This window comes from Narcine bancroftii, chromosome 6 (assembly GCF_036971445.1).
Source record: "Narcine bancroftii isolate sNarBan1 chromosome 6, sNarBan1.hap1, whole genome shotgun sequence".
In the NCBI taxonomy this organism is placed as follows: Eukaryota; Metazoa; Chordata; class Chondrichthyes; order Torpediniformes; family Narcinidae; genus Narcine; species Narcine bancroftii.
The window spans coordinates 37,494,015-37,638,193 of record NC_091474.1 but is presented as its reverse complement, the minus strand read 5'-3'; the positions used below and the strand labels follow the sequence as shown (position 1 = coordinate 37,638,193).

Sequence of the window (144,179 nt, the reverse complement as noted above, 5' to 3'; positions counted from 1 at the left end):
GAGGTGTGGGACTGAGTGGGAGGATGGATCAGCTCATGATTAAAATGGCGGAGCCAACTTGATGGGGGCCATGGCCCTACTGGTTGCTTTTCTATCTTGGATGTGAACGTGAAACTTTCAGTATAAAGAAGGCACATTGGTGAAAAATTAACGGGAAATTCTTTATTTGAAGTGTTTCAGAAATATTACCTTCCTTGAACTGTTACAGAACAGCTTTGGGCAGTGTTCTCCAACGGTACATTTTCCACCTCTTCTTTAGCATGAACTCAACTCCCTCTCCCACCTTGAAAGGTATGGTGAAACGCAATGATCATCAGGCATTCAGATTCATGGGGCTGGTCACAACAGGTGATGCTAAATTCAGAGCCCTGAAGCACATCTTAATTCTCACTCAGGCTCCAACCAGCACCTGCTTTATTTACAGCCCATTAGTGGGTTACCTCCCGACACCAGCCACACATTTAAGGGAGGCCATGGATTGTAGTCATAAAATATATCTTTTATGTTTTTATGAAGTTGATAGGAGATAGTATGGAAGAAACCAACTAAACAACTGCTTCACAGGGAAGGGGGGGCCCCATAAACTTTAAGTAGAGTCCTAAGGGAAATGTTGAGAATGTCTGCTCTACATGACCACTTTCATCCAATTTGTTACTGTAGATAGTTCCTACAAATAAGATCATAAACCCCCGCATTTTTTTTTCCCTTTCTGTTGGGCACAAACCTGCAAATCAGTAGATGATGAATTAGTTACATTGGGTTGTATCTTTTTTTCTCCTCATTATAACTGTCCAACCGCCCTCATAAATCTGCAAAATACAGCATTGTTCACAAACTTGAATGTTACCTTGGCCACAAATGAACGTATCGTATCTGCACACAGTCTGAACAACATACTCCCGTGCACAAGTGATTTAGTGTCCTTTGGCATTTCCTAACACCAGTGGCATGTGAACAGTTGTTTTCTTTAACTGGAAATTATAAAGCATTATATATGTAGAAATACATTCGTACATTTTTTTCAAGCGTCACTTGAGCATTTTCCTTATCACTTAATTATTTTCACGAGGAGGAAATATTCTATTCATGTAATGGTGTAGTTATGGTGAAACTTTTGTTTCATTGTGCTGACAACACTCGGTGTCAATTCAATGCTGGAATCTGCTCTGACTCCAGAAGAAAATACCTTTAAATGCAATAAAGAACTGGTCTCAGACTGGAAGGTCCATGCAACCGCAACGATCGCCCAGTGACCAACTACTATAATTCCACACGGACGTGCCTGTCCATGGACAATTAATTCCACCAAGTGGCTTTGCTCAAGAAAGACGTTTAGCAGGTCAGGCAGCATCTGCAGTGAGAAAATCAGGGTGAACAGTTCAAGTCAAAACCCTTTTGTTAGCTCTGGGAAAGTGAGAAAACAAATTAGTTTCAAGTTGCAGAGATGGGAGATGGGACAAAGGTCTGATATGGCCATGGCTTCTGTGGATACCCTCAATGCAGTACATGAAAGAAAATGGTTTGGAGATGAGTGCAGCAGCCCTGCAGTCTGAGTCGTCTGTGCCACATCCTCACCAGTACAAGGACATGTGAAAAAGAGAAACTCAGCTGTGAACTCCAACCCAGTCAACACAAATGATATCCTCAACCATGACCTCCAACCTCATCAACAAGGTGACATCCTCAGCTATAACCTCTGTTCCATTCGATGCAGTGACATCCTCAGCCATGACCACCGACTCAGCTGATGCAAAGACATCCTCATCCGTGACCTCCATCCCAGTCGACACAATGACCTCCTCAGTTGTGACCTCTGATCCAGTCAACACAGTAGCATCCTCAGCCATGACCTCTGTTCCAGGAGATGCAGTGACATACTCAGCGATGACCTCCGACCCAATTGGTGCAGTGACATCATATCCAAATCTTGATGCCCAATAAGAATTGACAAAATTTGTTGTTCCTTTCACATTTTTTGTTTATTTTTTCCACATAAAGTATATAATAGTGAATTTTATTCTGTTTCCCCAAATTGTGGGTAGTGATTTCTGAATTTTGTAAGGGCAAATTTCTATTGCAATAGCTTAATATGGAGGACTCCTATGCCTGCAAAGAAGGAATATTTTTCAAGTTGATTAAAATCCACCTTAGATTCGTCTTATATTTTTGGTTGTGAGGCATAAGGTGCTTGAACATGCTTGAACGTTCATTTGTTCTGGTTAGTAGCCACATTCTGACCAGGTACAATGTTGAACAGGAACATGGGCTGCTACACATTTTAGTGGTTAAACTAAATTATCTTATTTTGTAAGCACTAATTTGGGAAAGAATAAATTTAAAATGTTAGCAAGGTCGAAATTCTTAATTTAGTTCTGTTATGTCAGCTACATAGGAGCTGTTCATTTAAGAGGGAATCTGTTAAAAATACCATATTGGAATAATTCTGAAACTGTACCATAAAAACAGTTAGCAAGATTTTCTCAATTTGACCTTGTATTGTGGCAATTATAAATCTGGGCACATTTTGGAAGGATATCTTCCAGGATTGTAACAGAATTTTAACATTGCTTTGTGTGCATTAATATTTACCTTATAACCATTGTTACCCCATCTTCCCGGGTTCATTGTCTATCTGCTGGGTAACCTTTAGACTCAGAACACCTCCGAACTTCCCAAACCCCACCAAACTTTCAACACGAGGAGCAAATTGTTCAGTTCTCTATAATTGTGGATTAACCCCCCCCCCCCGCCAACCCCCAATAGAATGTACAAAGAGATAAATTATGTCCAGCTTAAAAATGGAAAAATAAAATGAAGACGCCCCTCACTCCACAGTTCTGTAGAGTTCAACTTTCCCTCATGTCTATATAAGCTAGGTTTGTTTTCTTGGGAGTGGAGGGGGTTGAGAGGCCACATGATTCAGGTGCAGTATATAAATTTAGGGGGACTCTTTCGGTCATAGTCAGTAGCATTCTTGAATCTTCCTTCATCAACATCCTGGCGGCTGCTATTGGCAAGGAAATTGGGTCTGCTGCAAGAATGATATTGCTATAAGGACTGGGGAGAACCATTAGATATTGCGGAGCATCATTCTAGAACATATAAATCTACAGCACAGTCCTGGTCCTTCGGCCTACAGTGTTGTGTCAACCTAATAACTTACTCGACCAGCTGCCTAGAATTTCCTTATAGAATAATCCTCCATTTTCACCAGTTCCATGTTCTAATCTCAGTCTCTTTAAAAAATCCTATTGTACCTACCTCCACCTCTGATGCCAGCAGCGCATGTTTGCCACTCTATGTGTGAAAAATGTACCTTTTACATCCCCCCTGTACTTACTCCTCAGCCTATGCCCCCTTTTGTTGGCCATTTCAACTTTGGGGAAAAAAATGTGACCATCCACACGATCAATGGTTCTCATCATCTTGTACACCTCTACTGGGTCACCCCCTCATCCTCTGTCACTCCTAGGAGAAAAGATCATTTTCACTTAACCTATCCTCATAAGGCATGTTCTTCAATCCAGGCAGCATCCTTGTAAATCTCCTCTGCACCTCTCTATAGCATCCATATCTTACCTACAATAACTGAACATAATATTCCAAGTGGAGTCTAACTAAGGTCTTATACAGCTACCACATTTACTGCAGAGTCCCCTTGATTTGCACCCAATTTGTGGTTGAAGTATTCATTCTCTCCAGCACAGTACTTGCAGGGGTGAGGGACCATCCACAAAACATACTGCAGTGACCCTGAAGAAAAGTCTCCTTTATTTTGGTTTCATAAAAGGTCGAGATGCAGAGGTACTCCATCATGTACAAACTCCCCTCCCATGTCGTACACTTCACTGGCATGTACAATTTCATGGTTGCTGCTCTTTAAATCATCTTGCCAATCATCTATAAACATTATCAACAAAATTATATACAATGGTTAACAGAAAAGGAATCTTCAACTGACAGGTTACGATACTTACACTAAATGACGTGCATACAAACTGCGCAAATCTAAATAAAGAGGAAACACAAGTGCATTTAAAATGAAGGACAATGCAAATCAGCCAGGGAAGGTGATGTTTCTGGAACATTCTACTAGCTCTCCAGATGACCAAAGAAGTTTGTTGTGTTCCTGATGGTCCTCCCCAGTGTGAGAAGGAAGGAAAAATAAACTTTCAGTTACTCTGATTTGTCTAGCATGTGTGTGCACCTTTGCCACCAATGCCACCTTCATCTGCGAGCAGGTGATGCAAGGCTATCCTTTGAGTGCCATAGCCCTTCCTTGAACGGTGCCTCCCGCACATTGGCCATCCATCCAGGTGCTCGCCCATCATTGTGGAGACACACAACCCAGATGACCACTGCTGTGCTGTCCTATGAGGAAACAGGGATTGGCCCAGCAGGCGTGCATCAGGGCGTGCCTCAGGGCGTGCCAGTACTTCCCTGGGAGCGCCCCAATTTTCTGGATTATTGTCTGGCACCAGGATGCTGTTCCTTCTCGCTTTTTCACTATGCATGAACCAGTATCTACCAAAATAGGTGCAACATACTGCCTGCTCCAGCTCTCTTAATGGACTCACAGGAAGAGTGAAGACTATGTATTGTCCAAATTAAGAGTATTTTAAAAAAGGTTCCTGAAGCACTCACCCTATGGGGAATTTTTAGAAGTTGTGTTATGGGGGGATTGGAGGAACGCCATCATAACTGATAGGTTACTTTGTACAATGCTATAAGCAACTCCTGTAAATGTTGTCAAGCGGGGTCAGCACAGGTGGAAAAATCTCAGCTGTGTATGCTGGAGCAGTGATGCAATGTCAGCGCCAATCAATGTAGGCGAGAAGAGGAGTAGCTTGAAGGGTAGTCTTCTGTTGGGTGGGGGGGGAGGGGTGAGTGAGGGGGTGTAGTTTGGGAGAACTCACAAGATAAATTAATTAGAGGCCATCTATGGTGGGGAAAGAACAGAGGGGAGGCTGGTCTGGGTCAGGGTGGACAGGGCACTGGAAGCTCCACCCCCATGGGACTTCCTCCTGCAATGCTCCCTCCAGTGAGTCACCGGCAGGGTGATGTCGCCAAATATCACCTGTGCAGATGTTCCACACACCATACACTCTAACCCCTCCAGAAGGGTGATGGCTTCCGGTCATACCAGTCGTCGGTTCCATCAAGAGCAAGGTCACCCCTTGAGGTAGAGGTGGATGGTGGTCACTAGGTGGCCTGCCAAGGTAATGGTTACCCTGGCGTTCTTGGGGAAATTGCACCTGTGGCAACCCCATAGATGCCATTAATGAGACCACACTCCCTGATTACCTTTGTGCCCTCACTGACCGTGTGGCACTGTGGCCAGCCATTCAGTGCCCATTCCAGAGTGTGAGGAACCTGGCCTGCATTGCAGCCACCCCCCACCACCAGTCCCACAGGGTGGTGCTCTCATCAATCCCTTTCGGCAGCACCCACAGGGAGTTGTTAACTGACTGTTATGCCGACAGGCTGCCCAGGGCTCCGCCCTCTAGATGGGAGAAGTGGATATGGGGAGCCCCCTCATCCCACGGCCAGAGCAGCCATGTGGCCAGATGCATGCCCAGCCACAGGCAACACTGATTTCCTACCCTGGTTAACTTCTTGATGAAGTAGTCTGGGATCTCTATGACCTTGTAATGGCCACTCACCTGTCCACTCACCCTCTCCCCATTCTCAGCATGGTGGGTCAGGGACTGAATGGTCACTGGCCAGGATTGCAAGATCTCAGGTATGCAGGGGGGAAGGACGCATGTACTGGAAGTCAGCCTCCTCACGGTCATCATTGTCCATCCACATGTCGCCTCCCCTCCATGCATAAAAATGGCCATGATTTAAATGGGATCAACTTGTCAGCCAATCAGTGGGCTGCCTGCAGCTGCCACACTTTGACCAAACGGGCGTATTGACCACGAGGCTGCTGATGCAAGCCCGGGCTGTGTTCAGTGATTCCTGCAGGGACTTGATATGCCCATCTTCCGAGCACCTTGCTTTGTTCAGTTCTGAGTGATATCCCATTGGCACCTCAGCAGTGATATCAACAACCATAGAGCTTCCCCATGACTTTGCCTGGCTTCAGGAAATCACCATTTTTCGAAGAGGGCCATGTGGTGCCCAATCTTTTCCTTGCAGGGGTCCAGCCTGTTGACCCAGTTGACCGGTATTGCGTGGCCCACCAGCCAAGTCACAAGCTTGCTGAATCCCTGGTTATTGTCTGTCCATCTGGGGATTCTAACTTCTACCCATGATGTTCCTCTGCAACTCATGGGTTGCCTCCTCCCACCCTCATTTGTGAGGAGGTACACTATTACACATCCCTTTCAGGACCCCTCCCCCCAACACACTAGTTAACACAATCTCCCTCATAGTTAGTTACTGTGTGTGTGTCTGGCTGAAACGCCTTGAACCCTGCTCGGAGCACCAATTGCTACGTGAGATTTGTCAGGTTTGGTAGGTTCACAGAGAAGCAAGTTCAGACACAAGCTGACAAATGGGGAAATCGTAACGGGGAAGAAACAAAAGAACACGATACTAAAACTACATTGGCATTCACATCGGATTCAGCAATCTCCGATACTAGTAGCTGTCTACTCTCTATTACGCATGTACAGTAATATGCGGTTACTAACATACTCTTAAAAGACAGGAACTTCAACACAAACCCCTGATTCCCTGTTCCAATGGGGTGTGGCTCAATGCTAAATATTCCCACATGATACTATAGTCTCGCTCCAAGTGCAGTGCACACCTTACCAATGACTCCTCCAGCAATGTTCACAGTTCACGATCTGGCATAAAGCAGCATTCATAGTAGAGACCAAGGAGCAAAGAGACTGATCAGCTGCACATGGTGGACTTTTAAAGTGCAATAAGCTGGGGAGTCCAGCCCAGGTAATCAGTACACTTACCGATTTAAAGGGAACAACAGTCAGGTGTGCACTAACGAGTGGGCAGAGTCCAACCTTGTTTAGCATGTGGTGAGACCCGACTAGATTCCAGATAGAGAGGTCATGTGACCCTGAACAATCTACATCTTCACCAAGTTCCAGACGGAGAGGCCAAATAACCCTCCACACTACACTTCCCCATTCAGCTCTCCAGATCCTCCACATTTCTTTGGGTCAATGGACTGGTGAGGGATGATATCTCTGTGTGAGGCCTACAACTACGTCCAGGGTCATTGACTCAATCTGGGATTGGAAGAGATGAGGGAGGGTGTTGGTGTTGGGGGAGTCATGTCATTGCACTGCTTGGAATCAGGCAGTCCTGAATCACCATGTCCATACTGACAAGTGGGCTCCCAGCTGTACTGATCACATCCTTATGGTGGATCTGATTCTGACCTTGCTCCCATTCCCATGTACCCATAATAACCTTTCACACACTTGCTTTTGAAGGTTTTCTCTTCTGTTTCTACTTCCCTATGGGGAGGAGTCTTCCAAAGACTGAGGGTCTTTTCTCTGGGAGAAAAAAATGATCAATTTTCCTCTTCAGTGACTGAATCCTTATGTTTAAACTATGAGCCCTAGTTCTAGATTTTTCCTCAGAAGAAGCATTCTCTCCCCATCTGCCCCATGAAGGCCCCTCAGGATCTTACATGCTTCAGTCAATTCTCTTCTAAGCTCCAGACTCTAGAGGTACGATACACTACACAGAGCTAAATGCCATTAGCACAGGTGCATCTCTCTCTGGCTCGATCTCAAATTGGAGATTTTATGCTAATGCAATCTTGATGATATTAAATGGAACATTCTTACATTACCACTGAGAATGCATTTACCTGTCAGGGAGTGGATACATGGTGGGTAGGTTAATTGGGTGTAATTGGGCAGCACAAGTTTCATGATTTGTAATCCTGGCATTTTAGATAAGATTGTTCAGAATGGGGTCATTAGCAGAATTAGTTCCCTGATGGTCCTTACAACAATCTTGAATACCTCTACTTGATCCCATTTCTGGTGGCTGGGAGATCGGCCCAAGGCAAAATATTATATCTTTGTTACTCTGCAAGAAAAGGAAGGCAGAATTGTTCCAAGGTGTCATTTCCCAAACATGATTAGCACAAAAGTTCCCTCATGATGAAATATAGTGATAACATGGCTTTGATACTATAGTCAAGTGTTATATTCCTGTGTTTGATGTATTATATAGCATTCGTCCCAAATACCCTGTTGTTCTAAATGGGTTTCCTCTGAATCTTGTCCCATCAACATGGCAGCTTCTCCACATCACCTTCCAGCATTTTCAAGTGTTCTATTCAGTCTCTATCTTTGTTCTAACCCAGAGATACTATTCTATTAGAAAAGTTATATTTGAAAAGAGCTGTAGAAAAATAAAGCATTGTAGTAAAATAAATATCCTGACTTGCAAATAATTAAGAAGGTGTAGCGGGCAGGGACAACTCCACACATGACAGGCCGAATCGCCATAGTGAACAGCCAGTACGGCAGGGCACAGGGGCTTTACCCCACCGCACAGAAGTTCCAGGCTGCTGGAGCATGTTGCCTGGGGAACAACCATGCCTCACAGCAGCATTATGACATCACTCCTGTGAGCCTGTCGCCTCCCCTTAAAAGGAACGTGCGTGGTTTAAATAAACAGCAATTATTTGTTTGCTTGCTTGGTGTGTACAGTTTTTATTCCAGCATCTTTGCCTTTAGCAGCACTACAAAGCTTTATTTTACAATACATTCTCTTTTGGCGCAGTCCGATGTAGTTTTGTGAGAATCCAACTGACTTTGTTAGTTCAGCAGTATTTTCATAGTGAGGGAGACTTGTAGCCAATAATCTCTCACCATCTGGCCTGAAATTTAAACCAGATGAGTCACAAAATTACTTCGCTATAAAAACAGACCAAAAGTTAGGTGACAATGCAACCACTACATTTTTCCAAAGCCGACCCGTTTCCTTTCAGACGATGGAATTTTCAACTCTTGGATAAATGCAGCACTTAAACCACTGTCTCGCTTGAATTGAGATGTTTCCTCAGCCTTGTAGCATCAGTTACAGTTACAGTAAATATCCAAGGGAAGTGCTAGGCGTATTAGCAGTCTTAAATTATCTAGCATCTCCTAGGAGGGCAGTGATGGTGGAGGAAGTGACTGGAATGGGTGGTGAATGACACTCCTATTAAGTGAGCTGGTTTCTTCTAAATTATGTCCAGTTGCCTGTACATTCTTGGTTCTACATTTATCCAAGTGTTGAAAATTCTATTGTCTGAAAGGAAATGAGAAACCTAACTTCTGATCTATTTTTATATCAAAGTAAATCCGTGACTCGTCCAGTTTACATTTTAGGCCAGATGTTGAGAGATTCAGCGCAGGTAATGGTGAACAGTTAGACTATTCAGTGTTGGAAATGGTCATTGCCTGGCAGTTTGCTCCACAGATACTTAATTGCAACGTGCACTGGACAACGAAGATTTTGCTTCCTGAAAACTTTTGGGTATATATATGAATTTTGGGCTACTGATCATGAAAATCACCTTAAAACTTTCCTATCATGTATCATTTTTATTAGATATAACCGATTTTTGTGATTACCTGTCATATTTTAAGTCCTCTTCAAGCATACAAAACCATGAAGTACAACAGTTCATTGAAAATTTATTTTTTGTATTCGCACAGACTTCTTCCCTGCTGAATTTGGTGCAGTCACTGATGAAGATGGTGAAAGGGTTCACCAGAACATTGTGACCATAAAAAGGTGTATCAGGGCGAATGGAATCCATCAATGCTGGCCGTCTATAGTTGGATATTGACACGAGAGGCATCAGATGTTAGGAACAAATGAAAATCAGCGGCAAAACACTTTTTGGTCAGTTTTCAGGTCTTCAACATCTCATTCTGGCTGGGCGAGGTACCCACCTGTTTCAAACAACCATTGATCATGCCCAGGAAGAACGTAGTAACCTGCCTTAATGACTATCAATCAGTAGCACTCACATCAACAGTGTTGGAGTGTTTTGAAAGTCTGGTGTTGAAGCATATCAGCTCCTGTCTGAGCAGAGACATGGATCTGTCCCAGTTCGCCTATAGTAGCAAGAGCTCTACAGCAGATGCCATCTCACTGGCTCAACATAAAATACTTGAACACCAGGTTAGCACAAAGATGCTCTTTATCAACTAGAGGTTGGCATTTAACACCATCATCACTTTAAAATTGATCAGCAAACTCCAAGACCTATGATTCAACACCTCACTGTGTAATTGGATTCTGGATTTCCTCACCTCCAGACCTTAATCAGTGAGGATTGGTAAGAGCATCTCGTCCACAATCTCCATCAGTACCGGATTACCACAGGGCTATGTTCTTAGCTCCCTGCTCTCCTCACTTTACACCTTCGATTGTGTGGCTCATTACGACAATAACACCATCTACAAATTTGCCACAATAGGAAGGAGATTGAAAACCTGTCTCAGGGATGCACCAACAACAACCTCATAATCAAGGTCAACAAAACAAAGGAGCTGATTGTTAACTTCAGGAAGGGAAAATCGAAGATAAATGATCCAGTGATCATTGGGGGATTAGAGGTGGAGAGGGTGAGAAAATTCTTGGGAGTCTTTATCTCTGAGGATCTTTCCTGGACCCAACACATGAATGGCATTATGAAGAAAGTGGGTCAGCATCTTTCAAGAATTTGAGGAGGTTTAGTATAACATTAAAAACCCTGGCAAATTTCTACCGATGTGTGGTGGAAAGTGTGCTGACCGCCTATATCACAGTCTGCTTTTGGGACACCAATACCCCTGAGCATAAAGCTCTGCAAAAGATAAGAAACACAGCCCAGATCATCACAGGCAAATTCCTCCCCATAATCAAGAAATCTACAGGGAATGCTGCTGTCGGAGAGCAGCGGCAATCATCAAGGATCCTCACCACCCGGCACATGCTCTGTTCTTACTGCTGCCATCAGGAAAGAGGTATCGGTACCACAAGACTTGCACTACTAGGTTCAGGGACAGCTGCTACCCCTCCACCATTAGACTCCTCAATGACAAATTCTATCAGGGACTCATTTAATGGTCTCTTACTGATGCATTTTATTTAATTTTTTATTCTCTCTGTATTGCCTAGTTTGTTTACATTTGTTATCTGTTTACAGTTCTTTATTTGTTTACATGTATACACTGTGTAGTTTTTTTTGCATTACCAATAAGTAGTCATTCTGCCTCGCCCACAGGGAAAAGAATCTCAGGGTTGTATGTGCTATGTTCTCTGACAATAAATCTGAAATCTGATTTGAGCTAATGCAATGTGTCATTAATATGAGATTAAACATTCAATAAAAGTTAATGTAATGTTTCTCCAACTTCCTATGTGATAAAGCAAATCGGAAATTATCTTTGTGTTCAGCTTGAAGTTGTCTATTATAATCCCCAATTTTTTTTTCCAGGAAGCAAACCTTTTGAAAAAAATTGTTGTTGAGTGTTATCAATTCACATCTGAATATGGTCCCAATCTCCTACCTTGTGTGCAGTGACAGGGTCACTCAATGCATGTGCTTAGGCTTCCCTTCACTGGAGGTGCAATCAGTTGCCCTGGAAACCCACTCCTTATATTCTGTCAAACTGAAATATGAAAGGAAAGGCCAACAAATCTCTCAGATCTGGTTGCATCTCATCTAAGTCTCAAGCGGAACCTAACTTCAGTCTTAACATTCTCTCATACCTTCTCAAAATATATTCTCCAACAATCGAACCACAGCAAGTCTGCTTCCACACTTTCCTTCCAATATCTCTTGAAATAGACCAGATATGGCCTTGAGGGGAAGATCTGCCAGAGGCTGAATGAACTTTATTCAACCCATGGATTCAACTAGATTAGTACAATCCGCTTAATTACAAAATTCTCAACTCAGCGTTACTAGAGGACTGACGTCACAGACTGCCCTACTCTGCACACATCTGGGATACACATGCACTGCACACTTGACCATCATTCCTAGCTTGACAAAAGGCATGAGTTATATTAGGCATTTGCACAAAGAATTCAAATCCAGATTGGCAGCTTTAATGTCCAGACATTGCCCAATATTGCTGACTTTGTGCCTGGTGGATACTTTGCTTTCAAGCAACCCTAAATTCAAAATTACACATTGAATGTACAAGCTCCCTGCTAAGTTCTGATGGTGTCAGAATGTGAGAGTTTGGTGAGCATCTGATGCAAGAATGATCACAGCTGTGAGAGAACGTACTGCACTGGGGCTCTCGACACACATGGTCTTATTTCAGTCCAGTACATTTGGTCACAAAGTATAAGTAGGTTCCATTTAACCTATATCTTTAAGATAAACTGAAATCCACAGGCACAAACTAACCTTCTGCCTTTGCCACAAAATGCTGGAGCCCCAAAACTCATACCACGCTTTAATTTTTATTGCTAATTTTTATTGGCTCAAATTTCAGTTTATGAATTAACTGCCTTCTGCCCAGAAACTACTGCACCCAAATGCCAATGGTGTCCATGTGGAGAGACAGTGAAACCCCACCAGTTCAAAATTCAGAGGCTGTGACTGAAAGAAACTTGCCTCCCTGATCCTCCTCTTTGAGACCATGCTCAAGGTGAGCACAGGGATAAAGGACCTTAAACTAGATACTAACTGGCACTCTTATGCATGTCTGTGTGGGCCAGGGCAGCGGTTCATGGAGAGAAAACAATAGGTCTTCATGGCCATTTAATCAGTGGGAAAAAGGAAGGGGTTGAGAAAGGAAATGATCATGTCTCCACTGCAATGTGTGCTCAGAGGAGTGTCAGTGATGCAGGGAATAGCTGGGGACAATTTCAGGTTCAGTTGTGACTCACTTTGGTGGAAATTGGGAGATCACCTTGAGACATGGGTAGCATGGGAGTACACTTAATGGGATGGTGGCAGTATTGAGTTGTTCACATTCCACAAGTTTTAAGATCTAGTGTTCTCATTATCAAAGGTGGGCATTTATACCACAACATGGTCCAAGTACACAAGGAAAGATATCATCATGTCCAAGCCTGATGTGATATGACCCATTATTAGTCACCGTCATGTTGCACTCATAGAAAAGTTAATATTCAATACTATAATGCTGAGAAAATAGTGTTATGCAATTGAATTTCTTGTAATACACTTTTTGCAGACTTTTTAACAATCATATAATAAAATGCAGTTCATTGACAATGAAACAAACTCAGGGCTTTTGTGACTAAATGTTGCAATACTGTGACCAAAAATATGTACCAGAAAATATGGTAAAAGGGAATAGATACTTAAAGTTCAACAAATGCTGCAAATCTCATCATTTTGTCAGTCTGTTATTTTCTTATGACATATAAAGGTGATTCGGCTGATCAAGATAATGACAGTTCTCAGAGCAATTCCATTCTCCTTCTTATTCCCTTGCAATCTATTATTTTTCACATTGCTATCAACTCCATCCTGATTCAAGCACTCGCCTTTTGCAAAGGCAACTTACAGTGACCAGTTAATCTAGCAATCTGCACATCATTATGATATGGGAGGAAATTGATACATCTGGAGTAAAACTGTCACTAGGAGAGCGTGCAGACTCTACACAGACAGCAACAAAGGTTAGGATCAAACCCAGGTCTCTGAAGCTGTGGTGCAGCAACACAATGCTACCTCAGATGGTCAAAACCACTCAATACCAGAACATGGATCCAAACAAGCCAACAAGCCTCTAACCAATGGTGTGGACTTCATTGGAAAATATTTTGCAAATTAACTTCTGCTATGAACTTTCCAAAAAAAATTTTTTTCAATCCTTTAATGTGGAAATACATAGATTTTATAATGCAGAGTGTAAATTCAGTTAATAACTTACAAAAAGAATATTGATATGTACTAAATTTATGGGGCTATGCAGTAGAGCTGGAACATGAATTTTTATTTATCTAATGTACAGCTGAGGAAGCATGAACCAAATAGCTGTCTCGTGAGCTACATGACTTCAAACGTAATATTTTTATGCTTGTCTTCAATAAGGTGCCACATAAAAGACATACATAAGATAAGGATGCCTAGAGTTAGGAGGTGATGTATTTGTATGGATAGAGGATTGATTAACCAATAGAAAGCAGAGAGTTGGGCTGAAGGGATATTTTTCTGGTTGGCATCAGTGTTGAGCGGGGTGCCACATGGGTCAGTGCTGGGTCCACAACTGTTCACAGTATGCATAAACAATCTGGGAGAGGGTACAGAGGGTAGTATATCTACGTTTGCTGATGCTACTAAATTGAGTGGAAAAGCAAATTGTGCAGAGGATATAGAGAGTCTGCAGAGTGAGTAAGTGAGTGGGCAAGGGTCTGACAGATGGATTACAATGTTGGTAAATGTGAGATTATTCATTTTGGAAGGAAAAATGCACTGGGAAGTTTTCAGTGCCCTCCAATAACCTATCTCACCCAGGCAAGAGAGCAAAGGTCGAGCTGGTTACGAAGTGATTTACTTGGCCAATCATTAAGTGTGATGTAGCATTATGGGCACAGACCTACTTGCTGAGTCAGTGTTTTAAAGTCTCCAGATACATAAGATCCAGACTTGGAGTTTTTCTGGTCTCAGATTCTTGTTCCAAGCATGTCCACCTGGACTTAGTTGGTCCACTCCCACCATCGAGAGGGTAACGTGTGAGTATCAGTCTACCAGATAGCAGAAGGCCATTCTTGTCTCCAACATCTCTGTGGGGGTCAGCCACTCAGGCATCCATTGAACATTGTATTCAGGCCTTCTTTGTCCCAGGTACCATTACCACAGACCAAGGGTCACAGTTCAAGTCGGTGCTGTTCCAAGCTCTTGTTGACATGGATTTGGACAAAGGCTTACCATCCGCAGGCCAATGGCCTCATTCAACCAGTTAAAATCAGCATTGACATCTGGGGGCGATGCATGTCTATGGAGTGAACAGTTGCCTATGGTCCTACTCGGAATTTGTATATCCATAAAAGCGGACCTAGGTTGTTCACCAGCAGAAATGGTACATGGCACTCTAACATTACCTGGAAAATTTGTTGGACCATCTGCTGTGACAAGACATGTGACCCAGCCAATTATGTCAACAGACTATGGCAGGCCATGCAATTACTTAAAACAATGCCAATGCGACAGGTAACTACTGTGGTATATGTGCCCGGCGATCTATTACATTGAACATACAATACATCTTTTCGACATGACGCCATTCACTGGCTACTCCAGCAAGTTTATGATGGTGCTTATGAAGTCATCCAATGCCAGACCAAAGATTTTGTGATCCAGCAGGACAGAAAGACTGATACTGTCTCGATTGACTGTTTAAAGGCAGCATATATTAAGGATCAGCCATTTACGTCTTGACCTGTACCAAAGAAATCTCTGAACCCCAGCCAATCTTATCAACCATTATCCGCATTTCAGTACTGGACCAGATCAACCCGCCAAACTGTTATGTGGTGGGACAGATCCAGACAGTCACCACCTCGTAGGACTCAGAGGCTGAGGGGGGGATCTTTTGGCCCATGTGGGCCTTGCATGCAGCTGGTCACTGCTGGTGCTGCATCAGTGGCAATGCTCAGGAAATGTCAGTGTGCACGCATGGGCCAGAACAGGGAGCAGGAAGAGCCTAGTGGTTAATGTCCATGCGCGAGGCCAGAAGGGGGAGCAGAAAGAGCATCGCGGTCACCTGCGGGGCAGGAGGGAATCAGAAAGCACAGGGCATGTCGAGTGAAGGTGGAAGAAAGGGCTGTTTGGAAGAAATGAAACATTAACTCAGGTTCCTTACCAAAGGCCATTATGTGGGTCTACTTTATTGCTCATGCAGTGTGTATTTAGTAGTTGCTACAATAGAAATAGTCAGTCAATATTTTGGGTCTGGACCCTTTAACAACTCGATAAGTTGCAACTTGAAATATTGACTGACCATTGCAACCCATACTTGCTGCCTTTCTCTACCAATGCTGACTTCTACCACCAATTCTTTATCTGTCAAGATAAAGAGATGCTGAAATCCAATTTTCAATCAATAAAATACAAATATGTGACATGACATCTTACCTGATGGTTGCATGATTATAGCTGGTGGCTTCAACCATTCCAACACGAAAACTATTCTACTACAGTTTCAACTTCATCAACAGATGAGAGAACACCTTACATTGAGTGTACACCAATGTCCCTAATGCATACAAGACTGCCCCCTTACCCCCACCTTGGATGCTTAGACCACATATCCAGTAATCAGACTGCTGGTAAAATGACTGAATGAAGCCAGTTTGCAAGGAGATCAGGATGTGGCCATGAAGGGCCCACAATCGTGCTGCAGGACTGGTTTGAGACCATGGATTGGAGCTTCTCCAGGGTGACAATCACCTAAAGTGGCAATGTAAAAACATAGATGTGTACACAAGCTCAGTAACTAACCATATCAGCCAGTGCATCGAGGGTATCACAGAGATCAAATGCCACACAACCAAGGCTAACCAGAAACAATGGTTGGATGCAGAGGTCTGTGCACTTCTCGGGATGCAGCCTTCAGGGCAGGAGACAAGATGGCACTAAGATCCAAGGCAGAAATCTCCCATGCAATCCTGAAGGCAGAGCATGAGTACACATGAGAGGATGAATACACATGAGAGGATCCAAAGTCAGCTGTGCCATCCTAGCAATATGAAGTGCATGGTGGTAGGGAACAAAACCAAAACAGATCACAAGGCACCCTTGTGAGTCAATTCCTCCCTTCCCAACATACTGAACATCTTCTATGCATGGTTCGACAAGAAGAAAAGGCTGACACCAAAGAAAGCTTTGCCTGCCCCTAGAAACAGGTCCCTTGCATAAGTGACCACACGCAAGGCAGTGGGACCAGACAATATACCCGTTTGGGTACTGAAGGACTGTGCAGACCAACTTACAGAGGTCCTTACAGACATTTTCAACAAATCATTGCCGTTGTCCATCATCACAGATTTCAAGCCAAACACCATTATCCTGGTACCAAAGAGGATGACAGTAACAGGCCTCAATAACTATCACCAGTGTCACTGACTTCCACCATTATGTAATGCTTCCTAGAGACAGTGGGCCCATTTTAATTTGCCTAAAGGCAGAACCTTTCTACTGATAATACTGTAGCCTTATTCCTGCACTCCATCCTGTCATACGCCTGCTCAGCATTGAATATGATCATTTCCCCAGGGCTCAACTTAATAGCTAAACAAAAAAAAATCACCAAGAATGAGTACTAGTGGACTTCACGTCTAATGGAGTTATTACATTGGATTGTGTGTGCAAGTCCCTCATATTCCAGGGGGGAAGGAGTAAATAGTATGGTAGCAGTCGTTTGCTTTGAGACTTGTCACATCTTGTCATCTGATTATTATGAGACAAACTTGAATCAGTTTACTCTTTCACAAAAGGGAAAACTTCAGAAAGCATATAAATCTAATGTAAAACAAGAGTGTATATGTTTGATTTTTTTTCATTTAGACCTACAGCACAGCAGCATGAATCCAAGAAAATAGATGTTGTCTACATGGACTTTAGTAAGGCCTTGACAAGGTCCCACATGGGAGGTTAGTTCAGAAGGTTCAGACACTAGGTATCCATGGAGAGATTGAAAACTGGATAAAAAAATGGCTGAATGGGAGAAGACAGAGAGTGGAGACAGGAGATCTGTGATTAGTTGTGTGCCTCAGGGATCAGTGGATTGTTGTTTGTTGTCCATATCAATGATAATGGATGATAATGAAGGAAATTGGATCAGCAAATTTGCTGATGACACTAAGATTGGAGACGTTGTGGACAGTGAGGATGGCTTTCAAATGGGAAAAATGGGTCAGAAAATAGCAGATGGAATTTAATGCAGACAGGTATGAGCTGTTGCCCTTTGGAAGGACAAACCAAGGTAGGACATACACAGTAAATGGTAGGGCACTGAGCAGTGTGAAGGAACAAAGGGATCTGGGAATACAGATATGTAATTCCCTAAAAGTGGTGTCACAGGTAGACATTGTTGTAAAGAAAGCTTTTGGGATCATGGCCTTCATAAATAAAAGTATTGAGTTTAGGACTTGGGATCTTATAGTGAGGTTGTATAATACATTGGTGAGACCAATTTAGAGTATTGTGTGCAGTTCTGGTCACCAAGTTACAGGAAGGATAGCTGCAAGATTGAAAGATCTTCAGGAGTTGAGTTATGGGGAAAGGTTAAACAGGTTAGGACTTTATTCCTTGGAATGTAGAAGAATGAAGGAGATTTAATTAAGGTTTACAAAATTATGAGGGGTATAGACAGAGTTAATGTGAGTAGACTCTTTCAACAGATTAGGAGAGATAAATACAAGAGGACATGGCTTTCGGGTGAAAGGGGAAAGGTTTGGGGGAACATGAAGGGGAACTTCTTCACAGAGCATGGAGGAGTGTGGAACGAGCTGTTATCTGACGTGGTAAATGTGGGCTCGATCTTGAGTTTTAAGAATAGATTGGATAGAAGCATGATGGGAGAGGTCTGGAGGGGTGGGAACTGGGTGCAGGTCAGTGGGACTAGCGGAATAATATTTTGACACAGATTAGAAGGTCTGAATGGCCTGTTTTCTGTACTGTAATGTTCTATGGGTCTACAGTAACAAGCCATTTCAGCCCACAAGCCCTTGTTGCACAATTACAACCAATTAACCGACTACCCCTGTACATTTCGAATAGTGGAAGGAAACCAGAGCACCCAGAAAAACCTTCACAGACACGGGAGAATGTACAATTCCTTATAGACAGTGACAGAGTTGAACCCCAGTTGCTGGCAGTAGAACAGCATGGCACTAACCACCACACTAAACGTACCATGATGCTCAGGACGATCAAGTTAAATATGACAGACAGGTCTCGGAAGATGACAACAGTTACTTGGCAGTCCAAACACAATTCTACTCAACGCATCTCAGGTCATATCCATTCCTGACGAAGGGCTAGGCCCAATATATTAGTTACCCTTAACTTTTTAGGGATGCTGCATGACCAGCTGAGTTTCTCCAGCATTTTAGGTATTGCCTCATATCCACTGACCTGATGTTATGGTGAAGGATAGGATATGGTTTGCCATCAACATATGTGTCAGGATAGAGCTACACGTTAGGCAATAACAAATCCAATCTAATTGCTAACTATTATCCAGCAAGGCTGCGTCATTGCTCTGTACCTTTTTAACTGAAGGTCGCATTGATCAATCCTTTTAGCTGCATTGCTTCAGAAACACAGATCTAACATCACACATACTCATTTGAAGGTATATATTTTCTCTGAGGATGCTCATAGGATCCAGTTCCAAAGACATTCAGGGTTAGAAGGTTAATTGGTCACATGGGTATATTTGGATGGCACAGGTTTGTGGGCTAGAAGAATCTGATACTGTTACTTAAATTGAAAAAGTTGAAGAGCTTTCATCTGGATGTCATCAAAAGTTCATTTTGAATTTTATGGTAATGATGCCCTCATCAATCTGCCTATTCCTTCTGAAACTCTAGACTTAACCTCAGTTGTCATGAATGCATCCTGATGTAAATGCTAATGCTTCATGGCCATTCTCCTCTTGCATGAACCACAAGGAGTTTGGACAGGCTGTTTTCCAAAGGGGGGATTTCCATAAGCTTGCCAGCTTGTCCTGTTCCAGTCCCAGGTGCTGTCTGCTGGCTGTAATACTGTACAAGTGATCTCTCTCTCTCTCTCTCTCTCTCTCTCTCTCTCTCTGAGAGAAAAACCTCGATGACTCTCTCTGCTTTCCAAAACCTCATGACCCTCTTAGAACAGCAAACTCTCTTCCAGACAGCAGCAGCTCCAACATGCTCTTGTAAACAACAATCCATTGGTGAAGTTTTTTGAGCACTCTTTAAAGCTCTTACAAAAACTGTGAGATCCCGATATGTCTAGCATTTGCAGAGCTCGAGTATTTCAAATAAGATTTGTTTTAAAGCATTTGTATGTGACCTTCTCTAACAAACCTTTCCCAATTTATCTCCCAAAAACATATCTATATACTCTGTCACACTAGTCTCCCTCAAGGGCTGAGGGAATATCATATCTGGCCCAGAGGATTTATCTACCTTTATTCACTGTTAGGCAGCAAGAACTTCTTCCTCCTTAATCTTCATATGTTCCTTGACCCTTCTGTTTGTTTTCATTCTTTCCTTATGCACTATGTCAGTTTCCTGAGTAAATAATGATGCAAAAAAACTGTTTATAAGATCTCCCCCTTTACTAGAGACTCCACACATAGTTGACAACTCTGATCCTCGAGGACCCTTTTACTCTTAATGTACTTGTAGAAACCATTCGGGTTTACCTTCACATTATCTGCCAGAGCAACCTCGTGTCTTCTTTTTGCCTTCCTGATTTCTTTTTTGAGTACTTTCTTGCATTTTCTGTACTCTTCAAGTACTGTACTTCATTAGCTCCTTGTTGCCTGTATACCTCCTTCTTAACCAGATTGCCAATATCCCTTGAAAACTAGGGTTCCCTATGCCTGTTAACTTTGCCTTTAATCCTAACAGGAACATGCAAATTCTGCACTCTCACCTTTGAAGGCCATCCACTTACTTAACACATCTTTGCCAGAGAGAAAAACATCCAATCCATTCTTCCTAAATTCAACATTGCAGGCGGTACAGAGACGAGTTCATAAATGGTACTAAAAGTTAGGGGTTTACATTATCCTGAGATTATAGAGGCTATTGTTCCTTTAATAGAGGTGATGTATGGAAATACTCAAACTTATAGAGGTGCTCAAATTTATGGGGGAAGGAGACATAATGCTGGAATTCTTTATCTTATTTGCCAAACAATAAGGAAAACTATTGCACAAACCTTAATGTGTCATACACAGAAAACCACACAACTTAATTGCCTCAATTTTAACTGAGGAAATCATTATTGGTTTCTTGCTTATAGGTAGCAATTTTAACTGAAACTAGAACTAGTACCTTCATACAGTCACTATCTGCATTTAGATGTGTAAGGTTAAAAGGAACTGTTCCATATAAGTGTCCCAATCTGACCCTCCATGTAAAAAATTGTGCACCATTAGCTTAGATCATAGTGAATTGTCTCTGTCAATTGTGCTGTCAAGTGCTGCCCTCACTTGGAATTAGAGTGTAATTTCATAATTCAGCATGAGAGACCAGGTAAGTGGCCACAAAAAAAGTATAGCAAAAGAGGTTGAAATCACCATATATGGAAACATGGCAAATCGGGAACATGAATTCAACCTCACCATTTCAAATAATGACCACAGGAGTTATCTTCACATTGAACTGGCTTCTCTTAACGGAGGGAGAATTTTTTTAAAAACTATGTATTGGTTTGTAAGTTAGAGGTTAAGATCTTACTCCATTGTTTTAACATAGTTGGCACACTGTATGGAGTTTGTATGTTCTCCCCATGTCTGCGTAGGTTTTCTCAGGGGGCTCTAGTTTCCTACCACCATTCAAAATGTACTGGGGGGTCAAGGTTAATTGGGTGTAAGGTGGGCAAAACAGACTCGTGGGCCAAAATGACCTGTTACCATGATGTATGTCTAAATATTTAAAAAATTGAAATTCAACTCTAAGCTATTGTGAAAGTGCTGTATTCTGAGCAAGTTTTCACAGGTTACTTGACACATTAAGAACCATCCTTTCTTTTAAAAATCAAACATTTTCTGACGGACAGTGATTTGAATTGTTTAAGTGCTTTTATGGATAGGGTGTTTTCTCCATAAGGAAACTGAGAAGTCGGTATGTAATAGGAATGGGCACTTGTGTCGACCATCAGGATCACAAAATAAACCCTGAGCTTAGAGGGCAGCAGCTTAGTTATTTTACACATTTATGTGAGCAATTAAATGAGTGGTTACCTAAATTCTTTGTATGGTGCTAACTGAAGAGAGCATATTGCCAAGACAGTTTAAAAATGGTCCACTCTTTTTGAACTAATAAATTTTTTAATCTATGTAATGAAGCACATGTGATTGTTTCTTCATAACTATAACTACTGTAGGGCTCCCTGAATAATAGAACCTTCTTCGGTGCAGGTCAACCTCAAAATTGCACCTGTCAGATGATTTGAAAATCCTGAGCTATGTGATCCAAGGTGACACAGTCGAGAATGCCTTTCCCATGTTGTAAATCACCTCCAATTTTTTCTGATAATCTGCTTCCTGTATCCAATTTTTGCAAACAATACCAACATAACACCACAGTGAGTGTAAGACCACAAATCAGTTTCACTTACTTCACCCTTGAATAACTTCTGAGAGTGTCCAATTGTTTCTCTTACATTAGAGCTTTGGAATTCGATCCGTTTATTTGTGCATTCTGTATCAAGTAAGGTCTGCGCAGACTGGGTTTTTCTCACTCATCCAAATTTCTGCATTTCAATTAATTATATTTTTATTTCTTATTCGGAAAGCATGGTATACAATTGGGGGGATTTACATGAATAGCTTGTCACCAATAGCAACATGTACCGGTATATGATGCTTACAATCTGTGCTGATTTTGTCTGATGTGCCTTTGTTGCTTAAGCAGTTTTCTGCTTAATTGGTTTGGAGTGCTGAGATCAGAACCTGCTGGAAACATTCAGGTGGAAAACAATTCAGGACCTAAAACATTAACTGTTTCACTTTCTACAGATGCAGCCTGCTGTCCTCTAGCCTTTTATCTGCAATTATCTGTTATTATTTTTGGCTTGTTAAAAATGCATTCATGAATTTTTGTTAGATTGTTTATGTTTCTTATATTAATTCATGGTTTATAGTCAAAAATGGACTTTTCTCACCCGAGATGGAAATTGTAACACAAACTGCTAAATGTTGCCTGCAAGTCCAATGAATCATCTATTCTGTACATGGAATTACCACAAGTGGGAGTACTTACATGTGGGAGTGGTAAAAACTGTATCAAGCATTCACAAAACCAAACTATTTGATTCCTGGCTTATTGGGTCCCTCTGTTTGATGATTTAAAGCAATGGTTTTCAAATTGCCCCCATAAACTCAGATTCCACCTTAAACAATCTCTATGCCATAAATGCTCTGTGACTAGTAAGGGATTACTTAAGGTGGTATGAGTGGAAACAAAATCTTTGAAAACTACCATTATAATTGTACCTAATTAACTCATTATGTGCACAGTTTCATCACTCCAAAGGAAATGGGCCAATGACAATTTTTTTCAAGCAAAATATTTCAGTAACAATTGAGTCTAGAGCAGTGATTCTCAACCTTCCCTTCCCACTCACATACCACCTTAAGCAATCCCTTACTAATCACAGAGAGCATGACACAGGGATTGCTTAAGGTGGAAGAGTTTAGGGGGGCAGTTTGAAAAACCACTGGAAAGGTGGGAAGTTGAGGGCTACCGAACTAGAAAACATCCATCTGCCTTTGCATCCTGGTGCAAAAATATTGTGGACACAAACTAATTATGAAGTTTAAAAGGTGACAGTAGTTGGGGCTTGTATAAGTTATTCATAGATGCAATATCTAATTCTAATTCTCCTCAGTCTCTTGAAACTCTTTATCAGATTTATTATCTGATTAAATTTCTCTCATGTCCCAACTCTTAAATATGAGTGTCCTCCAATTGTGCTTGTTTAGAGAACATATTCAGATGCATTTTCAGATGAAGGAAAAATTAGATCATCGTTTTGATGCTCGGTTCCAATTTAATCAGCATTTATAAATCCTCCAACTTGCTTTGTGTTTTCTGTTTCTTTGAATAGGTCTTTTGTGTCTAGGCACACATCATATTGCAAATTCTTCAAAATGCTGCACAGAATGCATCTGAATTTGGGTCAAATTGGTAGCTTACATTTTAACACCCATGGGTAACATTGAATTATGCCCATTTTAACTTCAGACAAATTCTGAAAAATCTGGGAGCACGTTTGACTGTAGTTTGATATCACGCAACGCACACAGTTGCAGTGGGGTCTATATACTAGAAGGAAAAACTATAATGCCTTCTGGGCCAATATTCTTGAGAAAGTTGCTGCAAATTCACTGCAATGTTTTCTAGAATACAATATCACTCAGTAACAAATTGTTCAGATCTGCTGCCATATCTATTCACATCATTTCTTTCTCTACCAATGCAGCAATCTAATTAAAGTCACTAAATCCACAAAATAAATGTTGAACATTTCTTTAGTTCTACTAGTCATTGAAGAATTGAATTTATGAAAAAATGGCATGCTTTTTTTGATTTGAAGACTCTTGTTAGGCAAACCATGATAATTTTCTCCATAATGCAGACATTGCTCAGGTTAATTCTGCTTTTCAGAATCAGAACTGTTGCACATGAAGATTAATTATGGATTAAATTTATGTTCAACAAAGAGTTGCATGAGTACATTAGGGTAATGTACGATAATTATTATTGGACAACAATTTTTTTTTAAATTGGAAATTATGATAGACAACTTCAAGCTGAATACAAAGATAATTTCAGATTTGCTGTATCATGTAGGAATTTTGAGAAACATTAAATTTTATTGAATTTAGAATGTTTAATTGCATATTGGTGTTGACACATTGTATAAGTTCAACTGACCTAAAAATGATTTGCCACTGAATTGAATTTGTATCCATCATTGGATGTCAGTGTCCAACAATAGTCGGCAAGCATTGATGAATTCCAATTGTCCTGATACCGCTTTACATGGTCACAAAAACTTTTCACCATGTCTACAACAAGGTCAGCAGGAAAGAAGTTCAAATTCAAATGTAGAAAATGAATTTTCAATGACATGCTGCACTTTATGGCTTTGTATGCTTGAAGTAGACTTAAAATATGATAAGAAATCACAAAAATCAGTTATATCTAAAAAAAGTACTTTTAATATGATTTTTGTGATCAGAAAAATCCTTATGGTCCAGTGTAATGAGCAACTATAGAGACCTAATTAATCTAGTACCTGATTATTACTGCTATGCATTCCAGCAATCAACTGCTCTGTGTCTTCGTTGTACGATCAGTTAACTGGAGATCAGTTAAACAACCAATGAAAATGTTAAAAATGGAGATGTTGGACATTGTAAATAAAACAGAGAATGATATAAACACTCCATTCATCAGGCTGAGAAAGGGAAAAGAGATGTCAAAGACCCCCACCCCCTCTGCCACAATTGGGGAAAAAAGGGGACAGAAGCCTCAAGACAAGTTCCCAGTAACACAGGGAGAACTTCTTGTTCCCCCCCCCCCCCGCCATCAGATTCCTGAATGACCAGTGAGCCAAAGACACTGCCTTACTTTTTGTGCACAATTATTTTAACTTTTTATAATAACTTCGTAAGGTGGTTCCAATATGAATGTTTTGCACTGTGATTCTGCAGCAAAACATCAAATTTCGGGACTTGTTCATGACAATAAATTCTAATTCAGTTTTAGGTCCTGAACCTGAATATTTCCAGCAGTTTCTGATCTAAATAAAGTAAGCCAATTTTTAAAAAGTTCAACCTCATCATAGGGTCATTCAATTTCAACAGTGAGGATTATTGTCTTTGTTAGAGACTAAAAGACTTGCAGAAAACATGCAGCAGTATATCAAGTGTACTTCACCCATATTGCTCTTGGGCTATTGTACTTTTGTCTGGAATACATGAAATGCTTGATTAATTAATTTTAAAATTGTGATTATTGCACATATAACATGATCAGTTTTTATAGGGCACAAATGACAGTTAGCTTTAATTGTAGATATTTTGAAGAGTGAGGTTTGAAATAAATATGTGGCAAGAACGATCATGATAAACGTTTCATTCTCTTGGCCCAGAGCCCAGTTTCCTCATCAAATAAGGCAATGACTCATAATGTTTTGGCTTACTGAGTCACTGGCCTCTGATGTCAGTAGCTCTAGGTCTATATATACAATCTATTCTCCAGCTTGGAGGAACAGAAGCATCTGAAGAAACTCCATCTGATCTCCTCTTGCTCACAAAATGATGCTGATAGGAGTGGTGTTGTTCCTCACTCTATTTGTAAACAGTTTGTTAACTGCACCGACAACACCCTTGTCCATAGCGTTCCCTGGGGAAAATAACGTGACTGATATTGAGATGGCAATGGTAAGAAAAAGATGAGGCAACTTTGAACTTTCTGTGATTTGACGTATCTATGGATGTGACTGCATGCTGTTTGTTAAAATAAGTAAATGGTTTAGAAGGAAACATAGGTTCATATACCAAGTAATAACTTCATCGGTCATCTTGTCAGATTGCCTGAGGCGATGGAGGAAGGAACCACAGGCGAAGATCAATTGTGCAGTTAATTGCTTTAATTGCCTCTCATGTATTGTTGAAATGTTAGGTACAATGTCTTCTATGTAAAGGGCAATTCTACCTGACATGTCAAATGACATTGGATTGGCTCCAAAATGGAATGAGAATAGAAAGAACTGAAATGGGAAACCAAGTCGGAAAATTAAGTGCACAATGAGCAGCTAAGTTTGCAGGGGACAATGTTCCAACAAGAATGCTGAAGAGCGCTTCGCAAGGGATCAATCTGAAATGGTTCTACTTAGTTGGAAAAATTATATCCTTCAGCTTTCTTATGTTTTTGGATAATTTTAATTTTATAGAGTTACATAAAATTTATAGCACACAAAAAATTGACTCTCGATTCAGGCACTCCTTTCCAGTATTTATGCTCCATTCAGACCTCAATCCATCCAATCTCATCTGAATTTCTCTGTTCAGAATTTTAGAATGACAGTAAAGAGGACAATTCTGAAGACAGCTTAGCAGAGATAAGTCAGGTTAATACAATCGATGTGTAGTAGCCTGAAGCCAATCAGACCAAAAACCTCAGGATTGAGTCATATCCCTAAACACAACAGCAGACCTCATTTGGGTAGGAATTTTGGGAACAGCAATTAATCTTGGTATGTTATGTAGGACTAGATGTCAATATCACTTATTGCTCTCTTGAGACTTGCCACTTAGACCCTGCGGGGTAGCCAAGTGAGTGGTGGCATCTTCTATGTTATCAGGTGGGCGCCTTCCTTCCTCAGTGTTTCGCTAATAGACCCACAACATCTCCAGAGGGTTCAGCAGTGAATCCCAGCGTCACAGGCTAACCCCCTAGATGCCATTTGGTGCCCAGGAGGAATCCTTTCTCCTCGTCCAGAGCCACTGACTACCCTTTTCAGCAGCTCTGGAGAGATCTTTAACTGCTTGTAAGTGCATCTTTCCTCGCACTTCCATCTCCCGGAGTAGCCCTGCTGTCTATGTGGCTACAAATCCTCTGCAACCGACTTCAACTGGTCAGACCTTTGCCTTCCAGCCACGGTGCTGCACATCAACTGCAAGCTCAGCCTACCTCAGCTTCTTGCATTCATAGAGAATCACTTAGCTGGGCAAAGGTTTCAGCTTCTGCTTGTCTTCTAGCTACAAATAATCCAAATGTATAGTGTCAGAATCCTGAAGGTTACTGAGAGATTTATTTTTAATGAACATGTCAGTATGTATGAGAAAGATCAGGAGAAGGGGAAACTGGAAGAAATATACATCAATTTTGTGAATCATGAGGAGTAGGGTTTACTGGGCTGCAGTTAGTGGGTTTGTTTGTTAAATCAAAATAATTCAACAGTTCAAACAGAGTTTGACCAAGTCCCAGTAACAACAATGTGCATCCACTTGCAGAATAAATTTTTAATCAGTAAACATTGGTAAGTATTAATTTTAACTCCAAGGATACATTTCTATTCTGGAAAAAGAGTTGATTCATGTGTACAAAAGCAGTAAATTCTCTGGCATGAATTTACAACCCTAGGAGAGAATGGTGAATCGTTCATTCTGCGCATCATTCAGATCTACAGTGGTCGAAGTTATTAAATGTAAGAAAGTTCATCCAATGCAATGACATTTGATGTGCCGGACAATTCAAGAGCAAAAATTAAAATGTAAAAAAATGGGAATACTCAGCAGATCTGGCAGCATCTTTGGAGAAATAAAAATCTCAGGCTAATAATCTTTGTAATAATAATTTTCTGTATTTACAACTGTAGACTTTTGCTTTTCAATAAAATCCAATAATATTAGTAAATTTGTTTTAAATCTTCACAAATACTGATTTTGTGAAATCTTATAAATTCAAACAAGTAAAAATCAAAATAAATGCCTAATAATTAATATTGATAATTAAGATTTGAAATTTTTCAACCTAATTATGCAGCAGACCTTGTCATAGTTCCTCATTCAGGCTTTTCCATCAATTATAATTCATCGTTCTGTTAAGAAAGCTTTTATTCCCCCAGTTATTAAATGGTTTAATCATGAATTCGGCACATCATTTTATATTTGCCTCAGGCTTCAGATGTAATAAACCACATGATATTTAAAGCAGCAAAAAACTTTGAACAGGAAACTGCAGCTGAAAAATCATGTAAGAATGTATATTGCATAAGAATAAGAGTTCTCCTATTCTGGATCCTGGACCATTAGCTTGAACAGTTAACCCACTTGCATTTGCAATATATTGTGTTATCTGGTATAAAAAAAGACTATGAGCACTTCCAAAAGGCTGTGAAGGCACATTAAGAAGATTATACTTTGCGCTGGCAGTAGGAAGTACTACTATTGACGACAGTGCCTAAAATAGGCAAGAAATAAAACCAATTTTCCAGTTTTGACCCTATTTAGAAACATTTGCTTCAAAGTGTGTGTGTGTGTGTGTGTGTGTGTGTGTGTGTGTGTGTGTGTGTGTGTGTGTGTGTGTGTGTGTGTGAGAGAGAGAGAGAGTGTGCATGTTTGTGGGGGAGCGTGTGGCAATGTTCATTGCCAATTAGCTTCCAAACACTTAGCATTTGGCATTTAAGGGACTCTTTGACAGGATGGAAGAAAAATAGAAGTTTACAGGGTAAGGAGGGTTTCGTACTTCAAGGAATATATGGATTGGCACAATATTGAGGGCTGAAGCACCTGTACTACACTGTAGTGTTCTATTTTCTATTTAAGAGAAGCATAAATAATACCCTCTGCATCTTGCTGTCTATAGAACTATTTGCAGAGATTTGGCTACATGGATTTCAAAAGGACAGAGCATGCATTGTTTAGCCTGAACTCTGCCATCAGAGAGGTGCAAAAAAACCTGGGTCTGCCTGAAACAGGAGAACTTGATTCGACCACGCTCAGTGCCATGAAACAGCCACGCTGTGGAGTCCCTGATGTTCTTTCATACAAGACATTTGATGATAAAAAATGGGATCACACTAATTTAACTTACAGGTAAGGACATGATGGAAACTGTTCAGATTTGGGAAAAATAATTATGAAATATACAGGTTTTCCATTGTTAGTGGAAAACAAGCCAAACAAGGGGTGACAAACTAGTTCCTACAAAATAATCCACCAGCATTAAATTGATCATTGTTGAGATGGGGAGATAAATTAAGCAGTAAAAAGATTGTGTAACATTATTTTTTTAGACATACAGCACGGTTACAGGCCATTTCAACCCACAAGTCCATGCCACTCAAATTACACTCAATTGACTTACCCGCCGGTACATTTCGAATGGTGGGAGGAAACTGGTGCCCACACAGACACGGGGAGAATGTACCAACTCCTGACAGACATTACAGGATTCAAACCCCAGTCCTAATTGCTGGCACTGTAAAGGAATTATGCTAACTGCCACCCCAGATATTAGATGTTCAGCAAGGCAGCAGTAGGAGAGGTGGAGAACCTTCCAGGCCACCTGACAACTACAGTGAGTCAACTGGTGTTGCCACTCCAGCTGTTCAAGGTCAGAAATGTCCCAGTACAATGCTCCTGTTAAATTGACTCATTTATGGAATGTCATTTACTGACATGAATCCCATTTTATAGCAGAACTGACAGTGCTTCAGTGACTTAGTAAGCATGCTGTTAAACAAGATCATCGTGCAATAAACAAATCTGCTGGAGAAACACAGCACGTCTTGCAGCCTCCATACTTCCTCTAGATGCTGCATGACCTGCTGAGTTTCTCCAGCACATTTGTGTATTCCAGTAAAACAAGTGTAGCTTACCTGAATTAATCTTCTATGGCCATGTACTCAAGTTTTGTTTTGCTTTTCCCCAAACAGAATAACAACATACACCCCTGACTTGGATCCTACAGTTGTTGATGATGCGATTGTTCGTGCATTTAAAGTGTGGAGTGATGTCAGCCCATTAACGTTCAGCAGAATTTATAATGGAGAAGCAGATATCATGATCAAGTTTGGCCGTAATTGTGAGTAGTCAGGCACTATGTTTCTCCATGATTTCATTTGCTTTCTCCCTTCATTTTAATTGATTTCTGCAACATCATTGTTGATGAATGACTTGCAAGTTTTCTACTTTGAGAGGAGTAGGGAGTACTTTGCTGGAGACAAGCTAAGTACAGAAGCTAAAGACAGAAACGATCAATGATTAATCTAAATCATAAGCCCTTCAGTATCTCATAGTTGAGGCTGATCTCGCCTCAAACCGTGCATCTTGGCGCCTCACAGTTCGGCGGGCAGCGACCTCCTTTGAAGACCGCAGAGCCCACCTCACTGACAAAAGGCAAAGGAGGAAAAACCCAACACCCAACCCCAACCCACCAATTTTCCCCTGCAACCGTGTCTGCCTGTCCCGCATCGGACTTGTCAGCCACAAACGAGCCTGCAGCTGACGTGGACTTTTACCCCCTCCATAAATCTTCGTCCGCGAAGCCAAGCCAAAGAAAGAAAAGATCTCATAGTTACAGAAACCAAAGTGTTCATGTCTTAATCTCCATGCAGGAAAATGTTGAATAATCCAGGATGGGGAGACTTGGCTTCAGCACAGTGCTCTTATCCCAACTAAACGTTCGGTCAACATTTAATAGCTGTCCTCTCAACTGTCTTTGAGATATTAGATGTTAGGCAAGGCAGCAGAAAGTAAGAAGGTGAGCCTCTTCCAGGCTACCTGATAACTGCAGTGACTTGACTGGACTGCATGTCTCATATAGCGGTTCTTACATACCGATAGATTTCTAGATCTTTGCCTCCATATTTAAATATCATCTATGTTTCAATTCTATTTCTTAAAGGGCATGGAGACCAATATCCATTTGATGGAAAAGATGGTCTGCTGGCACATGCTTACCAGCCTGACAAGGACCTGCATGGCAATTTCTATGGTGATGTACATTTTGATGATGATGAGCTCTGGACCTTGGGAAAAGGACCAGGTAACTAACCCTGGTAGCAATGAACCTATCATTGTTCTTTTAGATTTCAGATTTATTATCAGAGTACATACATGATTCTTTTTTTCTGCAGGCGAGACGGAATTGCAAAAAAATATACATAATGTGTACATGTAAACAAATAAAGAACTGCCAACAGATAACCAATGTAAACAAACTGACTGTGCAACACAGAGAATTTTTAAAAAATCTTTAAAGTGCACAAGTAAGAGTCCTTGAGTCCCTGATTCAATTTGTTGTTGAGGTTTCTAATGGTGGAGGGGTGGTAGCTGTTCCTGAACCTGGTGGTGAGTCTTGTGGCACCTATACCTTGAGTCTTGTGGCACCTATACCTTTCCTGATGGCAGCAATGAGAACAGAGCTGGTTGTGCGTAGTGTGGATCCTTGATGATTGTTGCTGCTCTCTGATGGCAGCATTCCCTGTACATATTCTTGATAGTGGGGAGGGTTTTGCCTGTGATGTCCTCAGCTGTGTCCACTACCTATTTCAGGGCTTTACACTCAGGGGCATTGGTGTCCTCAAATCAGGCCATGATGCAGCTGGTCAGCACACTTTCCACCACATATCCGTAGAAATTTGCCAGAGTTTCTGGTGTCATATCAAACCTTCACAAACTCCTGAGGAAGTAGAGACGCTGACATGTTTTCTTCACAATGCCATTAGTGTGTTGGGTCAAGGAAAGATCCTCTGAGATTGTGACTACCAAGAAATTAAATTTGCTCACTCTCTCCACCACTGATCAACCAGTGATCACTGGATAGTATACATCTGGCTTTCCCTTCCTGAATTCTTCTCAGCGATTCATGAAAATTACCAAACAGTAAAGCACACTGGAAAATAGGGGCAGCAGATGGCCATTCAGCCCCTTCAATCTTCCTTACCATTCAGAGATCATGGTTGAGCTGCCCCAGGCACCATCTTCTTTTCTGTGTCAGTTCCCAATGCTTTCAGTTGCCTTGACTTTCAAAATCATACCTACTTCTTTAAATCTGCCAGGAGAGATTTTCAGATGTTCACTATTCTCTGCAAGAGGTTCCACTGCAACTCAGCTGTAAAGGACTGCCCCTTAATCTGGTGGAAACATCTCAACATTCACCCTGTTATGACCCCAAAGGAGCCTGCTTTGCATCATTCATCTTCGCGCCGACCAGCAACAATCACTAGTTGAACATACTTCTGAGAGGGGCAGTGTCTCCTCCACTTCCAAACACTAACACTTTCCTTTACTTGGCAGCGGTTAAAACACACTATGGAAATGCCAATGGAGAATTCTGCTACTTCCCATTTACATTCAACGGGAAGACATACAAGGCCTGTACTGCGGACGGAAGGAAGGACAATTATGTCTGGTGTGCCACGACCCCAGACTATGAAAAAGACCAGAAATATGGATTCTGCCCACAAGGATGTAAGTTTCTGTCCATGTTGATGTTTTATATGACTTTCCTCAGCTTTCAATTCAGTGTTCCATTCCAGCTTCTGACAATCTTATATGGTATGAAGCAGTCTGAATTGGTATCAGCATCCATTTACATCATTGTTGAACAGCTATAAATATTACATAAGTTTCTAGCTTGTGGATTTTAAATGTGCTCCCAGCAGAAATAAAACCATAGACCCTAATAACCTGCAATTAAATCTCTAATAACTATTCCTTTTCATGTTTGGCCTTTAAGAGATTGGGAGGCTCAGTTTACACATGTTGCTCGATGTCCGTATTTGTATATGTTAACTGTTGTAAATGCAATCCCAATCTCTTTGTATCATTCTTATTCATCTGAAACTTAATAAAATGATTGAAAAAAGAAATCTCTAATAACTCAACATAATAATTCATATCAGAGATAAGGAAAGTTTATAACTTTTAGTCACTGACATCCCAATGTCCCATTTCACAACCCAGCAATGCTGAAAACATAATTCAGCAAATATAACAGTAACAGAGCTGTATTTACCCTGAACGGTTTGGGAATTACAAAGACGATACAATGAATCAAAGAATCATCAATGACCACTGCTCAAAGATATGAATAGAAGCACTGTTGAGTAGGGATGTTTTAATGAACCTACAGCCAACCAATAAATGTACTTGCATAACATCGTAAGATGCCAGTTAATTTCAAAAGAAATCAGGGTGGTCTCAAACCATCTAACTTTATTTAATAAGTAAAACTATCACCCCTGTATTACATGAAGCAGCTTCCAGAGCTATGCTTAAAACACAAAATTGCTGGAGAAACTCAGCACCTCCCAGTGATCATTGGAGGGAAGGATACATAACCAACATTTTGGATCTGAGCGCTTCGTCAAGCTAGGGCCGAAACATTGCTTATATATTTTTACCTCCAATGGACACTGATGGCCTGCTGGGTTTCTCCAGTATTTTTGTGAATTAACTACAAACCCAGTTTCTGCAGAATATAGTTCCAGAACGATACTCTTCTGTTTGAGATCTCCATAAAGGCACTATGTTGCTTTGTTTTAGTTTACTTTTACTGTTTTACTTTAACCATTTTGTTTTCCACATTTCTTGTTTGCTTAGTGCTTCACACTTTTGGTGGAAACAGTGACAGATCATCTTGTGTGTTCCCCTTCATTTTTGACGGCAAGAGTTATGATCAGTGTACGACTGACGGTCGGAAAGATGGCCTCAGATGGTGCTCAACCACCAGCAACTTTGATGAAGATCAAAAGTATGGTTTTTGTCCTAGCCTAGGTAACTGTCCATTTGAAGAATTGTATAATGTTTGTCAAACCAGATTGAATACATTTATACTCCCTGGCATCAAGACTTCACGAAGGAAGCACACAGAGTGGATTGTATTCTGCAACCATTTATTCTGAAACTGGAAGTGATGCTCATTGCAGCAAAATAGTTCACAAGGTTGTTTTGGAGTCATTGCCCATGGCACTGGTGTCTCAGTGAAGATCAATCCCTATCAAGAAATTGAGACAAAAATGCAGAGAAAACTATTGCATAGCATGGATTATCAATATCATATATTTCTTCTACATTTCATTTTTTCTTGCATGACATTGTTGAATATTAAAAATGTAAACAGGTCAGATATCGAAAATGCAACATGCCGTCAAGCCTTTTGCAGAAAGAAATTTTCTGTAGTCTGATTTAAAGTTATCAGGCCATTTTGGCCATGAGTCTGAGACCCGATTTACCTACACCCCTGGTATGTTTTGAATGGTGGGAAGAAACTGGAGCCACCGGGGAAAACACATGCAGACCGGAGAGAACGTACAAACCCCTCACAGACAGCATGGGATTCGATCGCTGGCACTGAAAAACATTGAGCTCTTGACACCTCTCTTTCCTCCAATCTTACCTCATTGCACCTAATATTTTATCTTGCAGCTGATGCTGTGGTTGGTGGCAATTCTGATGGCGACCTGTGTACTTTTCCCTTCAAATTCTATGGTCAAGAGTACCATGAGTGTATCACCACCGGACGAACAGATGGGAAACTCTGGTGTGCAACCACCAGTAACTTCAACCAAGACAAGAAGTGGGGCTTCTGCCCTGATGCTGGTAAATATCACTTCAATTTTCCATTATTGCTCATTTTCTCTGATACCTCTTGTCCACAATAGAAAAAAATAGCAATCTCCTCAAATCAAACTTTATGATATGTGGCAATTACTTGAACTGTCTTGAACTTAGGCAATATTTAGCTTTCCACCGAGAAGTGGAGTATTGAACTTTGAGGCAATGCACTATAGATGAACAAGGAAAAAAGAATCTATGTGCATACTACCTTATATGCCGAATCTAGGACAATTTTGAAACTTAAAAATGTCACAATCAAATCAGAGTTGTCTTATAGTCCAGGTGTAAAATCTGAACATTGACAGCAAAGTCTCAACAACGCTGCCATCTTCCCATCGGCTCAAATGCAATCTTGCACGTGCCCAGTCAGTTATCAACGAAGTCTCCTCGCTTCCCCGGGGGGGGGGTCTATCCGATCAGACCAACTGCCATCAGCTCTGTATAGGATTTAAACGGCCTGTTACAGGAGACAACAGTGGCTTCTTTTAAAATATGCTAATAAAATGTAAACCTTTATTGGGTAATTTGGTATTAAAATATTGTGACATCATTCCACTGGCCAGTGATCAGTGGTAAATGCCAGACTTGGGATCATCTTATACAAAGGGTATCGCTCAAAACCTAAGTTTTAAGTGAAAATTCTATGTCGTCCTATACAGCAGCATATACAGTAAATAACATTGGAGTCAGTCTTTGTGAAAGGAGTCCTGATGCAGGGTCTCAACATGAAATGTTGACCATTCCTTTTCCTCCATACATGCAGTCTCACCCCCACTGAGTTCCTCCAGCAGTTGGTTTTTGCCTCTGGTTTCAGCATCTTTTCAAAAATGTTCTCTTCAAGATTCAAGGTTCAATTTATTGTCAATGTAATAAAACAGTGTCATATTACATAAAATTGCTTTTGCCTGCTGTAAGCCAGACAGATTCACTATCAGCAGAAATTGCCTGAAGCGCCTCTTACAGTCAGAGAGAGGTGCAAATGAGAGCCACCCCCCACAGTCACCGAGTGTCCGTAGATTCGCCTCCAGCACCTCTGCAGCCACAGAGTCCAGTCCAAACCACTGGCGACCTGAGCTCCAGATCCAAACCTCCAACACGGTCAGGAACCCTTTAGCACCCCTCACATCCTGGTTTTGATACCTAGTGAAACTTCAGCCAGTTTCCAGCTAGTCTCCAGCAGTCTGTAGCCCGGCGGCGCAGGTCTCCCAACAGCAGTCTCCACTCTTCTGGGTAATGCAAGGTGACCCTAGGCAGCAAAAGAAATTGAAATGCGGAGCAAGAAATTAAATATCATTTTGAGAATAGATGGTGCACCATCTCTTTCTCTCTCTCTTGTTTCTCCCTGCCTTGTGTTTGCTTGTGAGAAAGGGAAATGTCTCTGGCTTTTTCAGACTACAATTTCTCATCATATAATCATTTTGAATTTAAAGTCATTCAAAGTGCTATATCATATTTAATATTCAAAAAACAATTCCCTTGCGGTTCATTAACTAATATGGGATTCAGACATAATGTTAAAAAAATTAGTAGCTTCAAATTCCAGTAATGGCCAAGTTAGTAGAATTGGGACAATAAGGAAGCTGCAAATGACCCTGGGTTTATGTTTCTAACAGTAAAATGCACCTGAATGTTGAATAAGTAGAAGCCCCATTTTATTATCAATGATGCTCTTGCCAAGGTCAAATGGTTTATCATCATACAGTGACTGAACTAAGAATTGCAAACTGGTTATTTGGTTGAAATATTCAAACAGTAGGACACCTTCATTCATTATTTACTCTGTGATGAACAAAATGAACCAAGGTGGTCTAATTTGGGCTCTTGTGTTTCATGGATACTTTCAAGATAGGGATGGTGTGGGATGGAGGATACTAAATAATAAATAAATAACTGAAACCTCTCTGTCTTTTTGTGCAGGATACAGCATATTTTTAGTGGCAGCCCACGAAATTGGACATTCTCTAGGATTAGATCATTCATCTCTCAAAGATGCCCTAATGTACCCAATGTACAGCTACACAGAAAACTTCGTATTATCCACTGATGACATTGAGGGAATACAGCATCTATACGGTAAAAACAGTTCTATTATTCTGAGCTTTTACCAGGATAGTAAAATAGTCATTTTATACACACTTGCATTATTGTATTGTGATCTCAGGACCAGAACCAAGTTCTACAACCAGTTCTACACCCAGTTCAACAACGGAACCTGTTTCAACCATCATGCCACCGATTTCAACAACTGAAGCACCAGTTCCAACAACTGTGTCCACCACGACTACTGCTGAGCCAGCTGAAGACATATGCAAAGTAGATATTTATGATGCAGTTGCAAGTATAAAGGGAACACTTCATTTCTTCAAGGATGGGTAAGCAATAATAACTTAAATCTATTGATTATACAAGGATGTGGAAACAAAAAGTAAAAGCACTGTCGGTTGGGTAAACATGGGAACATAAATGTGCCTTCGGGTTTTTTTTCCATTATACAGCAAATTTTGACTGATCTGTATCCTCATGAGATGCACTGATCTCTATTCTAATGAAGATACAAGTCCCTTTATATCTTCAGCTATTAACTTGATGTTTTATTGTGGGATAGTTCTATACCTCAACAATCCTTCTGTGAAGTAATGTTTCTTATCTTCTAAGCAGTAGAGTTTCAAATATCCTCATGTCCTTATTGTTCCTGGATCCACAAAATAATCAAATTGATCCTTTGGGCTTCCACATTCTTGAGAATACAGCTCCATTTTACATGATCTTACATCATAATTCAACAAATGGATCTATGGTGACATTCTGAGGTTGCGCTGCACTCCTCCAGAGACTATATCCGAGGAATGATGCTAAATCGGACAAGACTTATATCCCTTTTACACAGAAGTCCCATTAAATTAGCATGTCAACGACCTGTGTTTAAAGCCAGGTCAGAGCAAATCGGAGCATTCACACTAAACCAAGCCAGTTCAGAGCGACCTTTTGCATAGGGACCCAGCATCCCTATGCAAAAGGAGACATTACAGCACTGGTGTCACAGGAAGATGGGAGTCTTTTACACTGGAACTGATGTGTTTCGTATCGGCTCTGATACTACCTACCTTGGTGGGTAAGTACTGGATGAAAATAACTCCTCATACTGTATTCATTGCATTCACACAGGTAAGTGAAGGAGTAAAAAGGTGGTTAATTACTGTCTTCTAAAGGCAGTGTAAAAGTGACTTTAGATGCCTATGAGATTTCATTCCATTTGCCATTAGTTCTTTCATCTTCTTGGTACTGTATTTCTATTGTTGCTTATATATTTTCAGAAGAGTGAGACTGTTTTCCCTCAGGTAGATTTGAAGGCAAAGGGCTCAGGAGAGCAGATAAAATCCGACAGCTTTTGGAGAGGATATTTGAAATAGAAGCACATTGGGCACATGCACAATGCCAAACATGTCTTAATGTGTTCAGAGAGGTGATGGAAGTTATCAGAGTCCATTTCTTTATTAACTGCAGCATCTACTTTATGTTTAAAGAGTATTAAGATAAAGACTAGTTGAGGCAAAGAGCAAGGTTCCGCCAATGGGCTTAGATGTAAAAGGGTGAGAGGGGCTTCAGAAGGAAAAGGGAGAAGATAGGCAAGTGAACCAGTTCTGCTCAGTAAGTACAAGGATTTCAAAAAGAAATAAATAGATTCAGACTGTGTATTGTAGTATAATAGTTAAATCATTGATATAAGATCTCATGGTCTGAACTACTGATCTGGTGAAATGGGTTCAAATCTCATCACCACAGATAGAGAATTTTAATTCAAGTCATTAAATAGGGGGAAAAACTCAGCTCAATGATGAAGACTGAAATTACACAATTGGTTTTCAAAATCTGCTTTATGATGTCCTTCTCCGGGCTTCTGCTCATTCCTTATCCACAACAGCAGGTCACTCTTAACTGCCCCCTCTGGTTACAGGTGAACAAGTTCCGTATTGCCTGTGATATCGTTGGGACAACAAGTAAATAATGGTCATGATTTTATTTACACTCCTAGAAATGTCTGGAAATATGAAGCAACAAAGAAAGTTGTCAAAGGACCATTTCAGATTGCAAAGTTGTGGTCAAAAGCACCTTCCAAAATTGATGCAGCATTTGAAGATACAAATAGCCAAAACATTTACTTTTTCTCAGGTTTGTTTGAATTATTGATAAAGAATTATTTTCAAAATGTACTTGGGGATCACTGTCAACAAATCTTCCAATGGACATCTTATGTTAAAAGCATCGAAAAATTATTGGCTGAAAATAAAACATCCTGTTTTAAATACTTTAATATAAATGTACCTCGTTGTACTGGAATGGATCAGTTCTGTTTCACATAAATCAGTATAAATGAGTTTGACAGGGAAAAAGGAAGGGGTAAAACATGAAAGTCTGCAGATTTGCTGATTGAAGTAAAACACAATGCTGGAGAAACTCAGTAGTGTACTTTATATCACAAAGCTGAAGACACATCACCAACTGGCTCGAGCCCTAAACATAGGTGATGTATCTTTACCTTTGCGATATGAAGTTCAATGTTGGACCTGCTGAGTTTCTCCAGCATTGTTTTCATTTTATATCAGTCAAAAAAAACTATCAGATAAATGGCCTGAGGCATACAGCAATATTAATAAGCTACCTTTTAAAACACAATACTAGTACAGACAATAGTAGACTGTACATCAGTGGTTCTCAACCTTTTTTTCCACTCGCATACCACTTTAAGTATTCCCTATGCCATCAGTGCTCTGATTTTAAAGGATTACTTCCCAATTGTTACTGAAATATTTGGCTTGAGAAAAATGGTCATTGGTCCTTTGGAGTGATGAAACTGTGCACGTAATGAGTCAATTAGATACGATTAAAAGTGATTTTCAAACTTTTTCTTCCCACTTACATACCACCAAGTACCAAGAAAATATTTAATGCAACAGAAAACTTTGCACAGAACTACTTTAACATGGGCAATATCTGTTTACTTTAATGGTTGCTATCACAAAGACCAGACAGAGACACGTTCCTTCTCTGCAAGAGGTCAATACTGGGTTAAAGTTCTGTTAACATTCCCTATTATTATTGCAAACTCAAATTAAGCTGTTTTTGTCTTTGGTATAGGGAGATTCTACTGGGTATTTTTTGGAACCAAGCTGCTGCAGGGTTATCCCAAAGATATTGCGAAGATGGGCTTCGATGATGAAGTAGAACGGATAGTCGGTGCCTTCATGATAAACCAAAGGAACTTGCAACTGTTTGGTGGGAAGAAAATTTGGAGGTGAGTGGAATGCATCAAGGGGAAAGAGATCAGAATTGAGAAATTCCCTCAGAGTAATGTTATACATCTAATGTGGTTGGGCATATCACACACTTCCACAAATGAGTTAAAGGGCAAGGTTAATAAACAGGTGAGGACTTTATTCCCTGGACCATAGAACAATGAGGGGATATTTGATAGAGGTAGTTATTAAAATTAAAATTATGAGTGGGATAGACACAATAAATATAGGTAAGTTTTTTTTTCCATTGAGGGTTGGTGCAAAACAACCAGAGGACATGGGTTAAGAGTGAAAGAGGAAAGGTTTAGGAGGAACATTAGGGGAACTTCACACGGAGAGTGTGTAATGAGCTGCCAGCTAAAGTGATGAATTTGGCCTCGATGAAGATGAATTTAAGAAGAATTTGGACAGATACATAGATGGAGGGGCTATGGACTGGCAGCAGGTTACTTGGACCAAGGCAGAAAAATAGTTTGGCACAGAGTAGAAAGACCGAAGGGTCTGCTTTTTGTGTGGAAATGTTCTGTGATTCTGTGCAAGTCCACTGTGTGTCTGATGCACATACACACTGATTGTCAAATTTTATCAAATAGCATACATTAGCCGCTTTCACTGCTCTGGTACAAGACCTATTCCAACTATTCCTGCTGAACGAATAGAGCAACACCTCTGTCAGCACAACGGGGACACGAAGCATTTAGTGTTTTTGGGGTATATTTTTTATTACCATATATTTTGGTGTATAAGTCGAGCCATGAAACCCTAAAATTTTCTCATGGGGGGGATGGGGGTCGACTTATATGCCTATATACTTTTGAGACCTTAAATTCACCGAAAAATCCAGATTGACATTAATTCAGTGTAAAGTCAATGCTGGAAGCACCTCCCCACCGTCAGTGCTGTCACCCCCCAACACCTCCTACCTGGCACCTTGAGGTCGCCGTCGCTGCTCCTGCCTGGTAGGCTGAGGTTCCTGCTCCCATTGGGAGCATGTCAGTGCTCCATCTCCATGGGCCATTGCTCCTGCTGCCTGGTAGGCCAAAGTTTCTGCTCCCACCTGGAGCACAACGTTTGCCTTTCCAGCTCTGTTGCTGTCTGGTAGGCTGAGGGATTTTTTTTTTTAAACCTACCTACTTGACAGCTTTGTTACTTGTGATTGGGGTGCTTAAAAAATATTTTGGGTTGTTCCTGGGAGGCCAAGACAGTCCGAAAAATGGGTGTTGACTTATACACTGCATATACCATAAAATCCTTAAAATTAGGCTGAAAAATGGGGATCGACATACGCCAGTCGACATATGCCTAAATATACGGTAGGTGGTCAATCTCCCTTCACTAAATCCCTCAGCATATCCACCAATGTGTCTCACTGATCCTCCTCCCAACCCAACCTTCAACTGCTTGAAAGATGGCTGACCCTCTACTCAACACTCAGAAATATCCAGACGTGGGGGGGGGGGGGGCTTGAAAATCTTGGCAGGAGCTGAAGGACAGCATTGCATGAATATTTTATTCTTTCCGACACTAGAGCACAGTGGCAGCAGCATCATTCAGGTACTCACCCTGGCTACTCCCAATAGCAGCTCCCAACCCCAAGATCTCAACCAGAGGAAGGACAAGATCACCACCATCTTAACTTGGAAGTGTGTGGGCAGTAGTTTATCACTGCTGGGTCTAAATCCTCAAACATCCTACCCAACCTCACTATGAAAGAATCCTTGCTAGATGAACTGCAGAATTTCAAGAGAGCAGCTCACTATCATCTTCACGAGCACTGAGGCATGCACAATAAATGACAGCCTTGTTAGACATCCTAGATTCTGAAAATATATTTTAAAAATATATAGAAATATACAACTTCCCCTGACTATAATTTAATGAATTATTTTAAAGCAGCACAGTAACAGGCTTTCTGCCCCCACACCACCCAACGTGACTGATACTAACCAACTAACCCTGTACATATTTGGAATGTGGGAAGAAACCAGAGCACTGGGGGAACCTTCATAGACATGGGGAGAATGTACAAACTCCTTACAGACGGCGCTGGATTCGAACTGGGTCGCTGACACTGTAAAAGCATTATGCTAACGACTTCACTAACTGGGCTGCCAAATATTCAGTAAATATCCAGCTCCTTCCCCTAAATAAGTCCATGAATGTTTGGAATGAATTCTGAAATGAACATATCTGGCCATGGTAACTTTAGAAAAAAATACTTCTGTGGAGCAGGAAAGATTCATAGTTGCAGACTATAGTCATGTATGCTTTGAGCATGAGCCTATGGAGAATGATGCAGATTAAGCTGAGGTGTGTATTTCTGGAATTGTTTTGAGGTAAAATTTAAAATTCTACTTAATCAATCAATTCCACTCATAAATGGAAGAGTTACACTTGATGGAACTTAACAGTGTGCTTTATATCTAATATTCAGGTTCAACATGGAGACACAGAAAATTGACAGAGTCAGCCAGATTTATAATGATTTCCAACATGTGCCTGTTGATTCCAATATCGTATTCATGCACCAAAGTAAGTTCCCCAAAAAGATAACAGCTTCAAATTTCAAACTACTATGCAAGCCTAATCATATTGCCTCACCAAATTTTTTCAAACACCAGAAATCATATGCAATGTAGTATTTATATATGTATTAGGGGCTCCCATACCTTCCGTTTTAGTGGGATTGTCACTTTGAGTTAACAAATCCTGCACAGCTTTGGAGATGACTGTGGGATGGCAACAACTTGGACAGTCTGTACCCTCTTCACTACTTTTGAAAAGAAAGGAAGTGTTCCAGGGACACAGGTGGAGTCATGTGACCAACATTAGAAAGGAACAGCTCACTGTGATCAGGAGCCATTTCAAAGAAGCAGGAGCTCTTTGAAGGAACACTGAGCTGGAGTGGCTTTGTGTGTTAATGGACAATTTTTTTTCTTCCGGTCTGGAGGATTTTTGATCCCCACTGTAGCCAAGGGAAAGGACATTTTGAAGGGGAATTAGTGTACCACATGATGACCAAACGAAAGGTCACTTTGAACGGGAAATATTAAATCACACCATGTCCAAAGGAAAGGTCACTTTGATTGACCCATATTTAGTATTTGGAGCAGGAGAAATACTGCATTTGGATTATGACCATTGTGATGGTCATTTTGGACTGACTCATATCTGGGTTCTGGAAGTATTGTAAAAGTCACTCATTGTCAGTTCCCCCATCAGTTAAGAGTCTTTGTGTCAACATTGGATTTCTAAGACTGACTTTGGAATAACTTTCCAAAATAGTGCCTCAGCTGTAATGGTTTGGGTATCTCTCTCTCTCTCTCTCTCTCTCTCTCTCTCTCACCACACACATTTATATATATATCTATATATATCTATATATAGATATATATATAGATATATATAGATTAACACATAGTAGGGGGTTAAGGTTAGATAAGGTGTTATATTATTAGTAATTAATAATAAAATTATTTTAAAAATAACAATGTCTTGGCAAATTTCTATTGCTGCTGGTCTGTGATGTAACATGGAGTAAAACTGTGATTAAATTACTGGACAAGTAACCAGTCACTGAACATAATCATCCATTCTCTTTCAGTGAACTTCTACTTCCTCTATGAACAGTATTTCTGGAAGATGAACAGACGATATCGTATTACTTATGTCGGCAATATCAAGCATCACCTACTGAACTGCAAAAATGAATATTGAACTTCAGGACTAACATTCCCCGGAGGAAAAATTACTCTCTAATTTATTGTCTTTATGGTCTTCTGTTATCTTTTGGCATGAAAGGATAATCCTCGAATTATCTTTTGCTTTCAATTTTATCCAATTGTCATTACAGGCTGTGAAATTTATGCAAGGAATTAATCAAGGAGAAAGCGTGAAAGTATAAAAGTAAAATTGAAATATCATTTAAATTAAGGAACTAAGTCATCATGTAAAAGATAAATAAATTGACTCTGCTTATTCAGGTCAAGTCAATGTGTCTGCTGGACTGTCCAATGCTGGGATTAGGTTTGTCGTGTCCAGTCTCTGTGAACTAATGTTACATCTTGCAATTGTGAAGTAGCTTCAGATTCATAGACTCTGCAGGATATAAAGGACAATATGTGATTATAAGTAGAATATACTGCTCATGCTGCTCTCACCTGGTACATATTGTAGCATAGAAATTCAAATAAATCTTCATTTATGGATAGTGGGGATAACACTATCATTCCAATAATCATGGCCTTGTGAAAATCTAGCCGTTGATCGGCTTAATGCACAGGTGCATTGCAACTGTTGCCAAGCTCTTTTATGTATGTCAGTGGTGCTGCTCTGTACCTACCTGCTCATAATGTATTACCATTAAATGGGCCATAAATAGCAGGACATCTAATAAAGAGACTTGGTTTTCATTGCTATACTATTGACTGTTCATAACTTGTGAAGAGGTCTCAATCATTCCAACATCCTTATGCAACTTCCTCTAACACTTGGGTTGTAAAATATAGAATTTAGTTTGTCACTTTAGTATTATTGACTCTGAGCTCAGTAACAGCTCACAGGATAGTCATGGACGGAATGATCTAACCCTGAGATCTTGAGCATACTCTAAGTCCAAGAGCTACCATTGCAGCTCACCATTACTGAAATATTAAAATGCAGTCTGTAACTATAACAATATTTTTATCTGTTAGTTGTAGTTGTATTTCACTTCACTCAGCATTACTGAGTATGACTTCAGTATTTTAAAGAAAGCTCATTTTAATATTTGAGCAAAAAACTGAAGAACTCTTGGGCTGAAAAATTGCCGGTGTTTCAGGTCGGAACCTCTTTAATATTAGTTAAGTTAAAGTTTAAACTATGTGGTGAGGACAAACTATTTTAATTTTGAATGCTTTTTTTTTTGTAAATAATAAACAGCTTGTTGAACTTTAGAACTTGTTTTCATTGATGACCAAGTTTGAGAAACACTGAATCCACTCAGCATTCCCTGCAGTGCTCAGCAGTACTTGATGCCATGAGCATAATGACCGACTTGGCAACTAGCCTTGTGAACGTCACATGATTAAATGAGTTGAATGGCCAATCCTCTTGGGAGTCCATTATCTGAAGGAAATATTCACTTGGCACTGTCGTTTCCAGGAGGAAATCCTTTGGAACACAGCACACCCCATTTTAAAGAGGATGCATTCTGAGAACAATGTCTACAGTGCAGTTTTTCATAATCACATACACATAAATATATGTTACATGAAGTAAGAGCGAATTTTTATTCTATAACTCAGGTTTGTTTGTAGTGATCTGTGAATTCAGTAAAGATGAACCTCCATTACCTGAACAGCTGTAACATCGGGGTATGTTACTGTACCAGTCAAATTCAGGAATCCAGCAGAACAACTTCCACTTTGTTTGTCCAAAATTGCCCAGTCCTTTTCTCTTTTTTTATTTTTTCTTTGGCTTGGCTTCGCGGACGAAGATTTATGGAGGGGTAAATGTCCACGTCAGCTGCAGGCTCGTTTGTGGCTGACAAGTCCGGTGTGGGACAGGCAGACACGGTTGCAGGGGAAAATTGGTGGGTTGGGGTTGGGTGTTGGGTTTTTCCTCCTTTGCCTTTTGTCAGTGAGGTAGGCTCTGCAATCTTCTTCAAAGGAGGTTGCTGCCCGCCGAACTGTGAGGCGCCAAGATGCACGGTTGGAGGCGATATCAGCCCACTGGCGGTGGTCAATGTGGCAGGCACCAAGAGATTTCTTTAGGCAGTCCTTGTACCTCTTCTTTGGTGCACCTCTGTCACGGTGGCCAGTGGAGAGCTCGCCATATAACACGATCTTGGGAAGGCGATGGTCCTCCATTCTGGAGACGTGACCCATCCAGCGCAGCTGGATCTTCAGCAGCGTGGACTCGATGCTGTCGACCTCTGCCATCTCGAGTACCTCGACGTTAGGGGTGTGAGCGCTCCAATGGATGTTGAGGATGGAGCGGAGACAACGCTGGTGGAAGCGTTCTAGGAGCCGTAGGTGATGCCAGTAGAGGACCCATGATTCGTAGCCAAACGGGAGAGTGGGTATGACAACGGCTCAGTATATGCTAATCTTTGTGAGGTTTTTCAGTTGGTTGTTTTTAATAGTGTACAAAATATCGACCATGTCATTTTATTATCATGGTTATTCATTAATTTATGCTCTCTTTCTCACAACAGCTTTCCAATTCAGTAAAGGACTATGACATAAAACAAATGCTGTGACCATGATATAAAAGGAATAGAAAATTACCTGCTCATATTGCATTTCCCCAACTGCTTACATCCATTCCAAGCAAGGTTAAAATCATTCTCAGTATGTCTGAAATCAAAAGGACAGCATATCCAATCCTTGTTGAGAACAAATGATACCCAAAAAATTATTTTGGGAATGAATTCCTTTTTGCCATTGTGCCTATAAACAGCTTCATCAATTTCATGCAAAGAGAAAACATAATCTCCTCTCTGACTTCATAACATATTAAAACCTTACGAGGTTCAACAGAGAAGGGTATTCAGAATATAATTTGCAATGACTCTTTTCAAAAGTAATCCAAATGGAACAGAAGAAATAGAAGCACTTGGCTATTTGGTCCCAGATGCCTGCTTCACCACTGAAGATTATGACTGTTCTTTTACCTCCACACCATTCCTTCACAAACTCCATTCTCCTTTGTTAATTTAATATCAGGAAATATTTTGATAATCTCAGGGACTTATCCTCCACTTTGCCATTGGGCAGAGAATTCCAAAGATCATCACCTGGTTAAAGAATCTCAGACCTGACCAACTGAGACCATGAATGAGACCAACTGACTTACTTTGAGACCATGACCCCTAATTTTCACATCACTTGTAAGGGATACATCATTGCTTCTATCAAGCAGTGCAAGATTTATTTTATAATTCAAATTAGCCCACCTTTCGTTCTTCTGAATTCTATCTCTTCTTAAAGCTTTCCTCCCACTGTGTAGGAATCAATCTGGTGAACTTCATATCATTCCCTGTCATAAATGTATCATTTAGTTGCACTCTTTGTCTTGTAACCATGCCTATTTTTTTTAACTTCAAATAATGATCTGATTTTGTTATAAAGGCTGCAGCTAAATATGCATCCATCAGGCAATCATTTCCAATGCCATCCACATGCTGAACGTTTTGCATCACATCAGCTGAGATTCTTTAGGTGAAAGGCATGCAAACAAATTGAAGGTTGTGGTTCTCAGCTTCGAATTAAAAACTAAACTCACCTCTTTAATTACGGGTTGGTTACTTAAATAATTACAGTTTACTTAGTCAGACCTGGTGAATCATTTTCCCTCCCTATGTGAACAGGGGTGTCATTCAGAATTTTCAAATCAGCCAGCCCTACCCTGGAACCCAGTTTGGAAAAGCTTCAATTCAAAGCCTTGAGTGCATCTCATTAGATTCTGGAGACTTGCCTGCCTGCAGTCCTGTTCACTTTTCCAATAAGGATTGTTCCATGTTCCCTCTCATTTGAAACTCATCGCTATGTTATTTTTGAGATATTTGCAGGTACTCCAGTGTGAAGACTGGTGCATTGTTTCCTGTTGTTAATGCTTTATTTTCACTCTGCGGGGACCCCTAACTTAACCTAGCTACCCTGAACTTTTAATATCTCACTGACCATTCATTTATTGTACAATTATTTCAAACCACAGATTGTGGAAGCAAATTTCATTAAAGTATAAAACCAGACATTAAATCAAAGGGATGGTCTATCTTTAGTTTACAATGTTACTGTACTGTTGGTCAAAATTGTCAATCAAAATAATTGGAGAGCCCTTGCCATTAAGAAGCAAAAGCTGCAAGTTCATTGGTCCTTCATTTCCTGGAACAATAGCAGAAAATGTAAATGTATTTAAAAAACTTTCTATTCAAAATCAAATTTACTGTGGAATGTTAGTGATTTTGTGTTGCTATTAGTTTTCAAATTATGGCATCAATCCTTGATTTAAAGGCAAAGAGCTTGAAAGTGGGATTTCACACATATACCGTAAGTGTGAATTTTTTTATTTTTTTCTCTTACTTTCTATTTCTATTCTTTCTTTTTTCTGTTAGTCCACAATTTTCTTACTTTCTTTCAGTGCCTACACTGGTTTTAATTCACTTATTTTCTTTTTCGGTAATTTTTCTTCCTTTCCTGAAACCTGGTTAAAGACTTCCTCAGGAGTTTACAGAGGTTTGGTATGACATTGGAAACCCTGGCAAATTTCTACAGATGTGTGACGGAAAGTGTGCTGACCGGCTGCATCACAGTCTGGTATAGGGACAACAACACCCCTAAGCCTAAAGCCCTAAAAGAAGGGGTAGATACAGCCCAGGACATCACAGGCAAAACCTTCCCCTCAATCGAGAACATCTACAGGGAACACTGCTGTAGGAGAGCAGCAGAAATCATCAAGGCTCAGTTATGATGCTACCATCAGGAAAGGTATATGTGCCAGAAGACTCGCAGCACCAGGTTCAGGAACAGCTACTACCCTTCCACCATCAGACTCAACAACAAACTCAATCAGGGACCCATTAAAGGACTCTTACACTTTATTTTTTTTTCTTCTCTGCATTGCAAAGTAGGTTTACATTTCTTTATGTACATGTGTACCTTGTGTACAGGTTTTTTTTGAACTACCAATAAGTGGTAATTTTCCCTTGCCTACAAGAAAAAGAATCTCAGGGTTGTATGTGATGTCATGTATGTACTCTGACAATAAATCTGAAATCTGAATGTATGCATGTAATAGGTGAATTCTTTGGACCAATTTTTAGGATAAAATTTAGGGGGTCAGCTATTATATGCATATTACATTTTACTGCGGTGAGTATCTGCATCGTTCAGGGTGTTCAGCGCTAGGATGGGTGGGCGGGTGACCAGGTGTGGGAGGATAAGTCTGTGCTCATGGTGTCGGGAGCTCCGATGGTCAGGAAGCCGGAGTGTCAGGAGCTCTGGAGGGCGGACGGCTGGGGCCAAATAAGGAGGTCAACTTTTACATGGTAATGACTAATAATATATATATATGCACTTGTATGTGTACATATTTTATCCTTGCAGGATACCCGGTGTTGCCCGAAAAATAGCCGGAGCACTGAGGCAGGCCTGGTGTTGCTGTTCAATTACCTGCTCCTTGCCCCTTGCCTGTCTGGAAGTGAGACGAAACTGATGTTTCTCACTTTCTCCTTTGTGAAGAGCTTGTGAAGAGCTTCTACCAATGTTGCTTTGCTTTTTTGGGCCCATACTGAAATGAATTTGGCCACTTGTTCTTATTTTGAATGTATATTGATGCACAGCGTTGTATGACATTTGAGGTGTCCCTAATGCAAGTTCAACATTTTTTTTTAAACTTTATATGACCTTAAAGGTTTAATTCAAGATAAAAAATGAAAAATTGGAAAAGCTATGCTCTGGAACTATGAGAAATACAATAAACACGAGATTACGCATGATACAATATAATTGGTTACACAGGCTATACATCACACCCCAAAAGTTAAATAAATGAGACCCAACAGTATCAGATAGATGTTTTTGCTGTAAGAAGGAAGCGGGAACAACAGTGCATGCAATTTGGGCATGTACGAAAGTGGGAAAGTTTTGGGAAGACCTAAATCAGGTATTAAATAAAATCACAAAAAGCAACAAACCAAAAAATCCAGAGATCTTTCTTCTAAGTAATATAAGAAGTAAAGAATTAGGCCTCAAATTGGATGAAGCACAAAAAAGATTTATTATGATAGCCTTAGCTGTAGCAAAAAAATGTATAACGTCAACCTGGAAATCAGAAGAGAGCCTGAGAGTACAGCAATGGTACATGGAAATGAATAAATGTATTCCATTGGAAAAAATAACATATAATTTAAAAAATAAAGTCACAGTATTCAAACAAATTTGGGAACCGTACATGGAACACAACAGAGAGGGCCTACCACAGACCTCCACCGCCTAAAATGACAGAATGAGAAAACGAAATGAACTGACCTAGTGTGTAAAAGTAGATGGCACAATTTTCTTGTTTATTTTTATTGTGTGATGACATTGTTTAATGGGTTTATTGTATTGTATATGTTGAACGTTTAGTCGGTAGGGAGGGGGGGTGGGAAGGAGGGAGGGAAGGGAGAGGGGAAAAAGGGGAGAAAAGGACATTGAGTATATTCAAGAGGGAAATATTTGTGTGTATTTTGGTTAATATGGTTCAGAGTGTGAAAATTTTTTAAAAATTAAAAAAAGGTTTAATTCAATGTGGTCATGACATTCAGCATCAAATATTATCCCAACTGAATCTCCTTGGACATTTCTAGAGTGCTCCATATTGATCTACATGAAGAACAGATAAACATCCATAAATATATATTAGATATATATGCAGTTGTGTGTGTGTGTGTGTGTGTGTGTGTGTGTGTGTGTGTGTGTGTGTGTGTGTGTGTGTTATATTTATATATGTGTGTATGTTTGTATGTACGAGTGTCCATATATAATACACAATGCTGGAGAAGCTCAGCAGGTCAAGCAATGTCCTTTATGTAGCAAAGGTAAAGATACATAACTGATGTTTCAGGCTTGAGCCCTTCATCAAAGAATGAGAAAATGCGGGCAGGCATCTGAAAAAGAGTGGGGGGCAGGAGATGATAGTTGGAGAAAGGGGGGGCGGGAAATACAACAGTGGAGGGATGAAAGGGTGGGTAGGAGAACTGGAAAGATAGGAAAAGGGGGAAGTGGAAAGAAAGGTGAGCAGGTTTAGTGAAAGGCAGTAAAGTTGCTAAGCTCTTTTAAACTGCAGCACCTGGGTGGCCCTCCTGGGGTCCAGGTGCGATTACTGGGGCAAAGCACCTTTTAATCTGCAGAAGGATCGACCCATTAAATTGCCAACCCGGACATTTCAGGGGGATCTCAGCCACGCGGTAAAAGACACGTCACGAGATCATGGGAACTATCGGTAATTAGTCTCCCCTCCCCCCCCCCCCACCCTCCCCCCCCCCCACCCCCCCCCACCCTCCCCCCCCCCACCCTCCACTACCAACCCACTGGCCATCAGTCACCACCCACCGTCAATCACCATCCCCCCGACAAGCCCCACTGCTGCAAACGTTGAGCCGTCACTGCGAATCGCAGTGGCGTTCACAGCAGAAGCAGTTCGCCCCCCACCCCCCAACCCCACCGCGGCATCCACCTCTCCCCCCCCCCCCCCACTCCCCCCACCCAATCGTGGCACCCCCTCGCAGACAGCAGCAATTTCACTCCCCCGATTGTGGCCTGCCCCCCGCCCCCAGCCCCGATCGCTGCAGGAACTTCAGCCAGAGGTTTCCCTGTGACGCCATGCGCCAGGGACCCGGCGGGATGAGGACCACGCCGACCGGATCAGACCCTTTCAAGTTGCTATGTGAGTGGGGCACAAATTGCCCGGTCAGCCCCATTTGACACGACAGCTTGAAAGATCCTACTGTTTGTTAATGCCATCTGGCTGGAGAGAGCACAGACCCTCCAACCTGCGGGAGATGCACCGTCGATACGAGTCCAAAGGCAACATTCCTCAGGCTCCAGCTCGCTGCGTGTCAGACTCACCCTGAGTAAGCAGCCACTCATCACAACCTGCTGCTGCAGCCGGTTCACCAGCACACCCTCAACGTCAGACGCACGACGATGACGTCAGACGCAAGGTCGCGGTCGCACCGCATGCAACTGCGCCGTATCACTGCACCGATTAAACCGATCCACATCCGCCAATTAAGAATAATAGTTCCCTTGTTCCTTTCAGTTTGCAGCGAATGCATTGAACTGTTCGACCAGTAGCCGCTTTGCGTTGAGTGTCCCCGGGATTTGGATTGTTTCTTGGCAGCCGGCCTCTTGGCCGTGGCCTTTTCCTGGCCGCAGCCAGTGAGCGCCGGTCCTTGCGGTGATGAATACAAAAGAAGGCCCAAGGGGTGAGGCGGCCGGGGAGGCGACATGGCGTCTTTCAAGATTGCCGTGTTATTTGTTTAGCTTTGTGGTCGGCTCGGGCACAGCGGTGTTGCCTCGGCGCTCTGTAATTTCACACTTTCCGTTGCTGCGAGGCGAAGGTGAGGATCGGGCAGCCGCTCGGAAGGCAGGTTGCGGTCGAAGCGCGGGAGGCGAGGCCAAGGCGGCCTGACGGAGCGGGGCCTGAGGGCCCGGGCTCACGTACCCCCCTTGAATAGGAGCTCGGCTCAGTGCCTGTGTGGAAATGACAGGCTGGTGTGGGGCGCACTGCAGTTCAGGCAGTGTGCGGGCAGCAGCGAGCAGGGGCAGGACTAAATAGAGTCAGAGAGAGTGGGACACACGGGGAGTGAGGGGACACGGGGGGGAAATGAGGGGGGATACGGGGCGGTGGGGGACACCGGGCAGGGGCGATACGGGGCGGGGGGGGGGGGGGCGAGGGGGGACACGGGGCGATAGGGAGGTGGATGTGGGAAAGGGGCACGGACATGGGCCGAGAGGTGACACGGATACGGGGCAAGTGGGGGACATGGGGGGAGAGGGACACTGACAAGGGGCGAGAAGTGGACACAGATGCAGGGCGAGGGGGAACCCTGGGGGGACACAGACATGGGGGGGGGGGGGTGACATGGAGGAGAGTGTTTCTAATCATGTACGTAAGAGTATGTTGACACTAGGGCAGCGAGGCCTTGGGGAAAGGAGACAATAGGAGGGGGCAGTGAGGAAGTATGGTTCCTGGCGTAGGTGGGTTTTAGGTGAGAGGGGGTGCTGAAGGTTTTCTGTCATTCACACAAGTACCATTTTTAAGGAATGGATGGATATTGGGGATAAGAAGAGGTATGGGTTGTTATCTGGAAGAGGCAGGTGGGTTTTGGAAGGATCTTTGTATTGGAAGTGAGTCATCTGGAAGGTGTGGGAATTTTGAACAGTGGAAAGAAATTCATCTTGTTGAATGAGGCTGTTTGGAGAGTAACTGGGGTGGAGGATGAAATTTTTGTTCTGGTGTTTGCCTACATTTTGATGAATGGCTCAAGCATGAAACATTGGTTTTGTATCTTCACTATATAAAGTACACGGTTTGACCTGCTGAGTTTCTCCAGGATTGTTTTTAATTCAATCACAGTGTCTGCAGACTTTTGTGTTTTACTCTTTAAAAAAAAAAATGTGAATATGCATTTGTTTTTTTTTCAAGGCTGCAATACTCAACAAAGTTGTATATTCACAATGCAGAAGTCTTGCTGAAGACATTTTTACCAATGCTTCAGATGAGAAATCTGATTACCGAATATATTCATTTGCTTTTTTTTTGTCACAAAAATCACGTATTTTCTATATATCCCATGTCAAAGACAACCTTCCCTCCCTATTTTTGGCCTCGACTGCCCGCCAATCCGAGCTCCAAATGCCCTGACTACAAATCCTCACCCCGGTCGCCCACCCATCTGAGTTCCTGACATCCCGACCATGAAACCTCGTCCCGGCTGTCTGCCCACCCCAGCTCCTGAAGTCCTGACTGAAACCTTATCTTGACTGTGCCCATCTGAGCTTCCGACACCCCGATCACTGACTTGCCATCCAGTTCCGAGCTCCTGACCCCTTGAACGACTCAGGTACTTACTGCAGTCAAAACTCTTTTTGACCAGATAAATTGGCCCCCAAAAATCAACTATCACATGAGTATATACGTTATTCTCTTTTTCGCCAGTCACTCATTGTTGTTTTGTGTGAATAAAGTGATCAGAATGTAACAGAATATTTCCACATTTTGAACTAAGTGAATGAAATTATTTACTGGGCCTTTTAATCGTATTTTAACTGAATTTTTTAAAAGTGAATTGAAGTCTTGAACTGATTAAATTTACCTTTTGGCAAACTCAAAGCAGTGTTCCCAGCTGCATTTTTGTAGAGCAGACAAATTAAGTCTTTGTCTCATTTGGCCTCAAAACCTAACGGATAGTGTCTTCACTGTCAAAACAAGACTTTACCGTCACACATGCCATGGGGGCAGCACAATGCTGTTGGGGCCAGTAACTGGGATTCAAAGCTGGTGCTGTTTGTAGGGAGTTTGTATGTTTTCCTCATGTCTGTGTGGATTTTCTCCGGGTGCTCTGATTTCTTCTCACTGTTCAAATCGTACCAGGGTTGTCAGTTGATTGGGTGTAATTGGGGAGCATAGGCTTGTGGGTTGATAGGACCTTTTATTGTGCTATGTGTCTAAATTTTAAAATTTAAACCTTGTGGAGATAATGTACCTGTGTCAGGTGCTGATTGAGGTGCAAAAATTGTGTTGGTGAGGACACGGTTAAGTAAATTTATCCTTCATTGCAGATCTTGCATTACCTGCTGCAAACCTTGTCCGACATTCATTGTCTGTTGTAATTTGAAGTTCACCAACCCTGAGTACATTACTTTTGGTAGTTCAAGCATTGTTCAAAACACAAATTCTTGTTTGTGAGCTGAAGAGGAGTGAAAGTGGCAGTCAGATGGAGGATTACTTTACATACGTTTGACCCAGTGCTATGTTCCTTTAAGGTGATTCCTAGTGTTGTTCCTTCTTGCCGATATGCTGCTGTACTATTTTTCTGACGGGTCAAGGCATCACCAGGGGTTGCAATGGAAGAGTTTGGAACCATGCCTATAAGACGTGAGGGTGATTATGTAAAGGCGTGGAACTCCTAATTTTAGACATTTTGCGAGGCCACTAGGGCTGGGAGCAGATATGTGGTACTTGGATTCAGTGCCTCAGTTGATGCCAGGTGTTTTGCCCACTAGCTCTTGCAATGTTTGAACAAAGCTCTCCTTGTATAGCTATGTGGTTGCTAGGCCATTTACAGAGGCTTTTGGCAGGATCTCGATGAATATGTTGTTATTTTAGAAGGGGTGGGGGTGAGTGAGATTCCTTGGAACACGGAGTCTTTCATTCCTGGCAATTGTGTTATAACTTGGGCAAAATCTTCCTAAAAAAATGGAATAATCTCTTATCAGATATTTATTTTACTGTTTTAAATTATTTCATTCTCTGGTGTTGGAGAAAGTCTCCCAATATGTGGATCCTGGATTTTGATAACCATTGTCCTCATTGACTGACTGCAGCCGAAACTAAACTCCACTCCTACAGGTTTTATTCTGAATCCACATTATCTTGATATTTGTTTATCACACTTTAATGTAGGAAATTTCTCTCCGAACATCTGCGACATGGGGAGCACAATGTGTGTTGAATCACGAGAAATTAGGAGGATTGGCCAGAAACAGGGACTACGTGGAGGCGCTCAAAGTTGGAGAGGGAAATGAATGATAGGGATAAAATTCCAAAGTCAAGTCTAATGTTTCAAATTTGAATAAGTATGTATTTTCTAGTGAAATTATTTAAATAAAACTTACCTATCACTGAATGTTGCCTTTCAAATCTGTGTTCAAGATTCATTTATTCATATTTTGGTCTCAGTATTGGCAATTTAGTAAAGCTAACGTCTTGCTGTGAATATTGGCTTTCATGTTTATTTCAGCTTAAAATTCAAGATTCAATTTATTGTCACGTAATGAAAATATTACACAAAATTCTGCTGTAAGGCAGACAGATTCGCCATCAGCAGAAATTGCCTGAAACGCCTCTTGCTGTCAGAGAAGGAGAAACAAAAGAGAGTTCCCTCAGAGTCACCAAGTATCCATGGATTCACCTCCAGTGTTTCTGTAGCCTCCACAGCCACACATAGTCCATTTCAAACCATCAGCAGCCCGAGCTTCAGATCTGAATCTCCAACACAATCAGGAACTCTTTGGAGCCCTCGGCATCCTCTTGAATCCCCAGTTCTGATCGCATCAGCCAGTCTCCAGCTATCTGCTGCTTAGTGTGAATCTGTTTGCCGCAGTTGCTAGCAGCCTGCAGCAACTAAATGGTGGAAGAGTTTCTTCCAAAGGATTTGGACTTACAAAAGGTCTTCCACAAAGTGCCACACATAAGGCTGCTAAACAAGATGGCTGATTGGCACGAAACAAACCAGTGGTGTTCTGCAGGTATCAGTGTTGGGGCATTTTCTTTTTGTGTTGTATATAAATGATTTGGATTATGGAATAGATGTCTTTGTAGCTAACATTTCAGAGGATACCAAAATAGTTGGTGGTGGGGGTGTGGGGGAGTTGGTGTTGAGGATTCAGAAAGGCTGCACAGAGACTTGGATAGATTAGGAGAGTGGGCAAAGTGTTGGAAAGTGTCGAAGAAATAGGCAGACTATTATTTAGATGGGGAGAAAATTCAAAATTCTGAGGTACAAAGGGACTTGGGATACTCGAAAGGGTAACCTCCAGGTTGAGTTGATGGTGAAGAAGGCAAATGCAATGTTGGCATTCATTTCTTGAGGAATAGCATACAAGAGCAGGGATATAACGATGAGATGCTACAGGGCACTGGTGAGACCTCACTTGCACAACTGTGTACAGTTTTGGGTGCCTTATTTGAGAAAAGACGCGCTGGCATTGGAGAGGGTTCAGAGAAGATTTACTAGAATTATGCCAGGAATGAAAGGGTTAGCATATGAGGGATGATTGTTGGCTTTTGCACTGTTGTTGGGAGTACAGAAGGATGGGGTAGGGGGAAATGGAACCTCAAAGAGGCATTTCAAATGCCCTGGACAGAGCAGATGTGGCAAGGATGTTTCCCATGGTTGAGGATTCTAGGACAGAGGGATAAAAGGACATTATTTTAGAATAGATATACAGAAAATGTTCTTTAGTCAGAAGGTCGTGTGTCTGGAACTTGTACTCACAGGTAACTGTTCAAGTGAGGTCATTGGGTGTATTTAATGCAGAGATTGACACGTATTTGATTTGTCAGGGCATCAAGAGTTACGGGGAGAAAGCCGAGTTGTGGGGCTGAGTGGGAAGATGGATCAGCTCATGATTAAAATGGCAGAGAAGACGATAGGCCAATGGGGCTACTTCTGCTCCTGTATCTTGTGATTTCAAACTGATTCAAAGACAATACATATCCTGAGTTCATTCACTGTTCCCTTCTGCATCAAGTGACACCAAGGGTAAAAATATAATGCCCTACAAATGAGGACAAAAGGCGAAGAACAAAACAAAATTCCCTTTTTGGTCATGTGGCATGTCACAGTTGAATAAAACCCAGTTGTTTTTTTCCATTTGTTCATGGGCTTGTGGATTTTGGTGACAATTCTAGCAGTCATCAACTAGCGCTAATTGCAATGAATATGATTGGCAATATTGATGGGTCTGAGTTACATAAAGACTGTACCGGGTACATGGTGAAGAAAGAAAATAGTTTCAAGCCAGTCGAAGGCCAGTACTCTGAAAGACACTTATTTTATTGGATAAAAGAGATTTCTGTTGGACACATTTAGCTAAGGGAACAAAAAGGATGAATAGATCCAGGAAAATGGAGGGAGAGATGGGTGACAGTGTTTGAACATCCTGATGTAATTTGTAAATATTACTTAATAGTTTTAATGTTCTCACGGGGTCACTGACCTACAAATGTGCAAAACTTCAAAATAAAGGTAAATGGAAATTACCTGCCACCAACTTGGGACCTGAGCATTAGGGGATAAAGGGCTTTGGCTCAAATGTTGTTCTGGTGTGAATTTTGTGGACAATTGCAGCTTCAGTTATGTTACTCAACAAAATGGTCTCTTTCTCCTCAGTTCTTGTTGCAGGCTTTGGAAGAAAGGGGACTCAATGGAGCTGGAGGAGAATGCGGTGCAGAGCAGCAGTGATGCTGCTCCCTCAGGGCAGGAAGAACCCTCTGAGAGTGGCATGGTCGTGGAGACATCTGAGGCTGTATCTGCAGACAGCAGTGATACGGTAACCACTCTCAGCATGGGATCTGAAGCAGACAACAGTTCCGGCATTGATTCTGGAGTGGGCCAGAGCTCTGAAGAATCCATGGTACGGCACACTAATTGGAAACACATATTTGGAAGCAATGGATAAAAAAAAATTGCTAACAACTAAAGTCACTTTACAGACATAAAAATAAACTAGAATCCTCTGCCCTTTAGGATCCTTGTGATCAGTTTCGGGAGGGGGAATGGGCATTGGAGCTTGTTAGAATATTCAAAACTTTTAAACTCTTAACCTGCCGTTCATTAAACATGTTAATTCTGGAAATTCTTATAATATTGGATCCAATTAACCACATTTTTTTGATGGTTCTCTGAAGTAGACAGCAGCAAATAATGTCTGATAATTTTAAGTATTAAATATTCATTTAATTTGTAATAGAATTGAATAGAAATGAAACAGTGGACAGCGCGGTTAGCACAATGCTGTTGCAGCACCAGCGACCAGGGTTCTAATCCATCGCTGCCTGTAAGGTTTCTTCCAGGTGCTCCATTCCCACCTTTCAAAACATACTAGGGGTGAGGGTCAGTTGGGTGTAATTGGGCAGCACAGATTTGTGGGCCAAAAGAGCCTGTTACCATGCTGCATGGCTACATTTAAAAAGGAAATTCCAGGTTCAGGCAGGTAGCATGTCATTTTATTATTTAATTAAGGGCAAGCAATGTTTCTGATTTAAAGGATCATAATAATGTAAGAACTGATCTCACTTCATAGGTAATATCATGCTTGTTTTGCCATTTTATGTAGTTTATTACATTTATTCAGTTAACTCATCAGGTTTTAAATTGTATGTAAAATTGCAATGTGTTAAGTATACTTTAGTGAGGGAGTAATTAAAGTTTGGTAGAGGATGAGAGGCTTCTCAGACCATATTGACCATATGACCTTTGTGTCATTAACTCTCAGGAAGACAAAGGAATTTTTTTTGGCAAAAGACATTTGAGACGATTTGGGGTTTTTTTTGTAGTTGGAAATAATGGTCCTTGTAATAGATAAGCTATGGGTTGCTTAGAGTTTTAAGATTTCAAGTCTGATTAGTTTGACTTCGACTGGTGGCCAGAATGACTGGGAGTATCAGTGGTAACAGGAGGTGAAAATTGTGTGTTCGTTCAAGGCTATGTGTTCAAGTTGATTTAAAATTGTACAGTTAACTAAAAGTGCAAAAATGCAATACTTTTTCTTTTGCCATGATATTTCAGGAGGTGGTTCCTGAAACCAGTTCCAGCACAGATGTCATCACTATTGCTCACCTACCAGATTCCTCCTCTGTTGCTCAGTCCACGATTGTGTCCAGTGTCTCCACAGTTACACAGTCCATCATGGTCTCTGAATCTGTCCAAGTACTGGTCCACTCTAGTGTTGCACCGGATGGAACCATGATCGTGTCTGATTCAACTGCCTCTACATCCTCTGATCTTGGGTCAGCTACTGATAAAATTATTGGACCTGAGGCCATGCAAAGTGAGTTCTGAAGAGGGTACATAAAGGATGTTCTACTGGTGGTTATTTATTCCAGAAATTTAAAGGTTTATTGTGGCCCATGAGACCCATGTAGCTCGCTTGTATAAATTAAATAAATTGTAATGAAAATTACATTGATCTGTGGGAGGATATGGTATATTTAAAGCTTGTTCATTGGTAATCTAATTTACTAGATTATTTTGATTAATAAAATTCAAAGTTGTAAAATCTTCCGCTTCAATCTGGGGGAAGTACTGAGTTTCAAATCCTTGATTAGGATTGTAAGTTCCATCCAATTTTCCTTGCCTTTTCAGTATTTTAGCATCCCCTGGTTGTTGTCAGATTTTTAAGGTGCTTTCAATTGATGACCCATTTCTTTGATGATCATGGTGACGATTTCTCCTCCTGCCAGGTTGTATTACTGTAACGAGTGCAGGAGATGAAGGAGCTGAAGCCACTCAGTATCTTGTACTTCCGGGTCCTGATGATGGTGAGAATATAACTATTGTTTCTTTTGTTGGAAATGAAGTTGTATCAAGGTATCCAATTGTCTGTAGAACAAGGAACACAGAATATTACAGCACAGTACAGGTCCTTTGATCTGCCGACCTATGTAAACCTGCTTCACAACAATCCAATTTTCCTCTGTCATACCCACAATCCTCTATTTTTCTTGCATCTGTATGCCTAAGAGTCTTTTGAAGTTCCAGTTGTAACAGCCACCAACCCCTGCAATTCATTCCAGGGACTCATTACTCTCTGTGGTCGAAGGATGAGAAGTGCATACATTTTTTTGGAAGCATGGTTTTATATTTAAGGTTATGCAATGTTCACTTGTTGAATTAGTTTTCTATTCTGCAAGTGTATAAAATACATCAGGCTTACAATTCACTAAACAATTCATTTGTTTGATTTGGTATCAGTTGCTTGGTGTTTTCAGTTGTACATAAAATCTGTAGTATCTCACTGTTCATTACTTGTAAGGATAGTTTGAAGGCTGCACTATTGATATGTGGAACCAAGTCAGATGTATGTAGTATTGAGCATCTGTCGTTTGGTCCCCATTTACCCATGATTTTGATTTTGTTTTGTATTCCTTTCAGGTGGACCTATTGATTCTCAAATGTCTACCTCTGAGATGTCCAGCTCCAGGCTTTCCAATATGTCAGGGGATGGGTTGGCAGAAGGGCCAACATCTACCTGTGCAGAGCACCTTGAACAACATGACCTGTCCAACTTGGAGGACATGATGGAAGTAGTTGTGGTACAGCAGTTCAAATGCAAAATGTGCCCATACAAAAGCATTTCAAAGGACAATCTTATCAATCACATGAAGGATCGACATCTCAACATTGGTAAGTGTCAGTTCAGTGCTCAACCTGCACCTTCTCGCATTAATTTGTTCTCTCGTCAGCAACATTTTAACATAGTTTTATGGAATTGAATTTTTCTCAACATTTTTCCTTGCCCTCTCCATGCTCTATTGCATGATCTCAGCTTTCAGATGCCAATACTGTTTGGAGAGGGTTTTTAGAACGTGTGAGGAGGAATTTTCACTGAATTAAGCCTTTTATCATTGTTGTTGATTTGAATTGTGATCGTCAGTTTCGGGCACTGGTCCAGGTAGCATCTTGTAAAAGAGCTTTTGTTTTAGATGGTAAACCAGAATAAAGCTGCTGTCTGAACTCGCCAAGGTACATTGGCAAGGAGCTCCTACTTTCCTGAGGGCAGATTGACATCCTTGCTGCCTTCAAATGTTAATTCAGACTTTTTGACTGTATTAGGACACCAATCTGATTCCAGCTCACTAGCCTGCATTTCCTCTATTCTTTGATGCAGACAAACCTCCCCTTCACTTGTAGCCTTTTGTGGGTACTATTGTAGGAACAGAAGATTAAACAAAGGGCCTTTTAAAAGGATGCCAGAGTTGTTAAGAATGGGAAGGAGAAGGAATCAATGGATAATAAGCAATACTAGACTATTTTGTTCTTTCTTCACTTTATAGGAGAACAATTGTCACCCAGTTCCGGAGGTCTAATAATCAAAGTGGCAAAAAATAATGTTGAAGGATAAAGAAAGTGTATGGTAAAGCTGGCTGCATGTGGAATTTCACTTTTTTCCCAGATGAAGTTACCAAAGGCAACGTGTAGATAATAAATGGAAGGGTATTGGGACAAATGCTTCAGCATCTCTATTGGTAACAATCTTAGAATGGATATGGAAGGCAGGAAGTTAATTTTGTGTCTCTGCCAGGATAGGCAGGTGAAGCAGAAGGTGAAGGGAGGAATGATTTCTTGGGATAGTGCTGTTAACCAATTGAAACATGACAGATCTATTCAGAAAAAAATAATTAATTCAGGTTACAGTCCAAATGTGCCTGGACCAACTCTATTTCTCTGTAATTAGTTGATTTTTTTATCACGCATTCTGCCTGCATGTCAGCCACTTCAGAGTATGCTGTTTGGCTTGGATGCGGACATGCGAGTCCCACCGCTTTGACAAGTTTTGGAGGATTGTGGACAATGCTGTTGGCTCAACTGGAAATTAATCTGCGATGCCTGTTGTAAGATAGCAACTGTTCAGTGGAATATTTTTGCAATGAGCAACAAATAAATAACTTTCAGTTAAAATACAGTACTTTATTTTTCTATTCTTTTAATGCTCATTGTCTTTCAACATTCTGTCAAGAGGAGGAAGTCCACTGTCAAAGCTTTTTCTTCATTGGTCTACTTCTGATTTCTCTGAATACAGGGTTTTTATTTGTTGAAATGGCTGTAGAGAATACCTCGTCTACACTGCAATAGTGGAACTTGGTAAATTACAGCTGAATATTTGATTTGGCTTCCATTACTTTTATTTAGGGGGTTTTCTCTGTAAAAAGAGAGGGAGAGGACGGCCAAGGAAGCAGAATGTATCACCAAGACCAGAGGAGAGCAAAGCCCAGGAGGACAAGGAACAAGAGCAAGAAGATGAGGAAGATGATATTGTGGATGCAGGTGCTATTGATGACCGAGAAGGTAATTTGCCCTTTGATGAGTGCAAGTTCAGACTTGTTCTTTAATTTCACTGACTTCAAGAGAAAGTTAGCTGCCAATAAGGTTAAATGGAACCTACCAGGGAATATCAGAAAGATTGACTTCTGAGGATTGGCATCCAGAAACGATCAAATCAATAGTCTACAATCTGCTTTCAATATTGATACCATTTTTATCTCCAAAGTTTGTATAGCAACCAATATTGGAGATCAGCTTTACCCTTGTTAATTTAGTATAGCCTCAATAGAGCAATCTCCTAAAAGATGGATGGAGAAATGTAACATTTGCTTATCAAAATAAGGAAAAAGTACCATTGAAATAAAAACTAGAAATGCTGGAAGTACTCAGCAGGTGAGGTCACATCTATCGTCAGAGAAATGGCAAATATTTCTGGTTGAAGGCACTTTGTTCCAATGGAAAGGAGACAAAAGAAGCTTTTGGGCTGCTGGAAGGGGATGTATCTTTGAGTAAAATGTGACCGGGGGGATAAACTGTGAATAAAATGATCTGGTCAGTGAGTTAATGGGAGCAATTAATAAGTAAGAACATGGCCAAAAGTGTCTGAGTTGCTAAATGCTTTATATCTGCTGGCAGATCAGACTGGGCATATCCTTCACTTCCAGTAAGGGGAAAAAAATAAAAACCAGCCATCTGAGACATTATCACAAATGGATCATTGATACTGATTAAGAAATCAAGTTACCTGAAGTTGTGAAATTCATTATTCTTTCCAGAAGTCTGCATTGTGCCCAGATGAAAGATGATTTGATTTGACCTGAAATGTTGACTTTTTTTCTTCCCATAGATTCACCCTGACCTGCCAAGTGTTTCCAGCATTTTTTGATTATTTAACATTTCATAACCCATTGTTTGTCAAGCAAAAGTATCATTCCATCAGTTTTGCTAACTTGCTGGTTTATTCCTTCAGTTGGATAAATTGCCTTGTCTTGAATAGATTTTAATTTGGAAAATAACGAGCAGCGACATGGATCCTGGATTTTCTCACCATAATCAGTGTGGATCTCCTCCTCAATCTCCATCAGTACTGGAGCACCACTTAGTCCCCACTCTACTCACTGTACATCTACGACTGTGGCTCGATATGACAACACCACCATTTGCACATTCGCTGATGATACCCTTGGTATATAGAAGAGAGACTGAAAACTTGGCGGAATGGTGTACTAACTACAATCTCATACAATGTCTTTAAAATCAGGGAGCTGATTGCAGACTTTAGAAAGGGAAATCCGGGGGTGTATGATCCAGTGATTATTATGGAATCTGAGGTGGAGAGGGTGAGCAAATTTAAATTCCTAGGAGTCACTATCTTGGAGGACTTTGGTGGACATAACTCACTAATGTCATCATAAAGAAAGCACGTCAGTGCCTCAACTTCCTCAGGAGTTTTCAGAGCTTCATTATGACATCGGAAGTCTTTGCAAACTTCTACAGATGTGACGTGGAGTGTCCTGACTGATTTGATATTGATTTCTTATTATTATGTTTTGTATCCAGCTATTATTACATGTATAGAAAACTTTTAAATAATTTTTTTTTTTTAAAATGTGTGCTGACTGACTGCATCATGGCACCAATACCTCGGAGTGGAAAGCCTTGTAAAAGGTAGTGAACACAGTCCAGTACATCACGAGCAAAACTCTCCCTACCATTGAGAAAATCTGCATCGAATGCTGATGTCGGAGAGCAGCAGCAATCAAGGGTCGCCATGACCCAAGACATTCTCTGTTCTCACCTTTTGGAAAGAGGAATAGGTCCCACAAGACTCGTACCACCTGATTCAGACCAGCTGCTGTCCCTCCACCATCAGACTCCTAAACAACAGATTCATTTGGAGACTTGTTTAAAGTTCTTAATTTGCACATAATTTATTACCAAATTCTTTTTCTTCTCTGTCTAGTCTATTGAAAAGTTTCTTTGAATTTCCCTATTTTGTATGTGTATCTCGAATACAGTGTACAATTACCGATGAGTATAAATTATGCCTGGCTCACAGGAAAAAGGATCTCGGGATTGTATATAATATCATGTATATTCTATGACAATAAATTTGAATTTTGAATCTCTCTCCCGATAGCTGACAGCGATTATAACCCAGCAGAAGATGAAACACGCGGAAGACAGCCAAACTACAGTCGTAATGTCACTACGTCAACTAGTGACCGGCCTCGCAGGCGACCAGGGAGACCTCGCAAGGTCTTGCATACCGAAGCTGCATCTGGTAAAAATCTATTCCTGTGAGCTGTCATGTGACTTTACTCCTAATAAGCACATTGACAAACTTGGTGTTTTGCCCGTTGCTCCTTGTTCCTCGCTGTACATTACTACAAATAGGGTAGATGGTCGTGAAAGGCTCACAGGCCTTAAGTTTAGGTTTCCATGAATTCTTGGCCACTGTTGTATTTAATTTTTTAATATGTATCAAAGACCAGAAAGTTTCAACTGTTTTTTCAATGTTATCAAATTTTCTGCATTGCTTAGTTCATCTATGACATATCATATTACATAGAATTTATGTAAGGGAGCAGTTAGGAGGTAATCAAACTTGTCATCTGATTTCCCAATCAGTTATTTATGGTGAAGATTTGGTTTTAGTTTCAGTTCTGCTGCATCTGCTACTTTGCATAAGTAATTAGAGATAGTATTTTCACCTCTGGTGCACCTGATTTCATAGTCTTGAAATATAAGAAATGCTTACAGACTCTAATACTTTTATGCTTGTTACCATATATCCTTTGTTTATCCTTGGCAGCCAGTCTTAAAATTATAAGAATTAAGTGTAGGAATTGGTTATCAGGCCCTTTGAGTCTACTCTGCCATTTATCAAGATCAAGACCCAGAATTCCTTGATTGCTTCATAACCATATATCCACTGACTTCTGAACAAAATCAACAACTAAGTTTTTTTTTTTTTTCAAAAATTCACTGCTTTCCATACAAAGAAAATTTTCCTCATTTCACTTAAAATGGTCTGTCCTTCCTTCTGAGACTGTCATTCATTTTTGCTGCAGGTAATTTTCAGCTATGTTCCCTAAGCTGTAAACTTGTACAACTTGTTTGTTGGCAAGACACGGGTCATTGGCTATTAATTGGGTGAAGTCTCTTATTTTGTAAACATTTAGCTCCATTTTGTTTTAAAGATTATCATTAACTGGATGAATTCTTCCACTGTAGTTTTATTTCCAAAAACAGAAACCAGTTTACCCTTTTATTCATAAAGACTATTTTTCAGGAGTTTTGAACAGTTTGATTTAAGGTGACTAAAAGTCCATTCATGAATGGAGTGTGATTATTGTTACAGAATAACCAATCTTGTCCAAACCCGTGATGATTAGGTGGAATTCTATCCTTTGATCGGTCTTGTAGACATTACAGACAGTGTAGAATAGTCTTGGTTTCTAAGTGGAACAAAACAACCCCAATTCTAATTTAATTAGCCACTGGGATCACTTCATATTCCTTGGTGCGTGCTCTCAGTTGATAAATATTAGGTGTAAACATGCTTCCACATTGGATTTATTTTGATCCTTGTCTCTGTGACTGAACAATCTGACTATTGGCAGTAAAGTGCAATGAATGAAGGAAATAATTGTTCTACACTTCACAAATGTGCAATCAAACAGAAGAAAAGAAGCAAATGTGATGTTAGGACCAGGAGACCAAAAAAAAATTGGTCTTGGCTAGAGGGAACAAGGGAAGTGTGTGAGGGAAAGGCATACAAAGTTCATTGTTTATATATTTTTATCAAAGTCTACATCTTGGACCTGGGGCATCCATACCTATGAATTCTTGATGGTGGTATTAATGATGTCAGAATTCTCTTGGAGATTAGGGCTAAAGGAGGTTTGTGATGTGAAAGAAGATGTTAGCTATGAACAGGAATCAGGCAAGTTTGTAATTGGGCAGGACATTTTTAGACATTGAAACTATTGGCAAGTAGAAGAAGGAAATTTGAAGAGTATGTGGAAGAATGGCAAGGACATCTTGGGATGAGAGAGATTTTGGGAGGGGAAACTTTATCCCAGCATCAGGTGATGCTGCAATTGCAAATGCTCTGTTCTGAACTTGTCCAAGATTGAATGTTTCTGGATGGAGATAGCCAAGTGGTTTTGTCGTGAGTTACTGGAGATTTGTGTTAAGAACGGAGTATGTTATCTTTTGATCAATTACTGAAGGTGAAAGGATGGAGTGTCCCAGTGGGCTCTGTGGTAGATTAATATTGGAGGGGATGGTTGACAATGTTAAAACAAGACAAAAGTTTAAGACCAAATAACTCTAGTCAAAAAAAAATCTGTGATGAAGTAATGAGGCTTAATTCAGAGCTGGAACAGGAGTTTTAAGAGGATCTAGCAAGTTTGGAAGGTGTATATAAATGAGAAGCAACGATTTGTACAATAGTGTTGGTAAATAAACTGTTGGAGATGAGATGCTAACTATTTCAACAATGCAACACTGATAAATTCAAAGCCATACCAATTGGCTTCAGGTTTAAAAACTTAACAAACAGATCCACTCATCTACACTATCCCACAATCTTCTTTCGATCTGGTCTTTATTATTTGTTTGGGCCTTAAATTAACATTAATCCCCACATATAATCTGCCAAGATCATCTCTATTTTCTAGCATGCCAACATCCTATTCATTTTCTCTTTTGACATCTAAATTCATAGCTCCAATGAAATTCAAGTGTGACTTGTATTTTTGTTGCACCTTTGACAAATCCATAGGGTATCTCAAATTAGTTTGAAGTCCATGAGAAATTGCTTACTTCACCTTCACAGTTGGATTAGAGAAAAATATGATAGCCAGTTTAGAAGCAGCAAGGCCTTACAAACAACACTGAAACAAGTGACCATTAAACCAGCCATTCTCCATGGGGGCCCTTCAGTCCTTTGGGCATCACAGTACATTTAAATAAGTCTTAGTTTCTTTTCATTTCTCTTAACATCATTTTTTTTTAATGTAGTTAGCTGGAGAGAAGTACAGAAGAAACCAAAACTTGACTGCTTCACAGGGAAGGGGGGGTGGGGGGGTGCATAAATTTTGACTAGTGCAAGGGCTGTAACTGGAAAAAATGGCTGATTTTAAACTGTTTTCTGTGATGTTTGATTTGAGGGATGAACTAGCTTTGTAGATTGGTGTTAGTCAATAGCAGGAGAAAGATCAATCTTGTTAAATCTTAGATCACAAAGGTTGGTGCTTTGAAATCTTGTGTGCAATCCTTCCAGCATTGTCAAAACTGAACAAAATATGAAACTTTTTAGCACAAATTTTGTGCCCATATCTTTGGGGTAAAGTTTTTGTTTCTACGTCATCTCTGGATGCAAGTGCTATTCATTGCAGTTTGGCTTGCACTGGTTCAGTGCTATTCCTGTTGGCCTTCTAAAAACCCTGACTTGCTTAGTACTCTGTAGAAACTCAAGTCTGCAGTGTTCTACTTGCCCATTCTCTCCTCTTGTCTGTTGTCTGCTAAATCTTGATTAACTAACTCTTATTTCTGGGTACTATGTCAGAATCTTTCTGGCTCTCGTGTGCACAACATTTCCTTGACTGCACTGTAAGTGAGAGCTTTTACAACTGCACCCTGTATCCTGGAATTTCTTTTTGTAAATATTTCAATCTTGTCATTTCTTCCTAACATTTAAAGCAGGGGTGGCCAACCTTTTAATTTAGACGTACAGAGTGGTAACATGCCATTTTGGCCCACAAATACATACCTGGGGTGTAGGTTAATTGGACGGCACGGACTCATGGGCAAATTAAATTAAAAGGTTGGCCATCTCTGATTTAAAGCATTAAAGTATTTTCAGTCCTCGATCCTGACTTGCAGAAAATCTGACCTCTACCCCTCTTTTAAACAGGAGTGGAGGTTGAGGCTCTTGTTACTTCTCAGTCCAACTCAATGGATCTCCAGTCATCTGAAGCTGCCAGTTCAACTGCACAAGAGAATGGAGATGTAACGGCAGCAAATGAGGTTGTAGCAGAGTCTGGAATCAGCCAGTCTGATTCTGAGAACAAAGATCCATCATCAAACACCAGTGAACCATCTTTTAAGCTCCTGAGAAGGCGAGGTCGCCCACCCAAAAGGTTCGGCAGGAGGAAATACAGAGGGTACCTGGGCCGCAGGTAAGCCACTTAATGTGTGAAATTGTTGATGTATGGTTAAGAGGTGTAAAGTTAGAAGCATTCCTGCACCAAAACTTCATCCCACCAATACAAGTGACATACATTCCAATCCTTCAAATTGAATGCCTTAATCTAATGATTGTGTTATTTTGTAGTTCAGTTCCATATCTATCGGGCTGTGAATTTGAATGGAATTGGGTTAGGGAACAAAACCCATCTACAAGGCTAGCAATTGTCAAGACCAAGTTCAAAGACCTAACTCTCCAAAACTTCTAATTGTTGAAAGTTACTGAATCAGCAGAGATATTTGGAGATATTCAGCCATGTAATCATCTGTTGGAACCAACTGCTCTTTTTAAAAAAAATTATCATATGTGACAGGTGGTTTGGGAGAATTGTTAGAGCAGGTTGCATGCAAACATTTTAAAACACAGAATTTTTGCAGTGTGCTATTTTGCAAAAGGCAACTAAGTAGCAACATGCAGCAACTTGTCTGGAAGAGCATGTGATCTTTGCAGACAGAGGTAGAACAGTTTTGCTCTCAGAGAGAGGGAGGGAAGGAGGGAGACAGAGGAGAGAAAGAAACTTTGGTTCTAGAGGGACGTTGGCAAACTTTAGAAGACTGCCTGGTCAAAGGAGAAGACTGGCTGTCTGAAAGAGAGGTTATCATCTGGGGGGGTAAGTTTCATCAACAAGACTGATTTGAAAAGATATCAGTTGCGGATGTCCTAGAACAAAGAATCTCTCTCTGAAAACCAACGAGAACCTTCCTGAGTGGTAACCATTTGCCTGTTAAGCACCAAAGCCTGGTGAACTTTATTAATGCTAACTTCTGTGCACAGTATTTGGTTATGATTTGGTAGCCATCACAGAAACATGGCTACAAGGTGACCCTAAATGGGAATTAAACTTTCAAGGGTATCAGGTGGTGCAAAGAGATAGACAGGATGGTAAGGGAGGTGGAGTTGCACTCTTAATCAAAGATGAGTTCCAGGCAGTAGTGAGGGATGATATAAGATCTAAAGAACATAATGTTGAGTCCATTTGGGTAGAGATAAAGAATAACAAAGGGAAAGAATTATTGGTAGATGTTGTCTATCGCCCACCAAATAACAATAGTTTAGTGGCACAGGAAATAAATAGAGAGATAAGTGACGCATGTAATAATGATGATACGGCAGTAGTCATGGGGGACTTTAACTTCCACATAGATTGGGAAAATTAAGTTGGTCGTGGGAGTCTGGAAGAGGACTTCATAGAATGCATCCGCGATAGCTTTCTTGAGCAGCATGTTAAGGAACTAACAAGAGAAAATGCTCTCCTGGATCTAGTGTTGTGCAATGAGGTAGGTAGAGTAAATGATGTAATAGTCAGAGACCATCTGGGAAATAGCAATCATAGTATGATTGAATTTCTCATTCAGATGGAAGGGGAAATAGTTAGATCTAAAACTAATATATTATGCTTAAACAGGGGTGACTACCATAGGATGAGGGAGGAATTGGGCAGAGTGGACTGGGAGCACAGGCTAATTGATGAAACAGTTGAGGAACAGTGGAAGATTTTCAAAGAAATATTTTGTAATGCTCAACAAAAATATATTCCGGTCAGGAAAAAGGGCAGCAAGGGAGGGAAAAATCAACCGTGGTTAACAAAGGAAATAAAGGAGAGTATAAAATTGAAGGCGCAGGTGTACAAAGCTGCAAAGAGCAATGGGAAACTGGAAGATTGGGATAACTTTAAGAGACAACAAGGGGTTACAAAGCGGGTAATAAGAAATGAGAAAAAGGATTATGAAAGTAAATTGGCACAAAATATAAAAACAGAAAGCAAAAAATTTTATAAATATATAAAACGGAAGAGGGTGGCCAGAGTTAACATAGGACCCTTGGAGGATGAGAAAGGAAAACTGGTAGCAAAAAATAAGGAAATGGCTGAGGCATTGAACAAATATTTTGTGTCAGTCTTCACGGTGGAAGACACGTCCAGCATGCCCAAGTGCGGAGTTAAGGATGCGAATGTTGGGGAGGGCCTTGATAAAATAGTTGTTACAAAGGAAGTAGTAATGGAGAAACTAATGGGACTAAAGCCAGACAAATCACCTGGTCCTGATGATATGCATCCAAGGGTTCTGAAGGAAATGGCAGAAGTTATAGTTGATGCATTGGTGGTCATATACCAAAATTCCTTGGATTCTGGGTAGGTCCCGGCAGACTGGAAGACAGCAAATGTCACGCCACTTTTTAAGAAGGGATGTAGGCAGAAGACTGGAAATTATCGGCCAATTAGCTTGACGTCTGTAGTTGGAAAAATGCTTGAAGCCGTCATTAAAGATGAAATGGTGAAACTTTTGGAACGTAAGGGTTGAATCAGGCAGACGCAGCATGGTTTTAGAAAGGGAAGATCTTGTTTGACCAACTTGTTAGGATTCTTTGAGGATATAATGGGTGCGTTGGATAGAGTGGAAAAGGTTGATGTTGTATATTTGGATTTCCAGAAAGCGTTTGATAAGGTGCCGCACAAGAGACTTATCAGTAAGTTACAGCAAAGTGGAGTCCGGGGAAGTATATTGGCCTGGATTGAAAATTGGTTGTCTGACAGGAGGCAGAGAGTCGGGATAAATGGGAGTTTTTCAGGTTGGCAGAGAGTGGTAACTGGGGTGCTGCAGGGGTCGGTGTTAGGCCCACAACTGTTCATCATTTACATTGATGACTTGGAGGAGGGGACAAAATGTGGTGTAGCCAAGTTTGCGGATGACACCAAATTGAGTGGAAGAGCAAATTGTAATGAGGATGTGGAGAGTCTGCAGAGGGATATAGTTAAGCTGGCTGAGTGGGCAAAGGTCTGGCAGATGGAGTACAAGTGTGAGGTTATCCACTTTGGCAAGAAAAATAAAAGAGCTGAATATTATTTAAAGGGTGAAAATCTACAGCATGCTGTTGTGCAGAGGGACTTGGGAGTGCTTGTGCATGAATCGCAAAAAGTTAGGTTGCAGGTGCAGCAGGTTATTAAGAAGGCAAATGGAATGTTGGCCTTCATCGCTAGAGGAATTGAATTCAGGAGTAGGGAGGTAATGTTGCAACTGTACAAGGTACTGGTGAGACCACACCTGGAGTACTGTGTCCAGTTCTGGTCTCCATATTTGAGGAAGGATATACTAGCTTTGGAGACTGTCCAGAGGAGGTTTACTAGGTTGATCCCTGGGATGAAAGGATTGACTTGTGATGAAAGATTAAATCGTCTAGGATTGTATTCGCTCGAGTTCAGAAGAATGAGAGGAGATCTTATAGAAACATATAGGATTATGAAGGGTATGGATAGGATAGATCTAGGAAGGTTTTTTGAGCTGGCCAGGGAAACTAAAACCAGAGGACACAGTCTCAAGATTCGGGGGAGTAGATTTAGGACAGAGATGAGGAAAAATAGTTTTTCCCAGAGAGTAGTGAATGTTTGGAATTCTCTAACCAGGGAAGTGGTTGAGGCTGCTTCATTAAACATATTTAAAATTTGGTTAGATAAATTTTTACATGATGGAGGAATTAGGGGATATGGGGAGAAGGCAGGTAGGTGGAGTTAGGTCATAAATTAGATCAGCCATGATCGTATTGAATGGCGGAGCAGGCTCGATGGGCCATTTTTGGCCTACCCCTGTTCCTACTTCCTATGTTCCTATGTAGTACAAGAATTGCCTGCAACCAGTGAGATTGGACTGTGAACCAAAGAACTTTACACTTGTATTCACATTATACACGTGTGCTTAGAATTAGAGGGGGGTTAAGTAAGTTGATACTAATAAGTTTAAGTTTGATTCTCTTTTTATGTTCAAAGATAATCAAAAGCAACTTTTCATTGCTTAAGTAACCCTTTGCCGTGGTGCATATCTATTGCTACTGGGTTTTGGGATCCTCTAGACTCCATAACACATACAACATGGTAACAGGCCATTTTGGCCCACGAGCCTGTGCCACCCAATTAACTATGTTTCGAAGGGTGGGAGGAAATCAGAGCCCTGGAGGAAACCCATGCAAATATTGGGAGAATGTACAAAATCCTTACAGACAGTGCAGGATTCAAACCCTGGTTCCGATTGCTGGCATTGTAATGGCAATATTCTAACTGCTAGGCCCACCTCACTGACAAAAGGCAAAGGAGGAAAAACCCAACACCCAACCCCAACCAACCAATTTTCCGCTGCAATCGTGTCTGCCTGTCCCGCATCGGACTTGTCAGCCACAAACGAGCCTGCAGCTGACGTGGACTTTTTACCCCCTCCATAAATCTTCGTCCGCGAAGCCAAGCCAAAGAAGAGAGGCCAACCATGCTGCCATTTTGGATTGGGAATCGGTGTCAAACTTAAAAATGTTTTAATAGTCTGTTCAATATGATCATGGCTAATGATTATTCCATCTGGTTTTTGTCAGACACCATTTCCCATCTTTCCCCTTTGTGAGTAGGCCAGGCTTTTAGGAGCCACCAAGATAAATAAATGTGTATTTTTACGAATGCAAAGATTTGTCAATATTTCTCCCACTGATGGCAAGGCTCAGGAAAAGGGTTTATTTTCTTACTTTCTCCCAAATGTAAATTTATAAAAATTAAATTATTGAATGTGCAACTTTTAAGTTTGGAAAAATTCCTCATCTTGAAATAGGATATGTCAACCAGGCAAATATCTGTATTGTATGTAAAATATGTTCAGCATTATATGTAAAATCTGGATAATTAAATTCTTCCTTTTGGACATAAAATGGATAAGCTCAATGTACATCAAATAAACATTCAAAATTTTGAATTAAAATGTCTTTGTGTGGACACAAAGATACAACTATTATAGATCAAGCAAGCCCTTGATGAGGCCCCACCATTGTCGGATCTGTGGCTCCCGCTTCCTGACACAAGAGGACTTGAGATTTCATATTGATTCACATGAAGGGAATGATCCAGAACGCTTCAAGTGCCTACAGTGCAGTTATCGTTGTAAACGGTGGTCATCACTCAAGGTTAGTGGTCACTTAAAAGAAACAAAATACATCTGAACTTTTGGTGGATTTTTTTTTTAATGAATTGGGTCATCTCATCAGTTCTGCTGCAGTGGTGTCTGCATTATGTCCAGATCTTCTGTTTGTAATATTTGTCAACAAACTTTTGAAGATGTCATGCAAAACCATCCATTAATGCAGCAAAAGATTTTAACTACCATGCTGACAAACCCCACTTTTTTTATAACTCTTGCACTTTTACTGTTTCAAATATATGCAGCTTTTTTGAAAGTTACTATCAAATTTATTTCTGCCATCCTTGTAAAAGTTGCATTCTGAGAGGTAACATTTTACTGCAAAAAAAAATCTATTCCCCTCTAGTTTCTTAGCCAATAACATTAAATTTATATCTTTTGATTATCAATTATTTTCTGACTGGAAACTGAAGTTCAGTCCACTCAAGAAAAAATCCTTTTCTGGTTACAAGATGTGTGATGGGCTTGGTTGTGTTATACTGGATCTAATTGAAATATTTAAAATTTCAAAGGCTGTAAACAGTAGTTGCAGAACACCTGTTTGTGGCAGTGGCAGAACCATAAAACATTTCAGCACAGAAACGGGTCTCTTTGCCCCTTGTTGTCTGTGCCAAACTATTATTCTGCCTAGTCCCACTTACCTCCACCCAGTCCACATACCTCTCCTGTCCATGTACCTGTCCAAATTCTCCTTTGATGTCAAAATTGAACCTGCATTCACCACTTCACCTGGTAGCTCTTTCAACACCTCCATTACTCTCCATAATAGTTGATAGTTTTCTTAAACTTTCCCCTTTCACCATGTCCTCTGGTTTGTATCTCAGTGGAAAAAAAGCCTGCTTGCATTTACCAGTACTCTATGTACACCCCTCCATAATTTTGTACACCTCTATCAAATCTCCCTCAACCTTCTGTCCTCCGGGGAATAAAGTCCTATCTGCTTTAACCTTTTCCTGTAACTCAGTTCCTCAAGTCCTGGCAACATCCTGGTAAATTTTATCTTCAAAGAACGAGTTGATACAAACAAAAGAACAAAACTGAACACCAGGAAAAATTTTACCTAGCCTTTGGGGCTAGTAGTAGATGGTTTAAATTGAAGCATTCAAAAAAGAGCTAGATAAGCACCTGAAAGACAGCTTGCAGGCCCTTGGAGAGTTGGGCTAACTGGATTACTCTTTCAGAGAACCAGCATGGATTCAGAGAGCCAAATAATCTCCATACATGATGTAACATTCTATAAAACTCTGCTTCAGAATTTTGCATTTATGACTTTGATACTAATATTAGCAGGATTTTTGGAATATTTGAAGTTTATGGAGTGCAGCAAAACAGCTGATTCTTTTCTGGGAACAAATGGGAAAGGGCCTGAAATACATATGTCTAAAGAAGTAAAATCTACCCAGAGTTTAAATGTCCTGATTGCTTCCAATAATGCCGTCTTAACAAGAGAGGGATTACGAGTATTGGGAAGGGGAAATGTTGAGCTTGAGTGTTCTAATTTAAATCGTAAAGTTGGCTGAATATATTCATTGCATTTTCTCTCACAAATAGTAAAGTAGCCCTTGCTTAGATTCAAGAGGGTTCTTGCTCTGCCTCTGAGTCGTTTCTTTAGGAGTAGCAGGAGAAATTTACAAAGATTAGTTCATAGCTGGACTGCATGTTTTGCAGACAATGGAATGGGTTGAAAGAGAATGACACTGAAATGTATTTAAAAATGAAGGACTTTAATATACCACATTTTTTTCATTATAATTGTCTTGCAGGAGCACATGTTTAATCATGTTGGAACAAAGCCATACAAGTGTGAGGAATGTGATTATACAAGTGTTTACAAGAAGGATGTTCTCAGACACTCCTCCATTCACACCAAAGAACGGTAAGCTAAAGCACAAACTCATCTCTCATAAACTCTGGTCCCAGATTTGTTTGAGCTTTCCCATTGTTAATCCTCAATATAAATTTTAAGAATTTTGAGAAAGAATTGTTTGGATTAAGGATAAGTATATGGGAGTTCTACCTCTGAATCCAGAGTTTACATTGTACTTTCTATTATTCTCCAGCTTTATTATAAGAACTAAAGTTGCCAAAGCAGCTAGGTAACATGAATTCAACTGAAATTTGAATTAAAACTAGAAAATACTGGAATTATATCGCACTTGAGGCATCTGTGGAGAGAGAATCAGAATTAATGCATCAGCTGAAACAATTTGCACCTGTAGTTTATATCCACTCACTGTTCTGACTGATTTAAAGTGATGGGTCTTTTATTTGATGTTCTGATGATAGTCCAGTATCAACATTGCAAGAGTTTTGTGGAGATTCACTTGAGCAATCCCTCAAATAAAAAAAATCGACAAGGGTAATCATGCATTTGAAGGGAACTCCTAAAAGAATAAATATATGTGCGATATGCTTATCTTTTTCCAGAGGATATTTCAATTTCTGGTTTCTTTTTCTTTCTTGCCAGAAAGAAGAAAGCTGAACTGGTAAGTGTTCATTCAGTATTAGCAAAATCAGTTTAGAGCTTTGGTAGTCATTTTAATCCTTTACTTACTGGTGTGGGAACTCTGCAGTATCTTTCAATCTAAATGGGGAAAAGCTGACCACTTACATTTGATTTCAGTGCAATTGCTTGCTTTTTATGATCAATTCTATTCATTTGGACAAATGTTTTGTAAATCTTGAAGAAGATGGGGCAGTTAGAGGGAGAATCAGATTAGATCTGACTTGCATCTGAAATCTTACTTGTGCAGAAACAGGCCCTACAGGTGCATGTGGAGTTCGTACTCAATGCCAGCCTTTCCCTACTCCACTAAATTCAACTTTCAACACAATTTGTTTTATTTCTCCTTCATTGCTTTCCCATTCACTTCTTAACTTCATAATATTTTCACTTTGACTATACTGTCTGGGAGTGAGATGTTCTAATTTATGTACTGAATCTATTAGGGCCCATTTTTTTTGGATACTAGTTTGTTTCTCTGCATTTTGTATGTTTACTTTTTCTTTCAATAGTCTATTCAAAGTTCGAATCCATGGAAGAAAATAGGAAATCAAAATGTTCAAAGATTATTACTGTACTTGTAATCAAAAGACAAGTTCTCTTCAGTAGTTCAACAATTGAATTCTTAAAATATTTAAGAACTAAGAAAACAATCAATATAAAAATGGAATTGAATGGTTTGGGGGTGGGGGAGAGAATCCCTTATTTATTTGTGCTCTAGCAGAGAAAGACCTTTTCTGGTTCTGTCCTAAGTTTGTTGGAATTAGTTCTGAATTGGCACCAGAATTATTCATAACTGGCTTCTGAAGTGCATGATTGTATTACATCTCCACAAAGAAGATCCCATGGGCTACAATGATGCAAAAAGCACATGCCATTCCCTCCATTTCTGGAGTGAAACACTAAAATCTGCAGTCACTGTGATTGTTACATACCTCTGCCTTGATGCAGGATTTTGACCTGAATTGTCAAATGATTCCTTTTCTCCTCCCTCCACAAATGATGCTCATCCTCCTGTTATTTCCCACCTCCAGCATTGCTTTATTTTTACCTGCACTTTGTAATTGCAAGCTTTTTTAATCTTTCCAGCCACAGTAGGTCTTGAAAGAACATTTAGAGTATTAAAATCCAAGGTTAAAAGCCACAGGCATATTTAAAATGTTAACCTTGATGGGAAATAATTTCAGGCAAAAAATTAAAAATGTTGCACAAGAACTGCACTATGCCTTCATTTTTGGTAATATGGTTGATATTGACATGAAGCTAAATAAAGTTCCAAAGCCTATGAAGAATAAAGGAAACATTTTATTAAGGGAAGCAATAAGTTGAGGTTGGAAACAACAGAGTACAATCAATCACAGATTCTGAGTCAGGTTCAAACCATCATTACTCAAAAATCTTGCACTTCCTACATGAATAACATTTATTTCTGTCTATTTCCACTCTTGTTTAATTGTAATTATGTCCAGATTTATTTTAATGCCCCAGGTTAGCAATGTGAAACGTAGCTAAGTCCCATGCTAGTCTTGAGCAAAGCCACAGCTTCAAGCCAGCATAAATTTAGGAAAGATAAAACTTTTGAATTTTTTAAAAAAAAAATTCTTTTGCATAATGAAATTTAAGCTTTCTACTTCTTCCACTGGGCCCTCATTTTCTGATGCTAATCGCTTTCTCCAGTTTCTGTACAATGATTACCAAAATGATGCCCCACAAAAGGGTATTTGATTAATTGAAGGCTTAGTCTCATCGTAGTTCTGTCCCCAAATCAAATTATTAATCAATCCCATGTACAAGTCAAGCAATACCTGTTTTTCTTTTACCCAAAGAACATGATATTGAAGTTTTTTTTCATTGGTTTGATGTTTTTAATGCTTATTTTTTACTACTTTGAACTTGGTATCAAAACAATTTCCACACACATGTAAGAGTTTAATTCTTCAGAGGTTTGAGAATTAATTTTTTTATCTATTTTTATATCCATGATTGTATTAAACAGGTTCTTCATAAAGTCGGTCTCCAAATTCAATTTTTAATTTAGACATGCAGCACGGTAACAGGCCTTTTTGGCCCACAAGCCTGTGCCACCAATCAACCCCTGGTAGCTTTTTAAACCGAGGGAAGAAATCCTGGGGAAAACCCATGCGGACACGGGGAGAATGTACAAACTCCTTACAGACAGCACAGAATTCTAACCCTGGTCCAGCTCGCTGGCATTGTAACAGTGACTATAAGAATTGGGACTTTGCTAAACAGCCCATTCTTTCCTGTCCTGCCATTCAACAAGGACTTATTGGTTGTGTACCCTTAATTTGATTTTGTTCCACCCTTTCTAATATTCTTTATTCTTTCAGTGTCCATCTAATTCTCCAAAATATTCATTGTGAAGGTCCATGAGGAAGAACCCAAATATTTGCAATCCTCAGTGAGAAGATTCTCCTTGGATCTTGGGCTTCAGTGGGTGACTTTAATGCTTCCTAATGTTTCATTCTCCTAAACGTTGGAGTACATAGTTGCATTCTTTATCATTTGCACCCATGATCCAAGGAATCATTGCAATGAAATTTTATTGCCCCCTGCACACACCCCCCCCCCCCAAGATATGTATTTGAATTAAATTAATGACTGGAGGTATGAATTGCAGAAATCTTGTATGCAAACATTTCCTGCGTTGCTTGTTATTTACTTGTTAACTTAGATTTGTTGAAAGGATACACCAATTCTTTTGTGCAACATTTCCCAGGCTCTCTTCAGACATGAAGAAATTCTGCTTTTCCCTTCCTCCACACAAGACTGCATATGGCATCTTGCCCAATCATCTCCCTGGTCACATCTATTTGGTCCTCCTTGCAGTTTCTTTTCCCTTCTAATTGTGTATTATCAGGAAACTGATTAAAATTACTCCAACTCTGCACATTGTAAATAGTACATTTTCAACTTCTGTTAATTGGGCTCAGCAAGGATGAGGTACTGAATAGTTTGGCATGTAATTTTATCAAAATTAATTTAACTTTTGAGTTCACTTTCTTGGCTTGGTTGATGGAAAAATTGGTGGTCTTCTCAGGAAATCCGATTTGGTTTTTGGATTCACTATTTTCCTTGTAGTTATTATCAGGAGATGAATGCAGTGGCTTGCACCAAGCACCTTTTTAAATTTTACTTATAAATTTTAAAACCACAAAACATTTCAGTTATTTCATAATACAGTATTACAAATCCATTACAAAACATGTGGTATGTGTGTGTGTGTGTATATATATATATATATATATATATTTTTTTTTTTTTAATATGTTTATATATATATTTATTTATATATATATTTTTTTTTAATATATTTATATATATATTTATATAAAATAGCGCCTTTGGAAGACTACACAAAAGAGTCTGGAAAAACAACCAACTGAAAAACCTCACAAAGATAAGCATATACAGAGCCGTTGTCATACCCACACTCCTGTTCGGCTCCGAATCATGGGTCATCTACCGGCACCACCTACGGCTCCTAGAACGCTTCCACCAGCATTGTCTCCGCTCCATCCTCAACATCCATTGGAGCGCTTACACCCCTAACGTCGAAGTACTCGAGATGGCAGAGGTCGACAGCATCGAGTCCACGCTGCTGAAGATCCAGCTGCGCTGGATGGGTCACGTCTCCAGAATGGAGGACCATCGCCTTCCCAAGATCCTGTTATATGGCGAGCTCTCCACTGGCCACCGTGACAGAGGTGCACCAAAGAAAAGGTACAAGGACTGCCTAAAGAAATCTCTTGGTGCCTGCCACATTGACCACCGCCAGTGGGCTGATAACGCCTCAAACCGTGCATCTTGGCGCCTCACAGTTTGGCGGGCAGCAACCTCCTTTGAAGAAGACCGCAGAGCCCACCTCACTGACAAAAGGCAAAGGAGGAAAAACCCAACACCCAACCCCAACCAACCAATTTTCCCCTGCAACCGCTGCAATCGTGTCTGCCTGTCCCGCATCGGACTTGTCAGCCACAAACGAGCCTGCAGCTGACGTGGACTTTTTACCCCCTCCATAAATCTTCGTCCGTGAAGCCAAGCCAAAGATATATATTTATATATATATATATATATATATATATTTATTTATATATCTAGATATAGATATATAGATAGAGAGAGAGATAATTTAATTCAAACAGGAAAAAGACCCCCCTCCCTCTACCCTCTAACCATCAACAAAAGAAAAAGAAGAAAGAGTGAAAATATAGGACAAGAGACCCTCAACAGAAGCACCCCATATTGTAGAACTTATTGTAGTGTACGGAGACCTATTTTAGGAGAAAGGAAATGTTGGATTTTTATTTAAATATTCATACCCACACTTTGTGATATGTAAATCCGAATTTCTGAATGCCATCTCTCCAATCCCAAATTAAAATCTGTCTTCCAAGTTCTTGCAATACACTTTCTAGCTATTGCCAAAGCAATTTTACAAATTTTGTTTGGAACATATTCAATTTTAGTTTGGGTTTAACCCCCCCTTAATATTACCCAATTAAAAACAAAATTGGATCCTATGGGGATTTAACTCTGATTTATTCTTTCTATTGCAGCAAGCACTTTAAATGTGTAGAATGAAAGGTCCTTTTAATACAGTCTATTGGTCTATTCTAATATCAGATGGAACTTGGTGCCTTTTTGTTGTTATTTTTGCTCGTGCTTTTTGAGGCACCTTGGCGTTTTTTAAACTATGTTTAAGAGGCCATACAAATTAGTTTGAGGTTCAAGATGTTTACAAGATTAATTTTACATTGCTGCTGAAGGTATCAAGAGTTTTGCATACTTGCTGGAACAGAAATGTATGACATTGTAATTTAGCATGAGCTTTGAGAACTCTTTATGCCAACATTTCTGATTTATCAAATTTGAGTCACCTTTCTCTGAGGAGCATAGAAGGAAACCTTTCCCTCCCTCCCCATGGAGGAATAATAAAATACTTCAATGTAGCAATGGTCTGTGCAATCCTTCCTATTTCCACTGGCTTTCCCTTCAATTGAATCCTGCTGTCCTACATTTTTTAATACTCTTTTTAAAACAAACCTGATTCTTGTAAGGTATTCTGCAATGTCTATATAAATGTATTACCCTGTATCATCTCATTTGTTTTCTGGTCGTATATTTGTACTCTTCCAACATCAATAAATGACAACTATTTTCTATTATTAACTTTTGTATTTTTTGAAGATCACTTTGAAATCTTCTCAATTTTTCTCCTCTTTATTGGAGAAGTGGATGGTATTTTTTCCCTTCTCCACTTCAGTAATGCCTGGATGAATCTATTCTTCATGTATTCACTGTGGTACCAAAACTCCACAAACTGGTTCAACTTTTAGCTATTCACGAACAAGAAAAAATGCATGGCATAGATTGTCTTGTGTTGTGCACACATTCAATGTACCAAAATTGTTACCTGCTGCAGCCAAACATGAACTTTTATTTTTTGAAAAAACTCATTACAATGGTGTATGTTAAATTATCCCTTTACAGAAAGAAATGATAAATATGTTATGTAAATATACTGTATATTCATACAGATGGTGCAAGAAAACAGAAGTGGAGTTTTAATAGTGTAGACAGATGTTTTTGTGATCCATGGTAGTTTACAATAAGGGAAGTTCAAGAGCTTGCTAGTCGGATTAAAAATTGTTCTTGAATGTAGAGCTGCTGGACTTCAGTACATTCTTCCTGAAGGTATGATAAAAAGTGGTGACCTGGATAATGGCAGTCCTAAATGATGTTAACTGCCTTCTTGAGACAGTGCCTCTCATGGATGTTGATTGCGAAGTGAGATTGAATTGGAATAACATCCAATTCCATTTAGCAATTAAATATTTGTTGTGCCTTGCCAATTTTTGCCAGATTTCTACTATCCAGTGGTGCGCAAGGGCAATCAGCCAGTTTGGTTCAGAGCCACATTGTAAAATGGAATATGGCAATTGCTCAGATTTGTTTGTTCATGGGCTGATGATGTGCATGCAGATTCTAAAAGGCACCTATTAAACCACTAACTCTTTCTTTGGCTTGGCTTCGGACGAAGATTTATGGAGGGGTAATGTCCACGTCAGCTGCAGGCTCGTTTGTGGCTGACAAGTCCGATGCGGGACAGGCAGACACGGTTGCAAGGGAAAATTGGTGGGTTGGGTGTTGGGTTTTTCCTCCTTTGTCTTTTGTCAGTGAAGTGGGCTCTGCGGTCTTCTTCAAAGGAGGTTGCTGCCCGCCGAACTGTGAGGTGCCAAGATGCACGGTTTGAGGCGATATCAGCCCACTGGCGGTGGTCAATGTGGCAGGCACCAAGAGATTTCTTTAGGCAGTCCTTGTACCTCTTTGGTGCACCTCTGTCACGGTGGCCAGTGGAGAGCTCGCCATATAACAGGATCTTGGGAAGGCGATGGTCCTCCATTCTGGAGACGTGACCTACCCAGCGCAGTTGGATCTTCAGCAGCGTGGATTCGATGCTGTCGGCCTCTGCCATCTCGAGTACTTCGACGTTGGAGATGAAGTCGCTCCAATGAATGTTGAGGATGGAGCGGAGACAACGCTGGTGGAAGCATTCTAGGAGCCATAGGTGATGCCGGTAGAGGACCCAGGATTCTGAGCCGAACGGGTGTGGGTATGACAACGGCTCTGTATACGCTAATCTTTGTGAGGTTTTTCAGTTGGTTTTTCCAGACTCTTTTGTGTAAAAAGTATTTTTCATTAATTGAAGCTATGACATTAAGTGCTTGAGGTTTAAAACACCATGCACCTTTAGAAGCAAATCTTTAGTGACTATTTGAGGATTATTTTATTAGTAGCAGCACATAACTATGAGTGTGGTGGAAAAACTGAATTAACAAGAACTTGATCACATGAGCTGAAGTAGGTGATAAACTGAGCATTACATAAGGGAGGGGAGAATCCATTCTATAAAAACTAAGTCAGTGAACCTGACAATGGTTAATACATGGAACACTCAACTGGGTAAGGCTGTGGAAGGAAACTCTTGAAAATTGATTTTCTTGAGGTGTTTCTGACAATCTTTGATCATCGCTTGTCATTTCTGAGAACGGGTCATGCTGATGAATGAATCTGGCTTTGTTTGTATATTCTGACTGACTATTATATTTATGGTTTTTTTTCTAATGGTTCATTTTGCAGAGTCCAATCCTAATATTTAATAGTTAAACCAATAACAAATTCTGTGTGCAACAACTTTCTTTTGATCTTCAGAGTCAAGTAATCCTGGTTTTGAATTGTCCCCACAGGTGCCCAAAGTGAATTCCTACCCTTGTCCTGTTTGTTATCGGGTCTACCCCATGCAGAAGAGACTAACGCAGCACTTGAAAACACACAGTGCTGAAAAGCCACACATGTGTGATAAGGTATCAGCATTTCCTCTGTTCTCTGAAAATATAGATCTTCTAACTTCTCAAAAATATTCTTATAAATTTATCTTTTATTATTGAAAGGCCTAGAGCTATTCAATGCCCTTAGGATGTGATTGCACCACACTTGAAAATAAAATTTTGTTACGCTGCTGAAGAAGTTTAGGAGAACTGATGAAGCTCAGATACAGGAAATCCATGATGGACCTGATGGAATATTGAGAAACAGTGACTTAGTGTGCAAGTATTCCTGAAAGTAGCAACTGGCAGGCAAGGTAGTTAATGTGTAGAATACCTACTTTCACCAGCTAGAGCATAGAATATGAGAGGATAGAGATTGTAGTACAACTTATTGGGCATAAGTTGGAGTATACAGTACACTGTTCTGGTTGCCACAGTATGCAAAGAGTACCATTACCCTGTAGAGGATGAAGAGATTCATCAGGGTGTTGTCTGGGTGGAGCATTTCACTTAGGAGGAGAGACTGGATATATACCATTTGTTTTCCTCGGAAGCAGGGGCCTGATTGAGGGATACAAAGTTGGGTGCATAGATGGTTTGAAATTTCCCCATCACAGATATGGAAAACCAGAAGGAAATGGTTTAAGGTAAGAGGTGTAATATTTGGAGAATGTTTGGGGAAGATATTTTTTAATTCCAAGGATGATTAAAATCTGTCGATGGGTTTGTTGGAGTGGAGGGGGGAGGGGGTGTGTGGTGTTGGTGGTCATGGAGACAAAAACTCTCAACATTTTAAGAATCGAGACAAAGCATGTGTTCAGGTACTGGAATACAGTTAGTTTGGAATGGTTGGCTTGGATATTGTGGTTCTTGAATACATGACCATAATTCTGACTAGCTCACTTGTAAGTTTCAATGGGGTACAGACCTAGATTGTGTAACCTGTATTATTCTTCAATCTTTATTGCAGTGTGGTAAATCATTTAAAAAGAGGTATACATTCAAAATGCATCTACTTACCCATATTCAATCTGTTGGAAACAGCAGGTAAGTCTGACTTTTTAAAGTTACATTGTGATACAGATTAACTGTGCTGATGGATTGAAGAGATATTCTATGAAATAGCAAAATCTAAGATGGTTTGATTAATTTCTCCCTTTGCCAAAGTTCCATGGGTTTTCTTTGTGGAGTAAGGTGAAATTCTTTATACACAAAGTTAATAAAGTTTAGGAATGGGCAATCATGAAATCAAATTGGGTATATTTATCAGAGAGATCCCCAGAAAGATGATATCTCAAAACAATTTTGGTAAGTCATTTGGAGGAAAGTAATAGTTTTTTTGCAGAATAACATTTGAATGTTAGTTCACAAGATATTACATAAACCTGGGGAGTATTTCTTGGAACATGCAAAATATTGATTTGTAGCGGCAGCTACACTGCTCCTGCAATAACACACACATCCAGACGGGTTGAGCTCAGTGAGCAGACTAGTTTATTGCAGGCTGTTGGGTTGCACTTGCACTCCCAGCCTGAACCTGGCTGAGAATCGCACTGGAGGGCGCTGACGTGTGGCTCACAAGCAGGGCCAGTTCGTCTGCCTAGTGGTGAGCCGCCACAGATTATTTAATTGCCAGTTTCAAGGGTAGATGGATTGTTTTGCTTCACTTTCCATGTTTTGAGCTCTTCAATTTTAAATCCTGCTATTATCTGCATGCAGGGAGATTGAACATTTAGCAAGTTGCTGGTTTTTAATTGACATAAATCTTGACCAAGAAGTCAGAGTTGAAATGTTGATCTTTCAAAAGTTAAATATGGAAATGCATCAACAAGCAGATAAATCTGAGGAGTAACCTGATGGAGTAGTGGTCGGTAGGGGAACTCCAGCCCTCTCCAGAAAAGTTAAAAAATATAGAGAAAAAGCAAAGGCACAAACATAAAAACCATAACAAAGTGAAAGTAAAAGTGGAGAAAATGGCAGTGAAGAAAAAAAACCAAAAACAACGGGAAGAAAAGAAGAAGGAAAGATGTCGGAAGAAGAAGGTGAAGGCCTTACCTGTACGAGGAGGCCCGCTGTGGACAGAGAAGCCCGCTCCCTGAGGTCAGTCGAAGCCCCGAACTCAGGACAAAAATGGCTCACGGAGCCAAACAAAAGTGCGCAACTGCGCATGCGCGATGCGCAAGACAAAAATAACACTGACAGGAGGGGGGACCAGCTGAGGAGTAGATCTCCACAGCTGAAACAGACAACTACAACACAACAGCAAGAGGAAAACATAGAAAATAACGAGAGCAAGAAAGAAGAGAGTAAAAATAAGAAAACCAAGAAACAACAGATGACCAACCCAGAGGAAGAAGACCAACACCAAGACACTTCTAATAAAAATAAGAAGACCAAAAATACCCAACAAAATAAAACAAACAACCCAACAAGAAAACCAGAAGAGACAGAGGTAAAGGACACAGATCCTGGAGTGGACTCAGAAGAAGAAGAGGAAGAACACAGAGAAATGGAAGATGAAGGGAAGGGCAAATACATGGATTTTTTTTTTAAAGAATATATGGAAACAGTGAAAGAATGGCAGTCACAAGAATTCAGTGAAATAAAAAGAAGAATAAAAAGTACAGAAGAAAAAGTGAATAGATTAGAGATGATCATGACAGATATAGGAAAAAGAGTAGACAAGGTGGAAGAACGAGAAACAGCCATAGAAATCAAGTAGATGACTTAAAAAAGAAATTAGAAGAATCTGATAAAAAGGTTAGAGACACAAGAGCTGTTAGCTCAGAAGATAGATATAATGGAAAATTATAATAGAAGAAACAATATAAAGATAGTGGGCCTTAAGGAAGATGAAGAAGGCAAAAATATGAAAGAATTTATAAAAGAATGGATCCCCAGGGTCCTAGGAAGACCAGAATTACAGGAAGAAATGGAAATAGAAAGGGCACACAGAACATTAGCCCCAAAACCACCACCACAACAAAAACCAAGATCCATTCTAGTAAAATTCCTAAGATATACAACAAGAGAAAACATATTGGAGAAGGCAATGAAAAAAATAAGAGAAGACAAAAACACCACTGGAATACAAGGGTCAAAAATGTTTTTTCTATCCAGATATAAGTTTTGAACTGAAGAAGAGTAAGGAGTTTGATGCGGCAAAAACGACCCTATGGAAAAAAGGTTATAAATTTATGTTAAAATACCCAGCAGTACTTAAAATAGTTATTCTGGGGCAGCAAAACAGACTATTCTCGGATCCGGAAGAAGCACGAAAATTTGCAGAACAACTACAAAACAGACAGAGAAGAAGAGATGTAACAAGAACAAAAATGACAACAAACTATATGCATGTGTGTATGTAGGTATATATAAAAAAAGTAAGGAGGGAATTAAGAGAGTGACCTTTGTTATATATGAAGATTAAAATCTTTTCTGGGGGGGGAAGAATTACAGTCACTGCGAAATCAGTTGACGCTTGCGAGTGAATTCGCAAATCCAAATGGAGAGGGGAGATATGGTTGCCCGACAAAGGGCAACTCAGAAAGGGGAGGGACTATTGGGGTTAAAGGAATTTTAGATATGAGAATAGTGGAAATATTTTGTTTTAGAAATGTCTTATAATGTGTTCAAAAAAAGAAAGCAGAAATGGATAAGAAGGGAAGATGGTGATGAGGAAACGGAAAGGAAAGATAAACTAAGTATGAAATGGCTATGTTGAACTATATGACTTTAAATATTAATGGAATACATAACCAAATCAAAAGGAAGAAACTGTTAAATTTACTGAAGAAAGAAAAAAAATTGATATAGCAATCATACAAGAAACACATCTAACTGAAGTGGAACACAAGAAATTAAAGAGAGATTGGATAGGACATGTAACAGCAGCATTATATAATTCAAAAACCAGAGGAGTAGCTATATTAATCAATAAAAATGTACCAATCAAAATAGAAGAGGAAATAATAGATCCAGCAGGGAGATGTGTAATGATAAAATGTCAGATATATTCAGAATTTTGGAATTTACTCGATGTATATTTACCTAATGAAGAAGATCAAAAATTTATGCAAGATATCTTTTTGAAGATAGCAGACACGCAAGGGAACATACTAATAGGAGGGGATTTTAACCTTAATTTGGACTCAAACATGGATAAAACTGGGAAAAAAAAACTAACAGAAAGAACAAATTAACCAATTTTATAATTAAATCGATGCAAGAAATGCAACTTTTGGATATATGGAGGAAACAACACCCAAAGGAAAAGGAATATTCATATTATTCGGGTAGACATAAAACATACTCAAGGATAAACCTATTCCTATTATCAGCCCACATTCAAGGGAGAGTTAGGAAAACGGAATATAAAGCTAGACTATTATCGGACCACTCACCCCTGTTATTGGCAATAGAGCTAGAGGACATCCCACCAAGAATGTATAGATGGAGATTAAACTCCATGCTACTTAAAAGACAGGATTTTAGAGAATTCATTGAACGACAAATTAAAATGTACTTTGAAATAAATACGGAATCAGTGAAAGATAAGTTTATACTATGGGATGCAATGAAAGTGTTTATCAGAGGGCAAATAACAAGTTATGTAACTAAGATGAAGAAGGACTACAATCGGGAAACAGAACAGTTGGAAAGGGAAATAACAAATATAGAAAAAGAATTAGCAATAAAGGAAGATACAACTAAAAGAAGAGAATTGGCAGATAAAAAAATAAAATATGAAACACTACAAACATATAAGGTGGAGAAGAACATAATGAAGACAAAACAAATATTATGAGCTAGGAGAAAAAACGCACAAAATTCTAGCGTGGTAGCTTAAGACAGAACAAACTAAAAGAATGGTATTGGCATTAAGGAAAAAGGACAAGCAAATTACATATAATCCAACGGAGATCAATGAAAACTTCAGGGAATTCTACAAGCAACTATATCAAATTGAAAACGAAGGGAAAGAAGACAAAATAGATGAATTTCTAACTAAAATTGAACTACCGAAATTACAAACAGAGGAGGAAAATAAATTAATGAAACCATTTGAAATAGAAGAATTACAGGAGATATTAAAAAAAACTACCGAACAATAAAACACCAGGAGAGGATGGATTCCCAATAGAATTCTATAAAACATTTAAAGACTTATTAATTCCTCCCCTTCTGGAAGTAATCAACCAGATTGATAAAACACAAAGCATACCAGATTCATGCAAAACAGCAATAATTACAGTAATACCAAAGACAGGGAAAGATCCACTTACACCAGCGTCATATAGACCAATATCTTTACTTAACACAGATTATAAGATAATAGCTAAACTATTAGTAAACAGATTAGCTGACTATGTACCAAAAATAGTAAATCTAGACCAAACTGGATTTATTTAAAAAAAGATGAACAACAAACAATATCTGTAAATTTATTAACTTAATTCATGCAGTAGAAGGAAATAAAATTCCTACAGTAGCGGTTGCTTTAGACGCAGAGAAGGCCTTTGACAGAGTAGAATGGAATAGAAATGGAATAGTAGAGTAGAAAGTACTACAAAAATTCAGCCTACCAGAGAAATATATTAATTGGATTAAAGCATTATATAAGGGGCCATTGGCGAAAGTGACAGTAAATGGATATATATCAAAACAATTTAACTTAAGCAGATCAACAAGGCAGGGATGTCCACTATCTCCCTCACTGTTCGCGTTAGCTATAGAACCACTAGCAGAACTGATAAGAACAGAAAATAAAATAAAAGGGATAAAAATAAAAGAGAAGGAATATAAAATCAGTCTATTTGCAGATGACCTCATAGTATACTTAACAGAACCAGAATTATCAATAAAAGAATTACATAGGAAATTGAAGGAATATGGAGAAGTGTCGGGGTACAAGATCAACGCAAATTAAAGTGAAGTAATGCCAATGAATAATGCGGATTTCTCAAAGTTTAAGAAAGAATTGCCATTTAGATGGCAAACGCAAGCAATGTGATACCTAGGTATACAACTAAATAAAAACCTCGGCCATCTATATAAACTCAATTACCATCCATTAATGAAAAAATTACAAGATGACTTAGAGCATTGGAAAGACTTACCACTAACACTGATAGGAAGGATAAACTGTATTAAAATGAACATTTTCCCAAGGATACAATACCTATTTCAGTCATTAACAATACGCCTAACAGAGAAATTCTTCAAGGAGTTAAAGAAAATAATAGGGAAATTCTTATGGAAAGGGGGGAAACCGAGGATAGCACTAGATAAATTAACAGAATGGTACAAACAAGGAGGCTTACAACTACCAAACTTTAAAAATTATTATAGAGCTGCACAATTAAGATACATATCAGATTTTTATCAAACAAGGGAAAAACCAGATTGGACCAGATTAGAACTAGATAAAATAGGGGAGAAGATACCTGAACATATATATAAATGGGATGAAAAATTGGTACAACGTAGGAATTCACCGGTATTGCATCATCTGCTCAACATTTGGAAGAAGATTCATGTAGAAAGGAATAAAACAAATTACCAAATACCAAAACTAATATTGACGCAAAATCAGTTAATCCCTTTTACAATGGATAACTTTCCTTTAGAGAATGGGAGAGAAAAGGGATCAAAAGAATAGAAAATTGTTTTTCGGGAAATAAATTATTATCCTTTGAACAAATGTAGGATAAATATAATATAACTCGCGATACAATGCATACTACCAACTGAAAACCTACTTGAAGGACAAATTGGGAAACAGTCTGAGGTTACCAGAAGGAAGAAATTTTGAGTATGTGCTTACAGACACAATGATAATTAAAAAATTTGTAACAAACTTGTACATCAAACTGCAAGAAAAGGAGAACGAGGAAATAAATGGTAAACCTAAACAAAAATGGGAACAAGATTTAAACATAAAGATAAAGAATGAAACATGGCAGAAGCTATGCTCTGGAACTATGAGAAATACAATAAACACAAGGTTACGCATGATACAATATAACTGGATACACAGGCTATACATCACACCTCAAAAGTTAAATAAATGGGACCCAACAGTATCAGACAGATGTTTTCGCTGTAAAAAGGAAATGGGAACAACAATTCATGCAATTTGGACATGTGAGAAAGTGGAAAAATTTTGGGAAGATCTAAACCAGATATTAAATAAAATCACAAAAAGCAATATACCAAAAAACCCAGAGATCTTCCTCCTAAGTAATATAAGAAACATAGAATTTGGACTTGATTTGGATGGAGCACAAAAAAGATTTGTTATGATAGCCCTAGCTGTAGCAAAAAAATGTATTATGTCAACCTGGAAATTGGAAGACAACTTGAGAATACAACAATGGTATATAGAAATGAATAAATGTATTCCATTAGAAAAAATAACATATAATTTAAGAAATAACATTACAATATTCGAACAAATATGGGAGCCATACATGAAACACAATAGAGAAATCCTACCGTGGACTTCCACCACCTAAAATGACAGAAGGAGAAGATAACGAAAAGAACTGACTCAGTAAAATTTCTTGTTTATTTTTATTAAGTGACAACATTGTTTAATGGGTTTAATGTATCTTATAGATTGAGCTTTAAATAAATGGGAAAGGGAGGGAAGGGAGGGGGGAAAAAGGGGGAGAAAACGGCACGATATATTTAAGAAGAAAAATGTCTGTATGTATCTTGGTTAATATGGTTTATAGTGTGAAAAATAAAAAATAAATGCTTTGTTAATAAACTATCAAAATTTAAAAAAAAAACCAAGCAGATAAATCTGAAATTAATAAAATTTGTTCTATTAAGCAAAGAGATTGAATAGACTTACAAGGTTCATCCTGAGGAGTCACATGATGGAGTAGTGGCCGGTTGAAGAATACCAACCCTCTCCAGAAAAGAAGAAATAAAGTGAAGAAAATACAAAGTTCAAGAAACACAAAACACAACAAGTAAAAGATAAAGTTGTGGAGAAAAGAAAGAAAATGGCACACAAGAAGGAAAAAGTAAAAACAACGGGGGAAAAAAATGAAAAGATGCTGGAAGAGAAAGGAGAAGGTCTTACCTGCATGAAGAAACAGGGAGCCGTCATGGAGAAAAGAGCCCGCTCCCCAAGGTTGGTGACGACCCCACCGAGTTGCGACCTCCCGACCACTGGACTGCAAAAATGGCTCTCTGAGCCAAACAGAAGCACGCAATGCGCACATTAAGGAAAAAGAAAACACCGACGGGTGGGGGACCCAGCTGAGGAGCGAACTAACACAGCGTGACCAGCTGAGGGATGCCCGACATCAGGGCTCTCAGCTGGAAGAAGAGGAAAGTGACAGGAAAGGGAGTGATAGGAAAAAAGAACAGCAACAGGAGCCCCAACAAATGACTAGCCCAGAAGAAGAGGACCAACAGCAAGAAGCCATGCAAGAAGACGCCCAGTAAAGTGAGGCAAGCAGCTCAACAAGAAAGTCAGAAGAGACACAGACAAGGAAGAGAAGTAGAAGACACAAACACAGGTGCAGACACAGAAGAAGACCAAGCTCTGCACAGAGGAATAGAAGGTAAAATAGATGGACAGTATATAGATTGAAAAGATTTTCAAGAACAAATGAGAGCATTAAAAGAATGGTTGACATTAGAATTAGTGAAATGAAAAGTACAGAAGAAAAAGTGAGTAGAATAGAGCTGGTCATGACAGAAATAGGGAAAAGATTAGAAAATGTGGAAGACGAGAAACGGCTGCAGAAATGGAAGTGAATGACTTAAGAAGAAAATTGGAAGAAAGTGACAAAAAAGTTAGAGTCAGAAGAGTTGTTAGCTCAGAAGATGGATATAATGGAAAACTATAGGAGGCGAAACAACATAAAAATAGTGGGCCTAAAGGAAGATGAAGAAGGCACAAATATGAAAGAATTTATAAAAGAATGGATCCCAAAGGTCCTGGGAATGCCAGAAATACAGGAACCTCAGACACAACAAAAACCAAGATCCGTTTTAGTAAAATTTCTGAGATACACGACAAGAGAAAATATACTGGAGAGGGCAAGGAATTAAATTAGAGAAGACAAAAAACCATTGGAATACAAGGGTCAAAAAATTTTTTTTTTTACCCAGACATAAGTTTTGAACTCCTAAAGAAGAGGAAAGTGTTGAACACAGCAAAATTGATCCTATGGGGAAAAAAAGACTGTAAATTTATGTTAAGATATCCAGCTGTGCTTAAAATATTTATCACGGGGGAGCAAAACAGACTGTTCTTGGATCTTGCGAAAGCACAAGAATTTGCAGAACACCTGCAGGACAGAAGGAGAGATGAAGAGATCTAATAAGAATGAAGAACTATGACAAACTACATATAAAGATGTAAAAATAATGTATAAGTAAGAACTAAATAAGGGAAAGAAAAGGGAAGAAATGAATTAAGGGGGGGACAAAAAAGAGGGTGAGCTTTGTTATATGTGAAGATAAAAGTCTTCTGGAGGGGGTTGGGTGGGAAAGAATAACAGTCACTGTGAAATCAGTTGACGCTTGCGAGTTCACAATCCAAATGGAGAGGGGAGTTGTGGTTGCCCGGCAAGAGACGAGGGGCAACTCAGAGGTGGGGGACGTTTGGGGTTGAGGGAATTTTAGATGTGGGAAATATTTTATGTTTTAAAAGTGTTGTCATACATTGAGTTCAAAAAAGCAAAACTGAGAGATGAAAATGGGGAAAAGGGGGAAGGTGGTGATGAGGAAGCAGAAATGAGGTGTAAACAGAATATGAGATGGCCACATAGAACTATAAACATTAATGGAATACATAACAAAATTAAACGAAAAAGGCTATTAATTTTCCTGAAAAAAGAAAAAAATAGACATAGCATTTGTGCAGGAAACGCATCTAACTGAAATGGAACATAATAAATTAAGGAGAGACTGGGTAGGGCACGTAGCGGCAGCATCATATAATTCAAAAGCCAGAGGTGTCGCTATATTAATAAATAAAAGTGTACCAATCAAAATAGAGGAGGAAATAATAGATCCAGCAGGGAGTTATGTAATGATAAAGTGTCAGATATATTCAGAATTTTGGAATTTGCTCAATGTATATGCACCTAATGAAGAGGATCAAAAGTTTATGCAAGCTATTTTTTTTTTGAAGATTGTAGATACGCAGGGGTCTATATTGATAGGGGGGGATTTTAACCTTAATTTCGACCCAATGTTGGATAAAACTGGACAAAAGACTAGCAAAAAGAATAAAGTAGCCAAATTTATGGTTAAATCAATGCAGGAAATGAAACGTATGGATATATGGAGGAGGCAGCACCCAAGGGAGAAGGAATACTCATATTATTCGAGTAGGCATAAAACATACTCAAGGATTGATATGTTTTTGTTGTCAGCCCTTATTCAAGGGAGAGTTAGGAAAACTGAATATAAAGCTAGATTGCTATCTGATCACTCACCCCTGTTAATAGGAATAGAACTGGAGGACATCCCACAAAGAACATAGAGATGAAGATTAAACTCCATGCTACTTAAAAGACAGGAAATTAGAGAATTTATTGAATTTATTAAAATGTACTTTGAAATAAATACGGAATCAGTGAAAGACAATTTTATATTATGGGATGCAATGAAAGCTTTCATCAGAGGGCAGATAATAAGTTATGTAACTAAGATGAAAAAGGGCTACAATCGGGAAATAGAACAGTTGGAAAGGGAGATAGTAAGTATAGAAAAGGAACTAGCAACAAGGGAAGATATAACAAAAAGAAGAGAATTGGCAGACAAAAAAATAAAATCGAAACATTAAAAGAACATAATGAAAATAAAGCAAAAGTATTATGAGCTAGGAGAAAAAACACACAAAATATTAGCCTGGCAACTTAAAACAGAACAAGCTAAAAGAACTGTATTGGCATCAAGGAAAAAGGACAAACAAATTACATATAACCCAACAGAGATCAATGAAAACTTTAAGGAATTCTATGAACAATTATACTGAACTGAGAACGAAGGGAAAGAAGACAAAATAGAGTTTTTAGCTAAAATTGAACTACTAAAATTGCAAGAAGAGGAGCAAAACAAGCTGATAAAACCATTTGAAATCGAGGAAATACAGGATATATTTTTTTTAAAAACTGCTGAACAATAAAACACCTGGAGAGGATGGATTCCCAATAGAATTCTATAAAACATTAAAGGAGTTATTAATTTGTCCTCTCCTGGAAGTAATGAACCAGATAAAAGAAACACAAAACTTGCCAGATTTATGTAAGACAGCAATAATTACAGTAATACCAAAGACCAGGAAGGATCCGCTAACACCAGCCTCATGTAGAACAATATCTCTACTTAATTCAGATAATAGCAAAATTATTAGCAAACAGATTGGCCGACTGTGTACCAAAAGTAGTAAAACAAGATCAAACTGGATTTATTAAAAAAAGACGAACAACGGACAATATCTATAAGTTCATTAACTTAATCCATGCAGTGCAAGGAAACAAGATGCCAACAGTGGCTGTTGCTTTAGACGCAGAAAAAGTCTTTGACAGGGTAGAATGGAATTATTTATTCAAAGTATTACAGAGGTTCAACATACCAGAAAAATATATTAATTGGATTAAAGCATTATATAATGGACCATTGGCGAAGGTGACAGTAAATGGATATGTATCGAACCAATTTAAATTAAGTAGGTGAACTAGGCAGGGATGTCCACTATCTCCCTCACTGTTCATTTTAGCAGTAGAACCATTGATAGAACTGATAAGAACAGAAAATAAAATAAAAGGGATAAAAATAAAGGAGTATAAAATCAGTTTATTTGTAGATGACATCATAGTATACTTATCAGAACCAGAAATATCAATAAAAGAACTACATAAGAAATTGAAGGAATATGGAGAAATATCGGGGTACAAGATCAACGCAAATAAAAGTGAAGCGATGCCAATAAGTAATGTGGATTATGCAGAATTTAAAAAAGAATAACCATTTAAGTGGGAAACACAAGCAATCTGATACCTAGTTATTAGATTAGATAATAATTTAAGCCACCTGTACAAATTAAATTATCAGCCATTAATAAAGAAATTACAGGAAGACTTAGAACATTGGAAAGAATTACCACTAACATTGATAGGGAGGGTAAATTGCATTAAAATTAATGTCTTCCCAAGGATACAATACTTATTTCAATTATTACCAATTCCCTCAACAGAGAAATTCTTCAATTAACTAAAGAGAAGAATAAGGAAATTCTTATGGAAAGGGGTGGAAACCAAGGATAGCATTAGATAAATTAACGGAGTGGTACAAACAAGGTGGATTGCAATTACCAAACTTTAAAAATTATTATAGAGCAGCACAATTCAGGTATTTATCAGATTTTTATCAAACAAGGGAAAAACCAGATTGGACTAAGATAGAGCTAGATAAAATAGGGGAGAAGGTATCGGAACATAAACTTTATAAGTGGGATGAAAAGCTGGTGCAATATAAAAGCTCACCAGTACTGCATCATTTACTCAATATATGGAAGATTCACTTAGAAAGGAAAAAAACAAATTACCAACTACCAAAATTATTATTGACGCAAAATCAACTAATCCCTTTTACAATAGATTACCTTTCCTTTAGAGAATGGGAGAGAAAAGGAATTAAAAGAATAGAAAATTGTTTTTTGGGAAATAATTTATTAACATTTGAACAAATGGAAGTACAAATATGGAATAACTCATGGTACAATGTTTGCATACCATCATCTGAAAGCCTACTTAAAGGATAAATTGGGAAACAGACTGAGATTAGCAGAAGGAAGCAGCTTTGAATATGCGATTACAGAAACAATGATAATAAAAAGATTTATAACTAACATATACATCAAGCTGCAAGAGAAGGAAAATGATGAAATAAGCTATAAACCCAAACAAAAGTGGGAAAAGGATTTAAACATAAAGATAAAAAATGAAATATGGGAGACTTATGCTCTGGAACTATGAAAAATATAATAAACACAAGGTTACGCATGATACAGTATAATTGGTTACACAGATTATATATCACACCCCAAAAGTTTTTTTTTAAATGGGATCCAACATTATCAGATAGATGTTTTCGCTGTAAGAAGGAAATGGGAATAACAGTACATGCAATTTGGGCATGTGAGAAAGTGAAAAAATGTTGGGAAGATCTAAATCAGGTATTAAATAAAATCACAAAAAGCAACATACCAAAACATCCAGAGATCTTTCTTCTAAGTAATATAAGTAGTAAAGAACTAGGCCTCAAACTGAATGAAGCGCAAAAAAGATTTATTATGATAGCCTTAGCTGTAGCAAAAAAATGTATAATGTCAACTTGGAAATCAGAAGAGAGCCTGAGAGAATAGCAATAGTACATGGAAATTAATAAATGTATTCCATTGGAGAATATATCATATAATTTAAAAAATAAATCACATTATTTGAACAAATTTGGGAACCATGCATGGAACGTAACAGAGACCTTCACCCCTAAAATGATAAGAAAACAAAATGACTTGATCTAGTGTGTAAAAGTAGATGACACAATTTTCTTGTTTATTTTCATTGTGTGATGGCATTGTTTAATGGTTTTATTTTATTGTATATGTTGAACGTTTAATGGGTTTGGAGGGGGGTGGCAAGGTAGGGGGGGGAAAGGGGAGAAAATGCCACTGTATATTTAAGAGGGAAATGTTTATGTATTTTGATTGATATGGTTCACAGTGTGAAAAATTTTTAAAAATTAAAAATAATAAAGCATGACCATTGTTGTTTGCAAATAAATGCAAAGGGCGTGTTTTTCTGAAATTGAAAAAAAACAAGGCTCATCCTATGTTTCTCAATTTAGTGTTTTGTGTATCTAAATTGGGAGTGTTGGCAGATTTGAGAACTCCCCCTCCCCCTTGCCCAGCACAACAATGGTCTCTGGAACTGGAACTCTGCAAATGGTTATTCTTTCCTAATCCTTTGACTAATAAAAAATAGCCATACCATATTCTCCAGGCTGTTCAGTCTACTCCTTTCCTACTCCTGCAGAAAACCAGCTTCTTGAGAACCTTTTGGTTATTGACCTGCTCACAGGCTTGCCTTTTTTCATGTTGAAGATGCATAACAATAGTGTGGTGTGCAGAAAGAAACCAAAAGAAATAGAGAGGGAAAGTGAGTTTGAAAAATAAAGGGTAAGAAAGAAAGAAATCTGGTCAAGAAAGATGCCAGAGAAGAACGTGACAATGGTAGAGAGGTTAAGTCTTGGGTGAAGTAAGTGTTGTATTTTGTATTGTAAAATAATTTGGAATGTTTTTGGGCTTCAATTATGGTAAATTTGAGACTTGTTGGATGAGAAATGGTTGAAGTATTGGCTTTAAGAGATGTATAAAGAGGATCTTTAGGAAAAGTCAGGAGAAAAAAAAAGTATCTGAAAGTGGCAAGGGAGTGTCGTTTTAATTTTTTTCTGCCGATATGATTAACCAAAGGTTATTCCGAACGATGTTGTAATTATGACTCAGCCTGCAGAAGGTATGGATACACTTGGTAAATACTGTTTACTGTGATGCTGTACATTCACTGTAACATTTTGAATCTTGTGTCATGGGGACTCTTGGTACAGTTTGTGTCAATGGTCAAGGACATGAGCTCTTTTCCATTGGCTGCTGAACTTTGGCAAAAGTAAAAGTTGTGATAATCTTGTCAAAATTAGCAACTGGGCTTCTCTGTCATATTTGCTCACTATTGTATTGCTAGCCATTTCACCTCAACATCTGGTTAAACTGACAGCCCAGTGGTGGTTGTGGTTACTAAATGCAGTGGCGGGAGAGCACTGAAAATGGTGTCGAACAGGTGGAAGGAGGTGGAGATTGTGAAGGCTCAGTCAGTCAAGAAATGATGGAAATATTGGGGCTACTTTAAAAAAAAAATGAATATACCAGAAGCTGTAATATAGTACTTAAATTACTGAATTATTATCCAGAGGCCTAGACGTTGGATATGTTTAAATCCTGCTATTGTAGCTTGGAAATTTTATATTAGGCTAATTTAATGATCTTCCATTAAAAGTTAATATCAAGGACATTCACACAGAAACTTCCACACTGCATAAAAATCCTTCTGATTCACTAATATTCCTTGGAGAAGGAATCCTCCCAACCTCGCCTGGCTGATGTGTGACTTCAGTCGCAAAGCAATGTGTAGGGAGTTAGCTGCCACCTGAAATGGACCAATAAGGGACAGCCTATAAAAGTTGGCATTACCATCTCTTGTGAACAAACGGCATAATTATTTTGTGGACTGCACAGATAATTTGCAGTGTTTACCTATAATTCAGTTAACCTTTGTTCTATTTTATAGATTTAAATGCGAATTCTGTGACTACATCTGTGAAAACAAGAAGCTTCTTCTCAACCACCAGCTTTCACATACCACAGATAAACCATTTAAATGTGACTTCTGCAAGTATTCCACTATCAAAGAAGACTTCCTGGTTTCTCATGTTGCCATTAAACATACAGGTGTGCTTGCAGATGGAATTTTGAATATTTTTATTTTTACATTTTGAATATTTTTATATTCCAAAAAGTTCCAGTAAACAGAAGGATATTTTAAAATGAAATTAAAGGTCCTTGTGTCCTGTCCCCATTCTTCCTCGAAAGGCAGTGCCAACCCCTCTGTGTTTATACATGAAGTCTTTTAACATAGAATAAACAATGCTGGAACAGCTCAGCAGGTCAAACAGTGTATTTTATATAGCAAAGATAAAAATACATAACTGACATTTTGGGCTTGAACCCTTCATCAATGATGGAAAAATGTTGGCCGGTGTCTGAATACATAGGGGAGATGCATGGTAGTAAAGGTAGGAGTTAATAGGTGGAGAAGGGACAGTGGGCACAGCAGTACTATAAGTAAGGGATTGTAGAAGGCAGACATTTATAGTATTTGCTGATCGTCACCTGGAACGGGAATAAGAGTTGAGCCTTTCTTTAATCTGCGTTTGTTGTTTTATGCAATGAAAAACTGTTTGAATTATATTGTTTTTGTGTGCAAAATGTAAATTACAAGTTTACTAAATGTTCTAGTTTAAAATGGACAGTAGCACTTTTGATATATTGAGCTCTACAATATTTTTTTTCACATTACATTAAGCATTCAAGGCAACTGAACTTTTAATTGGCATAAAGTAAGGAGCATTAGGTAGTGTCAGGAAAAGGAGAAACATCTTTTTTTAAATAGCATTGCGAGTCACGCTAAAATTACGGAAATTTCATAAAGATCCATCAGTTGCAAAGTTCACAAGCTTCCCCCTGTAACTCAAGGGTACACACAGGACTGCAGATGCTGGAATCTGGGGCAACAAATAATCTGCTGGAAGAACTGAGGGTGTCACTCAGTGTCAGTGGGAGGAGCCCTTCATTGAGATGGAGAGCGTAAAGGGAGGTAGCTAGTGTAATGAGGACAAGGTGGAGGCCCTTGGATGGTTGCGGTGGATGGCTGCTCGTGGTATATTCTATTGATATGCTTCAGATTCTTGTAGCTGCCTTTCAAGTTTGGCTTAGCAATGAACTTTTAAAGGGACATATCACAAGACTAAAACTTTCCCAATTGCAATGGACTGTTGTTGAGTATTGAATAGATGTTCCAGTCAATGGGGCTGGTGAGTTATACTGGGGATGTGAGTGATTCTTGTCAGGCTAGTGCTAGATGGGAGATGAATGCAAAGACTTTAAGGCCAGTTGAATTGCCATGGCTTAGAAGAATATGGCCCAAACACTGGTTGAGTTCTAGGACTCTACAGAAAATGTGAAGAGAATGCTTATCTTTTTTGTGCAAGCGGGCCATGCAGGCTGTGCAGTATTGTAGCTGGGCAAGAGGTTACAGGGGATGTGCAATTTATGAATGTCTGCATTTTGTTGAGGAACCCTACTATGAAGTCTGTGTTACCTTCTCTTGTGGAATAAAGTCGGGGTGTGGGTAGCGATTCTGATGCAATGCGAGCAGCAGAGCGAGATGCTGCTGAGTTAGCGGTAGCCTTGTATGATCCTGAGGCTGAGAATTACCCTGATCTTGAACTCTACAAGCAAGGCATTGCAAACATATTTGAAAGCCAGGATGTGAAATCTCAAATCTCAGTGAGGACAAATAATCTGGTCTTTTAAATATGTTTACCTGAAACTATTGCAAGGTAAAATATGATTGTTCTTGACCAGTGAGTTCAAAGTCAATCGGGTGGAAATATTTTAGGCATTGAACTCCAGTATATTTTATTCCAGGTAGTTTTGTCCTGGGGAGGAAAAGATTTAATGGCACAGAGAACTTTTAGCTTGAGGAGAGCAATTCCTTGACAGGCATCGGGACACTCAAAATAAGGTGTTACGTTGTTTCTTAACTATAAAGCAATTACTAGGCTATCCATCTGAAACAAAGGCCTTGCATCTGGACAATGGTGAAGTAACAATTTTGAATTTAAAGACTAAAATGGAAGGATTAAGCTCTCAGGCTCATGAGGTTTGCTCCACGATTTAATAAAATTATGTTCAGCAACTGTGTTTCCTACCCATTCCTTTCATTCCTCATTTCCCTATTTTCCAAAAGCTTTGAGCATAAAAGTAGAGAAATGGAAAGGTGCATGCAGTCGGAATGCAGAAATCTTCCCCAATACTCATACACAAATAGATCGTTGGTTATGATTTTGACATTTTTTTGTTAGCCCCCAATAATCTCGACATCATCTTGTTGAAACTCTGACAGAATTGTTTCAATGAGATCACCTTTCATTCTTGAAAACCCTAGGGAATGTAGACCTGGTCTCTGAGACAGCTTTCATTTCTCAGGAATCGATTATTATCACACATCTTCTGAGGGAAGCATTCACCTACTAAAGGAGACCAAAATTGTTCACTGTACTCCCAATTACAATTTTGCTATAAAATTACAGCCATTGTACTCATTTACTCCAATCCTGTGGCAATAAAAGTTGATGTATAATGTATCTTTCCAATGGCCTGCTATGCTTGTACAACAGTTTTCTGAAATTAAAATACTTCTTCCTGAAGTGAATAATTTCATACTTCACTTGACCCTATTTTGCCCAATTTTATCACTAATTATTCTGAATTATATTCCTTTGTGACTATATAGCTTGTTTCCCCCACTTGAATTTATTAAAAATTGTAAGGAAGAAGTTGTGCTCTGCAGCAGTGAAGGTTAAATGCTACAGGTGTTGGTAATGATGCCGAAGTTTTCTGTTAACAAATCTAACCATATATTTTTTCCATTCTCTGCAAGACTACAAAGAAGCTCTGTATTAACGTTACAGACCAGATATTTGAAGTGAAATGATGGCCGAACCAATGCATAATGACAGATGGTGCAGTACATACTAGAGTTTGTAGTTTAATATGCTTTAATAAAGAAGTCCTGTGCAGAAGCACAATATTGATGATTTGGTAGAAATTTGTTCATGGGTTTCTCATGTAATAACTACACATTTTTCTAGGTGAGAAGCCATTTTCCTGTGACCTTTGCCACTTCAATACCAAACACAAGAAGAACCTGCGACTCCATGTTCAGTGCCGCCACCCAGAATATTATGAAGATTGGGCAAAGATCCATCCCGAGGAACCACCACGCAGGCGTCGGCCGTTTTTCACTCTCCAGCAAATAGAAGAACTGAAACAACAGCATGAGCAGATGCAGTCTACTCAAGAAAGCATCCGTGATACCATTGTAAGTGCAATTTTCTAGACCACCAGTGTGGAATTATTGCCACGTGTTTCTGAACTTGCCTGTCTGAATTATGGATGCTGTGCGTGTCTGAAAGGTGTTAGGTTTCTGTTTTATTATTGGGCAAGTGTTGGTTCTTTTGTTTTCCATTATTTTTATTGCTTAGAAAAGCTACAGAAAACTTTCAATTAAGTGCTTTGTAATTTGCAAATGTTCCCCTTACATTTTTCCAGAAACTCATTCAATGGTAGGTGACTCACCATGTCAGTTGCTCATCCTAGTCCATGGAAAATCCCTAAAAAAAAAGTTGTAAATTATAGTACCATAAAGGCTCAAAAGTTCCCCTTCCCCACTCTTGCCTCCCCCAAGCTTATTTCTCGTCATATTAATTCCAACAATTCTTTAGTCTTAACAATTTCAGTCTTAACAATTTCAGTGTTAAATTTGTGTTTCCACTCCCTCCTACCACAGTTAAACAAAACGTAACATTTTGTCAGAAGAATATTTCCAAAAGGCATTTTCAATTTCCTTTGAAATAAACTCCAATAGCCTGGGCACACTCAGGACATTGGTAGTGCCAGATGGCAGAATTTCCAGACCCCTGTATTATATGTTATTGCCTACTTAATACCCTGACATTTTAATTCATATTTTTAGATGTGGCACAGTATTCCTTTTCTTTTCAACTCTTAAGTTTAAAGAAAGTGTAGGAAACCATGGGGACAGAGGCACTAGTGAATTGAAGGGATTCCCAAGCAATCATCACCCGATGAGCTAAATGCTAAATAATTTCTGCATAGTGGATTCTAAGTTTCACTGTGTACGGTTTTGTAATTTGCGTAACTTGTTGGGGTTTGGTGGTTTAATTTCTGTAGGATTTTGCTCATTAAGGACTTTGAAGAGCTGACTCTTTTCCAGTGTAAACAATTTGACCTTGAAGCCCTCTGTACCTTTCTCACAACCATATTCTGCAAAAGTATGCACAATTTTCCTTGTAAGATTACTTTCATTTTTTTCCTTTTTCTGAGCTACTCCTATAATCAAGGAAATGATGGTTGAGTTGTAACCTTATGAAGTTCTTACCCTAACCTACATGTTATTTCCACTCCAATTTTTGCCTCTCCTTGGTGTGCTTGTTATTTTGAGAAATCTATCTCAGTTAAAGCTCAGTGAACCACACTTTCCTCCTGAGAAGAATGCACGTTCAATTTACACTCCAGGGACTTGACTGTGAATTTTAGATTGGTACACCGGTGCCCTCTGTGATTGGCAGTGCAGCTCTTTGGATAAAGTGTTCAACAGCAAAACCAGGGTCACATCCTCCTTCCAATGTGGACATGTAAATTACTCATTTCATTGAAGAATGGGAAGATGTCTCCTTTGTTCTGACCAATATTTAATCATGAGCATAACGATCTTGTCATTAATGTGTTACCTTTTCTATAATTACTTGCTGCTCCCAATGCAGGAAAGTACGTGACTGTGACAACTCTGATCCTTCAACCTACAGATTGATATTTGAATGTAACCATCACTTCTTCATCTGCAGAAGATTTTTCCTTTACCATTGAAGGAATAACTACTTCGTAGTTTCAGTGTATGCTTGAAAGGTCCTGTTTATTTCCATGCATGTTACTTTTAAACATCGGATAACCCCCCCCATGCTTGGGATCCCATCTATTTGCTCCAGGACATGCAAGTTACAGCACTACTGCTTGATGATAAATCAGTCTATTCCAGCTTATAAAAGTAAGCAGAATCTTCTAATTCAGGGATGGCCAAACTTTTTTGGCTGTGGGCCACATGCAGAAGAATGTAAGGAGTCACTGGCCGGAAGTCTTCAATCAGTTTGACTACAAGAAAAAAAAATTTTAAGACCAGAAGACCTCTGCCATTGAAAATTTATTTTATATCAAAATAACTATATGACACTACTAGACAGTTTAACTGTTGACATTACAGTAGTTTATTGATGTGATGACATATTATAGTAGGCATTTCTGTATCTGTTGCTCTTGCATTTAATTTAAATGAATATAATAAGACTTTTTAAAACTCATTCAAAATAAAAAGCTGGGGGCAAAATAAGAACAGGAGAAAAGATCAAGAAAGGGACATGGCCGTCTCCAACGTTCCTCCACAAAATCTCAGTGAATACAGCTCATGGCCCTTATTCTGATGCAATGTGTTCATCTGCAGATAGGCTATTAAAGTTAACAGATCCCTTGAAAATCAAACAAACCCACTTCCCCTTGACTTCTGTGGAAAAAGTATTCATTTTCCCACCATGTCTGAAACTTTTGGCATCCTCTTGCTGCTTTCTGTCTTTTCCATTCATGTTTAATCAACTGAGGTAATTTTTTTTTAACTGAGGCAAACTTTCTCATCAAGGAGAAACTTTGCAATCTTGGGTCTAGTAGCTGTTCAAAGTGGCAGTTGAAACTAAGAAGTGCAAAGTACCTATGCTGCAATTTATTGTTAGAGACTATGTTCTAATGGGCCATATTCAATTTTATTTTTAAAATGCACCCTAGGCCGCTTAAAAATGAGCAACGGCTGCAGTTGGCCCGGTGCTGTAGCTTGGCCATCACGGTTCTAATTAAATTGCTATGCTGGTTTTATTTGGTAGCTAAGTGTTTATAATCTTCACTTTTGATTTTTCATTATGTATTTTTATTAAAATGTCAAACCAGCAGGTAACTGAAAATGAGGTGGTACATGTACAGTTCTTGTTGAGATTCTTGCCATCATAAAGTCAGGAAACAAAACACAATGCTAAACCTATATTGTCAATGTATTTTTTTTTAAATGCCCATGTGTTTCAGATTCTACTTTTTGAGGGGGGACCTTGCAAACCTTCACTCACTTTCTACTGCTAACAAATTTTGCTGCTTTTGGATCCAGTTATTTATATTTGTTTATTGTGGATAGACTTTCCTGTCGTTTGCTCTATTTCTAAACCATGGTGATTTGATTTTTGTGGGTTATATTAAAGTAAGAATATTACAGTTTTTATTCCAGTTAATGCTCATTGATCTTTGTATGAATAATCTCGTTGTGTAACTTGTTTGTTTTTATGGCCTTTGGCTGCAAATTGATCATCATGTTTTCCCACACCTGAAAATTGCAAAATAATTTTCTTGGTCGGGAAACACCTGAAAGCTGTTGTTTTCTATTCAGAATTTAGTTTCTTGGAGTTGAATTTTTATGTTCATTTTTTATCTGTGCCCTACATCAAGATAACAGAGTTTTCATCTATATTAATAAATACCACAAACAATGGAAGTTGCAGATAATCCAAGCTATTGCTAGTGCATCATGGTTAGTAACCACAATTAATTGTGTTTGGCTTAGTGAATCAGTGAAGACGAGCAGATGAGTTCAATATAGTTAAAATGGGAAAAGCATGGTATTCAAGTGCAGAGAAATTGGAAGGGACCTAGGGGATTAATCCCTTACAGTTAAATGTCTTGGTACAGTGAGCATTTATGAAGGCACACTGTATGCTGAGAACTTGAACAGGAGTATAATGACAATGTACCATAGTTTTGGTATCATTTGGAATAATGTATGCAGCTCTGCTTGAAGATAGCCACGTATTGGAGGGGTAAAACATTTGGTCACCCAATTTATTCATGGGATGAGAGGTGTTCTTCCCTTGGAGATTAAACCAACTTGGATTATAATTAATTCTTGGGATCTGGGCATCACTGACAAGGCCAGCTTTTATTGCCCATCCCTCATTACTCTTGAAGGTACTGGTGAACTGCTTTCTTAAACCACTATATCCTTTCTGATGAAAGCCGTCCGACAGTACTGTTGATTGGGAGTTCAACACTTGGTCCTAGTGACAATGAAATGGCAAGATAATTCCATGTAAGATGATGTGCAAGTTTCAGTGCTCCTAGTCTTCCTTAGTGGGAGAAGTTGGTGGTTTATTAGATGCTGTCAGAGTAGCCCAAAGAAGGAACTGTAATGTAATTTTGTATACTGTACACATCATACCCATTATGGAGGAAGATAATATTTGGGGAGGTGGATGGTGTGTCTCTGGAATTTAGAAGAATGGGATGTGATCTCACCAAAATATGCAAGGACTTGACAGGGTAGACACAAGGATGATATTTTTCCTGGCTGTGGTGTTTAGAACTAGGAGTCATGGATTCAAAACCATTGAAAATAAAGATGAAGGGGAGTCACATGATGGAGTAGTGGCCGGTTGGGTAGAACCAGCCCTCTCCAGAAAAAAAGGAAAAAAGTTAGGAAAAGACAAGGCTCAACAAAAATAAAATATAAGAAATAGAAGATAAAGTTACAGAGAAGAGAAAGAAGATAGCACCCAAGAAGTAGAAAGTAAAAACAACCAGAAAAAAAGAAAAGTCACCAGAGAAGAAAGAAGTCCTTACCTGCATGAAGGAACAGGGAGCACCCGATCCCCGAGGTTGATGCCTGCCCTGCGGAGTCACGACCTCCTGACCGTTGGACTTAAAAATGGCTCTTGGAGCCAAACAAAAGTGCGCAGTACGCAATCAAAAGAAAAAGAGGACACCGACAGGAGGGGGGGGCTCAGCAGAGGAGTGGGCAGCCACAGTGCGACCAGCTGAGGGATGCCCGACACCAGGGCGCTTAGCTGGAGGATGGGGAAGGCAGCAGGGGAGGGAGTGAGGAAACAGACGAGGGAGAAAGAAGGAGAGGTGACTGACAAGAGGATCAATGGCAGGAGGCCCAACAGACGGGCAGCCCAGGAGGGGAGGACCAACAGCAAGAGGCCCAGCAAGAGGAGGCCAGACAAAGAGATATAAGCAGCCCATCAGGAAAAACAGAAGAGACACAGACACAAAGAAAAGAAGAAGACACAAACACAGGTACAGACACAGAGAAGAGGAAGAAGAAGACCAAGATCTTCACAGAGAAATAGAAGGTAAAACTGATGGACAGAATATAGATAAAACTTTTTTGAAGAACAAATGAGATCATTAAAAGAATGTTTATCATTCAAATTTAGTGCAATTAAAAGAAAAATGAAAAAGCAGAAGAAAAAATGCAAAGTTTAGAACTGGTTATGACAGAAATAGGGAAAAGAGAATGTGGAAGAGCGGGAAACGGCTGTAGAAATGGAAGTAAATGACTTAAGAGAAAAATTGAAAGAGCGACAAAAAATTTAAAGACACAAGAGTTGTTAACTCAGAAAATTGATATGTTGGAAAATTATAGTAGGAAAAACAACATAAAACTAATGGGCCTGAAGGAGGGTGAAGAAGGCTCAGACATGAAGGAATTTATAAAAGGATAGATCCCGAAGGTTCTGAGAATGACAGAAATGCAGGAAGAAATGGAAATAGAAAGGGCATACAGAGCACTAGCTCTGAAACTACAGACACATCAAAAACCAAGGTCCATCTTAGTAAAATTTTTGAGATATACGACAAGAGAAAATATACTGGAGCAGGCAAGGAATAAAATTAGAGAAGATAATAAGCCATTGGAATACAAGGGTCAAAAAATATTTTTTTACCAAGGCGTAAGTTTTGAACTCTTAAAGAGGAGGAGGGAGTTTAATGCAGTGAAAACGATTTTATGGAAAAAAGGTTATAAATTCATGTTAAGACATCCAGCCATACTTAAAATATTTATACCCGGGAAGCAAAACAGACTGTTCTTGGATCCGGTGGAAGAACAAGAATTCGCAGAACGTTTGCAGGACTGATGAAGAGATGTAACAAGAATGAAGAATGGCAATAAAGTATATATAAAGATGAAAAAAAAATGTATATGTAAAAAACTAAAGAGGGAAAGGAGAAGGGAAGGAAGGGGAAAAAAGAGCTTTGTTATGTGTGTTTTTTTAAATTTTAAAAAGTTTTCTGGGGTAAAGGGAATAACCATCATTGAGAAATCAGTTGATACTTGTGAGCAAGATCGCAATCCAAATGGAAAGGGGAGTTGTGGTTGCCCAGAAAGGGATAAGGGGCAACTCAGAGAGTGGGAGAGCATTTGGGGTTAAGGTATTATTGAGTGTGGGAATTGTTGGGGTATTTTATGTTTTAAATGTGTTGTCGTACATTGAGTTTAATAAGTGAAAACTAAGAGATGAAAATGGGATGGAGGTGGCGAGTAGGTGGAAAAGAGGTGTAAGCAAGATATAAGATGGCCACGTTGAACTATATGACTAAACATTAATGGAATACATAACCAAATTAAAAGGAAGAGGCTACTAAATTTATTGAAGAAAGAAAAAATAGATATAGCATTTTTGCAGGAAATGCATCTAACCGAAGTGGAACATAACAAGTTAAAGAGAGACTGTGTAGGACACGTAGCAGAAGCATCATATAATTCAAAAGCTAGAGGTGTCGCCATATTAGCAAAAATATACCCATCAAAATAGAGGAGGAAATAATAGATCCAGCAGGATGGTATGTAATGATAAAGTATCAGATATATTCAGAATTTTGGAATTTGCTCAATATATATGCACCTAACAAAGAGGATCAAAAGTTTATGCAAGCTATTTTTTTTAAGATTGTAGATACGCAGGGGTCTATATTGATAGGAGGGGATTTTAACCTTAATTTGGACCCAATGTTGGATAAAACTGGACAAAAGACTAGCAAAAAGAATAAAGTAGCCAAATTTATGGTTAAATCAATGCAAGAAATGAAACTTATGGATATATGGAGGAGGCAGCACCCAAGGGAGAAGGAATATTCATATTTTTCGAGTAGGCATAAAACATACTCAAGGATTGATATGTTTTTGTTGTCGGCCCATATTCAAGGGAGAGTTAGGAAAACTGAGAATAAAGCTAGACTACTATCAGATTATTCACCCCTGTTAGGAATAGAACTGGAGGACATCCCACCAAGAACATATAGATCACACATGTCAAACTCTGGCCCGCGGGCCAAATTTGGCCTGCGATATAATTATATTTGGCCCGTAAGATCATATCAAAAATGTATTAGAGGTGGCCCGCTGGCCGCCGCGCCAGTATAGCACATGCACAGTAACCGCTGTGTCCCAGGGTGAGAGAGAGAGAGAAAAATCCTGGTCCTTGAAAAGTAGTGGTGGGTGGTTTTATAAACACGCTGTCGTGTCCCCCCGCCCACCCCCCCACCGCAGCGTGGCCTGGCCGGTGTCAGGCGAAGCCAAGGCCGCTTCCCAGCGCCCGGAACCCCAGTGGCACAGCGTTTCTTGGAGCTGCAGATGGAGTCGGGACGCCGGAGGGAAGATTGGGGCTCCCCGCCGGGCGATGGGGGCACCGGCCGCCCTGCGCCTTCCCACCAGATCAGCGGTGGGTGCCCGGAGTACACGTGGAGAGCGAGGCTGGTCGGGCAGGTAGGGTGGAACCCCACCGCCAATCTCGGGAGAGGCGTGGGCTGGATCAGGATTAGCCGCGCTCACCTGCTCCTCCACCGCTGACCGGGATCCCAGCGCGGTCCTGAGCGCGGAGACTGCCCTGGAAAAGTCCTGGGAAACCGGCACGGAAAGAAGAGCAGGGTCCATAGAACATTGCAGATCAGAAACAGGCCCTTCGGCCCTTTGACTCTACCTCGTGAAAACCCAACACTGGAGAAACTCAGTGGGTTAAACCATATCCTTTATCCAGCAGAGAGGTACCTGACAATGTTTGGCCCTTGATCCCCCTCATCAATGTATGAGCGAAAGTCTGTGGTTCTCGTAAAAACACCAGAAGGGAGAAACTCAGCAGGTCAAAGGGGGTCCGGGAAAAACTCAGCAGGTCAAAGGTGGGTCCGGTTGAAACTCAGCAGGTCAAAGGGGGGTCCGGTTGAAACTCAGCAGGTCAAGGGGGGTCCGGCAGAAACTCAGGGGGGGCCTGACCTCGCCAGGACCATTGCCCACTCCCCCTCCCTGCCGCAGGCCGACCCGCGACTCACGGTGATGGGGCCGCTGATCCGCCGAGATGCCGCCCTGCAGCGAGAGCCGATGCCCCCGCACTGTCGTTGTCCAACCCGATCGCCCGCAAACCCCGCCCTCCCGCACACAGGCCTGAGTAAGGATTATGAACTTTAATCTCAGGATAAAACAATCTTCCAATAGTTTCATGTCACAGTGATAAATATATTCCTGGTTAAAAATGGTCCTGCACCTGGATACAAGCTCATTAGGCATAAAACTTGAAAAGTGTGTAAATCAAAGGATATCTGTACCAATGGAAAAAGGGCATGGCAAATAACCCTGCTAGAGTTCATGCCCACAATCAGTCACCCATTTGATTGTTTCAGGAATCATGTTATTCTCCCACATTCTCAATAGCCCTCAGATTTTACTATTCGACAGCACACTAGCAACATTTGACAAATCCTCTATAGAGAAATATTATTTATTGAATATTTTATTTCTCATTTGTTAATGCTTCTTCTGGAAAGAGTTTATCCAAAACTATTATTAAACATTTATTTTAATAAGAAAAAGTTTAACATTACATATGTTGAAAGAAGAGAAAACATGCAGATGTTGTTGAAAATTTTCAATAAATATTTAGTTCGGCCCTCGACTTAGTCCAAGTTTTTAATTTTGGCCCTCCGTGAATTTGAGTTTGACACCCCTGATATAGATGGAGGTTAAACTCCATGCTACTTAAAGGGCAGGAATTTAGAGAGTTTATTGAACGCCAAATTAAAACATATTTTGAAGTAAACACAGAATCAGTCAAAGACAAATTTATATTATGGGATGTAATGAAAGCCTTCATTGAAGGAGAGATAATAAGTTATGTAACTAAGATGAAAAAGGATTGCAATCAGGAAATAGAGCAGTTGGAAAGGGAGATAGTAAGTACAGAAAAGGAACTAGTAAAAAGGGATATAACGAAAAAGAGAATTGGCAGACAAAAAAAACAAAACATTACAATGTATAAGGTGGAGAAGAACATAATGAAAACAAAGCAAAAGTATTACGAACTAGGAGATAAAAAACACAAAATACTAGCCTGGCAACTTAAAACAGAGCAAGCTAAAAGAACTGTATTGGCCTCAAGAAAAAAGGACAAACAAATTACATATACCCCACAGAGATTAATGAAAACTTTTAACGAATTTTATGAACAATTATACCAAACTGAGAATGAGGGGAAAAATGATAAAATAGAGGAGTTTTTAGCTAAAATTGAACTGCCGAAATTGTAAGAAGAGGAGCAAAACAAGCTGATAAAACCATTTGAAATAGATTAAGTACAGGATATATTAAAAAAGCTGCCGAACAATAAAACACCAGGAGAGGATGGATTTTCAAGAGAATTTTATAAAACATTTAAAGAGTTATTAATTCCTCCTCTCCTGGAAGTAATGAACCAGGTAAAAGAAACACAAAACTTGTCAGATTCATGTAAGACAGCAATAATTACAGTAATACCAAAGACTGGGAAGGATCCATTAACACCCGCATCATATAGACCAATATCTCTACTTAATTCAGATTATAATAGCAAAATTATTAGCAAACAGATTGGCCGACTGTGTACCAAAAGTAGTAAAACAAGATCAAACTGGATCACTCCTCAAAAATTAAAAGAATGGGATCCAACATTATCAGATCGATGTTTTCGCTGTAAGAAGGAAATGGAAACAACAATACATGCAATTTGGGCATGTTCGAAAGTGAGTACGTTTTGGGAAGAACTAAATCAGATGTTAAATAAAATCACAAAAAATATCATTCCAAGAAATCCAGAGATCTTTCTTTTAAGTAACATAAGAAGTAAAGAATTAGGCCTCAAATTGGATAAAGCACAAAAAAGATTCATTATGATAGCCTTAGCTGTAGCAAAAAAATGTATAATGTCAACTTGGAAAATGGAAGAGAGCATGAGAATACAGCAATGGTACATGGAAATTAATAAATGTATTCCATTGGAAAAAAATAACATAATTAAAAAAATAAAGTCACATTGTTTGAACAAATTTGGGAACCATACATGGAACATAACAGAGAGAGCTTGCCTACGACCTCCATCCCCTAAAATGATTAGAAGACAAAACTACTTGATTCAGTGTATAACAAATAGATGATGCATTTTTCTTGTTTGTTTTCCTTTGTGTCAAGATATTGTTTTATGGTTTTATTGTATTGTATATGTTGGATATTTATGGGTTTTGGAGGGGGGTGGGAAGAGGGGAGGGAGGGAGGGAAAGGGGGGAAAAAAGGGAGAAAATGCCACTGTCTGTATTTAATGAGAAACATTTGTACGTATTTGGTTGATATGGTTCACATTGTGAAAAATTTAAAAATTATAAGAAAAGAAAATAGAGATGACAATCGGGGAATCTTTTGGAATTCTCTATCCAGGAGGGTTGTAGAGGCTCATTGAACATTGGGAATGATCCAGACAGAATTTTGGGCATTGGGGGACTCAGGATATGGGGTCAGTGCAAGAAAGTAGAACTTTCTTTACAAACTCCAGAGCATGCGATAGCCTCATTCCTGCTTCTACTTGTGCTCATTGACACAAGTGTAAATATATTTTTAATCCCCTGAACTCCATATCACTTCCCTAAAAATCTGTGTATTTATATTAACAGATGCCCCTGACGTATCATACTGTTCCAACATCAATAGTCAATCAAGATTCATTAGGAACTGCTACTATAATTTATGAACAAGGTAAGTGAGATTGATGATAATTTTATTCAGTATTTTTGAAAGTAAAAGGCAAATCTTGACTCAAGGTCTTTTTAAATATGAGTAACTTTCTCAAACACGTATGTAGCACTATAATTTGAATTGGCATCATGCTTTTAATGGTGTGACATTTGTCAAGGCAGTTTATAGCTGAGAAATTGATCAAGCAAAAGGAAAAAAGAAATTCCAAGGAGCATCTTAAAGGAGGTTTGAAAGCTTGGGGTGTGAATCCCACTACATGAAGTCTGAATCTACTGGAGTAAATTACAAGACCAGAAAGGAAGGAATGCAGAGTTCTTCGAGGATGGATTATCAAGGGGGTGGGGAAAAGGACAGAGGAGAAAAGAGTAGGATTTCAATCTCTAGTCTTTAAAGGACCTGGAGCCAAATATGTCAGCAAATATATAAAGAGTGTATGTTTTTCACTTGGGCTCCAGTGCAGCTGATTAGAATGACCTTTAAAAGGTCTATACATGTATTAAGCTTGGATGGTTAAGGCTCAATCACTCCTCAATTCCTCATGAGAGGCTGGGATTTATTTATCACCCAAATATCTGATGTTTTGGAATCTATGTGACAACTCAATGTCTTTTTGTAGCTCCTAAGTTCTGATAACTGTCCAAAATCTGCTCACTCATGAATAGAAAAAAAAGATAACTGTGTAGTATATGATTTTTGATCTGTCAGGTACAAGTGAGTCATCAGAGATTGCAGCACAAAATGCCTTGGACCTCCTGCTTAATATGAGTACTCCAAGGGAGCTGGTTACAAATTCATTACAGGTATAGAACTTTGAAATTCCCACCTTTTTAATGAGTTGTATGTCTTTTAAGTTGTTTGATCTAAAATCTTGTCAGCCATTTAAAATGAAATAAATAAGTGCCTTAATATTTTCATGGGAAATTACACCCAAATATTATTTGCTTTGAACTTCATTTAGATTTCTTTCAAAACTGTAAGAAAAAAAAATCCAAGTCTTTCTCTGCAGGTTGAGTAATATCTTGGTGGGGGGCGGGGGGGGGATGAATCAAAAAGTGTTACTTTAGTTCAACAGAAATATTCATAACCTGAAGTATTTACCTTTGGTTTTTCTATGCACATGTGATCTGGAGTACATATTTCCAGTAATCACACCATTTCTATATATCAAAACTGTTGGCATTATCTGTTCCACCATAAAATTGTCCAAGATCTTTAAATTAAATGCAAACTGTGAAGCCTTGCACTTTGGTTCTTAAATCCATTTAGTTCGGTTTGTGCATGTACATTTCACAAGACTTTGAAGACTGAGTCAATTTGTTAGTGGAACACTTGATCCACTGGGGATGCCAAATTAAAACTTGATGTGGTATAAGGAAATTAATGGAACTCTAAATTTGGCATTTCACTTACAATCTCCATACTGCAAGCAAACATGGGCCACAAAAATGTTTGCCTAACTGTTCAATCAGATGCTGTTGATAGATGAATTACAGAAAAGTTGTGTAAACGTGGTGCGCTGTGAGACAGAATCAGACGCACAAAGTAAAGACTGTACAACAGGCTTTAATCCACAAAGACTTCCACAGAGCCAGGCTGGCTGTGGCTGCAGCAACTCTGAGCGAGGCCTCGGAGGCCGGCGCAGGCTTATATCCCGGAGGGTGATTGACACCCAACCGAGTGGGGCTTGATCCTTTCAGGCCGAATGACAGCCGGCCAGATGTAGTCCAGTCCCCTTACACTCCTGCAGGTATAGAGGTTGCCCCCTGCAGTAGGCCGGGGGTGTACCACCACATTCACCCCCTTTAAAATTGTCCCGGGGTGGGTGGGGGGGGTAGTAACAAGGAATCGGACCCACTATGTACATACAATATTTACAGGTTGAGACGATTCGGCGGCCGCCGGGGTCTCTGTGACTGTCGTAGGACTGGCTCCTGGTCAGCTTCTGGCGGCAGGGGTGTGTGTGGCTGGTGTGGTGCCGCGTGGAGAAGTGGCCAGGGGGGCTGGGGTCGATGTATGTGGGGTCGTATTGGATGGGTTGAGGGGTGGGTTCGTCTCCTAAGGCTGAAGCGGGCCCCTGGTGGTCAAGGAGGCCCTGTGTGCCCCATAGCTGCCTGGGGATGGCAATGTATGCCCAGTCAGCGTCGTCCTGGATTGGAGGGTGGCGTGTTGTGGTGGGTGCTCCTGCTGGTGCCAGGTCCCTGGTTGAGACTGTGTCCTCCCTGTCACTACTGAATCTAACGTAAGCATAGTTACGGTTTGCATGAAGGAAGAAAACTCTACCAGGGCTTCGGCCTTGTGTGTCCGTACATGCTTACGCAGAAGCACTGGTCCCGGGGAAGTAAGCTATGCTGGGAGTGACAATCTAGTCGTCAACCTCCTGGAGAATGAGAACAGGCATTCGTGAGTGGTCTCGTTGGTAGCCATGACCAAATAGCATGGAGTGCCTTGGGCAAAGTGTCCTGCCAGTACTCAACGGCCCAACCTTTTGACCTGAGAGCCAGGAAGACTGCCTTCCAGACCACTCCATTCTCACGTTCCACTTGCCCGTTGCCTCTCGGGTTATAGCTTGTCGTGCGACTGGTCGCGATGCCCCTCACTGTCAGGTACTGGCGCAGCTCATCGCTCATGAAACTAGACCCCCCGGCCGCTGTGGATGAAGGCAGGGTAGCCAAACTTGGTGAAAATCTGCCCCAAGGCCCTGATGACGGTGACCTTGGAGGTGTCCGGACAAGGGATGGTGAAAGGGAAGCGTGAGTACTCGTCCACTACTGTGAGGAAGTAGACTTTTCGGTTCGTGGAAGGCAAGGACCCTTTGAAGTCCAGAGACGCTTAAAAGGCCGAGTAGCCTTTACAACGTGGGCCTGGGTTGGGGTGGGGGGAGGGCAGAAGAAGTGGGGTTTACACTCCGCACAGACCCGTCAGGCCTCTGTCATGTCCCTGATAGTGTTCAGTAGATTTCGGGACTCGTGCAATGCCTGCAACCTGTCGTCATGCATCGGGGGAGTCGTTAAACAGGCAGTACTGGATGTCATAGCTGTAGGTTGCCAGCTCAACTCTCCAGCACAGGATCTTGTCGTTCTTGCTCTTGTGGGTAGTGTTAAATATGAAGCCACGGCCCACTGGTCTGCGACGAGTGTGAATCTCCTGCCGGCCAGGTAGTGGCAGACCGCTTCCACAATCGCCTGGGCTTCCTTTTCAATGGCGGAGTGCCCTAGCTCGGAGCTGTGGAGGGTCCTGGAGAAGAAGGCGACAGGGCGCTCCCATTGGTTGAGGGTAGCAGCGAGGGCCACCTCGGAGACATCACTCTCCACATGGAAGGGGGAGTCCTCATCCACAGCCTGCATCGTGACGACCGTGATATCTTGCCTGATGCAGGTGAAGGCTGCCTGCGCCTCAGGTGGGAGGGGAAAAGTTATTGGCTTGGGCCAGTGGGCGGACCTTGTCCGAGAAGTGAGGTACCCACTACGAGTAATAGGAGAATAGGCCCAGGCACCTGTGGAGGGCCTTTAGCGTGGGGGGGTGAGGGGTAACTCCATTAATGGGCGCATCCTTTCTGGATCTGGGCCGACGACTCCATGAGCCACGATGTACCCCAGGATGGTGAGGCGGGTGGTGCTGAACACACATTTCTACATGTTGTAAGTGAGGTTCAGCTCTGCGGCCATCTGGGTGAATTTTTCTAGGTTAGCATCGTAGTCCTGCTGGTCACGGCCGCAGATGGTGACGTTATCCAGATATGGGAACGTCGCCTTCAGCTTGTGCCGGTCTACCAAGCGATCCATCTCTCGCTGGAAGACAGAGACCCGTTCGTAACCCCAAAAGGTGGCCGTCCGCCTCAAAGGCAGTGTAGGGCTTGTCCTTTGGGTGGATAGGGATTTGGTGATATGCCGACTTCAGGTGAATCATGGAGAAAACCCGGTAGTGGGCTATCTCATTGACCATGTCAGCGATCTTCGGCAGGGGGTAAGCATCCAGCTGGGTGTATTGATTAATGGTCTGGCTGTAATCCACGACCATCCTTGGCTTACTTCCCCCTTTGACTACCAAGACTTGGGCTCTCCAAGGGATGTTACTAGGCTCTATAACTTCTTCCGCCAGGAGTCGCCGCACCTCCTCCTTGATGAAGTTCCTGTCTGCAGCACAATAGTGCCTACTTCTGGCGGTGATAGGTTTGCAGCCTAGTGCAAGATGTGGAAAGAGCGCCGGTGGGGTGATGCGCAGTGTGGAGAGGCCGCAGGTTGGCTGTGGCTGGTAGGTTGGTGTTCTGTGCAATGTGAGTGGAGGTTGGGGCCCCCCCGAAGGCAAGGGTGACACTCTGCAGGTGGCACTGGAAATCCAGGCCCAGGAGGAGTGATGTGCAGAGTTTGGGCATGACAAGGAGCCTGAATCCTGTGTAAGTCTCCCCTCCCACCATTATATCGACCAAGCAACACGCAACAGACTTATCCTTGGCGGCGAGAGCGATCGAGCAGGTGGTGGGGTGGACCTTTAACCTTAGGGAGTGGGCCACGCTCGGGTGAATGAAGCTCTCGGTGCTGCCACTGTCCAACAGGCACTTTGTTACCTGCCCGTTGACTCACACGTCCATTATAGAGTGCCCAAGTTCGTGGTGGATGTCCCTGATCAGCATGGAGTCAGAGTCGTCGCTATCCGGAGGAATAGGGAGTGTCGATAGGGTGGCCTGGTCATCGCCCGTGTTGACCACATCAACATCAGTCGTGAGGTGCTGCATGCGGTAGCCGATGGCCTCTGGAGGTGTGGGGAGTGTCGGTAGGGTGGCCTGGTCATCACCCATGTTGACCACGTTGCAGTCGGTCGTTGGGTGCGGTGTGCGGCAGCTGATGGTACCCGGAAGCATGGGGAGAGTTGGTAAGTCAGCCTGATCATCACCCGTGTTGACTACGTCATTCTGAACGTCGTTGGGGGCACTCTGTGTTGGGCGCTGCCTGGCCCAAGATGGTGGTGACACATGGGGGACCGCTGCATGTCTGGCCTCCTTCCCCAGCTGTACCTGCTGCGCCAGGGGAAGTGACATCGTCGCGTCGGCCGGCAGTGGCGTCGGCCGGCAGTGGCGTCGGCCGGCAGTGGCGTCGGCCGGCAGTGGCGTCGGCCGGCAGTGGCGTCGGCCGGCAGTGGCGTCGGCCGGCAGTGGCGTCGGCCGGCAGTGGCGTCGGCCGGCAGTGGCGTCGGCCGGCAGTGGCGTCGGCCGGCAGTGGCGTCGGCCGGCAGTGGCGTCGGCCGGCAGTGGCGTCGGCCGGCAGTGGCGTCGGCCGGCAGTGGCGTCGGCCGGCAGTGGCGTCGGCCGGCAGTGGCGTCGGCCGGCAGTGGCGTCGGCCGGCAGTGGCGTCGGCCGGCAGTGGCGTCGGCCGGCAGTGGCGTCGGCCGGCAGTGGCGTCGGCCGGCAGTGGCGTCGGCCGGCAGTGGCGTCGGCCGGCAGTGGCGTCGGCCGGCAGTGGCGTCGGCCGGCAGTGGCGTCGGCCGGCAGTGGCGTCGGCCGGCAGTGGCGTCGGCCGGCAGTGGCGTCGGCCGGCAGTGGCGTCGGCCGGCAGTGGCGTCGGCCGGCAGTGGCGTCGGCCGGCAGTGGCGTCGGCCGGCAGTGGCGTCGGCCGGCAGTGGCGTCGGCCGGCTGTGGCGTCGGCCGGCTGTGGCGTCGGCCGGCTGTGGCGTCGGCCGGCTGTGGCGTCGGCCGGCTGTGGCGTCGGCCGGCTGTGGCGTCGGCCGGCTGTGGCGTCGGCCGGCTGTGGCGTCGGCCGGCTGTGGCGTCGGCCGGCTGTGGCGTCGGCCGGCTGTGGCGTCGGCCGGCTGTGGCGTCGGCCGGCTGTGGCGTCGGCCGGCTGTGGCGTCGGCCGGCTGTGGCGTCGGCCGGCTGTGGCGTCGGCCGGCTGTGGCGTCGGCCGGCTGTGGCGTCGGCCGGCTGTGGCGTCGGCCGGCTGTGGCGTCGGCCGGCTGTGGCGTCGGCCGGCTGTGGCGTCGGCCGGCTGTGGCGTCGGCCGGCTGTGGCGTCGGCCGGCTGTGGCGTCGGCCGGCTGTGGCGTCGGCCGGCTGTGGCGTCGGCCGGCTGTGGCGTCGGCCGGCTGTGGCGTCGGCCGGCTGTGGCGTCGGCCGGCTGTGGCGTCGGCCGGCTGTGGCGTCGGCCGGCTGTGGCGTCGGCCGGCTGTGGCGTCGGCCGGCTGTGGCGTCGGCCGGCTGTGGCGTCGGCCGGCTGTGGCGTCGGCCGGCTGTGGCGTCGGCCGGCTGTGGCGTCGGCCGGCTGTGGCGTCACTGTGGTTCTCAGTGAGCGGCGAGAGCGGGGGCTGGTGCAGATGCTCGGGGCAAATGCTGTCACTGGCGGGCCTGGATGTTGCGCGGTCGAAGTCAGGGAAGGGGAAAGTCATTGCAGGGACAATGACGCCGCCCGGCACGCGCACGTGGGGGAGGTAATAGAGGGCCGCTGAGCTGTCGGCATGTTTAGAGAGGCACACTTCTGCAAAGTGGCCTTTCTTACCTCATTGGGAATAATACTGGTTCCTAGCTGGGCAGTTTTGGTGCAATCGTCGCTCTGACCCACACCAGGACCCATAGTACTTACAGGGGCGCTGGGCGCCTGCCGCAGTAACATTTCCTCCCCAGCTCGGCCTGGGGCTGCAGCTGCAGTGTGAGAGGGCCATGAGGGAGCCTGGGGAAACCTGGAATCAAAGGCTTCGACATGCAGGACTGCTGCTTCCACAGTACAAGTTTGGACCACTTCCACAGTCCTAGTTAGGGCATAGATGTTGTCTTCCAGCAGCTTCTGCCGGATGGCCCTCAAGCGTAGCCCTTGGATGAAGGCATCCCGGATCAGCCTCTCGACCTCCTCTACACCTACGCCAGGTTCATACCAAGAAATCCATTATTGTAACACATACTTTCATTTTGGCATCGTGTGTTTACAGATGCTCCTCTAGTTACGATGGGGTTATGTTCCAATAGACCCATTGTAAGTGGAAAAATTGTAAGTTGAAAAAAAACGTGCACCTACCAAACACTGTAGCCTAGTCTACCTTAAACGTGCTCAGAACACTTATTGTAGCCTACAGCTGGGGAAATGTATCTAAAACAAAGCCTATTTTATAATTAAATGTTGAATATCTTTATTTCCACATTTAAACAAAACAATTTTTAATCATAAAATATAGTGCCAGCGTACCATCATAACTTCGAAAAATCATTAAGTCAAGCCATCGAAAGTAGAAGAGCATTTGCATTGCAAGCTGCTAAGGTGGTATTACATGTTGAAGCACAAGCTACTGAAAGCTGTTTTGAGAAATTGTATATACTCCTGGAGCCAAAGCACATTTTATGTTGAGCTGATCCTTCTTCTCAAATTGAATTAATTGGATGTTGTGCTGTCATCTTTTGATAATAGATGAGACTAATGACTCTGGTCAGAGGGAAATAATGCCAATGCATCTCCAGACATTTTTCCCATCTTAAATGTCAACACCTGATTGTGGTGCATATGTCCTGAACTTGCTGTTAGATGTTTTTGGGGCTTTTCCCTTTGAGTCCAGCTCAGATAGAGAGGTTGCAGCAGTTCCTCCACCATTACAGTCGTGTCCAGTCAGTATTGGAGCTGGCATGAGGATTGGTCCTCTATTGACTTTAATGGAAGGAATGATTAGGCAAGATTAATTCAAGTGTCAGTTCAGATAATTTTGGTGTTTGTTTCTGATACTACGTTAATTTCCAAACATTTTCAAATATTTCTGGCGTTTGTGACCAGATACGGAGTATCTGTTTTGGCTCAGTAGATGTATCTTTCTTTGGCTTGGCTTTGTGGACGAAGATTTATGGAGGGGGTAAAAAGTCCACGTCAGCTGCAGGCACGTTTGTGGCTGACAAGTCCGATGCGGGACAGGCAGACACAGTTGAAGCGGCTGCAGGGGAAAATTGGTGGGTTGGGGTTGGGTGTTGGGTTTTTCCTCCTTTGCCTTTTGTCAGTGAGGTGGGCTCTGCGGTCTTCTTCAAAGGAGGTTGCTGCCCGCCGAACTGTGAGGCGCCAAGATGCACGGTTTGAGGCGTTATCAGCCCACTGGCAGTGGTCAATGGGGCAGGCACCAAGAGATTTCTTTAGGCAGTCCTTGTACCTTTTCTTTGGTGCACCTCTGTCACAGTGGCCAGTGGAGAGCTCGCCATAGAACACGATCTTGGGAAGGCGATGGTCCTCCATTCTGGAGACGTGACCCATCCAGCGCAGCTGGATCTTCAGCAGCGTGGACTCGATGCTGTCGACCTCTGCCATCTCGAGTACTTCGACGTTAGGGATGAAAGCGCTCCAATGGATGTTGGATGGAGCGGAGACAACGCTGGTGGAAGCGTTCTAGGAGCCGTAGGTGGTGCCGGTAGAGGACCCATGATTCGGAGCCGAACAGGAGTGTGGGTATGACAACAGCTATACTGTATGTATACTGGGCAAACAAATACTCAGATGATAGGTTATTGACAGGGAAAGAGGGATCTGTTTTTCTCTCTCCAAAGATGTTGTCTGGCCTGCTGAGTCTTTTCAGAATTGGTGTATGTTTCAAACACTTTTGTTTGAATGCTGGCCTTTGAGAAATTTCACTCCAGTTTCAAGGCATCATCCATCATTGCATGGACCATGTCCTTTCATCATCTGCTTAATTTTAAATTAATTTCAATGTGCTTTTATTCATGCAGGAGCAAATTAGAAATACCATACAAAGTTGATGTTCGAAACCACAGGCGATTTGTTAAAACTGATGCACATCAGGAAACCAGTCAAAGCAGGTCTCCTGCACATGATTTTGGTAGAGGTTTTCTACTCTCAATGGACACAATTCCAGAAACTTAATTAACTTAGTTTTACTCTTTTGATTACAAAATGAGAGTTACAAAGATGTAATTACTGGCAAGATAAAGATTGATTACAGAATAGGATGTTTATTTATCTACAAGTTTAAATTGGTTAACAATAGGTCTAAGTTTCTGTTTACAACAATGGTGCATGTTATTGTAATTTACTCAACAATAAATTCAATTTCCTATCAACAGCAAAGGGTGTGCATTATAACATAATACATTGTGAGCCTGAAATTGCGTGCTGTCATTAATGTATTTCATGGCTCTACTCCTGGGCCTGTCTTTGGTTCCCTGTTATCACATTAGCCCAATCCATTTCCCTCTTTACTAGATATAGCCCTCACAATTCTTTCCCCTACAACAATTCTTTTCATGTGGACTCATTATTCCTGGGGATTGCATCACTAAAGTGCCTACTTCTTCTGGTGATTAAATGGTAAAAGAAAAATGTTTTTTTAAGATTATCCATTTCAAAATTGAACATATTGTGTAAAATTCTGGGATTTTTTTTAATGGTGATTCAAACCTATGCTCTTTTTCTCAAAATATTTCCACCAAGGTGACACTCTGCTGAGCCCCAGTGTTCCCTCATTATGAATCTGGAATTATAATTATTAATGGATGCTTTCTTTCCTCACCCCCCCGTGTTCAATTATTGTTGCTCTGAACTAAAACATTGTCAATAAGGTACATTCACAGAACTATTTGGCTTGTTTCTTGTTCCTAGGTAGCAGTTCTAAAGTCTGATGGTACAGTTCAAGACCAGTCCTCCCAAGAATCTCAAGACCACGAGGAGGAACAGATGACCATGTCACCTCAACACAAAATCGTTGCACTTCATGTGAGTGAACATGGTGAAACTGTGGTGCAGGAGATGTATGAAACTACAACCATAGATAGCACTGGAATCCCTCAGGTCACCATCAGCCCTTACACCAATGGCACAGAATATAATATTGTCGCACCAGGAAGTGAGGAGATGCAACACACCACCACAGTTTACAGGTAACACAATATCAAGACTCAGTTTCCTGTTTTTTTTAAACAAATAAATACATAAATACATCGATTTGGTTTTTTTTGTATCACTTCCAAATGGATCTCATTGTATATAAAGTGTATGATGAAAATATTGCTTTGCCTTCTCACTAATACATGGCAAAAATGTATATTTTTTGGATAATTTCACAAAGGTTTATCCAGCAAATCCAATTTGGATACTATACACATTCTTCTACTCACTTCACGAGACTGGATAGATTGGTTTGTACAATTATCCAATCCTGATCTACCTCTGACTGGCATTAAGAAGCAAATCAAGTAAATTCCAAGGGCAATTGTAACAAGCATTCCTTTGGCAGCTCCCTACTTTTTAAAAAAAAATTTAGACATATAGCATTGTAACAAGTCATTTTGGCCCACGGGCCCGTGCTGCCTTCTTGCATCCAATTAACCTACAGCCCCAGTACATTTCGAATGGTGGGAGGAAACTAGAACCCCCCCCCCACCCCCCCCAAGGGAAAACCCAGGCAGACACAGGAGAAAATACCAACTCCTTGCAGACAGAGTGGGATTCTAACCCCAGTCTCGATCACTGGCGCTGTAACAGCGTTGTGCTAATCACGCAGTCTCATGGTTTTTTGGTTTAGTATCATACACTCAATACGTACAGCACGTCTGGTTTTGATTCATCTAATTCATTCTTTTCATTTAATCAGTTCATTGTAAATAATATGTTGCACTTGCCTTGCTGTCTTTTTAGGTGACAATGGATAGCTTAATTGCCAAGTTTATTAAATGCGGCTTTTTACGATACAAATTGACTGTTTATTAGGATTACAATGGCAAACTTTGTAAAATCAACCAGTTCTTATTTTTCATGATTCATCAAATTCACTTTTATAACTTTTGTAAACAACAAAATCTTGACTATTTCTATGAGTTTAATGGCAGTGCTATCAATGGAATCTTCTTCTGTTGCTTCAGTTTACTTTGTGTTTCATCCTCAGTGGCTCCAATGGCAGCGGAGATGTCTCTCACACTGTGTTGGTCAGTGGCGATGAATTGAAGCAACATCAGGGTCGTTTCATCATGACCACGAACCTCCAGGGGAACCAGTTTCAGCAGATTGAGGTATGTGGTAAAGTGCTCCTCTTCTCTGTTCTCCAGGATTTGATACTGCATTGGATACATGTTGCTGGACTAAAATTGCAGTCCTAATTTTTTTAAAAAGCTGATGCTATGAAATTGTCATAACAATCTAATTTGTTCATTGGTGTCTGTGAGGAAATGCACTGTCCTTTCTTGAACTGACTGCCAACATTCTTTAAAGCATTTGTGTAGGCTGCTCAGTCATTAAAATCTCAATAGAATGCCACGTACTGCAGCTGTTCCAGGATGAATGCTGACTACTGGTTTCTTGGCAAAGTCCATGCCTCAATTATGTTTTTTTTCCAAATCTACCTAAAGCCATCTATAATAATTTCTGAGGCTTCTCTCTGAGATATTCCAGGATCAACAAGGTGTCAATTTGAGTTGTAAATGAGGAAGATAGCATGAGCTTTTAGTATTGTACATAACATATGGACGTTATTGGCTGTGTTCACGCTCATTGTCCATCCCTAATTGTTCTTGAATAGTTTGTCAACTATGTTCAGATGTCTGGGGGGAAAAAAATATGATGGCGCTGCAGGAGCAGCCGTGACAGCAGTGCTGCTGTTAGCGTGGACCCGGGAGAGTGGAGACACAGTGCTGCTCCAAAGGGTTCAACCATTTGGTCCTAATGGCAGTGACTCTGTACAGGTGCTAAAATGTCTGTTTAAAGGTATTATTAAACTAAAATCCTTCAACCACGAGTCTCCGTCCAAAATGTGGCACCTATATCCACAAAGATTGTCGACTCTGGGGAGCAGCTGACTAGCAGAAGGCACTGGGAACTGGGAGAACACCCCCATTGAGAAGGAGAAGCAGAGGAGATAACTACAGGACAGTGGCCATGGCAGCTGACCAGTATGGGTCTCAGTGGCTACTGATGATATGGTCAGGGACCCACATGGGCTGTGGGCTGCTGGAAATTGGCTCATGGGAATCAGCTATTATAGAGTCAGGATTTGAGAGGGTGCTGAGGGCAAGAAGGGCTCCCAAGGGCCTTGGGTGCTAAAGGCTTGCTAATCGTGTTAGAGGTTTTGATGTGGAGCTCAGGTGTCCAATGGATCAAACAGGATTCTGTACTGCTGCAGAGGCTGCGGAAGTGTTGGAGGAGGCTCCATGGACCCTCAGTGATTCTGAAGGGTATCTCTTTTGCTTCTCTTCCTCTTACTATAAGGGGTTTCGGGTGACGCTCATGACGACTCTGTGTGCCTTGCGGCAGGTAGAAAGCAATTTTGTTTAATATTCATGTTCTGTACTATTACATGACAATAAAGGAATCTCGAGTTGCATGCAGACCAGAAAAGACAAGACTGGGAAATTTCCTTCTCTGACATTTGTGAATCGTATGGAATTTCATTGTTGCTGTTACTGAGAGCACTTTATTTATTTTAATTCCCAGACTGTGTTTATTTGTGTGATTCTGCCATGTTGGTATTCAAACTTAAGGATCAGTGATTCAGAAATTTAGCAGTCAGTTCAGGAATTTTCCCTCTGGTTCTTTTCTTGAGAATGCCCAGAGATTAACGTAGTGTGGATCTTGGTTATCGGCTGAAATTTACTATGTTCCCCATTGCCAATAATGTTGATCATGTGGACTGCAAGATTCCTCTTGTGGGTCACTACCAGAAATGCCCTTGGGAGAGTCTATTTAGAAAGTTCCTGTCCCATCCCAAAGGGGAAAAGGAACTGAAAATGGCCAAGTCACAATCATCAACTTTTCTTGAGGACTGCTGCCCTTTTGAAATTGGCTTTTAAAATAATAATGTTCCCCGTTGTATTGTGTACTAAGTTGCTGTTTATAATCCATCCCTCTTTATGTGCCTGCATATCCTCAAGTTATATTAAAAAAAATCTATGGAAGATCAGCTGTCCACTGCATCTATTCCAAATAATTTATGGCACCAAGTGACAATGTTGCATTGCAAAGTGTTGATTTGAAAGATTTTTCTCCAAATTATTATTATTTTTTTATTTAGAGCTGCAGCACAGCAACAGGCCCTTCCGGCCAACGAGCCCCCACTGCCCAAATACACCCATGTGACCAATTAACCTACTGACGCCGTGTATCTGTGGAATGCGGGACAAACCCCATGCAGACACAGGGAGAAACTATAAATTCTTTACAGACAGGGCTTGATTTGAACCTGGATCACTAGTGCTGTCATAGCATTTGTGCTAACTATGCCACCTTTGTAATGTAAGAACATTAAAAACTAGCAGTGCCATGTATCAGTACATGACTACATTTTGGGGTCTGAACACCCGGATGGAATGGTTAAGGGCATGCAGTCACATTCAGCCCCATGTTTTGGGAGACTGGCAGGTGGTGGAGGGGGGTTGGGGAGCTTTTCAGGCTGAGGATGGTCAGAAGGGAAGGGAGAAAAGTTGGAGGGAAATGCAAGAGCTATTCAGAAAAGTATTCTTTGACTATCTTCAAGGTTTTTTGATTAGACCGAGAGCTGCTGTATTTCGTTATGCTACTCGAGTGACTCGCAACCATAGATCCATTCATTGCTCAAAGGTCTGTGAAGGGACCATTTTAAAAATTCTACTTTTCATTTCCCAGTTTGCAGGTGACGTCACCTCTCCCCCTGTTGATTCTAGCCTGCAGTCTCAAATGAAGAAGTTCTCCTGCAAAATTTGCACTGCCTCATTTCATGGTCGAGCAGAGATGGAGAGTCACAAGAGAGCACATGCGGGTGAACATGGGTTCAAATGTCTTGATTGTAACTTTGCAGCCAACACGTGGCCGGAGGTTCGGGTAAGTATTCCAGTCCTCTCCAGATTACTTTTAATATTTTAGCACTTTCGTCAGATGGCTGTTAACCTTTTGTTATTATCCACTTTGGCCTCATTTATACATTTCTCAAATTTTTGTTTATTCAGAATTAAACGGAAACTGAATTAAAGTAACATGAATGCCATTTAGCTTTTGAAGAACAATTCAGTTGATCTGATTCCCTAACGCTTTCCCTATCGTCCTGCGGGATTTTGTTTTGCCTTCGAGCACTTTTGCTAACCCTTTTATGAAAAAACCAGTTGCACATGTTTCATCGCCACCTTCACATTGTGAATTCCATGTTAAAACAACTTGTATAAAGATGATTGATTTAACTTTCTGCCTTCTGGTTCTCAATCATTTCGCTCATGTAAACATCTTACGATTTTTTTGAGCCCCCTTAACAAATTGCATGTCTGTTCAAAAAAAAAGCGCAGCTAGCTTTTTGAGTCCAATATATGGTTTCTGAAGCTGTTGGTGAATTATTCCTGCCCCTTGGTTCCTTCTAACTATATACTGTTGTTATAATGAATCCTGATTTTAACATGTCTATGTTTGTTGGCAAAATACTTTCCGAGCACTCCCCAATAATGCCTCAAAGCACAGTGATGTGATGTGCCAAAATTTGGGGAAATGCATCTTCTGCGATTTCTGCCTCTTTTTGTCTCCTTCACTTATTTACAAAACCAGGATTTGCCAGTGACACTGTGCAGATACCTTGCTTGTGATATTTTTATAATATGCCCCAGTAAATTAAAATGTTTTTCCTGCAGGATCACATGTTGCAGCATTCCAACTTGAGACCTCACAAATGCAACCAGTGTAGCTTCGCATCCAAGAACAAAAAGGATCTTCGGCGGCATCTACTCACACATACAAATGAGAAGCCTTTTGCCTGTGATATTTGTGGGCAGAGGTAACATTTTTTAAGGTCTCTATCTTTCAAACCAACAAATGTATTACTTAAAATCTCTGCAGAAGATGTAAGCCTCTGTCTGGATTCCATGGGAGGTTGGGCATGCAGGAGAAACTCCATTGAAAGTAGAAGACAGGCTATTCTTTGGGCCTGGGCCCTTCATCACGAATCTGGGCATGCAGCTGGTTTTCATTATAAATGACATTTTGCTCAACTTATTTTTATAAATGTAATTACACATTATTAACAAAAAAAACTCCTATTTGTCTGTCTGTCTTAAGAGTTTATCCATACATTGATGCACTGCATGCCTTCTGAACATAGTTTATTCCCTCTTCTGTTCGTTTATTGTCATGTAACTGTATATGTACAAACCTGACAAGTTTCTCTGGACCACTGTGCAAACACACACATACAATGCACAGCACATGCTTATCTCATATATTTTATATATATGTGAAAAGATACCATTTAAAATAAATATACAGTAAAGCCCCAGTATCTGGCACCTGTGCAGATGGTTAGATGCCAGGTAAGTAAACTTTCTGGTAGCTTGAGACTGTGTGTTGCATGGATTGACAAACTGTGGGGTGCGCCAATTTTAAATGTCCATATTTTTTACCTTTTTATTTTCTGCAAATTTTTTTGTTGGTTACTTGAGGCTGCCAGTTGCTTGAATTTTGGATAAAAGGTTTTACTATATATAAATATTTTGGGATGACTTTCTCTATTACAGAATATTATTCATCAATCTCACAGCCTGTGGGAAGAAGCTATTTCCCAGCCTGGCAGTCCTGATTTTGATGTTCCTCTACCTCCTTTGTGATGGTAGTGGGTCAAAGATGCTGTGTGCTCAATGGGAAGGGACTTGAGTCCTATTTAAGCCACACTCCTGATAAATGTCATCAAAAGAGGAAAGGGAGTGGTCTTGGTCATGTTGATGATCTCTGTATTGACCTCCCAACTGATGATTTGTAGTTACCATATGATGCAGTCAGACAGGACACTCTCAGTTGAGCTCTTGCAAAATGTTGTCAAGGTTCCAGTGGCCTTGCCTCCCCTGAACCTCCTGAGGTAGTGTAAGCACTGTTGTGCCTTCCTCACTAATGAGGAGGTGCTGTCCTTCAAGATGAACTGTCCTTTAAATGCACACCAAGGAACTTCGGCTTTTCACTCTCTCTGTTCTTCTATCAGCCATCTTTCCCTCATTTAAACTGAAATCTTTTAATATCAAAATCTGCCATTTCACACTTGTAGGCATCGAATTCCATTTTGTTCAATGTGCCGCCTTTTCAATAATCCCCATTTTACTCCACCCTGACGTACCCGTGCAACTTTTTTGGAATTACTTACAGTACCTATTTTAGGGTAATGTTATTTCAAGAACTCCAGGTGATCATGAGCAAGATGGGTTTCTGTGAGTGTAGCCCTGTGAGACACTGCTTTCCACTTCAAATTACTTGGGGGGGAAAAATAGCCTTATTTCCCATTCTCTCCCATCCCTCTTTCTTGATCAATACAGACTTCATATGACCTATTAAGGTATCCTTAGTGAATGATTTATTTTTTGCAACATTGATCCTTTTTTTAACTAGCTTTCACATTTGTATTCATTGGCTTTTCCTCTCACCTCAAGGTCTTTATCTTTTTCTGATCTTTTCTGGTATTGTTTCTCTGTTGGCTAAGATTTCTACACTATTTATCCTGATGAATCTAACACATGTAGTGGTGGGGATGACCAAATCTTTCTTTTCCTGCTTTTCCCTATGAATTCTTATGCATTGACAGGACATTAATGTCAGGAACTTGGTAGGTAAGGGACTGTATGTATCCACTTGCTCACTCTTATTGGTTGCTAATGTCCATGGTGCATCATGGTAGTATTACTAAACACCACAGCATAATTTCCACCTAAATTTGTCTTCAATTTCTTAACTTGTAATGTCCTTTTTTTTTAAATAAAGGTTTAATCGAAATGGCCATCTGAAGTTTCACATCGAGCGACTACACAGCTCGGACTCCCATCAGAAGAAGCCTCGACAGCAGCACGTCATTCTGAATAGTGACGATGAAGGCATTGGTGAGTAATGAAGCAGCTTCCAGTTTGTATAGTTTTGTCCTTCAGAAATTACCTCAGATCCACAAAATCTTTGATGACAGTAAATCCCATAAAGAGGGTTAATTGATCCACTGAGCACATTGCTCACAAATGGTGACTTTGGTCCTGCCTGTAAACTAACCCCCTCTGAAGGATTGGTGTCGGATGCGCTTGGCTGGTGCATCAACACACATTTATCTGAATGGCTCTACTGATGTAGAAGAGGAAAATGTGGTCCTACTGAGTGTGAAAGGCAGGGGACATCTTTAAACCATGAGTGTCTTGGAAGGCAAGGAAGAGATAACAGAATGAAGGAGAACTGGATTCTGAAGTCTGTTAGCTACGATTGTACTGTCCTCAGTTACCTGTGGCTCTCTCCTGATCATTGAATACATGGTGGCCAAGCTGAAGCTCATCAAAACCACCGCTCCACCGGAAAATCCATCCCACCAGACAAATTTAACCTGAGCCTATTCTTGTGCCTGTTGCTACAGTTTGAGCTTTTCTGAAACTTTTCCCTGGATTGCAGAAGGAAATGTGTGATGGGATATGATTGAATGGTGCATTGTGTGTGTTTGGGTTATTACAAAGTTCAGTGAACCCCATATACCAGCAGCAATAGAAATACACCAAAGCAATGGTTCCTGAAACAAAATTAGTTTCTCTGAGTAGAGAACAACAAGATCAACACTTAACTTATCAACGCTAAGTTATTTACACAATCCCTCCACCCAGCCTAATCTAAGCTCAAGTGTGTGTAATGTATTTTCAAGAAAGTCCTTTTTACTGACCAATCTTCCACTGTCCGTGTTTCCAAGGCTACAGTTTCCAGTAATCTTCAATCCTGTGCACAGAATTGAACAATCATTACACTCAAGCAAACTTCAGTGGTTTACTTAGAATCATCAGACAGGAAAGTTGTGGAGGGTTAGAGAGATGGCTGTTGCTTGCTGGACACACCAAACAGGAGTGTCTTCCAGAAGAAACTTGTCTTTTTTCCCAGGTACTTCTCACAGAGTTCTTTTCCTCTTCGCCACACGGGAAGACTAGCCTGATTTCCACAGAGAGTACACGCAGGCTACCAAATCAGAACACTGCCCAGTCAGCAGGCTCCTCTTCTGTCCAGCCTTTTCTCAGGCTGCCTCCTGCTAACTCCCTCTCTCTCGCTCTCTGCCCCTCCCCTCCTGATGTTCCAGACACTGTTATTTTTTTTGTTTCAGTTTGCAAATGTTGCAATTTCTAGGCTTTACAAAAAACACATGGCCCCAACTCTCTGCAAATGTTTCAGTTTCTGGGGTGTGTTGTGCACATGTTGCTAAAGCCCAGAACCTTCTGTTTGCACCTGCTGTTGTAACTTTGCAAGGCTATTCTGTGTGTAAAATGTATGCAACCTAACAGCTAAACCAATTCTAATCCCTTTTATAAGCTTATATTTAATTAACCCATTGCATCACAGGTAAGGTGAGAGTTTTAGAGTGGTGATAAGGGAATGAATGGATTGCAGTGAAATTTTTGATAGATGGATTCTGCCATTGTTTTTCCAACCTTGGCCATATGTGTGAGGTTTTTGAACATAGCTCATGGAACATAGGTCTTGGAACATGTCTTTGAAAGCATCTTGTCAATAGTTCCCATTTTCCTTCACCCTGACCTTCCCACTTGCCTATCTGGCCACCTTCCCATGCAGCTGTATGTCAGGGCTTCAGACCTTCCTGGCTATTCTTCACAATGAGTAGATATTCTTGTTTTCCACTGGAACATTGGTCCATTAGTAAAACAGGGACTGGAGTACTGATGGCTTTTGTACTCGCATCACCCTCCACCAATTTTCTCCTTCTCTGACCCAATTCCAGCTGCTACCCTCCCTTAACTGGCTGCATCCATCCCACCCTCATTTACCAATCCTACCTATTCTTATTTTTCTGAATATCTTCAATGTATACCTTACTCCAGATGCAACGGGGTTGACCAGGCCAGATCCTTTCTAACTGCTGCACCAACTAGGCAAATTGCCCTGTTAACCCTATTTTACATGGCAGTTTGAAAGGGCCTAATGTTGACAATTTCTACCCACACCCCCTGCCACAGATGCTGCTTAGTCCACTTTGTTCTTCCTGCAGATAGATTTTTGCTCCAGATTCCAGCATTTTTAGTTTTGTGTGTCTGCAGTATAAATGGTGCATGTTCCCAAATTTGCCTTATCTGGTGGTTACACTCTGTGCTCTTTCCCCCTTTTTAGGTTCTTGTTTTCCATGGAGTAGGTGAAGCTTCACTGTTGATATTTTCTCTAGAGGATAAACCACAGTCTGCATAGGCAGAGGGAGGGGGAAAAAAAGAGCAAAATACTATGAAATCTCTGGCAATCTGTCAGTATCTGACTATGATTCAAGTTGGTATCAACTGTTGCGTGCTGACCTGAAACAATCATTTTTCTGAGTTTTGAAAAGTATGGCCAGTACCTGGGGTGAGCTCGCACAATGAACATCTATAACTGTTTGCCAACCTTGGCCTCCCTGTCCCTCCATACGTTGATTCTACTGTGTGGTTCATGCAGTGGAAAAAATCTACCCTCTGTTACTTTATGCTGTTAGCCTTTATTGGATTTTTGATGACATCACAGCATTTGTTCTCAATCTTTGGAGTATAATCAAATCTTACAGACCCGAAAGAGACCTGGCTATGGTCAGCTATCTTGCACACACATTTGAAGATAACGTTTATCTGTGTAATTCATCTTCTTGCTGTGACCTATCCTTCTCTGTTGATTTCCAAATATTGTACTGTATTTTCAGTTATGATTTTTAAAAGCTTGGATGTTGTTTAAAAGGGCTGAGCTGGCTCTGTGAATCCTCCACTAAATGGTGGAAATTGTTGGTATCTACCGTGCAGCTCTGCAGACAGACGATGCTGTCATTTCATCTGATCGATTCCAGGCACTGGCTCAGGACCACATCATTGTTGCGCAAGAACAGTCTATTTCTGACCAGGTAACCCATGTGCTAAGTTTATTATCTTTGGACAGTTGGTGTCAACTATAGTCTCACCAACAAACTGCTTCATAAAGTTTCTGCAGCATTTATTATTGTTTTCTCTTTCCTCCTTTGTCATCCCACCAATCGCAAATTTAGGATGAGACAACGTATATCCAACACATTACATCTGACGGGCAGACAGTTCAACATTTGGTAGCTGGAGATAACCAGGTAATTCAGTAAACTATCTGTTCTTTTTGTATCAGTGTTTGAATAGTTTCCCCACCTCTTCCTAATAAACTGTCAATTTTTGGTCAGGTTACATTTGGATTAAATTGTACTTAATATCATATTTATTTTGATTTTTAAACATTGTAAAAATGTTAACCAGTAATAACATTCTTGATTTAGCATATAAAATCCAAATTTAGTATGTTGGTATGTCAGTAGAATTGCTTTGCAAGTAATCATCCTGATGTTCTGTGGGTCAGCACATTGGAAATTTGTTGCACTTGATATTCCTATTGAATGTCATTGGGTCTTAGATGAAGGAACTAAAGGAATGGTAGCTAACTTTGCTGATGGCACAATAGGAAAGGACATAAAGGGGATACAAAGGAATACAGATAATGGATTAAGTGAATAGGCAAAGATCTGGTGAATGTACGGTAGTATGGAGAAAATTAAAAGCTGTCTATGTTGGAAGGAAAGCCTTGCTAGGTAAAGGAGATTGACATAGTGCAGAAATTGAATTGGACAAGAAGGCAGCTATGGCTAGAGGAACTGAATGCAAAAGTAGGGAGCTTGAAATTCAGTTATTCAGGATGCTTGAGGAGACTACATCTGGAGTAAGGTATACAATTTTGGTGTCCTTGTTAACGAATAATGTAAATCCATAAGAGCAGATCAGAAGTGGTTTAATGGATGAGTATTTTGAATGTCTGAGGTGCCTTCTGGGGAAAGATGGAGAGGCTGGTCTAGGATTTTGAAGAGTGAAAGGGAACATGGAGAAACTTGACAAGATGGTTGTGGAGAGGATGGTTCTGTTAGCAAATCCAGAAGTAAGGTTTATTCTTCAGAATTAATGGAAATTAGGTTAAAAAATTGAAGATTGGGAGTCTTTGGACCTTCTTCCTCAAAGGATGAAATGAGTGGAGCCTTCAGATATTTTTAAAACGGGGATGGACTTGTTGATGAACAGTGGGATGAATGATTCCGACAAGAGTGCAAAATTGTGGTTGCAGTCAGATCGACAGTGACAGATTGAATGGTGAGCAAGCTTGAGGAGTGCAGTGGCCTTTTGTTAATTCATTTCTGAAGACCTTTCTCTGTGAATATTCATGTTGTGTGTCAGGTTGGATTTTGGAAGAACAGGGCTCTGAAAAGTTGTGTGTTGATTGATGGGTGGGTATCACCAAATGCTGTTAATGACCAGTGATTTTTTTTTTCACCTGGTTGTGAGATGTTATTAAGTACTATTTCAATCATCTGATTTGATGGTTTAAAATTTTGTGGGTTCAAGTGGTTACTAATTAAAATCTTCTGCTGAAATCTGCTTGGATTTGGGGACCTGAAGAGGCCTAATTGTTTTCCAACTCAAGTTACATATCCATAGCTGCCTATATAGATGTATGGATCATACCTTGGTGAATTTTGTCAGTGCTCTGGAGTGGAGATTTGGGCATGTCATTTCATCACTACCAAGGTTCGTTGAGTTAATGTTAAGCTAAAAGCTGATAGTTTGAAAGTATTTAAATGCATGGTAGCTCTGCAAATGCAAATACAGAAAAAGATCTTTGGAACATTCACTTCAACTTGTGTAACCTGCTGGGCCTGTAATTAATGGAAACTCGTGCACTGTCTGAGCACAGCTCAGGTTCCACGCTGTCAGCCTGCTGAAGCCTAATCATGCTTCCTGCGTCTTTGGACAAGTTTTCCTTTAATGTTTTTTTTTTAAAGTCTCCTGAATTCCAGATGTCAAAAGAATTTATTAAAATCAATGCTAAAATAGCTTCTTGAATAAACTACTGATATTCCCTCTCATGTGAGAAGAAAACTCGGGGATAAATTATAAAGCAAATTATAGAGATCACAGCATCACAAATACTGTATGCATATAATCATCTTTGGTTTAACATATTCACTGAGAGTGTGATCCTTGGCATCATACACATGAAATGAGTCCAATAACAGATTTTTTAATTTAAATTGCTGACCTGTGTTCTTGGAGGTTGATGAGTTAAACTGGAGGTTATCTGTACAAGAAAGGAAAATTGAAGGAAGACTGTCAGATATACTGCTGTGATTAAAATAATAAGGTTATCTGTGAAATGTAAATTTGTATTAGATATGAAAAATTTGGAAATTTGCTATTGTTACTTGTTTATCTTTGGTGATAAATGTAAAATTGATTCTTATTCAATCTTGAATAAGGGAAGAGATTTGCTGCATTATTTAAGGCCCTTTCATGCAGTGAAAAAGCCCACTGTAAAGGCAGAGATTCTCTGCCCTTGCGTCAGGAGACTTACCCTATGAATGCGCCGTGGCCGGCTCCAAAGCGCCGACTGCAATCCCTCTTAGGGAAGGATCATCGGCAGAGCGCTGCGCTTTTATTCCTCACGTGAATGTAATGCGGCTGGTTAGGGGAGGACTGATTACGCTGTCAGCCCGTGACCCATCTTCCCCCTCTCTCCCACCCACTCTATCCCTCTCCCTTCATGACCCACTCAGGGCAAGGTCAGCCGGCAGGAGCCATCAGGTCAGGTGGGGGGGCGGGGTGGCTGGTGCGGAGGCTGTGACAGCCCCATCAGCTGTTCCAGCGCCTCACTGGGCTGCTTCGGCCTTTGGGACCACGTCATCGGCTCAAAACACAGCAGAGCAATGGCCGTCTAGCCTATGCACAATACCCCACGTAGCTGGAACTGCTCTGGGAATTGTATTTGTGTCGAGTGGCACTACGGCACCAGTCGCCCCAGCTCCAGAGGGCACTACGAGGAGCTGCCTTTTAGGGCTGCTCCATGAAAGGTAAGTTTGTTTTCCTCTGCGTTTATAGCCAGCCTTCATTTGATGCTCCTCAAAGTATTAATTTACAACTAAGAGCTACTCTGGAAGACAGGGTGATTACTACCTTGAGCTACTTGTGCTGCAAATTTTGATACAATTATAAACTATTTAAGTAGAGTTCAGGGTTGAAATTTGGACTCGCTAAAGTTCAGGACAATATTTTGTATTTCAAGGAGAGAAATAGATATAGTTTTCACTAATATGTGCTCTATTCCTTAACCACTTGATACTTTTTTTCTTTCTGAAGGTGCAATATATAATTTCACAGGAAGGTGTCCAACATCTTGTTCCGCAGGAGTATGTGGTTGTGCCTGATGGTCACCATATTCAGGTTGGTGTCACTCCATTCTGATTTTTGACACGAAAGCTTGTCAGAAGCTTGCATGCAAGAAGAGCACCACAATGTCTGCAATGGAATTGCATGTACTTGCCATGTTTCAGTAATTAATCTCTGTGAAGGACTTCATTAAAATTATGAATAGCTTTGAATAATTGTAATCTCATTTACTATTCTCATTTTGTGGCCGTTTTAACATTTCCTTCTGGTTGCGTTAGCATTCCCTATTACCCCTGATAATATGGAAAACAAATGTTCGTATCAGCAAGTTCAAAAATGGCAGAGGCCTGAAAAGATGACAAAAAAATCCTCTTGTCTCAAGATGCTGTAGGAGGGCAAATTGTACCAATTCCAGTTATTCTCCTTCTACCTAATAGTTGAGCTATTATTCCGTTTCCACAGGCTTTTGTGCCTAATAGACCTTTGGACAAAAGTGTGACAAAGATTTGATGTGACCTCCTTGGATGTTTTGTAACTAGTACTTGGTATGCATTTGGAGGAATACAGCTGGCTCCAATTGGTCACTGTTGGGAGAGCTGTTCTTAAGTGTTGGATTACCACTGTGTCCTGCTGTTTTCTCTTTGTCTCTAATTCTTTCACATTGGGCACTTAAACTGCTCTGAATAGCATCCTTGCTTTTAATCATATGATCTGTGTTCTGGTAAGGCAGTTTTTGTTCATATTGAACTTGAGCCACTTCCTTAAATGGCTGCAATCATTCTGGCAAAGATACGCCAACACTCAGGAACTACAAAGTCAAGCTGGTCCGCTGAAGTTCACACGCATTCTGCCCTTAATGGTAGAGATCTTGGGTTTTGGAAATGTTTCATCAGAGAGTTCTTTGCAAGTGTCTGTGGTTTAAATAGATCCGCGAAGCCAAGCCAAAGAAAGACATTAGTCATGAGGCTCAAGGATGGTGGATGAAATGCCATTTAAGTGGGGTGCTTTGTTGTTGTTTAAGCTGGGTGTCATTTCTTCAGACCCGTGGCTTACAGATTTTTATTACGCTAGGTGTTGTTAATAAATATGGGGAAAATGATACGTCTTATTAACTTGTACTCTCTGTAGGTACAAGATGGTCAAATCCACCACATCCAATACGAATCAGATCCGCAGATACACCAGGTCTTAGAGGGACAGCAGGTACTATTCTTGAGATGCAACCTGCATTCAGAAATTGAAATGTTAAAATAGATATTTATAATGATTTTAAATCTTGTATTTGCAAAAGCTATTCATAGTCTTGTGTGACAAAGTGAATGCCCTGCTGTGAAGGCTGTGTTGCAGAGCCACGTGTCGGTGATTTGATGAGTAATATGTGCACTCTCGTGTTTCTCTAATATACAATATCCTCCCTCAGTAATTATACAATGCGATGCCACCACCTCTTTTACCCCCACCCTGTTTCAGTATTTTATACCCAGGATGTTGAGTTGCCAGTCCTGCTCCTCCTTCAACTGTCTCTGTGATGGCATCAATATAATGTTAATTACAGCTTTGAGTTCCCTTACCTTGCCAGTTGGGTTTCTTGTATTAAAACAAATGCAGCTTAGCTTTGAATTATCCTGATGTGCACTTTGCCACTTGTATTTATCTTCTGGGCTTAATAATTATTTATCTTCAAGTGAGTGTGCCTTTATCTGAACATTTAAACTGAGCCTCATTTCCCTTCCAACTCCATTTAAACCATCCCCAATAGTATGTTGGTTCCATTCCAGTTGGGGTGCAACCTGTCCCTTTGGTACAGACCCCACCTTCCTCCAAAGAGATCTCATGATCCTGAAGCCAAACCCCATGCACTGTCCCTTCAATCGTGCCTATCCTTCTATCCCTATACTCACAGGGTCCTTGAAGCAAGTATTGTAGGACCTCATCCCTTTTCTTGGCGATGCCATAGGTACCACATGGACCACATCTGCTGGCTGTTCACCCTTCTCTTTCAGAATGTCCTATGGTCACACTGAGACTTGCTTGACTCCTGCACCAGGTAGTGACAGACCAACCTGGAATCTCTTCAGTGGCCACAGAAACTCCTATCTGCCCCCCTTGTGATAGAATCCCTACCAACTCAATAAACATACCTTCTACTATATTTTCTACAACCCAGATAAGAGGTCCAGCCATATCTCCACTGCCTGCAGATGTTGCCTTCAAGATCATTATCACCAGTGTCCAGCATCCTTAGCTTCCATATCTCTGATCTTTCCCCTTAATGTTGAGGCAGTTGTTTTCCACATTTGCTCTGTCACTTTGCAGGACTTCCAGCAATTGTTGTCACTCTCTGTATCTTAACATGGTGTTATTTCATTCAGATTGCAGTAAGCCATGATGGACAAATCCAGTATGTGCCAATCACTGACCGACAGGTAGTGACGCAAGCAGAGCTGGAGGCAGCTGCACACTCTGCAGTGACAGGTAAGCTACCTGAAGTGCAGGGAAAATCATGGCCATCAGCCTAGGTTTCTCTCTCCACCAATATTCTGATCTTCTGAACATCAGCTACCTATTGCCTCCCATGGATGCTCTCTGACCCACTGTGTTCCTCCAGCATTTTGTTTCTCTAATTTTCCTCCATCTACAGGTTCTCTTGATTAACTTTATCTCAACGTTCTCTTTCTTTTAGAATTGACACCTGCTATGTCACATGTATCACAAATGCAGGATTTTTTTGCAGATTTTCATCTGTCCACATTCATCTTCTAAGGCTGCACAGATGGCGTAGTGATTAGCACAACGCCGTTACAGCACCAGTGATCGGGACTGGGGTTCAAATCCTGCCCTGTCTGTAAGGAGTTTCTACGTTCTCCCCGTGTCTGCGTGGGTTTTCCCCTGGGGCTTCGGTTTCCTCCCACTGTTCAAAACGTACTGGGGTGTTGGTTAATGGGGTATAAACTGGGTGGCACAGACTTATGGGCCAAAATGGTCTGTGACCGTGCTGCATTCCTAAATTTTAAAAATTCTACTTCTGTCTCTGTTGAAGTGACTGATTAATTAACATTCAGCAGTAAGTGTCATCTGGATTCTTTTGATCTCCATCCTTTCAGGCATTCCCTTTATTCTGTCCACCCTCCTTTCTCCTAATGTTTCAGTTTGGGTGAAAAGTTACTGACCAGTTAACTGATTTTTCTGCCTGCAGGTACTGCCTAACCTGTTGAACACCTGTAGCTTTTTTCTGTTTTTGCTTCTTGATGGATCTGTGCTTTCTAACTTCAATAACTTTGTCCTTGATCATCAAAGCAAAATTGCAACAGTGTAACTGGGATCTGTCCCTAGCTAATGTGGACGTGTTACACCACCTCCAGTTGCGGGGGAAAGAGGCAGGGGATGGGGAAGGGTAGGTAGGGAGCAGATTAGGATTGATGAGTGCAGGGCTGTAGATGCATGCATGAGCTTTAGCAAGGCCTTTTGACAAGATCCCATGGGATCTAGGGTGGGTGAGCTAAGTGGAGATAAAATTAGCTTGGTGGCAGGAGGCAGAGGGAGGTAGTGGAGGGTTGATTCTCTGATTGGAAGCTTGTGAGCAATGGTGTTCTGTGGGGATCGGTGATGAATCCATTGTTTGTTATGTATTGTCACAACTTGGATGATAACTGATAATAAATTTGTGGATGACGCCAAAATTGGTGGTGGTGTGGACAGTGAATAAGGCTGTCTATGGTTATAACAGAATCTTGATCAACAGGGAAAGTTGGAAAAGGATTGGCAAATGGAAATTAACCCAGAAAACTGCAAAGTGATTATTTTGAGAAGTTAAACTAGAACATGACACACAGGGAATGACATGGGCCTGGGGAATGCATGGAATAGAAAATCAAGAGTACAAGAATATAGTTTCCTGAAATTGCAGCACAATGAGAGAGGGTTGTGAAGGGGGCTTGTGGTATGATTGCCTTCATCAGGTCGGGCATTGAGTACAAGAGTTGGGATATCATTTTACAGCTGAACAGGAGATTGGTGAGACAGCATCTGGAATACTGTGTGCATAGGAAGAAGTGTGGCTCACCTGAAATTGGTGTGAACATTGAATTTTTTATTGGGTTGTGAGATAGGTGAGACGTTATTCTTCCAACTTATGTTTGGCCTCTTTGTAGCACTAGAGAAAGTCGAGGACAGACCAATTGTGAGGGAGAATTCAACCAGAAACTGGAGACTGCTGTTATAAATGGAGTTCAGGTGCTCTGCAATACCGCCCCATTGTCTACCCTTGCTCTTACCAATGTAGAGAAAGCTGCATTGTGAGCATCACTGCCATGGACCAGGTTAGAGAGATGCAGGTGAGCATCTGCCTCATTTGGAAAGTCTGTTTCTGTCCCTGGATGATGGTGAGGGTGGAAGAGCAAGGATAAGTGTTATTACCATCTACTGTTGCAGGGGAAAGAGCTCAGGAATGGAGAGTGTTAGGTGGGGAGCAGATTAGGGAGACATTTTTGGAGTATCTTGCAACCCAGAGGAATGAACATTGAGCATTCAAATTTCAGATAATCCACACACCCCAATCCTCTTCACCCTTGCACACTCGTCAGTCCTAGTTTTCTTCTCACTTTGTTTGTCCATCCCTCCCAGTTCCAACTATCATCTGCCAGACTCTAGTCTTCCACTATGCAAGAGAAGTCTTTTTGGTTTCCCCTCTATTCTGACACAGGGCCTTGGCCAAAGTGTCTGTGTACCTTTTTCCTCCACAGATGCTGTTTGAGCCAGAGTTCTTTCACTATTCTGTTTTTGTTCACTCTACATGTGCTTTCCAAGATGAACCTAACTTTGGATAGAATTGTTCCTTTTGCTCATTTGTGTATTTGTATTTAACCATCAATGGGCACAGGTTTTTATTTTCTTTACAAATCCTTTAATTATCATTATTTTTTTGTTACTGTCTGCTTCTTTTGTAACTAAGTCAATGAATCTATTCCATTCTCGCATAATATATTGTATTTGCTCTTAACTCTGACATTTTATTCTCTGTACCCTGATACTTAAAACTCTTAAGGAAGGCCAATTTTATCCATCTATGCAAAGTTTTCTGGCAATAGACTGCATAATCAAGACCTGGGATAATGTCTATAATTCTAATATGCTCATTCTAATTCTTTATGCTGGGTTCAGTACAAACATTGCAGGATTTAAGTCTACACTGATAGTTCCATGTAGTACAGAATTAAAATTACACTGGCCAAGGTACCATTGGAGACACAAATTCAAAACTCCATCTGTTCTCTCGTGGAAATAAGGTTCCTTCCACTATTTTAAAAAGGAGCAGTGAATCCTCCAAATCTTTTGTACAGTGTTTCTCCCTCCATTATCACTTCAAACAGATTTTTTTTGGTTGTTAAGCATTGCTACTTGTGAGACCTGGTCTTTCAGAAGCTGCTGCTTGTAATAGAAACAGTAAAAGTAAACATTCTTTTCTTTCTCGCCTTTTTAGTCAATTCCACCTCCCTTGCTGCTCTCTCTGATGTGACTTTAGGCTCTTTCAGATGGCCAGAATACCCCGATGTAAAGCCACATATTCTACCCCTATGCAGCTCTCGGGGTACCCATCTGAAAGAGCAGGAGGTGCCTCCGAGGCGCACTTTCAAACCCTCCTCCAGGAGGGATAATCACCAGAGCACTGAAGTCCCCCCCCTAGGCACCTGAATGCAGCGGGAGTATAGCTACAGTGGACAGGAGCCGGAGTGCGCTCCGAGGTGCCTCCCGTGCAGCTGTCCCTTTCAGGTGGACAGCGCAGCGCGTTCAGGGCTGCAACTTGAACAACGATTCCAAAGCTCTGCATCTGCTTCTGCAGGCGCATTCTTGGCGGAGAATGCACCTGAAAGCGGCTTTTCTTCCTGTTCCTTTCAAACAGAGTTTAAAACAATGTTCATTAACGACATTTATTCATGGTTTGTTTTAAGGCTTAGTTCTGTTATGCTCAGATTTAGCATTAACAATTAACACACAAGCAGCTGAGCTCAGGATATGTAATTATACTTAAAAGCTTGTTTAAAAACAAAAAATCTCATTAGAATTACTAACAGTAAACCTCTGAAATCAAACTAATCTTGGTGCATATTTCCTTGGGTCTCCTGTTGAAACTATTCATTTGGCAGTTGTCATTTTAATTATCTTGACCCAAATATTAGACTTTAAAAATAAAAATACAAATTCACAAAGCAGCATTCAAAAGAATAAAATGATGTCAGGTGATTTTACCCACCCCCCCCCCCCCCCCACAGCATTTTGTAAAACAAAGCCATAAGCTGCTGTCTGCTTGTCTCCACAGCTGTAGCAGATGCTGCCATGGCCCAGGTTCAAGGGATCTACACCACTGAAGCAACAGAGGAGCAAATGCAGCAGCTTCAGCAGCAGACAATCCAGTACGAGATGTCTCATGCAGAGGTCATTACATATTCCGAAGACTAATGCAATGCAGGAAGAGATGAAGACTTGTGCACTTTTTTTTGAATGTTGATTAGCAAGAGATAGGGAACGGGAAGGCCACGAGGTGGGGGGAACAATGACTTCCCCTGTTGCAGCCTCACAACAATAACTTGCTCCTTAATTGTACTCTTGCATGTGGTGAACCAATGAAAAGCTGGTTTGTATATCTTACTTCCAACCATCCACCTCAAACGTTCCTTGTCAATAGGACCTTTGCAGATTGGTCAATAATTAGACCAATGGGTAAGCTTGGTACTGAATCTTGGCAAATGATCTGAAATGCAAATATTCTTTTTTTGAAGTTTATTAAAATGTTGAGCACAATGTTTAAGATGAACCATTGAACCTGTGTGTTTTTAAAAGAAAAACAAAGAATTATAAGTTTTCCATCTTTTGAGAAATCACACAGATCTATACAAGACTTGTATTTAATGTATGTGTATAAAAAAGATATAGAAATATTATGTACAGATTATTGAATGCCTGCAGTAAATGAAAAGGCAAAGACCTAGTTGAGGAATTCAGTTGCTTGGTCATTGTATTATTCATCATTGCTTCCTGTTTTTCATTTTAACATGCAAGAAATTCGGAACTTAAAACAAACTTTCAATATATTGTGATGTGGATATTGTTTTCAAGATGAAAAGAAAAGGTGTTCTTGCTATTTAGTCTCTCTTTTATTTGCAGCAAACCTGTCGTTAGACAAAAACAGTTACATGTGTTTGGGTGATTTCTAAAAATTTCCAAGGAACACTGGCCCGTAAGCGCGATAAAAGTCTCTCTTCAACTACTGCTGACCTCATTGACTTCAAGAGGACAGGAATAGACTCCTTTTCTGGTGACTAATAATGTTGTTACCTATAATAAAGACAACATGACCATTGCAGATGGGAGTATTTCCAACAGTGGGGAGTCTTTAATACCAGAACATCTTTTGTATATAGACAATTTTGTAATCAAGTTTAGGGGAGATATCAGGGGTATGTTTTATTTTGAGTTGTGGTGCCTAGAGTTGCTGGGGTTCCAGTGGAGGCTGAAGCATTAGGGGTACTTCAACTCTTGGGTACACAGAAAAAGAAAAATCAAGTATTACGAGGTAGGAAGGACTTAGTTTTTTTTTGTAGGAATATATAGGTCAGCACAACATTGAAGGCCTGTGGTAAACCACTGTAAATATGTTTGGCTGTGTTAGGGCACACCCCTTGCTGACTGTCCCTGAGGCTCCTCCCACAGCTCCCTCCTCAATCCAGGACAGTTGACCAGCATGTTCATGCCTCCAGTCTGTCAATAAAAGCCTATCAGTTTATAACTTGTAATCTTTGTCAATAAAATTGATGCACCATCAATTACTTCAAAACTTTTAGATAATGGAGCAGATCCTGAAGCCAGAAAAGCTGGACCTCGACCCAGAATCGCCTGAACTCTTGACTGATTTGCTTTGAAGTGTTCCTGCAGGCCTTCTCTACTATCATTCGATCAGAGGATGACAGACTGCAAGTACTGTATTCCTGGATCGGGCCCCTGGTATATTCGATGATTAGGGATGTTGAGTCATACGCAGAGGCGATAGAAATTACTGAAAAGCCAGTGCCTGAGGAAGGTAAACAAGGTCTCTGCTAGGCACCTCCTGGCTACTCGAAAACAGTGACCCAGGGAATTGAGTGCCGAATACCTTCGGGCCCTGCGATTTCTGAACGGGCCTATGGCTGCAAGGCCGTGATAGGTGCAGTGAACACAGAGGACTTGATCAGAGATGCTTATGTCAGGGGGCATAAAATCCAGCTGTATCTGCAAGAATCTGTTAGAGCAGGGTGCGCAC

General features: G+C 40.7%; 2 protein-coding genes and 1 long non-coding RNA gene across 6 annotated transcripts; 2 read left to right on the top strand and 1 right to left on the bottom strand.

The window, feature by feature from the left end:
• The first annotated feature begins 25,881 nt into the window (after positions 1–25,881).
• Positions 25,882–44,997, top strand: LOC138735956 (matrix metalloproteinase-9-like). Its single transcript, XM_069884656.1, has 13 exons — positions 25,882–26,075; positions 29,005–29,234; positions 30,077–30,225; positions 31,048–31,188; positions 32,442–32,615; positions 33,750–33,923; positions 34,575–34,748; positions 36,684–36,839; positions 36,928–37,138; positions 38,800–38,936; positions 39,903–40,059; positions 42,495–42,592; positions 43,665–44,997. The coding sequence occupies exons 1-13, from the start codon at positions 25,950–25,952 to the stop codon at positions 43,775–43,777; spliced, it is 2,040 nt and encodes a 679-aa protein (XP_069740757.1). The 5' UTR covers positions 25,882–25,949; the 3' UTR covers positions 43,778–44,997.
• LOC138735957 (uncharacterized) lies at positions 34,026–52,217 on the bottom strand. Of its 2 annotated transcripts, none has more exons than XR_011340028.1 (3): positions 51,655–52,217; positions 46,330–46,398; positions 34,026–36,012 (listed from the first exon to the last, which is right to left on the bottom strand). It is a non-coding gene; the product is annotated as an uncharacterized lncRNA (long non-coding RNA). The 2 variants fall into 2 exon arrangements; XR_011340027.1 differs by having other exon boundaries at positions 51,579–51,669.
• On the top strand, positions 52,013–143,243 carry znf335 (zinc finger protein 335). Of its 3 annotated transcripts, XM_069884653.1 has the most exons (29): positions 52,013–52,148; positions 55,217–55,389; positions 57,708–57,951; positions 59,106–59,367; positions 59,780–59,857; positions 60,471–60,722; positions 62,229–62,384; positions 64,501–64,644; positions 68,287–68,551; positions 73,371–73,551; positions 75,329–75,441; positions 76,033–76,051; positions 83,340–83,456; positions 84,391–84,467; positions 98,801–98,961; positions 101,946–102,175; positions 112,711–112,792; positions 113,498–113,592; positions 122,358–122,635; positions 123,640–123,763; positions 126,348–126,542; positions 127,334–127,476; positions 129,441–129,556; positions 132,464–132,561; positions 132,703–132,777; positions 135,857–135,940; positions 137,015–137,089; positions 138,259–138,361; positions 142,203–143,243. In XM_069884653.1, exons 3-29 carry the CDS (start codon positions 57,742–57,744, stop codon positions 142,340–142,342), a joined length of 3,873 nt encoding a protein of 1,290 aa, XP_069740754.1. In that variant the 5' UTR covers positions 52,013–52,148; positions 55,217–55,389; positions 57,708–57,741; the 3' UTR covers positions 142,343–143,243. The 3 variants fall into 3 exon arrangements, with proteins under 3 accessions (XP_069740754.1, XP_069740753.1, XP_069740756.1); XM_069884652.1 differs by lacking the exon at positions 55,217–55,389; XM_069884655.1 differs by lacking the exons at positions 52,013–52,148; positions 55,217–55,389 and adding an exon at positions 52,721–55,162.
• Positions 143,244–144,179: the final 936 nt, after the last annotated feature.

Coding starts and splice junctions, on each gene's coding strand:
- LOC138735956 (XM_069884656.1), top strand. CDS start 25,950: ATGATGCTGATAGGAGTGGTGTTGTTCCTCACTCTATTTGTAAACAGT. Junction 36,840..36,927: donor GGGAATACAGCATCTATACG/GTAAAAACAGTT, acceptor TTGTGATCTCAG/GACCAGAACCAAGTTCTACA. Junction 42,593..43,664: donor TATCGTATTCATGCACCAAA/GTAAGTTCCCCA, acceptor ATTCTCTTTCAG/TGAACTTCTACTTCCTCTAT.
- znf335 (XM_069884652.1), top strand. CDS start 57,742: ATGGAGCTGGAGGAGAATGCGGTGCAGAGCAGCAGTGATGCTGCTCCC. Junction 84,468..98,800: donor CAATCTGTTGGAAACAGCAG/GTAAGTCTGACT, acceptor TCTATTTTATAG/ATTTAAATGCGAATTCTGTG. Junction 138,362..142,202: donor TGCACACTCTGCAGTGACAG/GTAAGCTACCTG, acceptor TTGTCTCCACAG/CTGTAGCAGATGCTGCCATG.